Source organism: Chelon labrosus (assembly GCF_963514085.1).
Source record: "Chelon labrosus genome assembly, chromosome: 8".
NCBI classification, from domain to species: domain Eukaryota; kingdom Metazoa; phylum Chordata; class Actinopteri; order Mugiliformes; family Mugilidae; genus Chelon; species Chelon labrosus.
In genome coordinates, this window is record NC_140358.1 from 14,950,770 (window position 1) to 15,094,948 (window position 144,179).

Sequence of the window (144,179 nt, forward strand, 5' to 3'; positions counted from 1 at the left end):
GCATATGCTCACTCAGTATAGTCCTTTACACGTGCAGCATAATCAATTGGCTGCATAATGCTGAGGCAGACTGCACTTCCAGTACCTACAGCATTAGGTTGAACCAATAAAAAGCATCTGAACAACAATCAGCTCATCTTATGATTTCTAAAGACGCTTTATTAAGAGCGTCCCTTAGAAACAAGATGATATTATTTTGCTGCCGGCAATAGGGAAAAAAAAAATCATGATCAACAAATAAGTGTGCATGGGTTTTATTTCTGCTCTGTGTTGGTGCTTTCTGTAGGATAAACCGTTCTCTAAGAAATTTGCTTGAATGCCACTCCTCAGTAATGACTGCAAATCACAGAAGATAAACCCTTGAGAAAGTCAACTAATATGACAACTTGTAATTAGAATCTATATTAAACACATACTGCGCTGAAACAACGCAACATGTTGAGAACACAACAGATTTTCTCCGCTTGTCTCGTCTGACCATGTAGCTCTATTTCTCCACTCACAATCTGTTTGCACATGCACAGGCAATGGACATCTGAACACCCACCTCCCAGACGAACACACAACCACGTGCCTGCACACACACACACACAAAACCCCACCCTGCCAAACTTAGCTATAATAACCTCCACAAACACAAGACCGTGTGTCTGTCTGTTTGTCTGGGAAGAGGGATATTATTGTCTGTCTCTCCCCTACTTCCAAGTGCACTTTTCAAGGTGCAGGGCTTGGTATCTCCATGGCAACAGCAAAGCCACCAGGAGCAAGAGGAGGAGGTGGGTGGGTGGGGGGAGATGTTGGGCGGGGTGGGGGATATGAAGCGAGGACAGGGGGAGAGGGTTAACAGGGACGGCGTTTATATGTGGAGAGTGGTGTGTGGGGGTCCCTCTGGTCACAGATGATGCAGGGTACATAGAGTTGAGAACACTGACATCTGTGCCTCGTGACGGCGGGAAGGGAATGCGAGCAGGGTGTGGCTTCTTCTCAGAAGCGTGCGTGATGGGGTCGTGAAACAAGTTTGTGTGTTCCCAAACAGCCTTAGTGGAGATCTGCACAGAGAGCCCAGGTGTAATCTTGATGCTTGGTGAAAGATGACCTCTCACTGTACAACACACACACACACACACACACACTCGTCTCTCTTTGGCGGGCCAGTGTCTGTGTTTGTATAGCAGAGACCTCCAGGTACTATGGGACTGAGTTTACATGTGCATGTGTTCATACTGGCCCAGATATGTCGACTTCTGTACATTTTTCTTCTCTTTCTCTACCCTTTCCTCTCTTTTGACCTTTTACTATCTGGTTAAGTTTCCCTGTTTCTCTGTCAAACACGTGTTTAATTTAAATCCTGACAAATGTCCCATCTCAATTTTTACATCTCTCCAGTCTACTCATCCTTTCTCCCTATCCGCAGCCTATTTAGGGTTTAGGCTGTTGTAAATATAGGTGCTAATGTATTCGTAGCCAGGTTCAACAATAAGGCAGATGTTGTCAGCACACCCACTCACTGATTTATGTTCGGTGTCAGTCAGAAGGTAGAGTGATGTTCACATATTGCAGTGAAAAGTAAAGGTATGGAGGTCGGAGAGGATGGCGTTGGATCATGTCTTGTCTCAGATTAGTTGTGAGCACCTCAATCTGTTTCCAACCCCTGTTGCTGTGGTTTTATTTATCTAACTGTAATCATTATTTAGTTTATATGCACAGATGTCTTGTAAGAATAATTAATACTGGCTGGGATGCTGAAGATAGACGTCGCAGTATTAAATTAATGTTATTTATGAGCTATAAGGTGGCCAGATTTTGAGTTTCAAGCTGTATATATTATAGAAACTAAATGAAAGGCAGAACTTCTGGTAAAAGGACTGGTGTTTTGCTTTATCCTAGAATTTCTCAAACTATTCCTTGGTAAACAAGGGCTGAAAAGAAAATCTTTTTTTATTTCTCTAGAGTTTTTATTTTATATCTATACTGCTTGTTTTAAGGCGAGAGAGAAAAGTTTATTTAGATTCTTTTGCATGTCCTGAAAATATAGAGAATTGACAATAACAATCTTTAAATCTTGAATTTTAAGAGTCTGTGTTGACAAATCAAGTTAAATGAAGTTTGTTGTAGAACAATGTACACATACTGGTCTGGTAGTACTGCTATAGATGGCAACATCTTTACTGAAACCAGAAAATCCAAATTTGGACAAAACCATGAAGGCTGTCTGCAAGATTGTAGTAATCAGTACTAGGCCAAACGTAAAAATGCTTGAAAAAGAAAAGAAAATGAATTTTAGAAACTCAAAATGTAATGAGGAAAACCTGAACTGAAATTAAAAAAACATTATGAGGTTACCTTCAGGGCATATTTTCTAACACCATAAATAGTATTTGACTGGTCCAACTTTGTGTTCAGCATTTCGTGAAATGTCAGCATACCATTCATTCCAACAGTATAAAAATATCGTTTTGTTTAGAGTAGAGCAGTACAATATATTGGGCACTTGGGGCAGATCATTACCACAAACATCCAATAACAATTTACAGAGATGAAATTTACTACATATAATATTCACATTGACCTGCCAGTCATACCATAAAAAGATCAGTATTTCATACTTTGTACAGATCTTCAATAGTTTAGAAACTTTTTAGAGATATAACAAGGAAATAATTTGATTTACATTTCTAGCAGCTAATGGCAAGGCCACCAAGACAATAAACTTTTAAGTTACACAATCACAATTTTGAGTTGCCCGCAGCATCACAATAATATTCAGCTTACACTTATTGCTCTTTGTCTCTGGACTGCGACCAAGCTGCACTAACCTGACTATGCTGTGAAGCAGATCTACCGAAGCAAATGATAAATGAGCTGAGCTCTCTGTTCATTTGCTGTTCATCTGCTCTCTTGTCATTTTCACCCTTATTTCCCACACAGCAAAATCAGCACACACAAATCAACACCATCAGAATTAATTTCAACACTTTTTTGAAGTGTCTACATGGGTCCACACCACAAAGTGTTAATTTGACTTTCTTTTTGAAGCAAATGTAACATTACATAAAACACAATAACAGTTTAAATATGTTTTGTATACATGCTTAAGTGAAGTTGGAAATATTGCAAATTTAATGACAAAAAAATGTGTACGTAACAGAATATTACAGCTCTGATGGTGTCATCGCACCTGGTTTTTAAGCCTGGTGTGTCGTGGGGAAAAAATCTTCACTAGAATCTGTTAATACACTGGTGATGTGAGATTGAGATTATACTAGGTGAAGCAATTTCCTGACACATGAATGCTGGTAATGTTGTGAACCACTAGAGAGACTTTACTGACAAATGGAAGATGGGCAGAGGGCAATACCCACCTGCTGTCTTGCTGGTCTTTGTCACCTGTACCAATATTTTATTGGGAAAAACATATTTATTATTATTTAGTATTTGGAACTCTTGCTTTTCGTTGGTGTACTACAGCGCAGGTTAGATTGTGCTGGACCCACAGACCTATCACGGTTTAGCTAGGGTCAGTTTGTCTGCAGTGTTTCTGTCATCAACTGTAACAGCTGCAATATTTACATGAACCGTGTAATTGTACATGAATCAGCATTTACTGACTTTAGCTTGGCTATAGAAATCAAATGTTAATGTTAGCTTGGTGTCCAGATACGGCGCTGTATGGGGCGGGCAACATTAACAGTCAGTTTTTACACGAAACATAACATAATACAAAAAGTGATTCACATTTACTCACCAAACAACGTTTTCTCATCAGTGAGAATCGGTGTGCAGTTCTCTCGATGACTGTCCAGGTGCGGGTAGGAACGGGGCTGATAAATTAACACAGATGTCACATCCAGGTTCAGAGCTCATAGTAGAAAGTAAAAGTTAAATCTGTTGCGCTGACACCAACTATTCATCTGCGGAGACTTGCATATAAAATATACAAAGAGTATAATCGACTCTACTTTTGCTAAAATTTTGCCAACACCATAATTTTTGCTCAACAGGGTTTGCTGTGCACCCTAATTTAAAACTGTGTTATCATAGTAAGAAGGAAAAAACTATCAATAGCTGCACACATACAGGAGAACTGTACAGGAGTAATAGTAATTTTGGCTGATCATCTTAATGATTCCTCGCTGACACCAGTTGTCTGTAAAGGTTGTGTGATGCTGTGTTTGACCTTGTGTATAGTTTGGGAAAAGGAATTTCCCCTGGTGAGAGAAAAAAGTCAACTATTAAATCTCAAAGTTTTTATTATTATTCATCATGCACTCGCTTTTGCTGATATCAGTTGTTTACCTTTTGCTGCACATCAGTGATTGGAACAGTTCAAGATTAGTGGTCAAGATGGGTAAATGATGTGCTAAATGAGGGCAATGCAGGTTAGGGCTATAGTAGGACTTCTCTCTTTTTTTTTTTACCTCTCTGTAAATTGGACCCTTGGGCCCTGCAAAAAAAAATAAAAATACTGCGTTTCCACGGGGAGGCCACGCGGGGCGCTGCTGCTCACCCAAACCCAGGACGTAGTATTCAAAGTTTAAGAGAGGCTTGCAGCAAACCAGGGAGCGATGGAGCGGAAAGTTGAACAGTAGTTATGAACCCAGAAAGAGCGTCCAAGTTGCGGAAATAACTTTCAGCTGAGGTTCACACTGTAGGTGTGATAAATCAGCTTGCTTGTTAATTTGCACAGCGTTTCTTGTGTGTCAGCTGTCAGCGGGCCTGTCAGTCGGTCAGTGAGTCCGCAGCGCTCTCTCAAATATCCTCACATCACAGCGGAGACACGGAGTGGGTGGGAGCCGGGTGCCCTGTGTGTGTGTGTGTGTGTGTGTGTGTGCGTCCGGTGCCCAGAGTGTGTGTATGTGTGTGTGTAGTGTAGTGTTAAGAACAGTACGGCAAGGAGTGGGGGAGCAAGCACAATGCGAGAAAGGAGTTGAGAGAAAGAGAGGGGAAGAGTTGAGTGAGAGAGAGTGAGTGAGCGAGAGTGAGAGACCTCTACGGAGAGAAGGAGAGAGAGAGGGGAGGAGAGCTCCGTCTCTCCCGGTGCACTTGGCAGTCTAGTTGCGGGCTGCTGTGCTGTTGCTGTCGTGGCGTGGCTGGTCGCGCCAGGCGGGGAACTTCACCACACTGGAGCCCGGAGTCCCACTCTCTCACCTGCGCAGTTCGGAGCTGCCATGGGTCTCTCGCCAGGATTTACTGTCCTAATTATTTTACCGGCCTTTCTGCTGCACACCAGCGGCCTTTACATCGCCAGTAGCGTTGGTAAGTACAGTCCACTTTAACGTGGCCAGTGTTTATATTGTTCTCCGTATCTGATGATCTCTTATCAGCAGGGCTGCACTGCACGGGGGCTCTTTCTGCGCTCACTGGAAGTGTGGAGCTCATCGCAGCAGCGTGGCTCTGTCCGCTTTCTCCCGCTTGTGTTTAATTTTTGGCACGCTTTTGCAGTTTTTGCACACACGCAAAAAAAAAAAAAAAACAGTGTAGCAAACATTTGCAACTTCTGTGTGTCCTGCTGTGGTGCTTGCAGCGACTTCCCGTCGGTCCCTCAGCGGTGCAAGCATTGTTGTGATTTGCTTTTTCTCATTCAGGGGATGATTTTATCTGGGGTGTAAAGGGGCATCAGATGCACCGGCTTACTGTCGGATTTTTTTTTTTTTTTTTTTTTTGCGGGGAAGTAGCCTAACATTATCTGATCCGGCCGCTGTCGCATCTATCGATCTGTCACAGGACGCTGGAGTCGGATGTCAGCCTATAGATCACACTGTTATCAAATCATTCCTCCAACATGGAGCTTAAAGAAATATTAACAGCGCGTGTTTGGTTTTATCCGTCGGGAAACTTTATAAATTAGATATGATGGGTGGATACTCAACCGATATACAGCAGCGTGACGGGGTAACAGTCTTGGACTGTGTGATGGCATTGACACCGTGAAGTGGCCTTGGATCAGTGTGTTGTGAGTGTGTGTGTGTTAGCAGGCAGGTGTGTTGGTGCGTGGGCGCTGGAAGCGTCTCTCAGGTCGCCTCCAAAATGCACCTGTATTGTCACTGTCACGTGTGAACTAGAGTGTTTTTTTAATCGAATTAAATACCAGATGCATTAACTGTGTGGAAATTCAGTCTGTGGAAATATCGTAAATTAGATACAATAGTGATAATGTTGAGAGAAATGATTGAACGCAGTGTAATCTGTAGTTATAATACTAAGCACTTGATTAATGCTGATTTGAGATACCGGCTCATCTTTTAACGGCTGCTCAGTCGGTGCCGAGGTTATAGAAATCTTTTTTTTTTTCTTCTCCTCCGGATCGAGCAGCTTGCAGTGATAAAACGGCGTGAGAAAGCCGCAATTAGCACTTTGATCTTGTCCTGGCTTTCCTGGTGACAGTGGAAGGGCACAGAAGGTGTCAGGAGCGCAGCGCGCACTGCTGAGGCTGCCTTTCCAAACGCGCACTGCCGAGCTCCGGGGTCGCCTCTGGGTTCATGGGTGGGGCTGTGTGTGTGTGTGTGTGTGCGCGCGGGTGAAAGGTTAATGCTTTTATTTTAAAATTTATTATTGTATTCCCTTTGACGCAACTTGGAATAAGGAATAAATAATTCCGTGGCAGTCCTGACATTTTTCTAATCCCTCATTTTCCATTTTCCGTCCCTCTGTTCACCCTCTACCCGTGACTCCCCATTTTCTCCACTCTTCTCCCCATTCTTTTCCCATGACGTCTCCTCCCCTCCATTCTGTTCTCTGTTGCTTTATCTTCAACCACTACTATTTCTTCCATATTTGCACATCTTACTCACCTAATAACATTCCTTCCCTCTTTCTCATCCCTCGCCCCCACCCCACCAAACTGTCCTTCTCCTAGACTCCCTGCAGCATGTCCTGGGGGAGTATGGACTGGTTAGGCCAATCAGTGTGGACGCAGAGGGCCGCTTCCTGTCACACGCCATCTCGGCTGGCCGCTTGGCAGGAGGGCAGTCCCGTAGGCGCCGGAGGAGGGAGGTAGGAGAAGGCAATGATGAGTGGGAAGGACCACGAGAAGCTGAGGAGAACCAAGAGCCTGTGGCCCGTCAGGGAAGACTTTATTACAATGTCACTGTCTTCGGCCGGGAGTTCCACCTGCGTCTGAGCCACAACGCCAGGCTGGTGGCCCCCGGAGCCAAGATGGAGTGGCGAGATGACAGCGACAGCATCCGGCACTCTGAGCCACTGCAGGATGAATGCTTGTATGTGGGTGACATCACAGACGCACCAGGAGCCACTGTGGCTATCAGCAACTGTGACGGCCTGGTAAGTGGACAAGCTGTGTCACCTGTGATCTGCTCTTTGCTTTCTGGCTGCTGTAGTTTAGTATATAGCTCACTGTGTGGACATGTGTGTGTGGACAGAATCATGTGATCCAAAGCAGGATATTCTGAGCTCCTCTTTCTGGTTGACCCTAAAGCTCAGGGATTTTTATGGGGTCAACTTTGATTTGCATTACTGCTCTCCCGTTTGTCCTCTAAACACCAGGCCTGGCCTAACACCATCCCTGCCATGACAAATACCTGAGTCACGTTTTTATCCCCCCTCTCTGTCCTCTGCCCCTTTTAATTTACTCATGTACCAGGGCAGGGGGAGTGAGGTTTATTAAGGGACAACACTGATGTTCCAGAGAAAACCTCAGTATTTATCACCATCTGCTTTATGAAGCACATTTAGCCGACTTGTACTACATATAGGTAAGAATCAATGGACAAATAGCTGACACCACAACTCAAATTTAAACTGCCACCATAAAATATTTTAGTTGCACAGCAGTTGCTCAAAAAGCCTGATTTGTAAATGCTTTTAATAGAGCTGATGATGAATAGAAAAAAAGGGAAGGAGATGGCAAACAGTTGGTGAATGGCTGTCAGTAAGGGAGAGAAGTGACGGTGTGAAAACTGTGCACAGGAGCTGAGATGCAGAAAGATGGAGGCCAATGCTCGAGGAAGAGGTGTAAGGTGACAAGTGTGAGAGATGAGCCTCAGGGCAGAGGAAAAAAAAAAAAAAAAAGAGGCACATTAATATGGGGAAATATGCACATCAAGTTATGTACAGGGAATTATTAAATTTGGGGGGAGGAGTTCCCCTCATTAGGAGAAGTGTTCATTAGTCAGCCAGATCAGCCCACCACTGGAGCTGAACAGCAGCAACTGGATCCGTTTAGGGTTGAGGACACTGGGGACTGAGCGAGCAGCTGAGAGAGCAGGCAAGGAGCCAGGACAGCACCGGCCTGACATGCCCACTTAGCTTGACACCAGCCAGTGGCAACTCACTGCTGTTTCTGCTTACTCCCGTCTGTCATTTCAGAGCCTATTGGCGATAGGCCTTTCAAGGAAAGGTTAGTGGCAAAGCGTAGCTGGTTATAGATAACAGATCAGTCAGTACCAATGACTGGACTGTTCAGTGATCCACCGCACTATATTTGGATAAGGATATGTTCAGTCTGTTTTATGTTGACGTGCTTGAGTAGTTACGTGCTTGAGTAGTTCAGTGTAATAATAATCTCCTGTTGATAGTGGGGCAACGATGAGATACATTTCTGTTGAGTAGAATTTAAGAGATGGAGAAGAACATTAACAAATTTAATTGTTTGCGAAGGGCACCTGCATGGATTAATTTCTGCAGTTTTTGGCGAGTATTAGTCCTGTAGCGCAATGTTTTTCAAGGAGTTACTGGTGGAAACACTCAAAGAGTCGAAGCAATGCATCAGTGGAGGCAGTGGAGAGGGGGGCTGTAAGCTGGCAAACATGGCAGTCTTCTCTCCAAGTTACATTTTCCCATCCATCCATTATCTAGAAATACTAAGGGTGCTGGAGCCTATCCCAGCTGTCATTGGAAAGGTTGCTAGTCTATCACAGGGACGTTCCATTTTTGTAAAAATACGATATTTTCATTAATATGTTTTGTTGCAATGTAACCGCTTGCTTTTATATATATATTTGTCAGTTTGCCACAGAGCAAACCGTTCTCTGTAGGTTGAAAAGCCCAACTAGCGAGACAAATCAAGTTACTTTCTCCTAAGTATTAGGACTTTTTTACAAGAAAACAGTCTCTTTGTGCTTCGTCTCCTTCACATCAGCTCTGTAGGAAAACACTGACCAAAGTCACATGTGACCTTCATACAATTCATCTTTGAATCTATTCATTTGATATAGCTAGCTTAGCCTAAAATGAATTCCAGCTTAATTTAGGTACTTTAAACATAAAAGACATTTGCTATTTAATTTATTTTGTGTCGTAGTAACAGCTGTTAAACGTGTACGTACAGTATATAATCACATTAATGCTGTCTGCTTGCGTTTAATTTCTCTCTGCCCTTGAACAACTCGCGTCATTAATAATCACTTCTTACAACCTCTTCGGGCATGCCAAGAAATGCAGCCAAGCCTTGCCTTGCTCTGCCCATATCTGCCTTTGTAAACCCAGCAGAGGCAGCACAGCTCTGCCCTGCTATACCACCTCCACCATTGACCCACACACCTGGGTAGTTTGTTTGTGCCCTCTGCTGCCATTCAGTGCTAATACTATTAATAATCATAATGATAATATTACTAATAATGTTGGGGAGGAAGGAAAAGAAGAGATAAAAGGAGGTTTATTACAAGATGTGCCAAATGACTATAAATAAAAGAGCAGAACTGAGTGCAGGGAAAAAGGAAAATCTTTGACTGGACAAATGACCTTTGGAGGGAATTGGATTTCTATGGAGCTGAAGCTGCTGTGAAGCTGTGATCAGCTGGTTAGTTCTCTGGATGACTAAGAGGAGGCAACACAGTGTACACTATGAGAACTGAACAGTGTGTGTATGTGTGTGCGTGTGGTTTTAGTCCTCAGTGCAGGGCAAAATGAAATTAAACTGCAGCTGAGACTGTGTTTCTGTGTTTCTGTGTTTGTGTGTGCGGAATGGCGGACCGTGTGCATCAAACAAAATAACTCATAAGCTTATTATGTTTCCACTTCATACATAAACGCTGGCGTGTACAGGGTGTATTCATATCTAATTGATATTAGGACGTAGGGTATAGTTATTTCTTGTGGCTTGTATAGTATTAGTAAGTGCATTTAATAGCAAACCGTAACGGCTTGTTTTTATTTAAGATATTTTAATATGTCTTGGTATGAAAAGCACAATAAAGCTGAATTTAACTGCGCTGGTTTCAGGGCCTTGCTATTGGACACTTGCTCTGATAAATGGCAACAGATTAGTTTACCTGTTAGGCCATAAAACAAAGGCTGCAAATAGTTCACCAGAGATTGTTCTGTATTTGATTGTCAGCCCTTAATTCTTGTTAAATAATCAAAATCGTACAACAACTCAAAACAGCGTGTTTTCAGGATTAAGCTTATCTAATTAATGTATGCAGCAACACATGACTGAAAACAGTTTCATTTTGAAAATGCTCCTATTCAGTGATTAACGTTAAAGGTGCAGTGTTATTCTAGGTGTTATATTATAGATCTGCTATACGGGCGGTGGCATATATTATATGAAACCACTTGCTGAAGTGCAGGTATACTGTATGTTAGTATATTTTTTGCTAATTAAAAAATATCACATTGGATTGTAAACAATTATTTTAGCGTCAAATTTAATTGGAAGAAACACCTGCATCCCATATTATTATTATTTTTTTTGACAAAGAAGCAGAAACTGCACTAAAACTGGGAACTCGATTCCCAAACTTCTCTTCCATGTGGATGTTAATCCGTACTTGTGTGTGTGAGGCTTTCTTGCAGCCTTACAGTATTTGAGATGTGGAGACTGTGTTGGCCTGTTTTTGTTCACATGTGGGTGTGAGTTCAGGTGTATTTGTGTGTATCTCATGTTGGACGTCAAGTGTCAGCAGAGCCCCCGCTTCAGAAGAGACAGAGCGGCACAGCGATGGGAGATCAAGGGTTACCAAATTATTTATAATTTCCTTTTTTATAAAACAATTTTGTCACTGTGAAACTCTGAAGTAGTAAAGTGAGCACCGTCACACTGTACACAGTGTGCTTGCACTGTCTGAGACGAATGCTGTAACCTCTCAGCCAGAGATGCGTTGGAAGTTTATTCATTTTCATCAAATAAATCAGTTCCACTAGTCTATAATGAAGGCCTCTACACTTGGCTTAGTCAGAACAGGTTTTCCCTGCAAAGTGCCGAGTTTCTCCCTCACTTAGTCATGCTTTGACAAGGTAAAGTGGTCTGATCCTTGAAACAGCCACAGGCACAGACGGAAACAAATGTCCTGTTGAGAGCAATAAGTGTTAAAAAGTATGCAACTAATTCTCAACTTAAATGCTTAGCGCGGGCCAATGTGACCAAAAAGAAGTTAAAAACAAAACTGCAAAGGAAATTTTTGGAAGATGAAACCAGAGCCATTAAGGAATAATTTATTCAATTAGTCAGTTAATCTACTGACTGTTGTTCCAATTAGTCGATTCATTTTTATTAATGAGGAACACTTGCACACACCTTTGCCTCTTTCTGAGGCACAAAAATACCTAGAAAATGTGTGGCATATTTTAACATGACATTAAGAATGATGAAACATTTTCAAACTTTTACATTTGCCTAATGATACTATTCATCACAAAGTTCAAGATTTAGGTATTTATGGTGCAATTAGGAAGGAAGGAGTGTTGTTTACAATATTCTGCCTTTAATTAGCACAGGCATGGTTGAATATGATTTTAATCTCAGTGACTTGTTCGGATTGTAACTAGAAATGTACCCTATTATTTATCTGCACAGACTTAGTGTGATGTTGGAAATGGAAATTTACCTAGTTTAGTTTTATGAGGCCATATTCACATAAAGTGCATATAACTTGCAGGGGTGCCGTACTACGCAATGGATAAGGACTCAACGAGGCACTGAACATCAACTAACAATCACGGTTATAGTCCAAATACTCTTACAGCTGTCTTGTTGTCACCTAACTCAGGAAAAAAATACAAAAAATAGATATATTTAACTATAACTACTTAACCGGAAAGGACAAATACATGTACAACTACGATGACTGAAGTAGTATCATTAGACAACAGACCTTTAACTGTTCCTTTAACTAAAATAAATACTTTTAATTATCACGTAAAATGTTAATAATTGCCATGCATGTTGCAGCTGTAGATCACCGTGGGAAGGTAGGGTCACACAGGCCAGAACTCAAACTGTGGGAAGTGATCTTCAGGTAACAGAGGAAGTGTGTGACCTGTCATCTTGGGTTTTACTCCTGAAATCCAGGTGGAGGCACACCTGGATAGCAAAGCACGTGTTTCCACAGCTGTGATGTGCTCTTCACACCGTCACACCCGCGTGCAATAAACACACTGCGCACCTACAAATATGGTCAGATGCTCAGGAAAATGGCAGAGACAGCAAAAAAGAAAAGTTACTCTGAGCCATCTCTACCCTGCTGCATGACAAAAACCAGTGCACACATTTCTCTTATTGTCTCCACCCCTCGCTTCTCTCACTCCCTCGGTCTCGTGTTTCTTGGCCAGCAGCGGTAGCGGCAAGCAGGAGAGCTCTCCTAATGATGGTATTAAAAGAGTCAGGAAAATGACAGAGAAAGAGAAAGAAAAAGAATGTGGCAGACGGCTTTTTTGCTCCACAACACCCACAGATTCAGAGCTCCAGCGAAAGAGGAAAGAGACGGCAAGAGACGGTGTTCCTTTAGTGAACAGTCTTTGTCTGTTTTTAGCAACAGCTCTGCTCCTAAGCGCTGATCAGACAAGTGTTGATGAGGGTTAAGGGTATTGCCCGCTGTCTCTGCAGAAAAGAAGAAGACGTTCTCCATTTGCTTGTGTGGCCCTTTGTGTATTCTGATGTATTTGTGTGAACGTGTCTTTGAGACTGTTCATATGTGTTATTAGTACACAGCAGGAATGCTGGAAGGCACCGGTGTTATTTCGGTGCTTTCATTGAAAAGACCCAGACATCAACAAAAAGGAGAAATGCCAAAGCACTGACAGGTGTTTTATTCTATTTTCTGTGGGTGGGCATTTCATTCTTTGCTACAGTCGTCTTACTAATTCACCGTAATTATGTTTTGACTGTATGTCTGAGATGAAAGGTAATGTTACCTAACATTGCCAAGCCACTATACACACACGGTATGAACACACACACACACGCACACACACATACACCCAGTTCCCAGCCAGCTGAGGGGTTAATCATGTGAGAGTGTGTTGACAGAGGGGCAGGCCAATCACAATAATAGCCTCAGAACTACGCTAAATGCCAGCGACACGGACACTTGCGCCAGCCATGCCCCTGGAACACACTCAGTCATTACCTCCGCATTAGAAGTCAATAAAGTAGGCAGCCGTGGGCTGAGCCAACCCATCCATCCATCCAGCCAGTCCAGCAGTTAAGCTTGGTCAGGCGTGGCAGCTCACTGGCCCCTACACTGTGTTATTCCACCCCGGGTCACACTATAAGCAGCTCTCAACTGTAATCAGCTCAAATTGAAATGATGACATCAATTACAGCACGGCGCACAGCTGTTATTGACCTGAGCCCTCACTGGCTGTGTAGAATAGGCAGTGAGTGGAGAGAGGGAGGGGGGAGAAAAAAAAAAAAAAAAAATAGCGGAGGGGTAAGGCCTTCAGGAACCGCAGGGCTGGAGGGAGGGCCGGGTGTAGGGAGGCCAGACTGCTGAGGCACGGTATGAATGAAGAGTCAGACAGCGAGAGAGCGAAACGTGTTCTCTGTATCTGATTGCAGGTTCCACCCTGCAGTGTAGCTCCACTCAAACACACAATTACTCAATCTAGAGCTATTATCAGACAGAGCGAGAGAGAAACGGAGGAAGAGAGGGAAAGAGAGCGAATCAGCGAGTCTGCCCATTCTGAGGAATGCTACACGGAGCGAACGAGTGCTTTTACCAGAGCTGTGATTACTGCCACTCACTCAGTGCACTTAACCAGCCCCCTTGCCGTTCTTTCCTCTCGCTCTGTCATTCACAGAGTGCTGGCTCAGAGCGTAAGGTTTGTTTGAGTGGTGGTTGAAATAACAGGATTCACCCAGGGAAATGGAGCAGTGGAACCCCGACAATTTTAGGGAAACACCTCAGCGATGATTATAGACTGTTATATAGATTTCTATACACTAACCTCCACCGAAGCAAACTGAAATGACGTGATGTCACAGTAAAATGGCACCGAGATAAAATGATTATAGGGCGATGGCTTTGTGTGTGTTTTAACAGTCGTATTACTTTTAAACAACTGCACATAATGACAAGGAACTAGGTGAGCTCAGATTCTCCGAGCAGGTAACTGATGATGATTGAAATGTGAATATAAGAGGATGTGCTTTGTCAAAATGAGGATTTAAAAAAAATTTCAAGGTCACGACTAAAAATTTTCCCATCATGTCTTAAATATTTCCAAGATATGGGTTATTAGTATAAAAGGGACAAACATGCAATTAGTTCTATCTATGAGGTCCAGATGGGCTCAGAATGTAGAAGCACAAAAAATAAATAAGGCATAGTCATGGAAAAGAATGCAATAAAATTAGACCGGTCCTATTTTGGAAATGCTTCCCTGCCTGGTGGACAGCCCCCTCCGGCATGCCTGTCAGTCAGTCAGTCAATCAGCTAGTCAGCCAGTCCCAAAGGCCGCAGGGCCATGCAGGAAACTGATCGATGCTAGCCACATCAGCAGTTCTGTAGGTCCCAGCAGCCTCTGTGGAGCGTCTTGGAAACAGGACGAGGCATCCCTCTCCTGTTCCTGCGTCTTAACAAGCCTTCTGCCTGCCTACCCCTGACTGACCCCGTCCACGTCTCCAGCGGCCGCGCTCTTCTACCTCCCGGCCACCACACAGGTGGCTTTGTACTCTTAAAGCTTCCGCCTCGTCTGGAAGTTTTCCCCACGTAATCCTCACAAACAAAACACAACACGAGACGGCGAGCGGAAGAGACAGACAGGAGGGAGAGGGGGGAGGGTTGGAAGATGGCGGAAAACGAGAGTAACTCAAAAGGGGAGAGGGAGGCAGAGCGCAGTGGAATCTTAATGCGCCCGAACCTGAACAGGAACGACGGCGACATCGCAACCGTCACCACCTGCTCAGTGCCCGGTCAGAAGGGATAGAATATGGAGGGGGGAGCGGGATGTCCCTTTCCTTCTTATAACCCCTCAATTAGCACGACAATTTCTGCTTTTTGCCGTCTATTCATCTAATCTGAGGTCACTTTCCTGCTTCCTGAAGAACACTTCTGACTGATCATGGATATTTTATGTTTCCTAGTTGCTTTCGCTGCGTGTGTGCTCACTTGAACTCCATACACACTAAAAATATGTGCTTTTTGTCCTAGCCTGATCTTATTAGTTGTATTTGTTCTTTCTCATTTCTGTTTACATGTGCAGAGCTTGTCTGCGTCTCTGCATCTCCGTCTGCATACAGTATCTGTGGCTGAAAATCATTTTGCTTAGTGCAGCAGGCAGCTAAGCGGCAGGAATCGCACCTCATAACAGAACCTCACACCCTCCTCATCTTACTAAGGCTTCCTGTTTTTGTTTTCTGCAATAGAAAAATAATCACTTTTTCTCTTCCACTGTATTATGTTTGGGGGTTTTTGCCAGTGCATGAGGATCTTGGGAATTGTTACTGTACCAGCATATGTAATATATTATATAATAATATATTGTATTCTAATAACTGACTCTGTGGGGGCTGGAGTGAAGCAGCAGAAACAAAGAAACACATCTAGCGCTTTGATCACTGTGACTGATCGTCTGCCAACTTGTACAGGGAATGCTTTGGATACTGCCTTACATTTTATATAATCTGTTTGCCAAGAAGCAATGGAGACTTTCAGATGACCTTGTCCATGTAAAGTACAGCGTGAGCTACGGTATAGCTGGGCTTCCAGCGTGCGCTGACTGCATCCTCTGAATATCTTATCAACACCTGCAGCAGGTGTTGATAAGATATTTGGCCCTGTCGAGGGTGTAGCTGTTTTGGAAATGGGATTGACCGTGATGAAAGAGAAATTGCTGGACGGCAATGGGAATTTTGAAGCGGTTTCACCTTTTGAATCATCATTGTTGGAACTGTTGAAGGAAAAAACAATCCAAGTCTTAGTTCCAAGTTTGCTGAAGTGGTGGAGGTTTATTGGAGTTCCAGGTCATGGTGAGCCTACCGACACAGAGTGGTTCTGAGACCAGAGACTGACCCTGAATGCAGGGCCAGAGCACAGATATACCCTGTCCCCGGGTGTGGTTGCAGACAGTTCCTGATTAGATCATATAGTGGATGTATATTGGTCAGTTGAGGGCAACTTTACACAGGAGGGTGAACTCAGGGGGCAGGGGTGGCTCCCAGACAAGGTCAAAACATGAGGCCAAAGGGCAAAAGGAGAGACACTCAGGTAGTATGATCAAGGCTCTGATCAGCAGGGGAGAGGAGATGGGGAGGGTAGACAAAGGAGTTTGATCAGGAAACTCTGATCGGCAGGGGAGCAGAGACAGGAGAGATCAACATATGGTTGGAATTGCCCCAGACGTGTCAATTCCTAATGTCTCTTCGAAGTTTACTTCTTCAGAACTAATTTGTTTTTTTTTGTCAAAGACTAAGGAACATTGACCTCGCCCTGTTTAAGACTTTCTCATCTGTTGGGCTCTATAGCATGCGGTGTGTTGAGCTATCTTCAACCCTGTTGAAGTACGTGTATTGAGTACGGGGCTGCTCATTCATCAAGAAAACGAAAGTATGTTGTATATTTGCTTTCTGCCACATTCTGGCACCTGTTTTGTGTTTTACCTGGAGTTGATGAAAGCATACACGCTCAACATTGGGGCTTAGGGCTGTTTTTTTTGTGTAAATGTTGCAACTTAGATGTTGTCACTTCATACTGAAAAAGTAGTTTTTCTTCCACGTCAAGTCGGAGAATGTCCTTGTGACCTCATCACGTGACTCAGATCATGTGATTTAAGATTGCTCCAAACGTCATGACTGATGAAGACAAGACAAGATGTCACATGTATTTATTTTTTTTTTTTTGTGCAGTAAACTTGTAAAAATTGGAGCCCTGCTGTGTGAGAGCCATGTGTACTTGGTTTCAATATTTGGTCTTTTTCAGCTCAGCACCTGCCCTTGTTCAGGCTGCCGTATGATTGCTAGAAAAAATAATTTTTGTGTGCGTGTGTGTGTGTTGGGATTGGGTCAGTATATTGTTAAGCCATGTAACATAGCAGCATAGTGAATATTCAGTTTTTCTATAATTTGTCTTTATATGCTTTACACCACCCAGCTCTTTTTTTCAAGGGTAGGTTACAAGCCCGTGTATCTGCTCTGCTGAAATGTCCTTCATCTCCAGGCTCTTTTCTGCAGCCATCCCTGACCTCTGGCCTATAGGAAGGAAAGAAGATCCCAGCAGCGATCGATACAGAATCAGGTTAATTGTAAGCTGTTTCTTAGAGCACCACGTATGTTTGCATTTGTGTAAGTGCTGCTCAGGTCTCCCACACCGAGATGTCTCTGTTTATGTGGTGGCATTTAGTGCATAAAATAAGAACGAAGGAGCAAAAGATAAATGACAAAATAGCTGCGCTGTCAGGCATTGTCCATTGGTTTTATTTATGACCCCAGCCCAAACTACGCATCCTTATAGATGCAGTCCTTTCTCTTTCTCACGCAGACGCGCGGCTCCTCTTGCAGTGCGATGATCGACAGCATCACTTGGAACACAAAAGGAAATGATTTTTTTTTCCTCACAAGCTAATCCTTTGCCTCTCTCTTTCACACGCGCTGACACTCAGACACAGACACACTGGGGAGAGGGGACTTATTGTCAGGTTGTGCTCTATCTCCACAGTTTATTTCTAATCCTCTTTCTCCCTTTCGCCTCCACCCACACAAACCACCACCACCCAGACCGTAGTCTAGTAGCTCAGTCCCAAGACTGCGATCCACTCCACAAGTTCTGATCGTGGCCATATCTGGGAGACACTTTACATGGTGAGAGGGGAAGGAGATTGCTGGGTGAGGGGAAGGAGATGAGCAATGAGATACAATTGAAATGAGACACACTGGAGAGGAGAGACTAATGGAGGAATAGAACAGAAGGGGTTGTTCGTTTTTTTTCCTCGCTTTATGCTCTAGTTGCCCTCCTCTCCTCTCGTCTCCTCTCCCCCTGCAGCAGCAAGGTTTTTGCTCTCAGGGCGGGTGTGGCTGCAGCTGACTCTGATGCGATGTGATGGGACCCTCCTCTCTGGCCTTTTTTTTGCTGGTGTGTGACAGCATGAAGCCGTCATCCACCTCTGCCTCTTTTCCCAACGGATCTCTTCATTTCTCTCAAATCTCTCAATATCTAGCTTCGGTGTGTCTCGTCTCTCAGTCTGTTTGCATGGTGTGAATAGGGATATTGGTCTGTGCAGAGGTCTGTGTACTGTTCAGATCCGCTGATCATAAAGTACCACTATTTGTGGCTAAAGCACAACAAATAAAGACTAACATCTATTTAATTTAACAATTATTCTTCTATCCTCGAAGAAAAATTCAGCTTTTCTGTTTTTTGAGGGGCTTGAGATTACATTTATTCTGTTTTGCTAATATGTTGGCTGTATTTTTAGAGCAGCGTTGCCACTTTTCAACAGCCACACTGAGCTCAACGGAGGTTTTCTCTGATCAAAGCATTTCTGAGCTTGGAGGGGTCACTGGGAGCATTCAGAGTCCTCCACCGTGTACAGGCTGTTTAAGGCCAAGTACAAGTTCTCAATAATGCTTATATTTATTTTTAATTTTTTTATGTCGTTTTTGTGTGGCTGTGCTGTGTTTGGACCAAAGGAGCCGGGGCTTTCCTGAAGCACTGAGCTCCAGGGTCGGATGTAATGGGACCATTCACAGTGCTCGTGCACTCGTACTGAAGGTCGAGGTGTGGTAGGTGTCAGGGATTACTGTTTTTATAGCCCCCTCTTTTGAAAATTGAATGTTAGGCCTCACTCTGCCCGGCATGCCTTATGAAAAGCTGCTTTTTAAGTCGAAATGCCAATTGTGTAGATTGGAGAACCAGTGTTATACTGCTACCATCTCTACGGAGCTCACCTGCTCTAACTCTTAAGCAAAAATCTGCGTTTAGACATTATTTTTAAAGTGTGATCTGGCTTGTTGTAAGTCATCTGATGTTCTGGTGTTGGACAAAGAAGAGAACACAAAAATGACCAAAAACTACTGCTACTTCAACGTTTATTTGAATGTTCATTCACTTTAAAAGCGATTCGATCCCACTGACCCTTATGTGAAAAATTCTTGCCTTTACAACGGAAATAAATGTATTTTCAGCCTAGTACAAAAATGCCTTTGGTCTCTATAGCCAAATTCCATGTTCATGACAACTGTGTGGAGGGATGACTTGTTGCATAACTCACCTGAATGACTGGTGAGTTTCGTCACAGGTTGATAGCTGTCTGCCTGCCTCAGCTGTTCTCAACACTGCTCAAACACTGTTGTGAGTTCAAAATGCCCTAGACAACTTAAAACGACTGTGTCCCACATTATTTGGCCCTTAAAATATTCCAAAATACACTGTTTCCCCAGATCAGTTCTGGTGGTTAAATAAAATTAAGTCTCAGATTGTGGCCAGAAAAAAATAGGTGGATAAACTACTGGTGTCTGTCACACAAAAAGCCTGTCAGCTACTTGTTTAATGAATTCAGTAATATGGTAATGCAATTTTCAACACTCTAGACAAGTAATCCAGGACAGCGAAGTAGCCCGAATGTTGTCCTGTTTCTGTTATGCTCGCGTGAGCATGTGGTTTTGTCCTTGCATATTTAAAGTATGCTTGCAAATGTTTCACAGCAAAAGCACGGTATCAGCAATGATGTGTCAGTTTCAGTCTGCTCGAGGCCTTTTAACGGTTATAAGAAGTGAAACGGTTTTATTTATCACTTTAAAGAAGCAACTTTCAAGTCTCTAATATACTATGAACCAGACTCTAGTGAAGGCCTGTTACCTTTACTAGGTATTTTAAGAAAAAAGAAAGAAAAAAACTTGACTGTAGTTGTAGTGACTGTAATTATACTATAGAGACCCATACTCACACTTACCTAAGCCCTATGGGGGATCTCTACAGCCGGTTTTGAACATGAATACTTTTTGAAAGAGTATTACAATAAACAATATCTTACACCCGTTTGAAGCAACTACTATAATTCTCAGTTTCTGAGACTGAAAAGCAAAAGTGTTTCACAGTGTTATAGTATTACTCAACACACTTGGTTTGAACATCGTCATTTCCTCCAAATGTTTTGTAAGGTATTACTCACACCATCTTTGTTAAATCACTGGCTGTCACCTTCGTGGGTTTCCCACCAAACTGGCTTAATTGAAAATAAAAATGGTCTAATAATTTCTGCCACATAAAAGTAACCTTCCAATTACAGCTGATCACAGGGGATTTGTTGTGCTGATAGCTCTGTGAGTTTTATACTGAGCCAGGAATCAAACGGGGGACTTGTGTTCCTGTTCTTGGCAGTTCACAGCTGGTTTGTGTGTGGTTTTTATTTATTTATTTTTCTTATTAACACTGGTCGTTATGCATGCGTCTCTAAAACTGCAGGTTTACCAGCTTAAGAAAGGATGACATGAGAAAGGCAGAAAAAGGAGATCAGATTAGGTTGATGTTTTGGACCGACGCCCATTTTTTTTTCTTCTCCTCTCTCCACTGCCCATCCGTCATTATCTCTCTTTTACCCTCTCCACGTCCCTCGCCATCCCTCCCACTACAGTGCATAGAGGTCATAGCCCTGGCTGAGCCACAAGCTGTTGTTGCTTTAAACCGACCACTCTACCTGCTAATGTTACCGACGATCCCAATTTATCATGTTACTCCCAAGCCCTGCGTGAAGATCTCACACACACACACACACACACACACACTCGGCTTTAATCTTGCAGCAGAAATATTGAACAACATGATATCTGGATTGGTTATTTCATGACAGTTGTAACGCCAACCTGGGGTGGCATTAATCCCCTTTGTATTATGCTAACAGACCCATTTTTTTATGTTGATTAAATCAGTGTTGAGGTATTTTTGCGCACCCACAGCTGAAATGGTAATGTGCTCCAAAACCTTTATTTTTTCATATGCACTGTATCAGCCATGCACATAATAGGCCCCAGATGCTCACACTTTGATCCTCCATATGGATTTTGATCTGCTAAGAATTTTCTACCAGTTTGGACTGATTTAAAGGTGCTCTGAAGGGTTACTCAAGTAATATAAAACATAATTCTGACTGACGTCTGAACGGTGCAGGTATCAAAACACAGTCTGTGAATAAATGTTTGAAATATTGCCCAATAATTACACAATTGTTTGTACTACAGGTACAGTTTGATCCCTGGTAATGCAAATTTTAAGGGTGAAAAATGATCTACGAGGCATAACTTAAGCTATTTTGCTCCAGAAGAAATGTTTTCTTCATGCGTCTTAATGAAGAGTCATTTTTTTTTGGTGTTTGCCATCCTCTTCTCTTATAACAAACAAAGCGCTTCTTGTGTGCCAGAGCATTTTCAGCGAAGTGTTCAGTTAAACTGGCTATAAATGTTAAAGAACTGCTCATAAATTGTGGTAAAGTGGGCAAGAAGTGACATGAAAATATCAGGGAGTTCCGGTAGAAATGCAACAGCTGGGATGTTTGTTTTTGGAACGCATTTGTTTAATCTCATTTCTTCCCAAATGTCGCTGGACAATGCGGCTGTCTGTTTCAAGCAGCTGTTTCTGAAGCTCATCTCTCAGTGTCTACTGAGGAGGGGGTGGTTGAGGCAGGGGTTGGGGGTAATTTGGTTAGAGGAGGTAACTATGAGATATGGTGGAGAGGAAGGCAGGCTTTTTGACACAGCCACTCGCTGGTGCTGTGCTGTGATGTATAATGGCAATACGAGTGAGCTTGCAGAGTGCAGAATAGCCTGCGCCGACTGCACGCGCGCACACACACACACACACACGCACACAGCAAATTGCAAACAAATTGAACCTATAGGCTTTCCTTCCACCATATGAAGTGCTAAGCACAAGCCCATGTGTGTTCTCAGGATTAAGGTGTCTGTTTGATCTGTGAAAGTATTACAAGAAGAAGAAGAACGTGGAGGATGTCTCTCAGCAAAATTGCATAAAATCCTTTTCCACAAGGAGCTCAAGTCATTTTTGCTCTCTTTCAGAATATGATAGTTTAAGTGGCTTTTGCTTGAAGCCCAGGGCCGGCAGCGCTCCGCTCAAAGCAGAAGTGAAAAGGGGCTGATTTCCTCCCAGACAATGTGATTGTATAAAACTGTGGCTGTTGACTCTGCTTCTAGGCCTCAGTAATTGGGGGCAATAGAGGAGCATGGCGTTTCCCCTGTAGATGAAATCTCTGGTTTAGCTCAGACGGGGTGTGAATTACAGTGTCTACTGTATTCTACTGCTCAGGAAGAGATGTACGTGTGTTTGTGTGTGTGTGTGGCAGAACACATGTGCACAGGCACATATTTATTTGTTTGAAAGTGGTGGGATTCCCCCGGTGATTGCGAGTTTGATAGCTTGCCTCATCTTTTATTTTTCTGGTGGTGAGTTTTCTCTGAGGAGATGCTGTATAAATGTTTTTATTTATTTATTTATTTTCCGTTATGTGTGACTGCATGTGTGCCGTTTGTAGATCTGGGCTTAGAGTTATCTGTTGTCAACCAATATGCTCTATTAACAAAAGTCTGTGAATCAGATGTTGGAGTGGGGATACTGTGCAGACGTGTCAACGTTTTAATTGGCACTCACAAATATATGCAGTACAACATGTAGTCATGTATGGATTTGCACACTTGCTCAGCCTCGGGCTACATCCTTAACTCTTCCTCCTCGTCCCCTGTGTGTGCTTGAGTACGCACTGTTTATTTCAATAGCAGGGTGTGATTTTGCACGCAGTTTAATGAGGAGGCATTATAAAAGTCATGAGGAGACATAAACCCTAAACATAATGGGGCGTAAATGATTTAACAGTACTTCTTAACAATACACTTCTGTTTAATAGAATAACAACTGCAGTGCAGAATAAAGAAGCGGGTTAAGTTTAGTTTTTATTTAGACCGAATTGTTGCTCAACTTCATCCACAACAATATGAGACGGAAACACCGGCCCTGCTGCTTATAGGGAGGCATTGCATGGCAACAGTTTTTTTTTTATACTGTACGTCATATCAGTGGTGGAATTGCGAAACACATTACCAAGCGGTTCTCTATACAAAAATCTGATGAATTCAGAAAGATGACTGTTTAACCAGGGCTCGTTCACCCCTCGTAATCTGCTTTCTACCTTTGTCCAGGGGTTTCAGGGGACTGCACGTGGTTGAAGTTATTCAAAGGATATAATATTTTCAAATTTCCTTGTCATACTCTTATATTTCTTTTAATTTCACACAACAACATGATTGAAAAAATGTGTTGAAATGGATTAGAATTGAATTCTGCCTATCCCTTTTTATTAATTATGATGTGAGGGGGGAAAAGAAACATGTCTTCTTGTGGGGTATTAGTGCGCCCATACAGAAGCCAAAATATTCCAAGTGTTTCTGACAAATGAAGAGGAAAGTAATCTCCCTCTCTCCCTCTCCATCTCTCCCTCCCTCTCTCTCTCTCTCACATACACACACTTGCAAACACACCTCTCCCAGGCAGAGAAAGCGAAGCTTGGAGCATGCCTGGGAATATTCTTTCTCAATTTGCGTGTGAGTGCCATGAATACACGGGTGGTGGCGGAGGCCCTCCTTTGTCATGGAAACACCAATTTTTAATCTTGGGTCCTTAAACACATCACATCAGCTAACTAACTCGCTGGCTAATGCATGCACCCTGGTTGCATCTGACGTGTCTGTCTGATCCAGGCGTGTGCACGTAATGTTCGAAGCAACGGTGTGCAAAGAGGCATGAGACAAGCTGAGGTGCAAAAGATCAGACAACAACTGGGCTGTTCATAACATGTGGCTGTATTGGTACTGTGGCAAATCGGCATGCTGGAAACTGTCAAAGAGAAAGTGTTAACTGAGATTTGGAAATGAATAATTTTCTTCATGGCATGCGAAAAATAAAAAATACGGCAGACTGTGGAAGGATTAGCAAAACAAGCTTGACCTTACGGATGTGCTTGGTGAATGTGGAGTTTTTTCTTTCTTTTAAATCTGACTTATTCAGCCTGTTTTATTATTTAAGATTTGGTAAGAAAGAGGAATTGGCTCAGTGTAACTAATTAAAGCAGTTGGACAGTTCTTAAGGCTTTATGGAGCATCAAATTGTGCCTTTTTATTGTGGAATTTTTGACATGAGGCTGTGAATGTCGAGAAACTGGACTTAGGCCACACCCATTTTCTACATTTTCACAGGCGGCTCCGACGGTATCCCTGGCTACCGCTGGTAACCTTGGTGATACCGACGGAGATATGCTGCAGTCAGTGGGCGTTGCCAGGGCGTGATATGAAAGCATAGCTGGAGCAGTGCGTGTGTGCGCACGTATGCATGTTTATGTGTGTGCTTCTCTGAGATCCTGATAGCAGCCTCTGCCAGAGCCTTCATTTTGACATATCCTTTGATGACGGCATTGGCATTCGAGCAGCCACACACACATTAGAGGGGAAAGGGGGAGAGATCGAAGGAAAAGCTGTGAAATATGAAACAGGAGCATCTAAGTTCAGGTACCCTTGCATAAACATCTATTAATTAACTGAGGAAGGCAGCGGCTCGCGAGAGAACGTGTGGTTCTGTGTTTCTTTATAGTTGATATACTTCTGCTGTATAAACTGTGGTGTGCTCATGCCTCTCCCTGCAGGTCTGTGAGGCCTGTGAGAACCATGACGGGTCCCTCTGTGTTTGATTTATGGCCGAATAACTGTGCTTCATCAACAGTATTGTATACTGTATCTCCACAGAAGTACAGCTACACAGCATGGTCACTAGTTTTATATTAGGCTATTAAGAATGAATAATAAGATAATCAATAGAGAAATTAGCACTTGGAGCTACGTAGTGTAAACTGCAGATTCAACCTGAATTACAGTACTCCTCGGGGAATAGTAAATTTAATCAGTTCTTAGGATTCAAAGACTAATTTAGGAAAAATTTGCACAGTAGCATTAGTTTTCTTTTTGCACTTAATTTCACTTCTTCTCACATTTTGCTTTTGTGAGTTTCGTGAGATTGATAAGACAATATAACAACGTGCTATCTCAGGCTAATGTACGGGAAATATCAGAGCAGAGTGGAGAAGATGCAGGCTGAAGCTAGCAGCTTCCCAGAGAGGGTTGAGGCGGAGGCCAGCGATGTTCACTCGTCTGTCGAGCACGCACACTGTCTGTCTTCCACCAGAGAAAGACTCCCTTGGCCTGGGCTGCCTTCATCAACACATTAGCAATATGCTGCGGCCAGCGTTTTTTGAGTTACTACAGAACACAGCGACGCTATCCAGAGACGGGGAAAATTTGAGAGGCGTGAAGAACATAGTGGCTACAGACAGAAATCTGTCTATTAGGACTGTAGTCGGTGACTGTGTTTAAAATTCTCAACCTTGCTTCGTTAACGTTTTCTTTCTCCGTGCTACCTTTCACTGATGCCCCTCTCTTTCTTCCTTTTCCTCCCACCTTCCCCCAAGAGAGAGAGGTCATTACTAGATCCCCCTTAGGTTCTTCATAATCAAATATTTGACCTAATGAAGGGATTTAATTACTGGTTGCCCAGCACTGGAGGTGTCAGATTACTGCTTCTCCTTTTCATTTTCTCTGCAATTTATCACTATCCTGACAGCAAGGTGTGTGTGCATGTGCAACTCTGTGTGTGTGTGAGGTGCATGAGTGTGTGTGTGTGTGTGAAAATATTCTCTGAAGCAGCATAGTGAAGGAGCAAGTGTGGACCTGTGTACAAATTTGTAGTTAGTTGGCCACTTGAGACGTAAAGCAGATTGGTTTGTTGGAAAAGGCTGCTAAACTATGCTAATGCTCATATGTTTTCTGCAGTACAGTCGCACTTTACATTCTTTCTGGGAAGTGTTGTTCCTGCCACTAAGTTGAAAAGGTCAAGCAACCCAGATGTCTTCATGTTAATACACAATCGCAACAATGTGTATAAATTAGATCAAAAGATGTCATGCTCACATGTGTGAAAGAGAAGCAGAGTGTTTGTTAAGGCAGATTTCTGATGATTCTGTGTCTGTTTGTGTGGCTCCCAATCTGCACAGTGACGGTGGACAGATGCAACATGTAGATGTGCGTCTGCAAAGCGCTGGGTGTGTGTGGTAAAATACAAAATTAATGGCAGTAGAAGGGTTATTTCCAGGTGAAGCGTAGCAAGCGTACTGCACCGTAAGTGCTCGCCATGATTTATTGTCATATATACACACAGTTTATCAAGAGATTAGATAATTAGGTAATTTGCAGTTAATGTGAAGCTAATGTGTCTAGATCATTGATTTATCCAAGTTTTATGATTTTGACAAGATTGCAAGAAGATACTTGGCGGGCGTTGCTTGACATGAGGCGTTTGTCATCCAGGACAGCTGCTACTAACCGTGCTTAAATGCTGTTTACTATTGAAAATGAGTAATTCTTCTTACTTACTGGGTTACACGACAGACAAATGTCTTTGAGTCATAAAGTCTATACTGAGGATCTTACAAAACTCAGACGAGCTTAGGCTGAAACATGCTGTCTGGGCTGAATGTAAACAAGTAGGCATGGCAATGTTTGGAGACCTTTTGCATGCCTGTTTATTATATACTTACATGAGTTTTAATCATAGTATTTAAGTTGTTTTAAGATGTGCAGTTTTAATTTGGGAGGAGTGCTCTGCTGTCTTAATAAAAGCCCATAATTATGATGCGATCCCAACTATTAAGATACTTTATACACTATATAAAATGTCTGCACATAAAATAAGTGCGTGTGTTTTGTTTCAGTCCGTCTTTAAATCACACAGATATTGGTTCAGCAACAACCAGCAGCAGCCTGTGCAGTTTATATGCAGGAAAACTAAACATAATGCTGTTGTGACATGGTATTCTATGGACAAAAGTATGTAAGATTAAATAAGTAAAAGCGAATAAATCTAATTTATGGTAAACGGTTGACTTTAAATCTAAGTTTGCTAGCTAAGGCTTATAAAGTTTAGCTAGTTCACGTTACGTCTGGAGTCTTTTCCTCCGGCTTTTGACCAGTTCTCTTAAAATAATTTTAAATCTCTATTGTCTAAAAACATCAAGAGCATAAACATCTGTTTTTATTAGTGAACAACACAAACAGCTTCATGTGCTACGTGAGTTGTCCGAGCCGTTTTCTCCGTCAGGTTAAATTCTGTGCAGTGTGGAGGGAGTATTTCCGATTCGTTATGAGACCATGACGGAGTAAATTAGACCCTGGCGGGCCGCCATGGTGTTGACATTGCATGGGAGACCCTGGGTGTGAATAAAAAGATGAAGTTTCCAAAGTTATCAACATCAACCCACCCAAGCACAGAAGCAAGAGAGCAAACTAAAACGGAGTTAGAAATAATTCTGTTAAAAAATGCACATCTGACATTTTCCTTATTCTGTCATCCTCTCTCTCCAGGTGTCTTTTAATTTCTGCGTTTAATTAATCATCCCATCATTATCCATGTGTGTATTTCCACAAAGGCCGAAAATACTCGACGATCTCTTAATATACACAATTTCAGACACAACACAATTTGCACACCTATTACATTAGCAATATAAAAGCAAATCTTCACCCAGAGGTTATGTATTTTAAAGCACATGTACAGTGCACTGCAGTTCATGCAGAGTAATGATTTATGCACATTTATATAGTGTATTTAGTATATACAAATTTAAGTACAATAACGCAGTATAAGTCTTCTAATGTGGGGATAGACTGTATATTTTTTCATCCATTCCTTCCAAATAAAAGTGCTTAGCTTTGGATTGAACCAAATACTGGAGGCTTTGTTTAAGTAAGAATCTTAATGGATCAACCCTGCAATTTTTATCCATGTACTTTGAAGGTGAAATATAATTTGGTGAGGCTTCTATCCACTAAGTCATCTATATTTAGATGACTTAGTGGATAGACATGGTAAGAAGGAGACGAGCTCCAGATCGCTCGGATCGCTCTAGAGTGAACCACCCTTTAAAACCATAATTCCAGTCATGCTGACAGTCTTTGTACAGATGCACATTACATTTATCAATTATTCTTATACCCTGAACCTTTTTGTTTATGTACAGTAGACTGCTTTATTTATTTTAAGTGAGGATTTTCTTTGTAACTTGTTTTAAAATTGCAACCCATGTACTGTATGTTCTGTTTGTGTGAATACAACTAGTGAGAATGTAGCCCCGGGGGTGGCACCTCTTGGAATAGTGCAGCTGTTGGATGCAACACTGTTTTTGTAACAGTTGGCAAGAAAAAAAGAAAAGCACTAAATCTTGCCACAGATTAGTTTTTCTTCGTTGCAGCAAGAGCCAGGCAATACATCCTGTTGAAAAAGGGCCCAGAGAATAAGTTATTACATGATGAAAAACTTGAGTGAGTTCTCACCCATTCATGTGCTGCAGATAAGGTGTGTGGTAAGCAGCAGACAAAGAGGGAGAAGAGATATGAGTGAGTCAAGTTACGCTCTACTTCTTGACAACACACAGTCATTTTTCCACTCTCCACGCTCCGTTCCAGCCTCCACTATCTCCACCATCCACATCCAGCCCCCGAGGCCTGATCCTGTTCCGTCTCTCCGATCTCCATCCTGACCCAGAGAGGGTTAAATAAGTGTGAGGGAGTTTGAGGGAATGTGGCAGTTTTCCCAGCATCGTTCCCTTTCTCAGGCCTGTTCTCTGGAATTATTAGGCTAATTCAAGCTAATGAGGGAGGTCATGTAGAGTGCTGGATGTGTGCCTACATTGTGTGTCTGTGTGTGTGTGTGACATAAATGGCTGAAATCACTAAACTGCAAAACCACACATATACCCTGACCTACTGACCTCGCGTTACCATGGCAACCGCCAGTGGTTAAACACTGAGTGTACAGATGTTGTACTAATTTATGGAACACTTGTGTGTGTGTAACTACGCACTTGCATGTGCGGACCCGTGCGACCCATTCAAAACGGTTACACAGCTGATGCTGGTGACTACGAAGACCTCTCTGTATTTGTGCTGCTGTTCTCTGCGTCTAAATAGTTTTCCTTTCAAAGAGGCCAGTTTCATTTGAAAGCAATAGCATTACCACTGCGCTTTCCTTGACACGTCTTGAAGCATCTCCCCCACACATACTGCACACAGATCCTAGCTGATAGATGTACGGGGTGCTTTTCAAAAGGTAGACATCTTTGCTGCGCGTGCTGTGCCATGCTCTCTGGTGTCGTGCCTGCTGTGCAAAGACGTTGCTGCTGCTATTCACTGGGTGGCCTTCGGTTAGGTTTTTGGCACAAAGACGAGTTGACCTCCATTGGGCTTGTGGGTTTGTGTGAGTTTGTGCGCTTGATAACTTGGAGACATCTGGCGAACGGTTGAGCAGAAATGCAGTAAAGCGTCATTTATATTTGAAAGTATCTATATGAGTTACTCGGCACCTTGGCCACACCTCACCCCTAACAGTAGTATAATAGTCATAAGTCTTTTCTCTGTTTGCTCAGCCGTAGTAACATTTACTCGCAGCTCTAGCAGAGGAACAAACAACATGCCGCCACAGTTGAAGCGCATGTCTGCTGTGTTAGTTTCACTTGGCCTCTCTGCTAGAAAGATAGCTGCTGTCTGATGGAACGCGCATCACCAAATCGTACGCAGATCACCTCAGACACCCAGCTCATAAAACCGTGCTTGCAAGGATTTTCATATTATTTCAACAGCAGACCTAGGCGAGAAACCTAACAGGCTTGTACACGAGTGGAAATCTTTGCTTTAGGTTAAGAAAGCTTATAGTCAAACAGTCTGTCCTCTTGAATTCGTATCTGTTTAATTGTGCTCTCAGTCTGCCCCACCTCTTCCTTCTTCAATCTTTGTTGCGATATGACAACACCTTCCTCTTTTGCTGCTGCCATAATTACTAGTCCCACTACAGGTATTTGTTACTTGAATGTAAATACATGCTATTTTGGGGCTCTGTTGCGGATGCTTTAGTTCTTCTTGGAAGTGCAGCCTCTGTGATGCAGTTGCAACCGTTAAACTGTCGAGCAATACAGCTGCTGTGTTGGTACTTGTTGCCAGGAATTAAGTAACATAGATTGAAAGAAAAACAGATATGACAGTCTAGTATTATATATCACAACAGCTCCATATGGAAAACTCTCTTTAAAGAATTGTACATTTCCGTAGCACAAACATCAGGTTTTAACAAGTGGTGGTAACAACACAAATAGCTTCACATGCTACATGAGCAGTATGTGTCGTTTTCTCTGGGGGGAGGGGAGCGAGGTAATGAAGTTATCAGGAGCAATAGAAAAAAAAAACAATGCAAGCACAACATTGTTTGAGACATGCAAAAATATTTCCTATTCTTTGCGAGACCATAGCGGAGTAAATTAGATCCTGGCAGGCCGGCATAGTATTAACATTGTATGGGGAGCACTGCCTCTCACTACTTGCAACGTTGGTCATAATGCCCAAATGCACCTGGAGATATGTAAATTATATGCAGTAAATAGTGTCAAATATCAAATTTATTTCATCTGACCACATATATCACCATATCTTCCCGTTATAAAGTAAAGTCAGTGCAGCTTTCTTGTCTCACGTAATACCTTATTTAAACTGGCCTTTGTGGGTAATTTATAGCCACAGCATCACATTGTTTGCTGTGTAATCACATCTAAAATATAAATTATCCATCCCCATCAAGAAACCGCGGGTAATTAAAACTATCTTTGCAATATTTTCCATTTACTCATCAATCTGACGTGATGCGTGCTACGCTGACAGTAATGGGGTATTTCATCTTCTCATCTCGCTCAGTCTTTGATTCTATGTGTCTCTCTCATTCTCCTTCATGTTCTTGATAATCACTAGCACTTCATTTTGATCAGTGCAGCTGTCAGTTATCATACTGTATCAAGTAAGGCCCCTGGGTACAGCATCTTGTAATTTTAATTTGAGTTGTAGCCTGAGGTAAAAGAGAATACAGCGTTTACGTGGTAAGTTTTTAGAGCTGTTCATCTGCACATATTTGTGCCAAAACGCAGCTGTGACTTTTACTAACTCCTATAACACTCATTATTGTATTGTTTTTGTTTGGCCAGTTTACAGTTCACCGTGTGCAGGTACTGTTTGATTGTTCAGCCACATTTACTGTAGTCCTTTAGAGTAGTTTCCTCTCGTATTATTCCACAGTATACTTATTTCATTGCTTGCTTTAAACAGTTCTCACATTGACAAGTGTCTTTTGGTTGCCCCAAGTGTCATTTATCTCTGCACATTACACACCTCGAATGTTTAAAAAAGAGGACTGATAGATCTGTTTTCAAAGCCTGCAGACCTCAGAGGATCCTATCAACCTCCTCACTGTAAACACGCAGTCTGTTGACTTTGTCAGAGGGCTTAATAGTTCCATTTCCAAATGCTCCCTTTGGAACTCCGGGTCTGATTTTATCACTTCCCATTCCCTAGATTTATTTTTCTTCTTGAAACTCAAGTCCAATGTCCAGTGTTGAAATGTCCCTCGATGTAGCATGTTCTCAGGGTTATGTGCCTTTGAATCGGTAGCCGCCTGGTGGAGCGCACTTATCAAGCTGAAATAATTAGAATTCATCAATTCATCAATTAAAGGACTGTTAATATTTTGAATATGGGAAAATTAATCACGCATCAAGCAGAAATGCTTCAGATTTCAGCCTGTCAAATGCAAGCTTGGTGTCCTTGTAAGTTTTGTTCTATCAATTAAATTAACATCAAAGTATAAAAAGTGGTTCTTAAACATTTCGGTGTCCTAATTAAATGTTTGAAATACAAAACGCGTTTCGTCTGCGAGCAGGTGAGTTATGTGTGAGTGTATGTGTGACTGGTATGAAGTGTGTGTGCATGGATGTAAGACAGAAGGAAGAAAAAACATCACTATCATCTTTAATCTGGCTAATGACATAGAAAAATCTGGAATAAAGGGTGTTATAATACAATTGAGGATAAATTCCCACTTGCTAGTGCTCCATATTCTGTCTATTGTTTGGCAGCTGGATTCTCCTGTAGTTCACAGGAATCCAGCTTGTGTCTGACTCACAGTGTTTCGGACCAACCAGTGTCCAACATAAGAGAAGTTTTAGGCAGTTATAGCATGTTGTAGCTGTAACTGGTTAAAGTAAGCCGTTGAAAGGCCAATCTTCACCCATTTACCTGCCAAGTATATATTTTTTAAAGTGCCTTCACCTTTCTAAATAGTTTCCAAGGACGACGTCTCTGATGGTTCTTTGTAACAAACCATCTGGTACTTACTGATGCACTGAGACTTAAGCATAAATCTTGTGATGCCAGCTTGTCACAATAGACACCATTCTCGATTTGTTATAACACACTGGATCTTCTTTTTCGACAGTTTGAGAAGCTGTGAACAACATTAGCTACATACATTCTTGAGATTTTAACATGATCTTTCAAGCCTACTAGACGGGACTATTTGATGCTATAAAGGCAAAATTACTTTTTCAAACTACATTATAAAGCCTTTTTAATATAAGCAGTGACAAGAGGAATGAAAGCTCTTTAATGCCTGCCAAATACACACACACATACACAGATGACCCCATTGGCTGGTGACTTCCTGTCTCAGTATCCAGTCGCTTCTGCTGCAGCGCCAAGGGTGCCAGAGGCCTCTCCGTTGTGTTTGAAGTGCAACAAGCCATCTCTGTCCTCGTGCATGTCGCAGATGGGGAACCTGAGCTTGGCATCAGGAGAGAGAAGGGACATCCCAGTGAGATCAGTCACAGGGAACAGGAAAAGAGTACAAAAACATGGACACATAGGAAGGAAAAGTGCAAGGCACACACACAAAGAGCCTTGTTGTGATCTGAGAAGAGGGGAGAAAAAGGACTGAGAGACAGCCAAAATCCGTCTGAGCATCAGTGTCACTTCCTCTGAATCCCGTCTGTGTAGGTTCTATATTTCTGTCCTGACAGCTTAACAGAGTTGGTTTATGAACGTCTTGCCAAATCCTTGCAAACCCCGTTTTCTGTTTTCATTGTCATTTGTCTACATCTAATCCCTCTTGTATTTTCATTGTCTGTCTTTTTTGACGTAAACCCATGTTGGTACAGTGAGCATGCGCTGATATACACACCAACAGGGAGTCTAGTCTGTTAAATAGGTCTGTTTGCATATGAAGTGCAAAGTCTTTAGTGGCGATTAGATGCTGGTCTGAAGCTAATGATAACAAATTTACATTTTTTAGAACTTCCCTATCAAAAAAAAAGCAACTTAAATATCAGTTTAGGTTCCAGGAGGCTCCGACGGGCGTTTTATAGAACAAAAGATCAGAGAGTTAATGAGGAAAACAATCAGCAGACAAATCGATTATGAAAATAACTGGTGCTCTAGACAGATATGTAGAAAACCATTGCAGAAATTGGTTTATGTGAATTGTTGATTGTATTTGTTGTAAATTTTAAGTTGAATAACAAAGAATTTCCTCAAAATTGTTATATAGACATTACATAAACGCTTGTAAAACCCATTATTCACAGACAAACGGTACAGACAGGTTGTGTCTATACACACATAATAGGCACACTTAGGGAAACACACACCGCATACACACACACACACACGCACACACTGCATACACTGCATACACACCGTCAGACAGAGGAAAGATCAGAGATCAGATGTACACAGACGGTTCAGTGCAGGCGGTGCCGCTCACATCTCTATTGGCGTCTGGGCCAGAAGAGGAGACATCAGGTAATTAAAAAGAAAAGTGAGAGAAAGAACAGGAGAGGGGGGAGTGAGGGAGATGGGGAGTGTGGGAGGAAAGGAGGGAAAGAGGCCAGTAGGGAGATGGATAATGGACAACCTCATGCAGCTTCGTCTGAAAACATAACTTGTCATTAGCCGTGCCATCAGCAACCGCCGTGTTAAATCCTGGAGCTTCTGCCACAAAGACCGTCACTTAGGTGAGACGCAGAAAGTTCTCCTGGAGGGACATCTGCTTCTTTCGGTTGTCAACCCCATCAAACTTTGCATTTTGCTTTTGAACTTTTACCAAATATTAGATTCGCTAGTGTGCATGGATTTCTGTGCACGTCCGCGTGTGTGTGTGTGTGCATCTCTGTCCACTGGTTAAATATTAAACTGCGGCTGTCAGGCTTGCTCAGGAGGAACTTTGCTTCCAGCCATGTCCACCTCAGGCTCCCAGCAAACAAGAAAAGGAAGAGAAAAAAAAATGAGAGGGAAAAGGTGAGGAAGTTCAGTCTTTTAAGGCTGAAGGTAAAAACAAAAACACTTCTACAGAGAGGAGGTGAAAATTGCTCATGGAAGAAGACAAGTGACAGATTTCTCTCTCTCTCTCTCTCTCTCTCTCTCTCTCTCTCTCTCTCGCTCTGCATCCTCTGCTCCAGTCGTCTGTCCAGTCAGAGCCAGTGAGCAAGGAAAGGGGGGGCTGTCATTATGAAAATCCAGTATGTTTTCATTTTGTGTTTGTTTTCTGTTGTCATGGCAGCGGTAAGTGAAGTTAGCTTGTGTCAGGTGCCTGTTGGTTTGACCCCAGTCTTTGAAGCTGACAAGCGTTTGAAAAACACACTGAGGAGTTTGGATGGTTCACTTTCACACACCCACACAAGCTCATATACACGCACGGACACACACACACACACACACATTCAGATCGCAAGTACCAAGTATGGCAGGGGCAGGCTTGCATGAAACGTTGCTTTCAAAGTTGATTGTGGCTTGTCAGTCATCATATATAATCTAGTTATTTTAATCTGTGGATGGAATGAGCGTGGAGTGATGAGATGCAAAGAACATCACGTTCTAATCTCGACACTAAATTAAGACCATGCTCCAGAAGGTTTAGCAGAAAACAAAGCTAAATAAAGGTCTTTTGTATTTATGTGTAAGCACGGGATCAAGCTGAAGAGAAAGTAGGGTAGATAAGACACTACAAAAGCCAACAGGGACAAATAAGCTCGTCTCTGTACTTCTATAAACCGTTTCCTGTAAACAAACTGAAGCAAAGGTCCAACACTCTGGGGCAAAAGTAAAACAAAAAGTCGCAAATGCACATAATTCATGTGGTGCTATCCATTTGAACTGCATGGGCTGTTACCTCGGTGCGGTGAAGAGGTAGGAAAGTGGCCCAGCACTCTCTCTCTCTCTCTCTCTGCTCCTGGTGATTTGAAGTGAATGAGCCTCTCGTTCTGTAAGCCACGTAAATATTTCAGCAGTTCAGACGCCTGCGCTAAGCCTAGCCACAGCGCTAACATGTCATTGACCATTAGTGCTAACCTGCTGCTTCTGCTCTCTACTTTTTCCTCTCCTACTTTTGTTTTTCCTCTAACTTTATTATTCTTTTTTTAGCCAGTTGCCCTTTTACTCCATCTTTAGTGTGTGTCAGTTTAACGATTTCCTAAAGTAAGGGGTTTAACCGCAGATAAATCTGCAGGTGCGTGATGTTTATTCAGATGGTGAAAAATACTAAATAGAGAGGCATCATTCAGGGGTCTTCCATGCCAAACCTGTCTCCTAGGGTTCAAGAAACCTCACCGGACTTTGCCTGTTAGGTTTTATTTATTTGTTTATAGAGCAAATGTGCAGTCAGATCTGAAAGTATTTGAATAATAACTATATATAAGATGGATGAACCCTCTAGGATCTCCCCCATAGCATTCCTGAAGAGAAGTTCTGAAGCTTAGTGTGGTGGCTCTGGCCGTTGATATACACCGATCAGGCATAACATTATGACCACCTTCCTAATATTGTGCAGGTCTCACTTGTTCCTCCAGAACAGTTCACACGGGCCTGGGCCTTCTGAGGGTGTCCTGTGGTGTCTGGCAACAGAACGTAGTTAGTGGGGGCCTTTGGGTCCTGTGGGTTGAGGGGAGGGGCCTCTGTGGATCAGGCGTGTTCCAGTGCATCCCACAGATACTTCATCAGTTTGGGATCGAGTGAATTTTGAGGCCTGTTTTTTTGAGTTGTTCCTAAACCGTTTTTGTGTGTGTGCCTGTGTCAGGCTGCATCCTGCTGGGGATGACTGCTGCCGTCAAGGTGTGTCATTGCTATGGGACGGGGTCTAGGTGGGTGCTACATGTCTAAGTAACATCCACATGAATGCCAGGTCCAAAAGTTTTCCAGCAGAACATTGAATTTTCACAAGATGGTCAGTGTTATTTACCTCCCCTGTCAGTGGTTTTAATGTTGTGGCTGATAAATGTATTTCAAATAGCCTCAAGTGGCCTTCTGAGGAACTGCATGTTTTTTCAGCCTGTCTTTATTTTTCAGCCCAGGGCATTGGAGAAAATTTGCATGCAGTGACTGAAGTTAACTTTAATTTAAGTGGCTTAACAAACATACTGCGTTGGAGCCATTATTTACTCAGTCCCTCCATTTTCACCGGTTAAAAAGTAATTGGATGGTTGACTGATGAGCAGTTCAACGGTCGTGTGTTCCTTGTTATTGCATGACAAATTAAGGCGATAGTAATAATACTTTCTAGTGATTTACATTTGCTAATTGTTGATGAGAACTCTGAATATGCCTTTCTCTCTGCTTTCTTTATTAGTGATTAGTCAGTGTCTGGTTCAGATTTGAAGCTATTTTATTTTTCAATAACTTCATGAACCTTTTCTTTCTTTTTCTACACACACAAATAGAGCTATACACACTCCCACATAACACAGGGGATGGATCAATCAAAAGAACAACAAGCCCAGCCTGTCAACTCATGCACAGTCTGAGTCCAATCGATCCAGAGGCAGATCTTATTGGCGTACACTCTATTTGGACTCAAACACGCACACACAAGCACACACGCAGGCGCTCACACGGCTGAGTCTTATATTTTCTAGCGGCTTTAATAATAGCTGAAAATGTTATGGAAGTTAAAGAATAAACAGGCACCTGTTTTGTGTTTCACCTACCAATGATTTAGACTGAAATGAAGAGAATGTGGACTGTGACATATAATAGGAACATGTTGGGGACACCCTCACTCATTTTTTTTCCACAAATGCGAATAACCAATCTTAACCAAGTCATCCTTGCCAAAATTTCTGTGAATTTCTGTTGATTGGCAAAAATTTGGGGTGTTTTTTTATTTTTTTTTATTTTACATCCAAAGCTCCGTTCCTGTGGACTATGTGTTCTTTCTTTTTTGTGTCTCTGTCCACGTGTGGCCAAGGACTGATGAATGCAACTTTTGTGTGACGTGAGCTGCCACTGGTCCGAGTGAAAGATGGTGTTGTTGTGTGTATTCGGGACCCCCTCTGCTGCTTTGAGTGAGTGAAAAAGCGAGCGACTCCAGATTTGTTGTGGCAGTGCGACTGTAAAGCAAGTGAGCTTATTAAAGGAAGCAAACAGGAAGAGGGAGTGAGTGCATTATGGTGCTGAATTTTAAGTGATTCCTCACATTTCTCAGATGTTTTCGTTGTCTGTTGATAGTTCTGCCTATTCTGTGTTAATGGAGAAAACAACAAATGCTGATAAGGTAACAAAATGTCTTTACAGCCACCTCCTGCTATAATACGTGTCAGAATTCTGCAAAACTGAATTCTGACTAAACTCAGACTTTTTCCCCCTTCATGCCAACTTCAAATTGCAAATAGATGAAGTTGTTCTTGTTTAAGAACAAAGTTGTAGCGCCGCTGTGATGAATTATCGATGGTTTTGAATTCCCATCATGACTGTGCAGGTAGTTGGTGCAACAGTCCATCACGATGAGTGGCATCTGCAATGTTTGGCGTCCCTTGCAACTGCAGTGCAACCAGGTTGTTATTAAGGCAACTTTCTGACAACTTCTGTTGTTAGCAATTTAACACTTTCTCATATTTTATGTGTGTCACTCCCTCTCAGGATCAAACTCTGATTGTGAGGGTTTAGTTATATTTGCCCCGTCTATTTTAAAGTGAGGTCCAAGTCTGTCTGGTGTGTCTTAGCTAATTAAAGCTGAATTATTGATACTCTGGTGAATTATTCAGAGGGGACAATTAGATATAGAAACAATGGTAAACACAGGTACAGCTGCACGGCAGAAGAAGGGAGTGGAGAATTGAAATGGAGAGGGAGAAGAGGACAGCATGGCCTTTATTCCTCTGGCTCTTTGCCAGCCTTCTCCCTCTCTGTCCCTTCCCTCCTCCTGTTTCATTCCTTTTCCTCCATGCTTATATCTTTCCCAACACCCCCAGCCCAGTGTCTCTGTCCTTGACTCTGCTCTCTTAATCTCTCCGTTTCATCCTTTCTTCCTCCCCTCCTCCTGTCGCTCCTCACTTCCGTTCCACCATCACATCCTTCGCCACTCCCTTTCTACCTCTTCTTCCTCGCCTGTACCTGCTCTTTACTCCTCTTTTCAGTGCCGCACCCATTAGACTTCCCTTCTCCCTGTTGCTATGACATTAGCTAGCTGTAGCAGTGTCAGGCCAGTCTTGAGGGATGAGACTAAAGAGCTAAGTCTTGCTCTTTTCATTTAATTACTCCTCTCTCTCTCTCTCTCTCTCTTTCCCACCTCTCCTTCCCCCTCCAAGCCTTGTTCCCCTGTATATCACACCCCGCCTTCCACTCCCTCCCCCTCTTTTCTCTCTCATCCTTGTGCTTCTTTGTCTATTCCCCCTTTTCTACTTGACTCTACCTGTGTTCGTGTTCATGCATCCTCTCCCTCATGATCCGCCTGTCTGTCTGTCTGTCTTCAAAAAGAGGAGGAGGTGGAGACAGGGGGGATATAACATCACACCCACATCCTTTCTATGAAACTGTTGAGAGCATACGTGCTGCTACAGAACTCCACCCATTTGCCTCTGGCATTGGTCACTGTCTCCCTCTTTATATTTTTAAATAAATCCATCTATATAGAGGCTGGTTATTTAAAAAATTTTAGCTAATTTTTAGCGTGCACACATTCGCATTCACACTGTGGCCCTGCAAAGCCCGCCCGTCTGCCTCTGTGTTTTGGCCTAGGCTTGACCTTGATTACCACAGTGACGGTGAGGCACCTCATTAGTGCTGGACTGCAGGAAACAAGGTAATGAGGGAGCAGTATTGTCTTTAGGCACACAAATGCACATACATACACATGCGCGCACACACACAGATGCCAATGCACCGCTTTGTATTAGTGCTTGCATGCACCTGCTGACACCTGCGCTTATGCAAGATCTCATACATAAGCCTCATGTTCACACACACTCGCGCACACACACACACACACTCCTTCTGAGTACATCTCAGTCTCATGGCCCCCCACTCAGTTGTCTCGCCTCACCTTCTGTTTAGTGTTTTTTCTCTCCCACACACATTCTGCCTCTTCCCCTAGTCTCTGTCTTCCTCTCTCTGTTCTGCCCACCAGACAGACCTCGCAGACCTCGCTGCCCACTGAGTTCCTATGGACCTGGAACGCCGCAGTGTCGCCCTCTGGTGGTAGCACTCGCACCTCAGAGGCATATGACTTCTGTCTGCTATCTTTATGAAATGTCGTGTGTTCTGGTGTGACTCGGATTTTAGACGTGTCAACTTTGAGCAGTCTGGTTTCAAATCAGAAGTTTTCTCATCACATTTAACGTGATACGCTGCCTCAGATGTTACTGCTGATTATGCTGCTGTGTTGCACTGCGCGATGCACGATTACGTTTAAGTCCTTGAACGTCGATGAACACTGGAGCCAAACTCCTTTACGCCAATGTCTTCATGATGGCCATTTGTCATACTCCCTCCCTTGAACGGTCCAATCGAGACTTTGGGATTTGTTCACAATGAAGAAGTGTGTGACGCTGTGGTAAAGAAGAAAACGACACAGAAGGCTGGGTATGGAAGGTGGCGCCTCATTATTTTAAATGAAAGTGGCTCTGTGGCACAAGCACCGAAAGGAATTATCAAGCTTCCGATGTGAACTATGTGGATGTTCCGCTTGCTTCTGCAACATAGATCGAGAATAGTTGTGTCGTTCTCAGTTGAGCGGCTAGAGCGTGTAAAGTTACGCAAAATAATCTTGTTTGATAAAAGCAACCCTTTTTTTCCATTTACCATTTATTGGCGCAAATGATCTTTGGGCAAGTGTGCACCGCGTAGTGAACTTGAACACTACTCCTGCAGTACTTCGCCAGAATTTCCGTTTATCCAATCTAAAGTACCGTGCAAGGCTTAGCAAAAGCCCTTTTCGCAACTCTGTCATTTGTCAAAAATCTGTTGTTCCAAAACTTTGACGATTACAACTTGGCCAAGTGAATCTGACACCCCTGTGATATATGCTATGCAAGAGTGGAAACACTGGCACGTGGAGCCACGGCAGCTGAGGTCGGCGGGGTTTAGTGAATGGTGAATAATTCCCGTGTGACTTTGCACCAGATGTGCTTTCGCAAATCTAAATAAACTGAAATGTGATGTTGAGACTGGGTGGTGCAGTCGTTCGCAGAGCAAAGATGGCGCTGGGTCTGGATGCAAACCGGCTGGCCTCTCTGTGTGGAGTTTGCATGTTGTTCCTGTGTCTGCATGGGGGTCCCTATGGTGATGTAAGCTTTATGATGACAAAAAGCGTAGCCACTCCTTTCTGGGTGGTTTAGTGACCTCTGTACGGTGACACTGTTGGCCTCTTCCATATGCTTCCATGTCTAGTCAAGCATACACTGAGTGCTCTGGTCTGTGCACGAAAATAATCACTTAAATTCTGGTGTCGTTTCACTTGATAAAATGAATACAGTGTATAAACGATCCATTTTTAATGCAGCATGATTTGACAGACAATCCTGCAAGCAGAAAACTGGTTGGTGAGTGATGAATAAGACCACAGACGGCTAAATATGTTTTATGAATATTAAAGTGATTGCTCCGTTGCTTTGATTCCTTCAGCGTTATTAGCACTGCAACCATTTACTGGTAGCAACAAACCAAACTATGCAACAGACTGCGCTGTGTTGCACACACACAGAGAGTTGGGAGGAAGCTAAAGAGGCTATTGGGGAAACTAAAAAAAACACTTTTAAATCAAATCGGTTTTAGTTTCAGGTTCAATTCTGGGATTAATTCATCAAATGTGTGTTGTTGTTTTTTTTTGTTTAAAGCTGTGTTTGGAGATTGGCTGTAGTTCTGATACCTTTAACATTTAGTGGCAACCTCCTCGTGAGACCCCGCACATAGACACACACAGAGATGCATGCAGACTTATCATATATACAGTACATATTCACACACACACAGAAAGTGGTTCAGAGAAAGCTATACTGGGTTGCATACTTGGAATTTTTGGAGTGCTAGTTGGCTCTGTGTGGTTTTCTTCTGTTAAAAACTTAAAATATACTGTTGTTTGACATGTCTGTGATTGTTATATTGAGAAATTCAAAGTTTGCTGCTCTGATTACACTTTGATGGTGATCATATTTTTTCACTGGTGAGTCGAGTATATTTCCAGATGTCCAGATTGAGTCAGGGCCCACATGGGAAGGGAACATTTATAATAACATTTGTGTAAATGTGTGAGGCCCAGGACGTCTCACTTTTTTTTTTTTTTTTCCCCCTCGTCTGTTCCCCCACCGCCTCCCTTCTCTCTCCCCATGTATCCGAGAGGCTGATTAATTCTCACAATTTTCCAGCTTTGATCGCTCCCCTCAGAAGCAGTACAATTAGAGCTGTCGACACAGTGAGAGTGAGAGCTCTACCGATTCAAAGGTAGTTCTTCTCCCTCGCACGCTGCCTCACGCCCGTTCGCTTCCATTGAGTTTGACAGATTCCAGTGGAAGAGAGAGCTGGAAGAGCAGGAATACAAGAAGTGAGAGGAGAGGAGACAGAAGTGAATACGATAGATGAAAGAGGGAAGGACTGGTTAAGTAGAAAACCTGCCATGCTGAACTGATAAGTGTGCCGCAACATCTGCAGACTAAATGAAATAAATAGAAAATAAGCTAAATATAAACAAATAAAAACTATATATATGCATTTTTTGAAATGCTAATATAAGATGTTTACAAAGTGCTTTCCTATGATAAAATAGCAACTAGGATGATATAGCTACAATATATTATAAATGTGAGTTTCATAAATGTATTTCGTATCACATAAATATTAAGAAGACACGTCAGGATGTGTGAAGGCTAATGAATCCGATATATACTGTGGTTATATGACCTCTATTGTGTGTTTTGTAATGTCCTAGCCAGAGCTATGAATTTGTTCTGATTTATAATTTATAGGTGACCCAAAAAATTCTAGTTCAGACAGAAGCTGTAGCCCTTAACTAGTGTTGTTCGTTTTAAACCTGTGTCATATTAACCTTTGTTATGTTATGTAGAGCTAAGTAAGATAAAATAAATTGTGAAAAAACATTTATTTCTCCTTTGTTGGCCATGTTATATCCTTTTCCTTTCTTTTTCTACATATGAGACCAAACAAATTCCTGTAAATGATTTCTTTGACGGTATTGAAATTCCTTCAGTTTTTAATAGCTTATTCAAAGACAATAGTGCTTCACACAGATGCTTGGACTTTTTGGGGATCCTGTTTCTGTGACCTGTCATTTAGTAAATCCGTCCTAGTGGATGAGATGGTTCTGACTGTCTGAGCATGATCAATACCACAGAGTTTAAAGAATGAGAAGGAAATAAAGAAGGGTTAGTGGATGCAAAGGCGGCTTTGATTTTATTTGATTTTATTTGAACTAAACTCCAGGAGCTAAATAGTCACATGTTGATCTTAAACCACAATAGCACAGCAGGAAGCTGTCTGTACTTTTACCATCACTCACTGAGTAAATCCCAAAATCCAGTGAAAGGGAAATCGAGAAGGATTCAGCAGCGGACACACAGAGAGAGTCTCTTCTGCATTTTGTCTCATCATGGAAGCTTAGTTTTGTAGTTGTTCATCAAAATGTCATGTGTTTCTTGGTTGTTATGAAATCACCGGGCAAGTCAGCCCAGTGCTGTGATCTGCCCTGGTCTCGACAGACTTCGGCATTTGTGTGTTGTGAGGTTGTGTGTGTGCGCAAGCTCGCATCGCACGTGCATGCACACGCTTGTGTTTTGCCCGCATGTGGGGTCAAAAGGGTGGAGAGCAGACGGCAACTCCCAGTTACAGCAAACATTTGATTGGCTCGTGCTGCTGCCCCGACGCAGTCTGATTGGCTGCGCGGTGCAGCAGTCAGCGCAGCGAGCAGGTAGGGGTGGGTCTTCGCTCTGCTCTGTTGCTAGGTTACAGGTATATCCAATAGATGTGGAGATATAGAGATAGAGTAGAGATAAGGTTGAGGATGGGTGTGGATCTGAGTGTTGATCTGTGTGCGCAGATGTGTCGCTGTGTGCGGGTCTGTGCGTGATTCTCAGCACCGGGGGGGGGGGGGTGTCGATAGGTCAGGAGGGGGGAGTGAAGAGTGATACAAAGGAGGAGTGACAACGAGAGAGAGACAGAGAGACATAGGGCTTCCCTGAAAGTGGAATAAACAGGTTTATTGTGTTTTACTGCAAAGTCTTCCAAACAAACATCATTTATCCACATTCCAACAATCCAAACTGACAGCTTATCCAAACAACTGTAATGGGCCAAATATGGAGAGCTCTAACAATGCCTGGATTTTCTTGCCTTCTCGTTTCTTCCGCTTCAAAAAACAAATGACACGGGATTCTTCATTTTGGAAGGTTTGCCTAGCACCAAATGTCATGTTTTCCCACTGACCCTCCTCAAACTTTACAGGTGCAGTCGTGTAATTATTACCGGCCCGGCGGATCCCAGGCCTGTGGTTGATTTGTAATTTATTAAAGTGCTGTTGTATTAATCACAGGCCGCTCCAGACAACACCGCTCTGAGAACAGCTGTTCCGCTGCACTTAGATTGCAATCATAGAGCGGTCAGTCGCCGCTAATCGGGGTCATTTATCAATCTGGAAGACCACACACACAAATTTGAACACACTAAAATGCACACACACACGCACACACGCACACAATCGCGTACACACACTGATCGATGGCACGGCTGGGCCGGTAAGAAGGATTGATGGGTGCTCGGTTTCTGCTTTGTTCATGTGTGTGTGTGTGGGTGAGGGTGTGATGGCACGGGTGCAGGGAGGGCAAGGAGTGCACAAAGGCTAAAGATCTGTAAAGATTAACCTTCAGTCCAATAAAATGTGTCTCAGTTTTGTTCCTTCTAGATAAGTTGGACTGCACAGTTAATCGTATATTGCAATGTATCGCTCTTTAACTCAAGGTCCACTTGCTACATTAGCTTTAAATCACATTTCAGTCTTAGTGGTGTGTTAAGTCCTCTGCCAGCTTGTACAGACTCTAATCATACAAATTAATTTCAAAGTTGTAACCCTAGAAGTTCACTTACTGTTACAACTCACAGATATGTAATATTGGCTCATTTTACTGAATACACTAATACACAGGTATAATGTTTCAGTTTCATGTGTTTGATTGGGTTTCAGGATCCGCTGGTGTTTTGAGTCTCAGCCTATGAATACCAAAACCAAGCCACACGCTCTAATATTTCGTTGGACCGCCTTTAGCTTTGATTACAGCACACATTCGCTGTGGCATTGTTTCAATAAGCTTCTGCAATGTCACAATATTTACTTCCATCCAGTGTTGCATTCATTTTTCACCAAGATCTTGTATTGATGATGGGAGAGTCTGACCACTGTGCAAAGCCTTCTCCAGCACATCCCAAAGACTCTCAATGGGGTTAAGGTCTGGACTCTGTGGTGGCCAATCCATGTGTGAAAATGATGTCTCATGCTCCCTGAACCACTCTTTCACAATTTGAGCCCCATGAATCCTGTCATTGTCATCTTGGAATATGCCCGTGAACATCAGGGAAGAAAAAATCCATTGATGGAATAACCTGGTCATTCAGTATATTCAGGTAGTCAGCTGACCTCATTCTTTGGGCACATAATGTTGCTGAACCTAGACCTGACCAACTGCAGCAACCCCAGATCATAGCACTGCCCCCACAGGCTTGTACAGTAGACACTAGGCATGATGGGTGCATCACTTCATCTGCCTCTCCTCTTACCCTGATGCCCCACTCACTCTGCAACATCATTTATAGTCCTAAACTGATAAAGTTAATTCAAGTCCAGTTTTGCTGGTTTTCATCTCTATTTCCTAATTTACACTGGATATAATTAAGAGTCTTGTAGGTGTAAACAAACCTCAAGCCCTATAGGCATGCATTTCCTAAGAGACAGCCTTTGGTACAATGCTCCAGGGTTTGTTTGGAGTTCTGCACTTTCCTTAATGCTGTTTTTTATTTTTTTATTTTTTATTTTTTTGCGTCGTTGGGACTCTTGTAAATCATACACTCTCCACGCACCAGATTGGTTCAAGATTGGAGTGAACCTTCCTGCAAGGCTAGAGTATGTTTTACAGCCTCTGGCCCTCTGCGACAAACCTGACACCCTCTGCTGATATCTGAAAAGTAGATGCTTTTGATGACTCAATCTTGTAAGCATTTCCCTCACTTGCCCTGACTCATGTGCGCTGGTCAGGGTAGGAATATTTGGCTGTCTGGGAAGACTGAGAGAACAAAAGAAGGGTGAGACGGACAGTGGAGGGAGAGCGAGAAGGAGAGAGGGGGGAGGATGAAGAGTTTTTAGTGCTGAGATAATTGTGGAGTAAATGACGGTCGCTAATTTTTAAATTCTCTCCTAAAATTCTTTCCCCTTCTCTTTCTGACCTAAAATTCCTTTCATCCTTTTTACCTAACCAACCCCTTCTCCTTTCCCCTCCCAGTCTTTTTGTATAATTTTCTACTTTACCTGTTAATTTCTCTTTTAAATTGTCTAATTTTTACCTACCGCTTCCTGTCACCGTCACCTCTTCCCGGCTGGTTACCACATATTTCTCCTGCTTCAACTCCATCTCAGTCTGTCTCTGCCTCTCCTTTTTCTCTTCGTTGTACTGCTGATTCATAATCTCTGTTTGGATAGAAAACAGAGGGAGGGAGCTTCTGTCCTGATGAATAACAACAGGAATTAGGAGAGAGAGAGAGAGAGAGAGAGAGAGAGAGAGAAAGCGAGAACGGGACACTGAGGCAGGCCAAAGTGTCTGTCTGGCTGGTACTCGTGTCTCTCGCTCTATCTGCCAGACTGTCAGCAACAGTGTTTCTGTCTGTGTCGACGCTCTCACCCTGAACCAAAATTTCCACAGATCGTGCCGTCACGCTAACCAGGTTTGGCTTACTACTGCTATTCTTAGGTCCGTGCCATCCAGAGTCGGTTTAAATATTGTGGCCTGTGCTCTGCTGTCTTCTGTCTCTTTTCTTTTTCCAACACCTGGCTCTGCCTTCCCTCTCACAGACTTAGAGTGCCTTGACCACTTACTATTATGAGAGATGGAAAGAGACGGGGGTAAGGTAGGATGGGATCCTAATGGCACTGTGAGAAAACACTGAAGGGGATACAACGAGGAGGCTGGAAAAGATGAGAGCGGATTACTGCATATGGAAGTAAGAATATAAAAAAGAATATGAGGGCATGAACGGAAAACTATTTCATCGCCATTGGGAAGTTAGATTTGTAGGAGTAGAGTTGTGGGGGATTCACAGCACCTTTCCTGTTTACTCATTTCTTATCCTTTTCCTTTCACTGCTGCACTTTTACAGTTCCTTTTTTTTTTTCCTTTAGTGGTAGCAGATAGTTGTTTGTAGAGGCCTGAGTGGAGGGATAAAACCCAGTCTCTTTGAAAAGAAAGAGAGAGACAGAGTGAGTGTGTGTGTGTGTGTAGTTGGACTGACATACTGTGATCAAAAATGTAGGTCAAAGATAAGCAATTTGCAAATGAGGTGCAGAAAAAGGAACGAGAAATATGGGGTGACTGAGACAGGGCTGCCATGCATGTATGTGAGGTTGTGTAGGTAGGTGTGTGCTCACAGGTTTTTTTTTTCGGGTTTTTTTTGTGTGCGACCATTTTTAGAGACCACTCTATGTAATGAGATGAGCAGGGTGACGGGGATGAGCCTGCATCGCTAAGTCCTCTATGGCTTAAATCACGCTGGCATCTGGCTCTCACCACACACACAGACACAAACACACACAACGTGCCAGCGTGTGTGAGCACGTGTGCGCGCAAGCCAAGTAGAAAAAAAAAAAGTATGAGAAAGTTTAAGCACGACGCGGCCTCCCTCCCCCCGGTGTGTTTTATGAGATTACATGTGATAAATTTTGTTTGCTGTGTCGGATTTACTCTCCTCATCCCCCCTTCCACATCCCTGATTAACATAATTGGGCAATCGCCTCGCTCCTCACAACATTAAGCAAGTAATTTAATTCACTTAATGAATCTGTCTTAATACTTAATCTTAATTGGAGTTCTCTAACTCTTCCTGCTCCTGCCGCTCTCTACCTTTTATCCTGGAAGAGTGGAGCAGCAGACAGGAAAGGTTTGCCAAGGGTCATGAAGGTCTAATATGTTTAGTTTCACTGAAAGTTTTAAATAGCGTTGCTTTGTACCGCCGGCATCATTTTCATATAAATCTACGTTTTTGCCAGAACCGTGTTCATAATCCAAACACAACACTTGGCTTGCTTTGAGCTCGCTTCCTCTGAGCACAAAGGTATAATTTGCCGCTAATGCGATTAAACAAAACGCTATTAATATTCGCGGTGACGTGTCCTGTTAATCTCTCTCTCCGAAGCGTGTCTAATTTTTCGAATCAGCCTTACTATTGTACGAGGCTGATTCTCTCATGACTCAAAGGTTGGATGAATGGAGGGTTACACAGTGTGAGTGAGTCACTATCAAAGCTATATTTGTGTGTGGATGTGTGTTTGTGTGACTGTGTCTGCCCTGCCTGCCTGTGGATGCATGTGTGCAACGGCGTGTCAAGTTAGCCAGCAGTAGCCGGGTTATGAATCAGATCAAACGCGCACAACCACATATAGTGACACCAGATCAAACGTACACATACACAGGGCTTGTGCTGGACTGAGCTGAAGGGCCCCGACCCGGTGTGACTTTGATCCTCGCCACAACATCCGCTCTTCCACTCCAACGCTGCTTTTGTGCTACTTGTAAGTCTCACGTGCCCCTCAGGACACTTACCCTGGACTCGAGTTACTCCTTTTAGATCTTCAAATAGAGCTCAGTGTGGTTTCAAACACAGTGGATCTTCCAGTTGTAACTGGACACGCAGTGTTTAGGATTCGGATTTGGAGCCTGCTGATGGGCTTCAGGTCTCAGAAGGAGGGTTGTGGTTAGCGTCACCATCTCAATGGCCATGAGACTAATAATAACCCAATATACTGTATATGCCAAGCTGTGAACATAAATGGTTGTATTGTTTAAGTATTAGCCAGATATGAATGTGTGGTGCCAGGGGTGCCAATGTTTGTGTCTCTTTTCTTGTTCTTGGTGAAGAATTAGCAGCGTTCCTTCTTGAAAGGGATGTTTACCCAAGGAAGTGGGTACGTCGATTGAAATTGGACTTGTAATAGATCTGACAGCTGGCCAGTAAAGGCCAGTTCGTGCTTTTCGCATGTCTGCAAGGGTCTGTGATGCAAATTATGTCATCTGTCAAATTCCTCAAGGGCCAACACAAAGTCATCCATGTGCGCCCAAAATTTGTGATTGCACACTGCCAGCACGCTAACTGCACATGCAACAGAACACAAGCTATGTTGAGGAGGGATTGTGAAGACATCGTCTGCCGTCATCCACGCCTTTATAATTAATTGTTAAATATGTCTTAATTCTGCAGTATTCTGTGCTACGTCCATCCGTTATGCTTGGGACAGGAAGACAGCAAACTCCAGCTCCAGGATATTCCATAATGTTTGGCATCCCTCATGATTAATCATCGATTCTGTGATACAACCTAAAGTTTAACTAGCGGTTGTTCTTAGCTGAGAAGATCCTATAGCTAAAAATGCACAAAGTCAGTGCCAGAAACATCTACAGGAGCCCTGTATGTTCTTCTGTGAACAATGATCTTCACAATAATGCAACAAATAACCTGTCCATGTAGCAGATTAACACAAATAAGTACTTTAACAGTGTAGTGTGAGTGAAATTGCTTGATAGATCATAGAAATCCATATGAGGTAGACGCTCTGTCCTAACCTTCTCATCCAGATGTGCATCGCCGCTTCCCGTGTGTGATCTAAAATATAGACCATAAAGGTTTTAAGATGATGATAAAATGCTGAGAGTGATTGTGTTAGCTTTAAGTGTCTCTTGAGGGGAGGGAAGCTAATAAGCGAAATTTTAACACATCAAACCTAATAAAACGTCTTCAGGCTCATCACCCAAAGGAGCACAATGAATTTACTGTAATAAGAGAGCAGCAGCTAGCAAGGCAGCTTAGGCTACAGCAATCCCTGAACAAGCAAGAGCACTAAGAGGGTGATAATGCAAAAACTATAGCAATTACTGAAGGAATGGCAGAAATTCATCACAGTTGGTGAACAACCACTTGGCAGAAAACACAAGATGCTAAAGATCATTGATTTTGCAGAATAACAAATGCAAAAAAGACGGTATCTGTGTTTTGGGTATTATGTAATTCCAGAGGAACACAGATATTAACAGACGGTGCACTTTGAACTCATACAGCTTTCAAGTTTCTTCCAGAAATGATCAGTTTTACTCTTCATCCAATTGATAAAACTTGCACAAACGTCAAATCACATAGGAATCATGCACTCACTGCAAAAATCAACAGAATGTCAGTCAAGGATATACTTCCATAAATGTGTTGCAGAGTTGTTTATAACGTGCTTTTAGAGTTAATTATTAAAAGTAATCCATGCGGTTTGTGTCAAAGAGGTGTGAACAGGAAGTTCTCATTGCCAAAGCTCCTTGATTTTCCATTTAAAAAGAAGGGAAGGGAGAGAAAGAATTAGACTAAGAAGATTACTTGTACAGGGGCATGCACATAATTCTTTGTCTAATTTAAAATCACTACTTATGATCGTTGCTTCCTTTTTCCCACTAAAATTGATGAACAAATTGCTGCTGAAGCCATCAGAACAGATGATATCTAATATGAAACAACATGGAATTCAACCCTGTCTCAGAACAACCCCTCATCTGTTGCACATGAGTCTGATTTCCCCTCACTTGTTCTGGACATTACATTTGGACAATCCTCCCTGTAATCCTCTTGACTGGGACTTAGATGTGTCTGTTTTAAAGGAGATGATGACAATCCTTGTCTGGAAGTCAGTAGACTCTTTATTCACATCACTTTTTTTTAATGGACGTGTTCACTTCTTCAGCTTCCTTGCACCTCCCCTCCTCTCTAACCCTCCACCCCCACTATACTGGCTCTGATCGATCCAACCATGTCTCCAAGTCGCACATGTCATCTTTTTTTTTTCGTGAACACAGCTCTCCTCTCTCCACTGCTTGGTATTCTGGAGTGGGAATGCATGCACCATCGCATATCCATCAGGTCCAATCAGAATGCTGCACCATGGCTCGGGAAAAGAGAGGGATGAAAAGAGAGAGAGAGAGGGAGGAGGGAAAAAAAGAGGGGAGGGCAGGTCAGTGGCTTGTCGACATCCTTCTGGGACCAAAGCCTCTGAGTGGCAGGGAGAAAGAGAGAGGCGGATGGGAGGAGAAGAAGAGTAAATCAAGAGCCAGAGCCCCTTTTGATTTCTGAGGGACCACTTTTGTTATCATTTCCTTTCAAATCAGCCTCTCTGAGGTATTCAAGGAGCAAACAGAGACTCATTCTCCATTTCCTGCAGAGCCTCAATGAGTAGTATGCACACTTGTATCCTCAAAAGCATAAACTTTACAATTTGTTGCATTTTGTCGGCCTGTACTCTAGTATAAATGATAGATTTAACAATTGAAAAGCATTCTCTTTGGATGGCACCTCATAGAGTTTACCCATGAGAAAGATGAAAAAAATAATACTATAGTATACAGTAGAGACAGTATATATTATATCTATTTTCTTCCCAGCTTGACACATTGCAGCTTAAGCAAATGCATTGCTAGCTGGAAAATATTCATCACGGAAGGAATCACAAGCAAAGTGATAACAGTCTGCATAAATACACACACTGTAAATACACAAGCAAAGAATACAGTGAAATTTCCTGGGGGCTTGAAGAAAGCACTGAGTAAATATACTAGTAAAGTTTATTTTAGTTTTAATATTAAGACTCTTTAACGTTAAAGATATCAAAGTTCCTTGCCTGGACCTTATGTCTGGCATGAAATACGATCGTTTACTCACCCATGTAACTGTTGTGTAATTCGTATTCCTTCGGGAGATAATTAGATCAGCGTATATCCATACAGTGGGAGTGACTGGGGCACCGAAACGCAACGAAACTCGTTCATTTCACCAATATTTTGTTATTGTGCGGTAGTGCTATTCCCCGTTGAGTCCGGAGTTAGCTGTTATCATCATGTCTTCTGAACTGGATGATGTCATCTCTGAGCACCGTGCACACCCGCGATGGCCGGCTTGTTTACCTGTAATTTGCTACTGCTATGGTTTGTCCACAACCTCAGAGTTGGAAAAATATTCAGCCATGTTGCAAAAAAAACTGTAGGTCAGTCTACAGACCCCGGATGACGATAACGGCGAACTCCGGACTTAACGGGGAATAGCACTAGCGTACGATAAGGAAATATTGGTGAAATTAACAAGTTTCACGGCAGATAATGCGTTATTTAGAGGCTGCTTTTCGGTGCCCCAGTCACTCCCACTATATGGATATACGCTGATCTAATTATCTCCCGAAGGAATACGAATTACACAAAAGTTATATGGGTGAGTAAACGACCGTATTTTATGCCAGAAATAAGGTCCAGGTTGTAAAAAACAGTAGTTCCCCTTTAACTCTGCTTTGGTTTCCATAAACCAAAAATGTATTTTAATGCAGCCCTTTCAGTGTGATCTACATGTTCTCACAGGTATAACAGTTCGGTATAGTTAGTCAGACACTGGTAGTCATTGTGCGATTTCTGACTCCTCTGACTTTCAGCTGCAGAGTACTATACGCACAGCTTTTCATCACACATTCTTCTCTAATGCATACTACATTTTTTTTATTATGGGCTCACTTTCTTCTCTTCAGCTTGCTCATCATCTCCTCCTTCTCCTGTCAGAGCGGAGGAAAAGGCAGACAAGCAAGTGCTGATCGTATCGATGTTTTCCCTTTTCTTCATTTATCACTCTCTTTCCTTTGCTCTCTCCCTCTCAGAAGTGTCTCCATCCTCTCTGTGTGTTCTCCCCCATGGCTTTCCTCTACAGCAGTACGTTGCCTTGGTAATTACTAGTTGCCTTAAACAGACAGATGGAATAAGAGAGAGTGACGGGCAATTTTCCCAGCGTATGTGCACGCAACTCCTTTTTGCGTGTTTTCTGTATGCACGCTTCTCCTCTTCTCTCTTCCCCCTCCCTCTCTTTCTCACGCGCTTCCTGTGAGTTTGCGTCCAGCTGATGTGTGCGTCTGTGTGTGTGTGTGTGTGTGTGTGTGTGTGTGTGTGTGTGTGTGTGTGAGGTGGACGTGGGGAATTACCTGACAGGATGTGTTAGTCAAGGATGGAAGTGGGACAGCCTCATCTCCTGCTCTTGTGTTGGCCATTTTAGATGCCAGGTGTCACTCTGGACTTCTATGAGGCCTCAGGAGAGATCTCCCCCTCTCTCTCTCTCTGTCTCTTTTATTTTTTTTTCCTCCAAGCATGCCCCAAACGCAGTAGTGGAGTAAAGTAAATAGTTATTTCTTTCTCCAAAATATAAGGGAGGTAAAGGATGGAAGGACAAGAGAGTGAAAGGCAAACATGGGAGGAGGGTTTTCTACGAGACTTTGGACTGACACGCATTAGCATAATGTCAGAGTTCACCTATGCATATTCATGTCTTCCAATTAATGTTTCTCTTTCAGGCTGGTATGATCCGGACAGAGCAAGAGGAGTTTTTTATCGAGCCGGTGGAGAGGGGCGATGGAGTGATAGAAAGGGAGGAGGAGGAGGGAGGAGGAGGAAGGACACACATCGTCTATCGCTCTTCAGCCGTTAAGAAAATGCCCATCAGCAGCGCAGCGGCAGATTACCACTCCAGAGGTTAGTCTGTGGTTCCCATTGTGCTTTAGTGGAAGCTCTTCACGCACACTTCAGCACTGTACTTTCATGTCTTTTTTTGTCTTTTCTTTTTGTAACTGGCCACATGTGGAAATGATTGAATAACACTGACATCATTAATAAGTCCCAGACAATTCACCCTAAATATTAAAGCTATACAAGTCGCTTTATCTCCCTCAAATAAACTAGGAGCTTAAACCATTGTTACCGCGTACACCTTTTTATATAATTCTGTCAAACTATCGTATGCAGAGACTGTGAGTCACAGTGCGAGCATGCACCGCTGTCAAATAGATTACACCTACACACACTCAAACGCATCCTCCTGTCACTGCACTAATTTTCCAGTGAGAAAGGAGTGACATATGGAGACACACGTGTTCGACTGCTAAGGTAGCACCCTCTGTATCTTTTATAGAATTGTACGCTACCTTAACAATTAACAGCTGGCACTCAAGTCTTTGGTTTGTCATCGTCCATTTTCAACTCGAGAGATGAAAGAAATGAAAAGGAACAAGAAAAGAGGCATCATTTTAAAGAAAGCATAATACTTAAAGTTTGACATAGCATGTCAGACTTTAGGATTGGAGAGACGGAAGACAAATGTACATCAGAATAGTTTATACTTTTACTGTAAAAATATATTTATTAATCATTCATGTGCATGAACACTAAGAGAGAATGTGGAAATGCTAAATGCGTATAATCCACAGCAACAAAAAAGACTTTCAGTCAATCTAAAATTGTATTCAGTTTTATTCTCAAACTACTCAAAAAGTTAAAGGAAATAAATATAATCACCATATATTTTGCAGTAATCCGAGATTAGTACAAAGGCTCCTATCAGGTACCTGGAGCACGTATTTCCTTCTGTATGAGATTGACTGTTGCTTTAACTTGTTGTGAAATGAGCACATCTGTATTAGATATTATTATATAGTACAATAACGTTGTGTTTCTGGAGTCTGTGCAGGTCTTGTAATTGATCATCTTATCTTATTGCTGGCCTGAAGAGGAATGTAAAAGAGCAAAATGCATTGGAAATAGGATACCCAGGATCATAATGCCACCTGGGACAAATATTATTGAAGTGCATGTCTCAGGCTCGTTGTAGCAGAATTGGCTGTCCAATCTCTCTGATTGATCTGAGGCCCACAAGTTAATCAATTTCAAGAGTTTGCATCTCAACTAATCACCGGAGCAAAAATACTTTCAAAAAAATTGAGAATTCCGTATTGTACACGTGTGAGTTGAAGCACTTTATAATGAGTGCACTGCAATAGATGCGATCTGTGTCTTCCTATTCTGAGCGGTTGACTCAAGAATGTCTAATAATATACAGAGAGAGAGAGAGAGAGAGAGAGAGAGAGAGAGTTTCCATAGGAACACCCAGTGAGGACCGACTGCATTAGAGTAACACAGATCTGCTCCCACTGTTACTGATACCTGGCAGTACATCTACATACATACACACATGCATATCAGAATGAACACACACACACACACGCTGTGGGGGAAAAAGGAAAACTTTACGGAAACGTACATGTATACAGGATGTGACCACTCATAGCTCCCTTGATCATACATTTACACCTCTGAACACACAGACGTGTTGCGCGCACACAGACGCATAGGTGCGCACACACACACACACAACACGCCTCACTGCTCCGTGTTGCCTTTGAATCTTTCTTTCTAATGAAGAGTGGGGTGCAGATCAATAGCGTAGGATAGAACAGGCCACTGTGTGTGTTCGTGTGTGCACGAGTCTCTGTGCGTGCGCGTATGGCGTGGGCATGAGTTCTGTGGTCGTCTGGCTTTGAGTGCTGGGATTTTCAAGGCTAAGCAGACAGATAGACAGAGAGACAGACTGACAGACAGACGAGGAGGCATGTGCTGCTCCTAGCAGCATTTGATGTGGATCTCTCTTCACTTCTCTTTTGTCTTGGCTGTTCTAGACCACAACATTATGTAAACTTAAGGTTTACCTTCCAGTTGTTACATCACATTCATGTAATATCAGAGCATATAGGAAGCACATTATAGCCCCTCCTGATCCATCCTCCAGTTAAAACCCAAATCAAATCTCTCTTCTTGCCCCCTTTCTCAAACAATCACTCCCTCATGCAGATCAATCAGGGACATTAGCGAATTAATTAATAATCAATCAATCATTTTTGAAGCTCTCCTATGCCAGGCTCGCTTAATTCACAGCCAGTTATTGAATGTTGGACTCATTTCCTGGCTAAAGACAGAGAGGAGGAAGTTATATTTAGCAAGGTAATAGAGGAGCTCAAGAAAGAGAGAAAGAGAGATGAAGAAGGAGCGAGATTGATCGGTTTCTTACACCATAAGCTGAGGAGGTGTGAATCAATGTCCTAAGTGGAGAGAGCAAGCTTTATTATTAATGTGGCACATTTGTCAATTAATCGCTGCAGCGATAGAAAACGAAGGATTGCCATTCATTTTTTTGCTGAGAGGCGGACAGAGATCTATCTTTCAATCTGTCTTCTTCCTCCCTAACAGTTTCATTTTATCCGCTTTTATCTATGGTTTTGATCAATGTCCTCCTCTCCAGCTAATTTTATCTCCTTCTCGTGTTTTTTCTCTGGATTTAGTTACACTTGCCTTTTTTTTTTTTTGTTCTGCACACATTCTCACCACACATTCCTCAGTTTCACAGACTGGACGACGGTGAGGGCGGAGTGTTTTGTCTTGACCGACCGGACTGTCTGTGTGTGTTCCTGCAGCTGCATGTATGCAAGCATGTGTTTGTATGCCGCTGCAGCGTTGTGTCCAGGGCGCTGAGACATGCCTAGACAGATGGAGTGCTAGAGGGCTTTTTCCCATAATCCCCTTCACGTAGTCTTTTACCTGAGCTTAAATTTCTCATAAATGTTAAACATAAATGTCACAAATTTTCAGCAATAATAGGGCAGCTCTTCTTACGGTTTCTTTGCTCGATTTAACACAATCCAGCAGATGTTACAGTATTTCACGTTATAGGTTGGTAGCGCAGTATCAACAGATTTAAAATGCAGTCCAGCTCACTTGTTTTCATTGACATTTCAGAGATCCGTATTGTTCGCAAGGCAGAAAGGCTCCCTGCAGCCTCTAGGGCAAAGTAACTGCAATTAGCTGGTGGGCTGACACTGGGCGGAGGACTGAGTCTGCTACCCAGAATCCCATGCATCCGCACAAAGCCCGTATTTGTTTTACTCCTCAGGCGCTGCTCTTGTGTGCTGTTTTTGTACGTTCTCCGTTGTACTATATTGTGCTTAAGTGATCTGGGCAGATGCTAGCTGCTGTCAGGTTAGGGTTGTTGTGTTGCTGATGTATGCCGCATAGCACATTGGCGATATAACGATGAGCTACCCTTGGCCTGAGCTAATAGAAAGTTGGAGAGGGTCAGACAGAGGCCAGTGGCTCTAGTCACTCTAGCTTAATGTCTGCCTCCCACATCCAAAAAATGAAAGACACTCCCTCGAGTCTCTCTGTATCTCCCTCTGCCTCCTTCTCTCACTTTACCCCTCTTCCCTGCTCCCTCTGCCCTGTCTCTGCTGGTGTGACACAAGGATAGTCATATGGTGGAAGGGTTTTAAGAGGAGACTTATGACTAAGCACTTAGAGATGTGCACACGCAACTCATAAATGGCCTGAACTCATCTCCGGTTTGTAACTGAGGGTCCCCACAGACACTTTGCTGTATGGTGTGCCTCTTGATGGAGATCCCAGAAAGACGCCTGAAAATCTTCGGAAGGTCACTGTCAATTTAGCTGTATTTAAGGAATGACGCTACAACATAATTTTAACTCATTTATCTTGGGCCAAAAGCTCATTAAAAGCACAAAGACAAAAAAAAAAAAATCCGGTTTTCATTAGGAAAAGTCAACATTATCGGTTAAAGATATGTTACACATATTCTAATGCCCCAAAATACAAATCAGAATATAACTTTTTTCACATGTGCTAGGGGTTTCTGCCCACAGTTAGGAGTCAAATCTGTCAGAAAAATAATAGAAGAAGAAATATTTTTTCCCCCAACTTTATTGACAACTCCTAAATCAATTCTGGCTTCATTCATCTTTTCGAAAGTTTGAACAACTTGTTTTGCTACTGCCACTTTGCTGCAATCAGCTCAAGCTTTTACTTGGAGACAAGTAAATAGGCGAGAAATATCCTATAATCACTGCTTAGCAGACACACTACCTTTATTTTATACATTTGTGTTCATCTTTTAACTGCCAGGTTAATACTTCAGTCAGTTCCTATTATCTGGCCCAGTTCCCTCACCCAACATAACCCCATTCCAGCGCTGTTGCCCTAAAGTAAAATGGCTGCCTAAGCCTTTGTATGAATAAAGCCATCTGACTTATGTCTCCAGGCTGTTTTTACCTTTTAAACAAGTGGTTTTAAAGAAGAATTCCTTCAACATATGCTAACAGTGTCGTTTGCCAAGGCCGGTCTGAGGCGTAGAGCATTTTTAGAAGGGGAAACCCAAAACCCAGCAGCAATTTCCAGAATTTGGAAACCTCAGTGTCTTAAAAGCAGGGGCTGGAAAGTTCAAGACAGAAGTACAAAATAAACAGTCTTGCAGGAAAAGGTGTTAATTGAAAATCACTTAGATTAAAGACTCGCATGATCAACATTGTTTTTTTTTAACTGAGTTCTTTATTTTTCAACCTGAGATCAAAATGGCTATAACAATGTCTCTATACACGCTGTAGCAGTAGCTGCTCTAGATTTTATATGAACTAAGTAGCAGCACCACGCTCTCACAGCACTATCTACCAAACATGTGTTTTATGTATATAATAACTTGTAATACCGTATAATAATATGGGTGTTATATTAGCCAGCAGGGACCCGCTTTGAATCAGCAGCGTGCGTTACTGTATACCTACACAAACACACACACTGAAGAACAAACACATACACAGGTGCAAAAATACTCTCATGTGTGCACACATGTACACAAAACGCACACAGATACAGTATATACTGTATGTGTGAATGAGTGCCGGCCCAGGTGTGCTTCTGGGAGGAAATTACAGTGCTATGAGGGGAAGTATTTCAGCAGCCAGCTGCTTCCTTTCTCCCTCTCTGTGGCCACTGGCCGTATCCCTGGAGTGCACCACTGCCTTATTACCACATTCAGCATGTGTGTGTGTGTGTGTGTGCGCGCACTCCTGCATGATTGTGTGCTTCCCTGTGTATTGCCTGTTTAACTCATGGCTGACTGACAGCATTTGTGTGTCTGCTGGTGTGTGTTTGTCCGTGCGAATGTCCCTCTGTGTGTGTCCTCCCTCTGGCTCGTCTGACTCCTCACCTGCTAGTAAGCTCCCAGCAGGCCTTCCATTGAGCCGTCACTCAGTGTGCCACGGCGCTGCCTTTACACCAAGCAGGACTCCAGGGATAATAGCAGGGTGTGGCTGACCTTTGCTCCTGTCTGCAGCCACCATGTCCGCACTGACCCACACACAGTCTCTGTGTGGGTGTGTGTGTGTGTGGGTTTCTGTCTGTCTCCAAGACAGAGCGAGCAAGAAGATGATGGGGTGGAGAAGCCTCAGAGGAATGGATGGCTATAGTGTTATTACAGCCTCAGTGATTGAAAGAGTGTGACTGTAATCATGGTGATCATAGAGATCTGACAAGATTAGCACTTTTCTGAGCTTCTGTGCTGCCTGTGGTGTGGGGTTCATATTTTCAAAACTTGATGTTTGGTGGTAAAAATCTGACTACAAAATGAGTTTTTCTATATATATTAATATGCACTTCATACTTTATGACCAATGTCATTATGGTCAGTCAACTACAATGGTTGTATTTCATGTATTTGTTTTTGTTGCCTACCATAACTTAAATTACATTAGTGATATAATGAAGAGATTACATAAGTAAAATGTTAAATATATGGTTAATGCAGAGTTGGATTTGTAGCGTGTTCGAAATATATGTTTCAGATCATATGGCCGTCTCTTTAAATGCATATTTACTGGCCAAGAAAATAACAGAAATAATAATCAGAAAATAGTTAAGATTTTAGAATCTAATATGAGCGTACATGCACTAGATGGACTCAGCAACAATTATACAATATTACACATAATAGCGTCTTCATTTTGATGTATTTGGGCTTAGATACAGGGCTCCCATGAAGCAGCAGGTATAACTGTGTGATTATTATTCTATGCCACCTATCTCCCAGGGGGGGTCTTAGCATCAGTTATGTAACCAGCCAACCTGAGGGACAGAAGCTCAAGGAAGATGAGATGGTGTGTGACTTCCTCCCACTACTGTCACAATGTTGCAAACACACTCAATGCACATGCTCACACACACACAAACACCATATTAAATCTGGCACTACTCAGAGAAGTGCACGAGCTACTGTCGTCACTAAATAAGCTTGCACAATGCGCACACTTCAACAGGAAATAATCTCAGATTGTTTTCTAAGGTTGAAGCGTTCGCACAGTTTCAATATCTATTATGTGTTCAGTTGCATCTATTAGGGGAGGATAACTACTTCTAGCTAATTTACACTACTTCAGGTACACTGAGATGAGTGACTCCACAGCTCTACTGAACATTAAGATGAAATGAAGTGTAATCAGTCAGAATAACTGAAAACACCTGTGTGGGTGTTCAGACTATAATATAATGGTCCACCGTATGAGGATACACTCACTAAAACACCATGTAGGTTAATGTAGTAATGTGTGTGAGTGTAAAGAGGATGTAATACTAAGGCAGCTGATTCAGAGGTTAATGGAGCCTCTCATATAAAAGAGACTTTCATTACTCTGGAGACCCAGACGGATTCACCGCTGTTACAACAGTTCCCTTGTTTTGGGCATGTTGGTATGTTTGTGAGGAGTACTCATGCTCCTCAAAGGCGAAACCTGAGTCGTTGTGGAGAGTTTGGTTTTGCCCTTTGTTTAGTTTGTGTTGGTGAAGTACATTATTTTAGATGGAAATAAAATACCATCAATCATCTGATTCTTTGTTGTCATGGAGATGGATCTGTTGACATGCGAGCTCGCTGGCTGTTATAATTGAATCCACAGCACAGTCAGGACTCCACTATGTTGGCTTTTAAAGGTCCTAGTGCAGCTGTCTGAGGCCAAAGATGAATCATGGCCAGATCTTTGGTTACTGTACAACTGACTGTGACACATGTTTTCTGGCAGACATTTTGGAGCTTTGATGGCCTATAACGAAATTCCATAAATTTAGGATCAAAGGCTCATTTAGGGTACTGTGGGACGCCGTAACCTACGCACGTAGCCTACGCCAATGCGAGCCATTTATACTTGTGCCTCGTCAGTCTGACTCACTCTGTAAAAACACCACCCAAACAGTAGTCGGCGCTGTGTCGTTTTTACCACCCTGGTTAATTTTTGTTTCCACTTCCTGCTTCACTTTCAACAATGGCGAAGACCAGTCGTACAGATGTTTGCATTTCCGAACCTCCTCAGTTAACCTTTCCTCGATGTGTTTTTGATCTTTATTGATCCAAAACAATCAATTCTAAAATTGCAGACAAAAATATTAAATCGTAAACGCACTACTACCAAGCGGACCAATCACAGCTCTTGCGGTCTGCGTCGCCGCAGCGCATAGTTGAATTTCTGGGGAGGTGCACGTCAGGGTACGGCGTTAGGGTCTGCGTAGGCTCTGCCGGAGCTATGGTGTCAAATTGACGCAGAAGCCTAAACCACCTATTACTGCTGCTCTAGAAACACCTGGAAACCAACCAATGAGAATTCAACATAAATATTGACTGTGCCTTTTTTGGAAAGAGTGTTGGGAAAAACGCATGAAAATAAAGTTTGTGTGATCTATTTTTAAAACGTAGACTTTGCTTTCCATGTAATTTTTTCTTTTAGACCAATCTGACACATTGTGACAGTTTTTATTAATACATCATCAAATCAGCATAAAACAGAATGGCGTTTACTTTTGTTGTTCATGTAAGTCCAACATTTGACTTAAAGTATTTAGGTAAATATGGTTCGTTGAGTCTTTTAATGAATTCTGTCCGATCATCCTTTAAGCTTTCTGTGTGTAGCTCAAATAAATAATTATTTTTGAGAATCAGAAATACAGAATATGTTTCCGTTTGTATAGAACAATCATGGAGAGATATGCATGTAGTGAGAGTGATGAAGAGTCAGAGCGTGCCTCATTGCTGCTGTCTGATTAGCAGAGTGATGTGTGGTGGTGGGAGTTTGTTAGGCTGCAGTTCATTTGCTGCTGCGCCCCCTTGGGAGTTTAATTGAATAAAACACAGCTCTGTGCCTCTTCATTCCACAAAGGCTGGAGTGCAAGTCATAAGCATTATGGACACACACACACACATTTATGACTCAGACAAACTTGGCATGTTATGGATGGATGCAGCATATAGGTGTTTTTTTATTACATTTATTTTTAATGTGATGACTGGGTGGGCTAGAGGAGGGGATTCCAATCATCTTTGTTTTTCTGTATCTTTGCTTCCACTGAGCTGGCTGACGTGTCTCGTCGCATTAGTCTGATGTGTTGAGATTTAGCTCAAATAATAGTGGAGAATGGCTGTAGAGATGAGAGGATGGAGAAAAACGAGGTCCCGCTTAGAGCTTAGCAGGAGATGAAAATACACGTTTGTCATTCTGTTTTCTGCACCCAGTGAACCGGAGTGACAGTCAAATCCAGATGGGTCATGTTGTGCTTGTCTGTACACTACTGATCCTTGACCTTTGAAGGTGTGAGCCCGTGTGGAGCAATTACAGCAACACATTAGTGGCAGAAGTGATCATATCATCATTAGTCTTCTTTTTACAAAGCTTCAGTTGTCTAATTATTCTCCTAAACTGTTTTTCTTACCTAATAGGCTTTTTCCACTCTTTTTACTTTCACAGCGTTTGAAAGGCCAGGTAATGCTTTACGCCTTACCCATAATAATTAATACAAGTGTACACCGATCATGCATAACATTATGGCCACCTTCCTAATATTGTGTACGTCTCCCTTGTGCTTCTGAAACAGTTCTCATCAGAGAATGGACATGGTCCTTCTGAGGGTTTCCTGTGGTGTCTGGCAACAGATCATTGTTAGTGGAGGTTGAGGCGAGGGGCCTCTGCGGATCAGGCTTGTTCTACTGCATCCCACAGGTACTGGATCCATTTGGGATCTAGAGAATTTGGAGGCCAGGTCAACACCTTGTGGAGTGTCATTAATATGGGGTGGGGGTGCTTGGTCTGGCCTAGGTAGGTGGTACATGTCTAAGTAACATCCACTCAAATGCCAGCAGAATGTTGCATTGTCGCAAGATGGTCAGTGTTATTTACTTCTCCTTCTCCTGTGTTTTTAATGTTGTGACTGATCAATGTATGTTCAAAATTAACATGCAATTCACTTTAATTTGCAATCCATATACTTCATTATGAACATTATCCTTGATTTAACTGCTACACGTTTACCCCAGGCTCACTCATAGTAAGTGCAGCCTTGTTGGGTAAAGTTTACGATTTGTTGAGTGGTTTGTTTTGGATTCCAATATGTTGTCACATGCTGACACAGGACAGAAAATCTAAGATGTTATGGCAGCGTGTGCCACCGATTTAGATGGGACAGATTGGAAAATGCGAGTTTGACGTCAGATTTGTTTTGCTTTGGATGAAGCATGATTGCTGCCCTGTATTTTTCCACTTAAGACCCAGACACACCAAACCGACATCAAAGAACAACCGTCATAGAATTCAGACTGTGGCGTTGCCTCACAGCGTCTGTGTCTGGATCAAAAAGTTGCTTTTACGTTCTGCGCTTGTGTGAGAGTAAATGAATCGTTGAGCCACTGTGTGGCAGTATTCTGTATTTTTTTTAATTCAAAAGTAGAAACTGGAACATCTCCTATTAGTTGGGACGATAAAGAGCTACGAACCATCATGCAGAACTGGCTTCTTCTGAATAATGTTGATCAGTTAGTCTAGGTCAGGAGTGCCCACACATTTTTGGCTTGCAGACCACTTTTACAATAAGAGAGAGATATGATTCTTGCTCTGATGACTTGCACTTTGAAATCTGCATGTGTTCTTTAGTCGATACAAACCGGGAGGCTAACTCGCTCATTAGACCTCGCATGCGTGGGAAGATCTCAGACTGGCCGCCCATCAGTCCATCATTGTATTGTATGTCAAACAAGTGTCAAATGCCATAGTGATGATATATGGTAAAAACATTTTTTTTTTTTTTTATGGCATGCTATTTACCCCCCACCTCTGCGGTCTGCCGATCAATCGTGATTGGGGTATTGGGCACCCCCGATCTAGATGATCATGTCATTGTGAAAATATTAGTGTATTTTTATGTTCAGATGAATTTTGTTCCCTTCTCATGCACGGGTTTGCTAAGCTGAACAGCCAATTGGAGCGATCTCTCTCATTAAGCAAATCAGGATGCTGAACAGGACAAAAAGCTGCCAAAAGGGATCTGACTTGAGGCAACGGTGCGGAACACACTGCAAAAAAACAGCTCCACAGATGCTCACCAACAGCCCGACACTGGCAAGTGGCTGAGCACCAACTGGTGTGTCACAGCCTAGAGGTTTTAGTTACTACAGACCAAAGTGTGGTTCCTGGGTCCAAAACATCCTGTGCATATGTTTTATACCAAGACTACAATCTTTTCCCCTACATTTACAGAACATTTACAGAACATTTATTAAACAAAACAATGAAAACATTAATCATTTGTGAAAGTGAACACAGGCCAAGCATTCATTCAGCTACACATGTAACAAGCTTAAGTACTGGCCACAGATAAGAAAATGTTCCTCGGGCATGCTTATGTAGAGCAAGGAGAAGGAGAGGTGATTAAAAGCCTTTCTGTAGTTGGGCATGTTAATTATGCTTCAGTTGCCAGGAGCAGCTATGAAATACAATATTAGTGAATGTTCTGCTCTGCTGGCAGAACAGAACAGTTTCCAGATTTGTTCAATATAAAAAGTGGACAGAGAATTTCTTTGACATTAGGTTAAACAATATGTGTTTGATGATGGCGGTAATACAAACATTTATCTGTAGGAAGGATGGTAATTACCTAATCAATAGTCAAAACCTAAATCAGTTCAGGGTCTGTTTGTAGTGGATTCAGTTTGTTCCATCTGCACAGTGTGTAATAGATGTAATTGAGCCACTGGTTTCCACAGACAGTTGATACTGACTGTGGAAACCATTTGCCTTCATGTAATGTGTCCTCTGCAGCTGTGGTCACAATCACACTGAGACAATTACAGAGCATGCTGGCACGTCTTCACTGCCATTCTCATTGTGTGTGTGCGTGTGTGGGGCTTTTGTGCAGACTCTACCTCTCCTGCCATATGTGTCCTCCTGTAGCGATTAGAGTGAGATAGATCAACCTCCAAAGCAGATATGCTGACGCCAGAGAAAAGTTAGTTCACTTCCCTGGCATAGTACCCACATTCCTCCTGTGATCCTTCTCTTTCTCCAGACTTCCTACCATTGCTCTGAACTCTGGGGGATTTCTGAAAGGATTCCCAGTCAAGCTGACAAACCCCAGTTTCCTGGCTTGTGATCGTCGCTGTGTGTGTCTTCTATTCTTATGGTGCCTTTTTCTACCCTCTGCATTCTTCTTTTGACCTTTATTACTCAGCATGTTCTTCCTGTCTTTCACAAGTTCACTGAACCATCTGTCCAACACCTTGATTTTCCTCTAAAGTTTCTTCCTGCTTGCCTCTCTGTGCATGCTCTGCTGCACCTGTAACCACACCCAGCACATGTGCAATAGTCTATGGAAACAATGTCTACACCTCTGCATCACTGCAGCAAATGCTGTGTGTATAGCTGTGTATTCAAATGTTAAACGACTCTTTAAAGAGCATGTTGAAGATGATCTCACTCCCAAATCATACAATCAAACCCAGAAAACACATATAAGCAACACAAGTGAATGTGGTTTGAGTTGTTAATGTGATTGGATTCTGTATTTATGTGTTGACTTCAGGGGTTGGAGTATGAACAAAGAATTTTTGCACATATTTTACAATTACTTGATTTTCTGTGGAAAAAGCCAATTTGTCGTGGAAGTGAACACTAAGACAGGGTACTTAAAAAAGTGAATTACATGAATAATTTCCTTTGAATTCTTTGTGAACTTCAAACTGCATTTGAATCCAGTGAATAAGGGCGGACTTTGCCACAATGCAATAAATTGCTATTGTGTAAACATGCTAGCCACAGGGAGTATCAAAAGTGGCCTGGAAAATCTTAAGCATTATTAATTTAAGTCAGCCTTTCATATTCTGGCCTCGTCCCCATTTTTTTGTGCCCCTGTATCCTCTCTTTCCACTCTACCGTAATGACTTAGAGCCAGGTTTGCCATCAAAGCGTGTCTGACTATGCAAAGAGTGAGTCACATACACTACAGTTCAGAATATAGGCCAAGTTCAGTTCTGGCTCTTCTTTCTCCACATTCCTTCCCACTATGTCTCTCTTCATTTGAATTCTTGTATGACATCGATATCACAAGCTTGCAATAGTTGGCTGACTTTCTCATAACTCTGCGTGTAGCTTCATCACTTATTTTAAGAATGACAGGCTTGATAAAGAGGTAGAGCCTGCACTGCATTTGGAATATGTCCTGTGGTGTCTCTGTGTCTCACATATGCTGCTTGATTTCTTTGGAGTTACACCAGGAATAAGTCGGCACGGATTTAAAATTTTATCTCGGGGTTTGGAGATAAACAAAATGGAAGTGAAACGGTGGGAGAGAGATCCAGTCCAAACCTCTGAGGCTGAAGTTCACGGCGGGATCAGCTGTAATTTAGCCACTGATCTGATATTAAAGCCATTAAAAAGAGAGAGGCTGTAAACAATTAAAGTCTTCTTAAAATAACTGATGGGAACACTGTTAAATGTTTCATCAACAAAGCTGTCATCAAGGCCTTTCAAGGAAAAAAAACAAAAAAAACAGCAACAACAGAATTTGCCATGAAGAGCTGCTTTTTAGATTTCAGCGAGCAAACAGGAATATTTCTTTGGTGAAAACAGCTACACTGTCACAACCTCTGTGTGTGGGTTATTTTTACACTGAAAGGAGATAAACACGGCAATTACTAATGTTTAGCTGAGCTGCTACAGCACCGAGCCTGCTAAATCCTCCTAATTAATCCAGGGGTAAAAAAAGAAGAAGGAATTGTTCACTTGTGCTATAAGAAGGCATTTTTAGTGGGGAAGGCTTAATCTGATTTAATCACAGCTTTGATGTTGCGTTTTGTGGCCTTAATACCTGTACTCTATTGACACATCCAGTGAGGAAATCTTTCTGTAAATCCCGTTGTGGTTGTGTGTGTTCAAACTGTTATTTTATTACAGTGAGGGGTATATTCTTTTATATGCCCGCTATCATATTTCCTCTTGCAAAATTTACTCTGAGCACATGAAAAACACACACAAAGGCAGACAGAGTGGTGGTGTCTGCCTGTGGCAAGCGTGTCGCTCTCTCTGTCTGGGTAGTTAGGACAGAGATTGCCAATAAATAGTGGCCGGTGGCCTTCAGCATCACCAGCAGGGAGAGATTTGTGTCCTCGTGCCTGATTGGCCCATGCCTGAGGAAGAGAACAAACCATCTCGTTAATCAGCGAACGCTGTGGGGACACGGTGTGTTTTTCTGTGCCACTCACACTTGTGGTGGCACACTGTCAAAATGCCGTGTGTATCCATGCGAGTGTTTGCGGGGAAGAGGAGAGAGAGACGGAGAAAGTGTGTGCAACATTATGTCATCTGATTGAGACGGCGGCGGTGCGGAGATGAGCCGATGGATACAGACGGGTGTTAAAGGCCGCAGGAGCAGCCATCGTTCGCATGCACGTGTGCGTTCACAAACTCTTGGCTGCCGTAGCTGTCACATTATATTCTTACCTGTGCTAGCACCAATTTTCACCTTTAAGGCTGCCAAGTAAAGTGTGTGATGTCAGGTTTGAGCGTCATCTCTTTCGTCTATTAGAGACTTCACATAATGTGCTAAATTCTTAGCTTTTTCAAAATACTGAACTTTTTAGAAATATGGAAAGCAGGCAGTATTTTCCAATTGATAATTTTACTTTCTCTGTTGTTTTAATGACTTTGTATTTTCTTAAAGGTTAGAGTTAGCTGTATTTTTCTTATTGGCTCTTGAGCCTAACAGTCCAAATGATTCCCAGCTGTAAATGTTTCTGCTCACGGTACTCCAAATCAAATGTTTTACTTTCAATAAGAAGTGACACTGAAAAATATGAATTCTGCAACGTGATAACAATTTAAAATTCAGAGTGAGATGATGGATAAATACTGGATTGTGGGATTTACATTTTAGTAAGGGTTTCTGTCACTCCACCCTGTTCTCATATTACATTATCCTTTACAAAGGAAGATGTTTGGTACATGTAAATGCTTACTAAAGCTTGGGAAGTGGGTAACTGTGTAGGTTTTGTTCTGGGTGAAAAGAACAGAATTGACAGAAATCCCTAAAATAACACCCAGAAGTGGAAAATCCCATAGCGCATTCGTCATCAAAACATTGCAATAACGCAAAATACATTCCCTCTGAATCTTTGTAAACCAAGAGCTTAAGTGTGAAAGCTTATTTCTCATTCTTTGCAAAAACCCAGATTGTATCTGCCAAAACAATCACAGTAATAAAACACCACTTTATAAACTGATGTTAAAAGTCTGCTCCGCCGCTTTCACATTTCACTGCTTTAACAATGTGGTGTGGACAATTTTAAAAATAGATGCAGCTTGACCAGAAATTATGTTGTTTTGTTTTTCTATTATACGCATTCTTCCTCCCTGTCAACACTTGGTGTCAACAGTGGGATTGGTGTGTGTCATCCTAGTAGCAGCTACTGAGCTGTAGGTTTGAACCACAGGCCTCAAGTAGAGATAATGGCTGCACAACTCTCAACAGCTGCAGATTATCTTTTTCAAACAGACTTGTGACATAATTTGAGACACTTCACACAGTTCCCTGCGGCGCGAAATCCCACCTACGCATTGTACGACTTTCAAAGTTGTCATATTGCTGTCCTGATGACATTGCATGACTGTCGGTCTTATAATAAAGTATCTTGAAATTGTTGTAGTTCGCACTCTCCATGAGTGACGAGTGACCAGGGCTCAAACATACGTTTAAATCCCAGACAACACTGTCTGCTCTTTAACGTTAACCAGAAAGTAGACATGAGAATAAAAAATTTCCTTCCTTGGCTATGAAGTTGTGCTAATATGTGAAAAACAGAGGATGAAGAAGCCAGTATGGAGAGTGGCTGTGGAGATGTGGACAGCAAGGATTGTGTAGCCTGTGTATCTTCCACTCTCATTGGCTGTAGGTCACCGCTGCTGTCATTGCCAGTCAAAACACATTTCTCACCGCAGGATTTGGACTCGCAGACAAGTCCAGATATTTAATGTGCTGGATATCTCTCGGGTGTTTGCCACACATCTGTGCATGTCTCAGATATCACACATAGTAATCCTCACTCATGGGAGTGAGCCCTGATTTAATCTGAACTTTTTCTCTGCAGTCTCCAAAAACTGGCAAGTTGAAAGTCTGGGCTGAAAAGCAGTGCAAGCCGGGCAAAGGGTTTTATACAGTACAGGTATGCATTAGGTACTCACCAGGACCCATAAACAGACGTGTGAATTCTGTTAATAGTTTTGTTGTTAAACGAGCAAACTTGAAGTCACCCAGACAAATGGCAGGTAACGCAACCAACTCATTTTCACTTTAAGAAATTATTGGATAATTCACTATAAACTGCTAAATTAGACTGTTACTGCGCACCAGAGACCTGACACTCTACTAATAGAGCTCCTGATCCCTGCACAAATTCACTCCCAATTCAGAACTGCAAGCCGCTGGTTGCTGGAATCACACTAGATGGTTCATTCAATACCACAAAACCAGCAGAAAGTTGTTCATTGTGACACAATGAAGCATTTTATTATAGCACAACTTCTTAATTAGGTACCAAATGAAGTGTGTTGAATTAGGTCAATTTGACATTTCTCTTGTCTTCTTATGTCACTCTCATAACTTATTCCACTCCTTGTATTTTCCTTTCCTTCTTCCAACTCCACCTAGCGCTCTGTCCTTGAGGTAGCCCCCAGGCCTGTCAACTGTGTGTTTGTGTGCGTCTCTGCAGATTTCACCTGTATTTTGTAACACGCAACAGCTGCAGAAATGCGACAAAGTGGATGCATTCTGCCCAGGTTTATCCATGTTTAAGTTGAATTGTTCATGAATTAGTGCTGGTTGTTTAAAGCTGCCGCCCGGCTTCTATACTCTGTCCTCTTGTAAAGTACAATTGTTTCCCATCCTTGGTGTGTAGAGTCCATATCAGGTCATTTGAAATGCTCCTTTTAATAACAGGAGATTTTGACATCTGATGGCAGCAAGCCATATACTTAAGTTCATATCAAATCTCAAATGGGTATTACTTGCTTTCATGTAAATTCTGCATCAATACTGCAGAGTGGAACCACCACTCCTGTGTCAGCTAAACGTTCTTCAGTCATGTAGGGATTTTACGCTTCCTTTCTCTCCGACGTACAGCTTTATCTGACAGCTTTCTTTGTCTTGACTCGTACGATTCCCCCTACTGCCCTTTCTTAATGACATTTTAAACAGTAGAAATGTCATCCTGATACACTCTGTAGTATAAAACAACTGTAGAGGGGCAGATGAATGACAATTTGTGTCAAAGGTTTTGCATATGATATACAGCAATATGTAATCCAATAGTGGCATCAAAATCACATAAATACAGTGAGTTCACTCAAACTATTCATAAAACATAACCCAACTGTTGTCTGACACACGAAACAACCCAAAGTCATATTGTGGCGGGTCGCTGTGAAAACAATTTGCCTCCGTCTATTTTTCTGGTCTGACATTGTGAGCAGCAACCAGCGGGGTCAGAGTCAGCGAAGGGAAAGGTGATGTGCTGTGTTTAAACGGATAAAATATTAATAGAGTCAGCCAATTAAAATAGGAGCAGCCGGAGTGTCCCAGGAATCCAGAGCAGACATTAGCACAGCCCTAATAAGATGATTTCCATCAGCCGTGGCCAGACATCGAAAGCAACGACTGCCAGGGCCTGAGAGACCCGGGGTGGGTGGGCGGGCAGCTGCTTGGGTGCTGGAGTCAGACTGAAGGTGGAGGAAGGTGGGGTAGTAAAGAGGGGAAAGATCTGAAAAGATGGACAAAGGCAGGATAATGAAATGCAAGTTGCATGGATTGGAGATATAACTGTTTATTTTGTATGTGAAAGTGAGCGATTTAAAAAAAAAAAAGGGAACACTGCATTCTTTCAATCTATAAATTCAACTGCGTTACAAGCTTAAAAAACATTTTTTTCTTTCTTTCGTTCGTGACGTCTCTCCCTGTCTCAATGCAGTTCAATGCAATTCATCAGGGAAATGAGACTTCTGTAGGTTTCTTGGCCACACACACACAAACACACATGCATAAACACATAAACTCAACACAAGCATGAAACAGACTCTCATAAAGGCCAAGCAGGAGTGCAGCTTTAGTTTCCCACTCTTTTCATCCATATTAAGCAGTGGCTGTAGTATTGTATGTATACTTCATTATCAAACAGTGTCAAGATTTGACAAAGGAACATTTTTCATTTTGCGTTCACTACTGTAACGCCCTGACTCATCATTACTAAAAGACAGGCCTCACCATCCCTCCTTTTACATGGCTAGCTATTGCTATTCTTAGCAGGGGGACGCAAAGTTCTCCATTACAGCCCACTGGATACTGATGTCTACTCTTGCTTTTCATTGGCCCCAGTGTGAGTGTCTGTACGTGTTGTGTCTTGTACTAAGCTAGCTTAAGCCAGCTGCATCTCACACGACTCACGCATGGCTTAGCTGAGCGAATGCTCGCCTGTGTGAGTGTTCCTGTACACTTTTAAGTCTGTGTATTTGCGACTGTGTGCGTGCGTGTTGCTTATCCATGTTTACTTCTTTGTCATGTGTGTACGCGTTTGCTCGTGTTATCGACACACACTCACACGTAGAAACTGACAATGGATTTATCAGGATATACTAACCTTTAACATTCACACCATTATGTCATTCAGTATTATTTAATTTACCTCAGCATTGTAATGTCAGTAATCCTTTTGGAGGGATTCATAGTGTAATATGCCAGTGACAGGCAGAACAAATACTTGGCTTACGCATTGCGAGTAGGCACGCTTCCATATGTACACACACACACACACACACACACAGTGGTATTCACAGAGTAATCAGCACTGCAGCTATTATTAATGAGCGAAAATCAGGTCATTAATATTTAAGCAGTGTCACTGGGGCCACTGCCATGCGAGTGTGTGCGGTCTGTTTGTGTGTGCGTGTCCACATATAGAAGAGAGCAGAGGGACTATAAGGCAATTTCCTCGGGCAGCGTCGTGAGACCCTCTCCATTACAATAGGATAGGCAGACATGGAGACATATTATTCCCTTAAACAGCGAGGGGGAGAAAGACAGAAACCGAAGAATCTGATTTTGCTTCTTGTCCCTTAGTCCTCATCCTCCCCTTTCCCATCTCCACCAGTTGTTTCTGTTCTGTGGAGGATGAAGAGGCTCAAATGGGAAGCAGCAGATATCTCATTACATTGCACTGGATAGGAAAGGCCTGGGAGCTTCCTGTGTGTGTGTGTGAGTGTGTACTGCTAGTGTGAACTCTTCTAAATGAACACTGTTGGGGATTGCGACTCTTTGCTCTGTGCCTTGTCCTCCACACTGGGCATGCTCCGGTGACAAAGCACACACACACACACAGAAAGACATACTCCTTCTCTGATGGGGTCTAAGGGTGACGGCGTGAATGGCTCAAGAAAGGACTTAGCATAAAAACTGTAAATAATGACACGAGCTGTTTCTCTCTGTCTCTCTCCCTCCCTCATCCCCGCAGCCTCGGCCTGTGTCTGGGATTAGTGGGCATTACTTGCTCTACAGAGCAGGGAGAATGAGATGGGCCTCACTGCCAGTTCCTAGATTGGGAGAACAAGAAAAATATTCCTTTGTAATAACCTCTCTTTATTAAATCAAAGTGGAGGACCCAGCTGTTGAGCCAGCCGTCTGTATCTCTGGCAACAGTTGTCCTATAAGATAGTGCCAAGTTTTTGATATTGATTTATACGCAATTAGTTTATGTTGAATACTACGGTGGATTACTCTTAAGGATGGGAGTAGTTTAAATAAAACTTTCACCCCTACATAAAGCAGATGATAACGTTTTCTTTCACTGAACCATGCAAAATACCACCACAATCCTTGCTGTATCAGCATGAGTCCGTACCGTGCACCATGCCACTCCAGCTGTCGAGGTTATACTGACTGGTGCAAGAGGAGTGTTTGAGCACCACAAGGACAAATGTTGCAAAATAGCCAAGTGTGGCCAGCTACACTGTCCCAGGATCACAGCTGAAGTGTTAAAGCACATTTTGCAGGGTTATTATAGAACATCTAGGGCGGTGTACACATTTAAAAACCAGAACCATGAAGCCATTCCAACAGTCCAGAGATTGTTTCTGAAATAAAAGTATAAAAATACATAAAGACAAATTACTTATAATGTAAAGCAACTCACAGTGAAGCATTTTAAATGAGAAAGTAAAGGTAAAGCTGAAGTCACTAATGCATCCGTTTTTGTTCCGATCTTCATATTAGTCTTGGCACCATGAAGAAATCTAAATTAGGATAAAAATGTCAGCAACTAATAAACACTGTTAATCCTAATAAACACATAAATGGTTTTCAAACATCTCACAGGCCGCACGATGTGCAGTTTATTACCTGCTAGGTGTGGCTAGGTGGTGTTTGGAGGCTGAATTTACTATATTGACATCGGTTTGAACAATGAATGAAAAACATGAGGTTTTATAACTTATAGCCTGTTACTTTTTCATAGTTTTTTGTTTACGGAGCTGACATCAAAATCATTGTAATGGACACTGTACATATAGCAAGTCTTTCTGAGCAGGGATGTGGAACAAATCTTTTAAGAGATAATAAAGAATTAATCTTTTTCCAGTTTTCCAGTGAATTTTTAGCCTTTTCATATTGCTTTAAAATCCCTCTCATATATGTGCTTACATATAACATATTCTATGCTGTGTGTAAGCCAAAAGATAATCGTGTTTAATCTCTTTTCTTTTAAAAATGGTATATAACGGAGCAATGGTGTGTAATAGTTTGTTTGAGTGTCTCTTGGCAAAAACTATAATAAAGTTTACATCTCAATGAATGTTTTGGAGGCTTAATGTACACATTCACCACCTCATCCTTTCTGGAGATGTGTTTCTTCCACTAAGAGATGAACTAGATGCTAAGAGGGAAGACGTGACTCATTGGTAAGTTTAAAAACTTAGTCTTGCTCCTATAAAGACTCTTGATCTTGATGTTGTTCCCTTATTGGCCATCTGCCTATGTGTACAGTGATTTGATTACCTGGGAGCTTCATTAGTGTTGAGAGACAGGGGAGACCGTGCTGGTAGCTCCCCTATCCTCCCTGCTCGAGTATAGAGTTACCTTTGCACGGAAGAAGCTGCACTGATTAGCCATATGCCTGTAAGGCTGCAGGGGTGGTAGCCTCACCCTGTGCCATCACGATCACCTCCGGGGAACTGAGAACTGGGGAGTTTGGGTGTGTGGAGATATGCTGTGTACGGGGTAGGGCTGCTTTCCCCCACTGCATCTTTGCATTAAGATCTTATCGAATTCAGTTTCCAACAAGGCCGTAATATTGTGGACATTAATATTGGACATACAGGAAAGAAGGAAACTGGTTGTCAGTTAACAGAATGAACACAGATAGACCGGCACATGTCTTTATACTCGGACACATGCTGTACTGACATTTGCTTTGAACCTGAGGACGCTCTTGTTTGTGTGATTTTTGCTTGTTCTGGAGTTTCTTCAAAGCTTGATTTTAAACTCCTTCCTGTCTTCCTGTTTTTCTCTCTCGGCTGCTGCTTCTGTGGCCATGTGATACGGAGACTTCTGTCCAGTGCATATCATCTGATGTGCGATCTTTACATAAACATACCTCAGCTCTGTCAACCATAGCCTCAGAGAGCAAGATGATTATAGATTTTATTATGTTTTATCAGATTCTCTTGTAGCGCTGCTCCCTCACGAGCCCGACTTTGTAAGAATGATGAATGGTTCTTTTAATTGTTTCTAATTGATATCTGCTCTGAAGGACTTTGTTATGAAACACAGCCAATTTAGTAACACCGATACACTGTAGTGCCTTATTAATTCTCTCCCGTCTGGCTCCAGCACCGTGCAACTGAAAAGAGCTCCGTCTGTGTGTTTGCAGGCTGACTAGACAGTAATATTTCTTGGTGTAAGAGAGCGTTTGCTTTTAAAAAATCCCAAACTCTTTTATTTTTGCTCTCTGTTTGGTGTATTGTGCCTTAATTGTTCAAAACATTACAGCATAGTTTCTTCTGATTTACTACTCTGTTTAGGTAGCTGGGTTAGAGATGGCGTGTAACTTACAGCCTGGCAAATGTGTTTATTATTATCTTTCATGATGAGGTGATATTGGATGATAAATCCTCATTCAGCTGCCCCACGGCAGGCATGTGGGTTTGGCTCTGCTGCTGAGCTGCTTGGAGGGAACATTTGCATACATATTGTCTCACACCTTTAGATAGACTCTCTGTTCTCTCACCCACTCTTACTCCACATCCACTCTTGCAAACCCGCTTCCAAAGGTGCATTTAATGAATAGAGGAGGACAACTAAGCAACCAGGAGAGAGGAGGAGCGCAAAGATGAGGAAACTAGTAGAAACAGTTGGGGGTTGCTGTCACTCATGACACCTGTAACCTGTTGGGTCGTCTGGTTTTTATGGAGGCCGTTCACACAGGTGAGCTGTTGTTATTATCGGTTTACTGTGGCTGTTTCCACCTGCTTTGCTTGAGGGTATTCTCTAATTGTCTTGTCAAATCATGCAGGTATCAACATGACACCTTTTAGAAAATTAAAACTCATAATAAAATGGCTAAACAAAGATAGGAAGTAGTGACTAAAGGGACATAACCCAGTACAATTAGTTACTTTGACAATTCAACATTTAGTTTGAAGCGTTCAAAATCAAGGCATTGCCATGTGTACGCTGCCCAAGTGATGAGAGCTTGAGTGTGTAGTGTGTTAATAGTCTATTTGGTTGTCAGTAGCCTGTTTTAGAAAACTTTTACCAACCAGCTGACTTCACACGCTGCCAAGGGGGCAAACGCTGCTAATTGACAGAATTACAAAAAAAAAAAAACGCTCTGATGTAGAACCTAATGAAGGATTTAAACATACATATTTGTTCAAAGCAAGAACCCTGAAAACGTCCTGAAAGCCCTCCACTAATGCTACCGACATCAAATCAAGACAGGATTTGTTGACATGAAAAGCTTGCGTCAGGAGGCTTTTCATCAAACATCTGACTGAACAAACAGAATAAGACGTAATATAGTGAGTGATATCCTCTTATGTTGCTAATATAATGTATCCAGGCTTTAGACACTAATTGTGATTGTAAAGTGAGCTTTCATTCCTTAGACCATATAATGCAAATGCTCTGATTAATAATTTGATCAGTTCAACTCTCTGCTGCTTCTTTTTCCGACACCCAGTTCCACCTTCTCACTATTATCTTTTCCTTTTCTCGGTTTTCTCGCTTCTGCCATTTTCTTCCTCCTTTTATATTTCTTCTGCCGTCCCCTCTCCCACACAGCCTCCTCCAGTCCCTCCATCCCTACAGTGCTCAGGTTGACAGATGTTTGGCTGGCTGGCCTGTCATAGTAACTGTGGTGCTGTGTGTCTCAAGGGGCTGGTGTTGGCTGTTCTTTGAGTACTTCACAGCCAGGACAGGACAAGACAGGACATTGCCTTAGGCTATGCGCGAGGGAGGGAGAAAGGAGGGTAGGAGCAGGGAGGACAGGAACACGGAGTGGAAAGTTTTATTTTTGGTAGATTCCACAATGCGTTTTATGTAAGATCTGAATACATACTGTTCCATCCCAGCAGAAAGACAGTGGACATGCACCCAATCTCACTACCAATCAGTGAAAAGTCTGCTTTTATACTACACATACTATACACGTGTAATTTGAAAGGGCTTATTGTACCCATAGATACTTATTACCCAACTCTGCAAGGGTGTATTTTCTTTTCCACCTCACTGTTTTAGTTGTCTAGCCCACACCTTTTCACTCTCTTTCCTCAGCCTTGTTTTCAACCGCAGCAGGCAACTGTTTTTAGAAAAAATAATAAAAAAAATAAAATCCCACTGTACAATACCTGCCCAGTACCAAACTGCCAAAAAAAGACTTGTAAACAACTTGTGAATATACTGGAGCATTATTCGACTCCTTCAAATGAATGCTAACCCTGGTCTGTTTCTGCTGGAGACCTATAGAAGCCACAGCTCCCTAACACATTTGCCATGTTACCTTTTTAACTTGACACTGTGTCGGCGTTGTGTTTACAGCTCAATGAAGTACACCCAAGTGACAAAAACAAATCAATCATTGCAATTACTTAAATATCAACAAAAAAAATACTTTTGCCGAGCTCAAACCCTTTTAGATTGCATAAAACTTTTCGTTTCACAACAATAAACAAATGTTGATACAGAATACTTTACACATTGTCTGAGTTCTCACCACACCACATTTCCTGCAAAATGGAGTAATTAAGGAATCACTTTTACATAATCAGACAGGGCTGATGCATGAGAGGATATACAATGTGATAGATGGATGACAGGCAGAGAGGGGTTGCAGGGTTGGAGAGAGAAGTGGCAAGGGGACCACAAACCATTCAAACCAGCAGGAGGCTGTCTTTGTTGAGATTTATTGCTACTCTGTAAGGTGGGCCTCTCTCAAGCTTGATGCACACATCTATAGCTGTACACGTTTGCATATAGGTTGATAAGAGATGTAGATGAACATCGGGCCTTGTCTGCAAATACTGTCATCTACATACTGGGGCTGGTTTGTTTTTTTGTCTTTGCTGCCCCGTCATGGCTGGAGATGTTTTTCATCTTTTTGATTTCATAAGAGACCTTTCTAAATGTCCTGAGGCTGATGTAGACAGACACAGAGAAGGACAGGCAGACAGGTGCTCAGACAGGTCAGTTTCAGACTGGATAAGACCTGAAGTAAGCCCCATATCAGCCTGGCTTTACTGTCTTATTGAACACTGAGGCTCTACCGTTTACATCGGGCTCTGTAGATCCAACCACAGAGACAAGACAAAGAGTTGGAGGACATGATTGATCTTTGCCAGCAATATTTCCTCTGTGGATGGCTATGATTGGATTACTGTGGTTTGAGATGTGTTTGCTATGTTTACATTTGCTGTTCCTCTTTGCTGTAATTATTGACGTCCCTGCAGAAATATCGGTTTAGGCTCATTTGTGACAACATGTGCAATCTGACAGGTTCAAAACTCCATAGAGCTCATTTCATCTTTCATTTAATTTGGTGCTTTTGGTTTATGAATGTGTAGGTAACTACATACATTACAGAGTTTACCAAGGAATGCCTCGGCTCAGCTAATGAAACTGTGGTATAGCGGGACACGGGGGGAATCGTGTGCACCACAGCACCTCCCCGGCAGCCAGCAGCCCTGTGTGCTTCTGACTGACAGACAGTTATGTAAGAGGGAAGAGCTAAAGGTTGCCTCGTCTCCTGAACCACCAGAAATCCGCACAGACACACCGAGCAGCAGGGAAGATAGGTGGCCCTCTCACCTGCTGATTATAAAAGCCATTTCATGCAATAATAAAACTGGTCCTCTACTCCACTTCAGGCTACACAGGTAGATCTCACGCAGTAGTCGAAATATTATGAATGTTTGGACAAATTACAGCCAAGGCTCGACCACTCAAAACATCTAATCAGCGTTATCGAAAATCCCGTTTGAAAATAAACAGCCCTAACCTAAAGCGGTTATTAATAAATAGGCCAAGTTCAGTGCTTGATGTATGAATAATTATTATGGTCTTCAGGGAGCTGTCCATGTAAAATTAGATTGCTGATTGCCAACCTAAATAATTAACAGCAGGGTGATTATGGGGACCGTAGTTCAGGATGTGTTCCACAGTCTGTAGCCTTTACAGCAGTCATATGGCTGCTTGGAAATAATGAGCATTCAGTATAGGGACATTTTGTGGGACAGAAAGACATGTTGCTTCCTGCCCAGATGCAGCAGCATTAACAGTCCACTGTCCGAGCTACTCATCACCTTGACAACCCATAAAGCTGTCACTGGGGAGACACAATGTTCATGCCCTGAGCTATGTGACCAAGACGTGTCTGTAAGCAAATTAGTTCGTGTGGATTTCTGGGCCTCCCCGTGGAGACACAGCCTTGAACTCAGGTAACAACTAATGAGTTCACCATCTCCTCTCCTGCCACTCATAAATAAGCACTGTATTTGAAAAATAGCCAAAATGAACACAAAGGTTTCAACCATCCTTCGGGGGCAAACTGTGTGCGTAGGTAGACAACCTCAAAGCCACTTGAATATGCAACCAATTTTCATCTTGTTAATCGTCTCATTTTCAACAACTGAAACAAGGCAGCAATCTTCTTAAAATCAACTGATACTAATAATCCTTTAGCAGCCCTGAACACTCTTACTTATCATACTTGCAAACTGACCCCAGTTTTATTTTCTAAAACCTCACTGTATTTGCTGCAAGTGGTGCAAGACTTTAAACTGTAGGGATATATTCATAAATCCTGTGGTATGGTTTAAGAACTACCTTTTCCAGTGGTGAGATACGGCACCTCTTTAAATATAAGCATAACAATTTTTCTCTCCCAAAACAAATTCAGTGTTTCGCTTGTTTGTACACAAGAAAAGAGACAGAAATAGTTGGGAAACAAATGACAAAACCTGAGTCGGAGAAATAAGTTCAAACTCTAGCTCCTTTTTTTGCTTCACTTCTTATTGTCGGAGTATCTGTTTCACAAAAGTTAAAAACAGAAATTGTCAGATGCAGCCCCTCCAACTGTCTGAGTCTGCTTTGCTACATCGATCACTTTTCGTGAGGCTCTGTGTTTCAGTTACTTGGCTGTATTAGAGGTTGATGAAACATACATAAAACATGAAGTATAGTCATCAGGCTGTGCGAATATGCAGATATCTATACTGAAGGGACGATCTTTTGGAAGTTCTCTGGTTTCTGTTTGTAGTTTGAGTAGTGCTGACCAATCACGTTAGAGTAAGCTTAAGTTACATGCAGAAAGCCTTGTCATCAAACAAGCCAAGTGCAAACTGTCCAGTATTAGACGTTGTCACTTAATTACAACTCCATCCTCACATCTCAAGGTGCTAGTCTCACTCTAAACAATAAGCGGCACAGGGAAGAGGAAACCCTGCATATCGGATATCCAGATATTAACTTGCTACATCAGAAACCCCGAAACATTGACTGTTGACGGTTTGTTATCTTGGAGTTCCATGAAATGTACAGTACACGTAGTATAATTTAAATGTACAATGTCGAATGCCTGTCCAGTACCAAACTGCCGGAGAAAGGTTTGTGAACAACTGGTGAATATACGGCAAATGGTAAATGGCCTTGTGTTTATATATAACGCTTTTCCACCTCTGGTACTCAAAGCACTTTACAGTCACAGAAGCATCAACCTTCTGGTTCGTGGACAACCCGCTCTACTTAGCCACAGCCGCCCCATGTGTATATATAGTGGAGCATGATTCGACTCCTTCAAATGAACGCTAACCCTGGTCTCTTTGTGCTGGAGATCTATATAAGCCACAGTTCCCTAACACATTTGTTACCTTTTTGACTTGATGCTATGTCAGTGTTGTGTTTACAGCTCAATGAAGTACACGTGACAAATTAAATCAATCAGTGCAATCACTTAACGTACAGTACACGTGGTGTAATTTAAATACATATGCACTCTTTGTTGCTCAGACACACTTGAACACACACGCTCTGTCATATGCATACCTACACAGGTGTGCTTGACACAGGCCAGAATGACCACCATAGGTCACACCGAGTCATGTTGAATGCGGACTTGTCACGCCTGTCTGCCAAACAGTCACCTCTAACCAAAGACCTCTGCTCTAGTAAAATGTGTCCTGACCTGAATTATCACCACCGTTCTCCCTCTCTCTTGTTGTGGCTTGTATTCTCCCCTTACTCTCTTGACCCCCTCCCGCTCCTACTCCCCCTCCACCACCACCACCACCTCGTATTCAGCGGGCAAACCAGACATTCTTGACATTTTGCAAAGGTTGAAAGACAAAGAACCTTTGTCTCCTAATAAGGCCAGACTCTCTACTCCACCTGAATGAAAACGCTGGGAGAGCGCGGGCAGCGTGTATGAGGAGGTGTACATGTAGGGTAAGATGTTTGCGTGCGATGATCAGGGGTAGGGGGCTGCGGTATATATGGATACAGATAGGAGTGTGAAAAGGCAAATAAGGTTTGACGATGGGTGGATAGGACAGAAGGAGGAAAGGAAAGCTGCAGGTAAGGAGAGATGAAGGGTGTGGGAGGAGGTGAAGATGACAGCAACTTGAAAAAGAAAAGTTTAAAAATATAATTCAGTTTCATATATAGTCTAACTTAATTGTGTTTTGGTTTTTAGAGGTAAATGTAAGTTATGGCTATCAGAAACAGAGCAGTGCACCCTGATGCTTCCCCTGCAGATGCTCAGACAGATTCGGATGCTCTTCAAGAAAGCGATATTCTCCATCACTGCAGGAGCTTGAAGCGGAACTCACAACACCCAAGGTCCTTCTGGTCTCCTCTCGTCTCTCTCTCTCTCTCTCTCTCTCATCCATCACACCCCTCAGCTCTACCTCTCACCTCCCTCAATCTCTCCACAGTTTCCTCTGAAAAAGTTGTTCCAAAACAGCTGAAGCAAGAGAAAATATAGTGTTCTACCAAGGGTAAACAAGGACAGAGGTGTGATAAAACAGGCAGGTTTCAAAAGTTAGGCCTGGTCAAACAGCTTTTTAGTAAATTCTTGTTTGCTTCTGTGTTTGTGTCCCTTTGAATTAGCTCTTGCTTCCATTTACTACGCGGTTGTGACAGTGCATTATGAAACGTACTTGCATTGTCTTAATCACTGTTTTTAGTTCTGCGATTTCGTAAAGACACAAAGTTAAAAGTAAGAACACAATGCTGCTGTTCTTGTGTTTTATGTCTTGACATTACATAAGCAAAAGGTAAAAATATCCGGACCTGTCTTTAGAAGCAGATGGTGTGGTTATGACATCAGGCTCGTTAAAGGCAGCTATAACTGGGAAGAGCCAAGGGTTGTTGTGAAGTACCCCGCCTTAAATTCAGTTTCCTCTGCTAACAAGGAGAAGAAATGTTCACCGTCTTGTGCTATGAAACAGACCATAAGTATGTGCTGAAATAGTCTTTAAATTCCCTGCTCATAATCTTCCTCTATATTACTTTCTTTCTTTTCCCCACCTCCTGTTTTTCTGTTTCTGTGCTGATATTCTGTCACTCACTAGAATGCGGGCAGGGATAATAGTCAGACTTTCAGATTAATTCTGCTAGCAACTCAGGAGCCAATGTGAACCACGTGGTAGTTGTTTTACCCATGAGCCTGTTGTCTTGGAAACGTTGCATAAGAGGGAGTGGGAAAGCAGGAAGCCCCTTGCTGATTAGGAGACAAGGTGGCAGATCTGTCTTTTTCTCCCCTTGTCTTCCCCATATCTTCCTCCAGTATCTTTACTTTTTCCTCTCCTCAACGCTCGTTTTAACTGCATGCGTCAAAACAGTGGCGCTACAACTGTTCCCTCATGCCATAAGTTGAATCGGCTCGACATGCAGCACCTCCAAAATAAAGCGCGGTTAAACACAGTGTATCTATTATAGTTAGTCGTCCCTACACCCTGGCTTCAACTAAATTAAAGCTCCTGTTGGAAGAGTGATTTATAGCCCAATTGGAAATGTTTGTTCACGGAGCACTCACACCTGCACACACACACACACATCACTCTTTGTTGTGTGTTATCTTTGGCTGTGGTAGGCCTTGGCTGTAGTCAGCGAGGGTAGTGCTTTGTTGAATCCACTGAGACCACATGTTCAAGACTGCATGACTTGGCCTTCCATGGCTTCCATACGCACAAGGCCACGCTGTGCCTACAGATACCAGGAGGATGAGAGGGAGGGTGGGGTGGTGGGGGGGGGCTGAGGGAGGATAGCACGTGAGGGAAGGATGGCCTTGGCTCTGGAGACAGGACAATTTATCTTCTGTATCCTCACCGACTCCAGCTCTTTGCCTCATTTAAAATGAAGAAAGAAACATGATCAGAGCAGACACTGAAAGTTGGGAACAAGAATGTCAAAACAACATAACAGCACACAGTCTGACATATGTGTGTGAAGTAATTAGTGATCTGAACAAATCAGGGCTGCTGTTGGTTGCATACTTTTCGACGGATTAACCTCAAATTGAGTTCCCTTTTTAATCCGCTTTTTTTTCTAGTATGTAGCAAGCCAAGAAAAGAGCAGGGTGGGCAGCCCCTGTGTGAGAGAGCTGTCTTAATCCATGTGTTTAGCAAGCACCATCTGTTCTTTTTATTCAGATGGGAGTAGAAATATTTGGTTGATTAGGAGGGGGATCTGTGAAGGATAGCCGCACCGTTACCACCGGTTACAAGGGACACACATGCTCGATTCTGTCAACTGGTGTCTTGGAAAGCAAACAGGAGACAGATACACGGATATGCGAGTGCTCAAACAAGTGCACATGTGTATATTGATGTGACACAACAATAGAAATCTAGACAATGTAACACTGCAGAAAGAAACGTGCACACACCAGCTGTGCAGGTTTGAAAGAACGCAACGGCAAAATGTGTCAGGCTACGCATGCTATGATTGCAGTGTAACATACAAAACATGTTAGCATTGGTCGATGGATAAACTCTGTTGTCTGTGACAACGTTTTACAATCTAGCAAATGTGACAGTGTTTCAGGACCACTAGAGACTTTACCCATTTAAGCCCGATACAGATATGGTACAAAGCGTATCCTTCGTTGCCCGTCTCTCTGTCGCTGACACTTGGTTGCTAGTTCGAGGCTCTTGTTGCCCAGGTAACCCCCTTGTATTCTTACCTCACCAAATATTTCCTAGTGAATCAAGCGGAACATGAACATGATGCTAGTGTATGGACAGAAACCTACTGTTATATCTTAGAATATAGAGTCTTTAACAACATTCTAGAATCTAGAGTCCAATAGAATCTTGGGTCTGTGACGACATTCTAGAATGTAGAGGCTGATAGAATCTCAGTTCACCTGACAGTCCAGGCCAGCTGGAATGTCAGCTGCGTCCAGGGGTCGTTGCCTCAGTTGCGTTACCTCAAAATGGAGATTTCTGTTGCATTTTTGCATTTTGGAATTCACTGCTGACCTTGGACATAGCAGGTGGACAAGCTCCGCTTAATTCTTCAGTAGCTTTTAGCAGTAATATGACCATTGAGCAGATTTCTTTTTCTCAAATTCACCATCGGGTTGTCACAGATGATAATATATGCTATCCTTGTAGAGAATTACATTAGCTTAGTGATATTTAATGTGATGTGTTCAAAATAATTTGTGTCCAATATTCACCCGAATGAAAAAAGCTTTTTTTTTTTTCCTTTTCAGAACATATTTTTGATATAATGACAATATTCATGCTTTCTATCTCAAGGTGCGGATCTTGGTGGTCTGATGGAACTGGAGTCTCTGTACCGTGGCGTGGAGCAGAGTATCAACCACACGCGAGCGGGACGAACGCGCAGGCAGAGCATGGACAGAGCGTACAACATCGAGGTGCTGCTCGGCGTGGATGACTCTGTGGTCCAGTTTCACGGGAAGGAGCATGTCCAAAAGTACCTGCTGACTCTAATGAACATTGTAAGTGTCCACTCACACGGTAACAAACAGACACAACACAAGCAGATGAATACATGTCACATTTCGCGTATGAGATCAACATATGAAACCATTAATACATACTTTATACACAGGTTTCAAGATTCCTCAAACTAATCCTGCTACACATTTGTAAGGGTACTTTAAAAATGAAATTGCCCAAATGAGGAAACTTTTCCATTTGAGCTGAATAGAAAGTAAATCGCAGAGAGGTCAAAGAAAGAGGGTAGGACACACACGCACACACACACTTACACACTTACATACATACACCAGCTGAAAGAGGATTCAATTCCCTCCCTACATGTTCTCATCCAGCAATCAGCTGCGGGTAATCCTTTCTTCTCTATCTGAATATGATGAGATTTCATTTGTGTATGAGTGTGTGTGTGTGTGTCTGTGTCTGTGTGTAAGGTGAGCCCTCTGCACTGAAGGGGCTCCTACATATCATTTCATCAGGCTTTGTGTCATGTCATCATTCATTGTGAGTGTGTGTGCATGAGAGAGGAAAAAGAAAGAGAGAGAGGGAGATGCAGAAACAGCAGGTAGTGTGCTCCAGGCCACAACAACACTTAGCACTCACACTCCCAGCTGTTGTTACGAGTGTGTGTGTGTGTGTGCGCACATGTGCCCGTGTGTTGGTGTGATAATGAACACAGTGCAGACTTTAATCTTTGCAAATTAAACCTGTGGTGAGAGTGCTGTTTGCATGCATTCATACGTGTGTGTGTGTGTGTGCGTGTCTGTTTGTGTGCGTGCTCCTGTTTGCTTTTGCTTGTATTGCGACCCACTGCGCAAGGAACCAACCTCCGACTGTTAAGCAGGTGCGAGCATAGAGCAACAAATCCTACCACACCTCTTTGTCTCAGTTCAGCGCTTGAGAGAGAACAAGAGCCGCTGTGCTCTCTGCCTCCCCTTTTAGATATTTGTCAGACAATATAGGAGAAGGGAATCGGCAGCCCCTGTCGCAGCCCCCCTCTAATCTGTGGAGAAAACATGGAGAGACAGAGGGAGAAGGAGTATTTTAAACAGCGCATTCGGAATAAATTACTGACAGCCAGATAAACAGAAATAAATAAATAAATAAGGGCTGCCTCCCACGCGTGGCATCTGGGCGACTTTCTTCTTGAAAGTTTGCTTTGCTCACTTCAGGATGGGTGTGCTCTGTCTGACTCTCTCTCTCTCTCTTTATTTAATTTCTTTCCCTCTCTGTCTTTCTCTGACTCTCTCTGGCTCTCAGCACCTCGGCTGCTTGCATTGTTACTCCTGCCTGTCAAGGATAGTTTATGAGAACATATCCTCAATGAAGTTATAAAACTATAATGCGAGTCACGACAGGCTTGTGTGAAGATTCACTGAAAGAAGCATTTAAGATGAGGAGAAAGATTTTGGATGATGGTGTCCACTAAAGGTATTCATGGAGTAGTTAGCCTTGCAGTTATTATAATATTGTTGGTGCCAAACCACATACAGATGGGAATAAAAACCTCATCTTTATTGCCCTTCACCTGGAGTACAACATCAGCATAGTGATAATATGTTTTGCAAGTGTTTTACTAATTTAGCTGTTTTGAAGCTGTACACCTCTCCTCTTTAGGGCGTCTATCTGTGTGTTCATTCAATTAATGTTTTTTTTTTAAAAAAAAAGGTCTATCTTTTGTCACAGCATCTGTTGAACAGCCAACTTCAAGTAGTATCTTGTGCTCCGGTGCAGTTGGTTTTACTGTAAAAGTATTCAGTGTTTGTTTTCTCTTCTGATCTTCTGGTGTGTTTTTGACATGACCCTCTACATCTTTCTCCTCTGCCTCTTTAATGCTTTCATCTCTGTGTTTCTGCCCTTCTGTCAAGGGAAAAGATGGGCTGTATGCACGCATGGGGGGGGGGGGGGGGGGGAATTGATCAAACTGGGACAGTGAAAATTAAGCATAATTTATGGACCATACCTACATCAGAATGAATAAATAAATAAATAAATAAATAAATAATATAGTCACACAAAATAAATGGGATTTCTGAAGAGATATTAAAGAGGTCTGGGGAGACAGATGGATCTTCAGTGATGGCAGCTTCTTCAGTGAATTTAAATACATTTAAAGAGAGGCCTCATCATTGTAAAACAACATGCAACAACTAACCAGCTGGCCCATTTAGTTCGGTGCCGCCTTTAAATCAGTCGAATAGTGTGACCATCATCAGGAGTGTGATGTTCATGGTTGATGACAGCTCAGCAAAAACACAAAACACAGGGCTATTACTGTGGAGATCAAAAACTCCACAGGGATCCCGGGAAAGATTATTTTTGTACAGGTCAGCTGACAAAAACAGTCTTAGAGACCTTTGTCAGTGAGCCAAAAGTGCAATCAGACCAGGAAGTAATTAACATTGTTTTGTCATTTATTGTGCATAACTTGCAGAAGTGTTACCCATCTCCTGATTTAAAAAAAGAAGGTTATAGGAATAGTAGTACAGTTACATTTCCACACTGGTGCACATTTTAAAATCTTTTATACTCGAGGGGATTTGGTGCAGTGAATTTAGAAAAATAATGGGGGGAAGTAGAGTTTGACTGAAATGGAATCTTGAAACAAGCGTGTTGTTGTGAGAGTAAATCCTGTAAAATATGCTGTGTGCTGTGGTCATTATGCTGTAATTTTCATGTGGAGACCATCATGGTGATTGACTTTGTTGCCAGTGGTGATCTGTCTGTCTACCTGTCCCTCTCACCCATTAAGGGAGACCTTTACAGAGGTGCCACAAAGTGTTAATCACACTCTCCATGGATATAAATAGTTGCTACAAATAAGGGAGGTTTGTGTGTGCCTGCATGCACATGTGCATGTTTAATTTTATGAGGCACACTGATATGCAGGTCTTTATTTTGTCTGCACTTTTATGCCTCCTCTGGATGATAACCTTAATTTCCAGTTGTCTGGTAGTGTTGTAGAGCGTTCGGTCTTGTCTTTACCAAAGCTCCTGGAGGAGGTGAAAAGTCATTTTAATAAGTGGTAGGAAGAGCCTGAAAAGGAGGTGTAGTCCAGGTAATAATAGACACCTTGTTAGCTGGAGGTGTCACAGATACTGTGCGTACGGAGCACTGTCAGACCCAGAGCTCAAATTCTGGTTTTCAGGCTTTAAATATTCCCATGTGTGTTGACAAAAAGATATAGAAACGCTGTCCAAAGCCTTATCTAATTTATGTAGCACTCTCGCCAAATTTTATTTGATGACTCACTTCTGTGTCATCAGCAGCTGAGAGTGTTTTTAATGCATATTTTTCAAAATGTTCTTGACAAAATTTTATTGCCTACTAAATTACTCTCTAAACACACCATTGTATAAAGCTCTGTGAAAATATTCATATTGTTCAGGGTTGTGTACCGTTCACATTTGAGCTGGTGCCTGGTAACTGGAACTCAACTCATTTTTCTACACTTCACTATCTCTAATAATAAAAATGTAATTTCAGTTGTAAAACTAAGTCCAGACTTCTCCGTTTCAAGACTGTTATTTATTTATCTATTCGCTCATAGTGCAGCAGAGCTGCCTTGGCTTGTCCTTTGTTGTCATTATCGCTGAGCTTGCCTACAATAGTATTTCCCCATGAGTAACACTCACGTACTACTACTTTCATACTAGTTTCATCTTTCAGGAAAAAAAATAGAATCTCAGATACTATTTCCGAATACTAAATAAAATGCATGCATAGTATTTTGGATGCAGGAAGTGGCTCAGTGTTTACGAATGCTAGTAAATATTCTAACCGACGTCAACTGTGACACCAGGTACCCCAGAAAAGTACCCCAGGTATCTCCAGCAACAACCTCTCCATTACAGTCACGGAGCACAAAACAACTTATCTAGTTCATTCATTCATTCATCTTCTGTAATCGCTTGTCCTGTGAAGCGTCGTGGGGTCTTCTGGAACCTATCCCAGCTGTCATCGGGCGAGAGGCGGGGGTACACCCTGGACAGGTCACCAGTCTATCGCAGGGCTAACACAGAGAGACAGACAACCATTCACACTCACATACACACCTACGGCTAATTTAGAATCACCAGTTAATCTAACCAGCGTGTCTTTGGACGGTGGGAGGAAGCCGGAGTACCTGGAGAGAAGCCACGCAGACACATGATTCCTTGTTTTAGACCATCGCATTACTTAACTGCCTGTAGATGATGATACACTTGTCAGTGAGTCTTTTAAAATGTTGTTAGTGGAGGGTTCAACCTGTTCTGGCTGCAGGTGTTCGTGAAGATGTAGTGCAGGACTGTTACATTAGAATACATTCATTTTCACTAGCGTACCTAATTAACTGGCAAGTGAGTGTATTCTAAGCCCTTATGAAGGTGTCACTACTATGCATCCATAGTCAGTTGTGTAGCAGTGAATGAGGCCGTTAATAAAGTGCAGATCAAACATAGCAACGTTTCACGGCCCTGTAATGGACCTCTCCTGCTCGTGGGTTTCAGTCTTAACTGCACTCCCTTGTTCTCTCTTTCAGAACAATTATTTGCTTTGGCTCCCTTTTCGTTCTGTTATTTATGTTTCCCAGTGCCACCAAAAGTTTATTTATACTGTCTTTTAAGTAAAACAGACCTCTATTACTAGTTATAATGAACATAAAACAAATGAATCATTAATCATTTGACATATAACTGCAGTTTATATAATTTTTTATCAGTTATATAAACTGATGAATGGCACTTCACATTGCCAGTGTCTTAACAATTGGCATCGACCTCTGGGCCTGCATTAGTTAATACATATAACAAAACACATGTGCACATAGGTGGTAACATTTAGTCTGTCTAGGATACATCTATCCTGGGTGCCGAGTACTGTCACCTGGCATCGTCTCTCAGATCAGCGAACAGCCAGCAGCATAAATGAGGGACAAACTGTATCTATACTGTGTGTGTGTTTTTGCATGGGTAAGCATATCTCAGCAAACATGTGGGCGTGTTCTGAATTATGAATTGCTGTGGCATATCTGTCCTCTAGTGTTCAGCATCTTTGTGTTAAGTGTCCAACTGTCTGTACGCAAGTGTTAAAGTGCATGGAGACACAAAGTTGGGAAACTTAAAGGACGCTACACTGTCTCTGCATGCGTGCGCGTGTGTGTCTGTGTGTGTGGACACGCGCAAATGTTTCGTCTCATTAGAGTGAAACTTGTGGTGCTGGGGTCACCTGCAAGTCAACCGCCCCTAATTGGCCTAACGGTTGTCAAGGAAACGGGCTGGATCAGGCCAAGTGTAAACTGACCCACCCAAGTGTCCGTGTCCATCTTCAGACAAGCAAACACAGCTCACACCCAGAGTCATTGTTTGTCACTTCCTCGCGTATGCCTCAGCCTGCCAAGATAACGAGGGAGTGAGACAAACGTTAGCGAACCAGGCAGAATTATCAGCAGGTAGCCAGACAGATAGGCAAGATGAAGACTGCAGACACACACACACACACACACACACACAGACCGACTCTCTTTCTCACACACTCATAGTTGCAGGGTTAAACTGAGAAGACAACACAACTCCCTGTTCTGAACAGGAGGTTGCTCGATTAAATCTTCGCCCTGTCCTCCGCTGTCTCACATGATGTTGCTGCCGCTTGACAAAATGTTAAGTGCTCGGTGAAATAAAAAATGGACATATTGAGTTTTAACATACTGGTTTTACATGGGCAATTTTCAGTGACAAGCATCCAGCCGTTTTCTTTGGATAAACACAGCGCACATTGTACTTGAATGAATCAACTTTTTGACACCACTGGGCTTTTTTCCTGCAACAAGATGGCCATATTGATGAGTGACGGGAGGCAGAAACATGGGAGGCATATTTCCTCACGTTGAAAAAGGAAGCATCATTTTTAGTACTTTTGCAGCTATCTCAGTATATCCAGCCTTGCTGCTCATCCAGAATGCTGCCAGAGATCTTACGTCAAACTTACTTTTCCCCCCACCGCCGTTTGCAAGCTCAAGGAGTTGATCTTCATGGAGTCATGGATCCATTTTGCACTTTTTGCCGTTATCTCCTTTATGAAGTAACGGTAAATTCTGTTGACTGCAAAGGCGAGTAACTTCGCATCAGCTGAAGACAGATCAGATATACTCCTGTACCCTCACCATCCCAGTGTGAAGATGAATGCAGATACTTTATCTGCCACGTGGAGACAGTCGTCATTCTGCCTTGAAGTAGCAAATCAATTCGCTGAGCAACCTGAAAAACTCAAGTAAAGGTTTTGCTATACACTCTGCTCTTCTGCCAGTGGGGCCTTTTTCTCTGAAAGAAATTACCGTAGCGGCTCATAAACCCCAGTCAGACAGAGAGATCCCCCTTTGTGGAGAGGAAAAGCGCGCTACTTGACGTACTGTGCCAAGTTCAGCGTAATTACAGTAAAAATAGCTGGAATATTATTATTTAGGAAGGCTTGAAGAACCACGGCGTCTCCGGTTGGTCGATGGCCGGGTTAATGACCTACAGTACTTTAATGTATAAAGTTGTAATTTATTAACAAAAAAAAATACATAAATGAAAAAAATGTTGAATGAGGCATTTTTTTCCTGCAAACTGAGCACCTGTTTTAAGTAGGCGGCCTTTACTAACTCTGATTAGATCTGATTATTCTGGCTTTTTTGTTTCCTAAAAGCCAAATATTACTATACCAGGGTAACCTCCCTGAATTGTAGCTTCTCGGTTAAATTCCTGTCCTGTGTATGTCCAAGTTTTATATAGAGAGCACATGTCAAATGTACAAATAGCCCTAATGGGTGTGTTTGTAAGTCTTTATGCAGATATCATGAAGGACACTCAGTTGTATGTTTGCTCTTGGGGGTTTTGTCAGAATCATCACTTGAGAAGCCTTAGTTGTAACTTATACAAAACTCCAAAAAGTTCATCACCTGGTGCTTTTGAACCGATTTATGCTAAAAAGTGCAGTTGTGTTGTTTACAGTGTCTTATGATCAAAACTGTGTGTTCCCCTCTTCTTTTCCTCAAGTAATGCTCCCCTCAGTTCACCATTGAGGGTCAAAAAGTCACAGCGTAATTACAGCCTGTAATATATTGAATGTTCCAACTGAGAAAACCACAGATGCCCCGATGTGTGACTTTTTGATGGAAAATCCACTTCCCCTGCGATTCTTTTTTTCATTTTGGTAGTAAAAATTTTCTACATTAGGAAGTTAGCTTCAGCCGCTGCTACTGACAGATGTTTCTAATTACACAAAGGGCCACGTAATGTCAAAAATCAACATGGCTTTATTCTGAGGTTTCTGAACATGCTGTAAAGCTGTTATTGCTTTACGGCAGACGTGTTTGTATGTTGACGCAATGAAATACATTAATTCCAGACAGACTGTGGTTAACAAATTACGATCCTTACTTCACTGGATCTGGATTTTTCCTAATAAGATGCTGTAATTGTACTTTACATTACGTATGGAAAGGAGAATCAGCTTACTCCTTCATTTTTTTTCTTTTTTTTAAACTCTTCGCGGCAGCTCCATGATGTGTTAGTTTTTCTAAGAATGCATCGTTTCCACTCCTTTTTCTCCCCTTCCCCCTGTGTCTCCTCTCTCCTCTGTGCTCAGCTTCTTGTCTCTTTCCCTCTGCCTCTCTGTGTCTATTCGTAGCATTCCTCAACTCTTCCTCATACCTTCCTCTTGCTGGATGTGTCTGCAATTTTGCCCCTGTACCTTCGTGTGTGTGTGTGTGTCTTCCTCCGCAGCATGTCCATCAGCCATCTCATTATGGCTGTCTGTTTTTACATCCCTTTGCCTCATTAGGCACCACACACAGCCACTGAGGACAGCAGGCCTCAACTCCAGTGCCAATTTACCCCTCTCTCTCTGGCTTTGTGTGCTTGTGTATGTGTGTGTCTATCTGTGTGTGTATGTGTGTGTGGAAGTAGAGTGCTCTCCGCATCTCCCTTGTCACACATTACCTTGTTTCCTTGCATTAGGCTCTTTCCATCCTTTGCATCTTCTTCATCTCTTGTTCATCTGTGCTCATGGGAAACTGAGTTCCTTGCCCTCAGCTAACCTTTTCTCTTGGTTTGGCTTCCTTCTCCTCTCTCTTAGTAACTTTTTGGTCACTGGGATACTTAAGTCCAGTGTTCTCACTCATTTTTGTAAGTCATATCAGACTGCTTTATAATCAGTCATGGGAACATTTTAACAACAACATTTGCCTCGGTTATACTCGATGCAACAGTGAAATAGTTCCACCGATTCTCCTTTCAACATGATTAGTGGATTGTCATCTACACGTGCAACCAACACACTCTTTCTTTTTTTTACTAAAGTCTGGGAAGTTTTCCTTAATGGATCAATGCATTTATATTTTTATATGGTTTTGGACATCTTCACGCAGTCTCTCTTCATATTCAGTCTCCATTTTTATTTTACATCACACACGTCCCTGCACTAGCCATACGATAACGACAAAGTGGAGTTTGCTTTGACTACACAGAGCATCACAAGCATCATCTCATAACAAAATGTTTAATTAGTTGTAGAATTAGTTAAACTTGGCTTCGGGAAGTCTCCATGTGCAGCCAAGAAAGAGTCTGGGATAGAGAAAAAACACAACTTGTCAGTTTGAGACTTAGAACGTGACTTTTCTGCCTTTGGACAGAAATTGGCTATTCACATGCATTTTCAGTCGTGATGCTAATAGTTTCTTGGATTTATATGCAACAAACGTGTGAATGGCTATTTCTGTAAACGTGTACATTTCTAAATACAGGCTTAAAAACGTATAATAATGCATGATCAAGTTATGTCTTTCCAATTGTTAAGGCCTTTTGTTGCAACTTACAGCTTGCTTACATCCTATTAACGTGTTAAATTTCTGCTGCGGATGCTCATTTTTGCTCTTGTGTTTCTTTGTGTGACACCAGGTGAATGAGATCTACCATGACCAGTCTTTGGGAGCAAAAATCAATGTGGTGCTGGTACGGATTATAATGCTGGGCTACGGCAAGGTAAGACCTGATATATATATAAAAAAAAATAAAATAAAAAAAGGAGTCTTACTGAAGAGCTGCTTGAGTTGCAGATCCAGGAAAGTTGAAGCCTTGTCTCTCTATGAGCACTATCTTTGATACAGGGATTTCAATAGCTTTAAGTGCCAACAGTGAGCACAGCCAAGTCATACACTCAGAATCAACGCGCACACATGCACAGTCATCAGTACACGCAAATGCCCGGAGCCTGTTATTCCAGTGGACTGAGCAAAAGAGGAACTAAAAGCATGCAGCATCCCAGGGGAGTGTTTTCAAGTCGCACGCCTTCACAGTTCAGCACCAAAGCACACAGAAACTCTGCCCGTTATGCAATCAGCGTTCCTCCCAGTAGACTGCAGCATGGAATCATGGGAAGTCCAGGCAGAGATAAACAATCAATGATAGCCCTCCCTCATTCATAAAGAGAGAGACCGGACAATGGGGGTAGCATCCCTTTCTTCTTGACTGTAACTCTATCTGTATGACAGTGCTGAGGGGAAAGAGACAGATAAAGCAGGATATGGCAGGAATAGAGAAGGGCAGGGATTACCCCAATGGATGATTCAATGATTTTATTGCTGGATAGGTGCTCTGTGATACACTTATGCTGCTTTCGCCTTATCTCTTCCTCTCCTCTCTCTGCATGTCTATAGTCCCAGAGGAACTCTGGACTCTGGAAACACACACTCTCACACATAAACACACACACACACTCCCACGCACACACACACTTACACAGTACACTACATTGGTCATTCTGGGCCAGCCCCTATGCAGCTTCAGCCAAAGCTCCGGCTGTCCATCATTCCCAATTACCGTGGCAACAGAGCTGCACCCAGACAGCCTGCAGATTGGCTGTGTGACCCTGAATGCAGGCGCACTCGCGCACCCACACTTCACACACCCACTCCAACACAACATTTACACAGGACTCACCATTTCAAAGACCTGTTTAGAGATCACAGGTCTCTAAATGCACGGGAACATGCACAGAAGCAACTGATGAGCATGAAAAAAAATCACACGTGCACGGTGCACTCTGTCTAGGGGGGTGTTTGTGCACAGTACAGACATCACACTTCATCATTTGTGCAGAGGCAGGCCATATGTCTTTAGTGCAGCTCAGTCACACTACACATGCTTGCTGTTTGATTCAGCTGTGCATTGTGCATGTGTGAAAAGGAAGGAGAGGAAAACGAACACGGAAATAATAATAGCATAATATAGCGAAGGAGGGGAGGGGAGGCGAGCAGAGACCCTGGTGAAGGTGAATGGAAGGAATTGCAGTCATTTCTGTAAATATTGGCTTTATCAGTAATATAAATTATAAGTAAATATTTTTGCCTGTATGACTGTCAACAGCTTATTAAGCAACCCTTTATTTAGTTTCATATTCATTATTGACATCATGAATTCAGGATCCTATTAAGATTTTGTAAGTACTGTGCGTCCCTGTGCATGTGTGTTTCTGGGTGTGAGTGTGTTACACACCTCAGCAATTTGCAAGAGCTGCTGACAATATACAGTATATAACATTGTGACACTGCCCCCTACAGGTTTGGATCATATCAGTACGAAAAGCATATTTAGTTCCCTGTTTTCCATCGTTTTTACACTCTCTTCTCTCTTCCCCTTTGTGTGTGTGTGTGTGTCTGTTGTCCCAGTCCATGAGTCTTATTGAATTGGGGAACCCATCTCAGAGTCTGGAGAATGTGTGTCGCTGGGCCTTCCTGCAGCAGAAGCAAGACACAGGGGACGCTGAGTATCACGACCACGCCATCTTCCTCACACGACAGGAATTTGGCCCCACGGGCATGCAGGGTATTAGTTTTCATAATATGTTTAACATACATACATTAAGTGCACATCCTCTTAAGTATCAAGACTCATAAGTATGCATACGTAGAAAACTCCCCTCTTCCTTCCTTTTCCCCATTTAGCTGCACAGTGCACTGTGGGTTTGGTGGTTGGTGGTTTTCTGTGCAGCAGAGTACAGGCTAACACTCAGGCCCAGGGGAGAGGCCTCTAAAGGCAGTGGCCTAGCTATCCAGAAGCCCTTCAGCTACCCTTGGGCTCAGCCTTCAGTAGCAGAAAATCAATAGACAGAGAAGGGCCAGCCACAGCTCCACAATTAAAGGCAGTACAGGACAGACAAGCACACAGGGAGTTGGAGATTGGCATATGTAGAGGTGGAAGTCCACGGTTTAGGGTTGGGATTAAACACGCAAACACATGTGTACTTATGTGTGTGTGACACATTACTTTGTGTGTATCATACACATGTTTTTTAAAAGTTTTTTTTTTAGATATGCATATTTGATCACGCAAATCGCTTGTTTGATTGACATTACTAGCAATTAAACCAGATATGTATTTGTAGTATGAGGAGTTAAACTGAGGCATCGATTGGTGATTAACAAAAAATGTTGTTGCTGTATTATTGAGTTTAAGAAAATCTATGAAGATTGAATCATTGAAAAAATAAAATATATGTTCAAATATATATAAAATATATATTTTTAATGCAGTGTAGTAGATTAGTGTGTATATAGTGTAAAGCAAGCATTAGTTGCTCCTTTATGCTTTTTTTTTTTTGCTTTGTGTATTTTTTCAGTGAGTCTTATGTGAGTTTATACTTCTGCATCAATTTGAGCCCAGCTCAGACCCTGCGCAGACCCTAACGCTGTAGCTCAGGAGCGCCTCCTCTACCGCTTGGTAGTAGCATTTTTCCGCTATAGTATCTCCGTCTGCTTCTCCATCTTCACAGTTTTTGAATTGATTGTTTTAGATCAATAAAGGTGGAACACATCTAGGAAAGGTTAACTGAGGAGGTTCGGAGATACAAACATTTCTATGACTCGTCTCCGGCAAAATTTCAGCGAATGTTTCATTGCCATTATTGAAAGTGAAGCAGGAAGTAGAAACAAAAAGAGCCAGACTGACGAGCGCACAAGTATAAAAGGCTCCACCGGCGTAGGCTACGTGCATAGGTTATGCAGTTTACCTCTCGCAGAAGTATAAACTGTGCTTTATACAGACAGTCTATATACAGGATGTTTAAGGTTGTCTTTCTCTCTGGTTGCTAAGGTTATGCCCCAGTGACAGGAATGTGCCATCCAGTGAGGAGCTGCACTCTGAACCATGAGGATGGTTTCTCATCTGCCTTTGTGGTGGCGCACGAGACCGGACACGTGTAAGTACATGGACATGATGACAATAGGTTCAAGCCAAGCAAAAAAATAAATAAAGTCACTTCATTAGAGTCATTGGAGTTTTGGTCCAAAGTACCCAATGAGTAAACTGTGAATCGCTACAGCCTGCCTCCTTTATTTCTTGTTCTTTTCCTTCCACATGTTTCCAGTCTGACCCCACTGGTTCATCTCTTTTCCCGTCCTATCTCTCTCTTTTTTGTGTAGGCTAGGGATGGAGCACGATGGCCAGGGAAACCGCTGTGGAGATGAGGTGCACATGGGCAGCATCATGGCTCCACTGGTGCAAGCTGCCTTCCACCGTTTTCACTGGTCCAGATGTAGCATGCAGGAGCTGGGACGCTACCTTCAGTGAGACACACACACATAACCGAAAATGTTTTTAATAGCTTTTATGATGGGTTGGCAGGTTCTGTAAACAATACTACATAAAAAGTTGAATAAATTGGGGCTTTTCTTTCAAAACTTGTGTTGTTGAGGAAATAACATTAGAATAATTGATAATAAAAACATATTAGTCACAGTCCAAATTGTACAGCCATACAAGGACATTTTGATCAGTCAATGAAGACATTGTTTGACTCCTCTCGCAGTTCCTATGACTGTCTTCGTGACGACCCCTTTGACCACAACTGGCCGTCGCTGCCTCAACTTCCTGGTTTGCACTACTCCATGAATGAGCAGTGTCGCTTTGACTTCGGTCTGGGCTACACAATGTGCACCGCGGTAAGAGATCTCCATAGTCCTCCGTTCGTTTTACTAACATAGCTAGTTTACTAACACCTTCTAACTGCACTAACACCGAAGGCAACTACGTAATTCAGAATTTCCTGAATTTCACTGTGATATATATATATATATATATACAGGCTACATTTTCTTGGGTGCTCTTGAGCTCTGAAGGTTTTCCTCAATAACTGAGCGTAGTACTGACATCTATCTCTGATCTACATTGTAATGAAATGAGACTCACACATACACAGCTATTCACATTCTTCTGATGTCCTCTGTTTCCTCTCCCGGCCACTGGTGGGATTGACATCTTGCTTAAAAGCAGGTAATTGGTTTTGATAGCTTTTTCTTTTCTGTTCTGTTATTAATGTTAACGGTTAAAAAATCATTTATTTATTACAACACAACAATTGCCTTGATACCACAGTGCCTTTACATGAACCCGTCACAAACAGTGTTTTGAAAACACAAAAACCAGCACACAGTAGACGAGCTTCACCCAGCTGCAGCATCTTGCCAGGCATCTTTACTTACCCCAAGTCACCCTCACCTGCTCTATGACTGTGAAGCCACTGTGGCACGCTGTTGAGAAGCTGTTGCTTGATTGACTAGGGGCTTGTTCGGGGGCTTTGCACACATTGCTAGATCACCCTCTATTCTCTTGTCAAACTCATTCCCCTCAGCTACAAAAGGCGGGCCAGTCAGGAACGCAGGTAAGGTAACCCCACCTCCCGGAAGACATGACTGTGGCCCGTCGTTTATTTTCTCTGATTTTCGTTTAATATTTGTCCTCTAAAGTTGTAACTGTTTGTAATGTTGCTCCTTTTCTTTTTTATTTTTACTGTACTTTGTTTCTCTGTTCTACCCACCGTCATATTTTGGATGATAGTCTGCAGGATTCTAAAATGCTCATATTTCGAGAGGAAGTGGCAACAAAATCCTTCAAAACACTGGCTCTACTGGTTCATTTGTTCAGTGGCTATGGTGCAGTCCAGCTGTTGAACAGTACCTGAGTCTTCTCCTGCAAATCTGTGTTAAATCACTGCAGCAGGAAGAACCTCACTATATTGGCACTCTCATGACTATAAACGGGTGGAAAAGGTTGGAAAGATGTCTTTCCCATCTAAGGAGAAAGAGTTTAGCCAGAACAGAGGCTGTTTTTCCATGTTTCAGCTTTTAGGATCCTCCAGTCTGATGTTCCTGGCGATTACCTACCACAGTGTAGCCCCCTGACCTGTAAGGGTCCTCTGGGGTCATGGTGGGTAGAGACGTTTGTGTAAAGGAGGGAGGAGGGCACGCCCCCGTCAGACACTGGACTGTAGGTCGTTTTAGTGGTATCCTCATTATGGTTCATATCAGACAAGGAGGAGAATTTGGTCCTTGATCCATGTCCAGGGGCATTTTAGAGGTCACTGAGGCCTCACCTTTTGGCTTCTAAACCTTATGCCCTCTGACCTCCCTTGTGGCGTAATTAAACCATAGGCTGTCTCATTACGAGAGTTTTGTCTCTCAATCATCCATTGATTTAGTTTGCATGAGTGGCTGTGTGTTTCTCAGTGGAGAGTAGTGTACAGTGCAGTGAATCAGCAAAAGGTCGGTGTTGTTATTGTTGGGTATAAAACTGTTGTGGCTATTGATGTTGTGATATTTCTCTTCCCATCTCTAATTCATTTATTTGACTCAGTGTTAAGTCTCACCTCAGCTTTCTCATTTTGTTACCTAGTGTGTAAATTCAATGTTAGGGCTTCTGGTTGTAAGAGGGAGTCTCTCTCTGTGCCCCACAGTATCGCACATTTGACCCATGCAAGCAGCTGTGGTGTAGCCACCCAGACAATCCGTTCTTCTGCAAGACCAAGAAAGGACCGCCCATTGATGGAACCATGTGTGGAGATGGGAAGGTATTTATACGCCACTGCACTAGATGCTATCAAAGACGAATAATTTCATGATACGCTGCATCGAAATAATAAATTTGTCTTGTATTCTTTGCATATTGCAGCACTGCTTCAAGGGCCACTGCATCTGGTTGACTCCTGACATTATAAAGCAAGATGGAAACTGGGGTAAATGGAGTGAGTTTGGGCAGTGCTCCCGCACCTGTGGTGGAGGAGTACAGTTTCGCACACGCAGCTGTGACAGTCCAAGGTATTAAAACTACTTATGTAAATAGGAGAAATTGCAGGTTTGCAGTCTATGGCTGATTACACAAAATTCAGCTCTAATGGAGCTTAAAAGCAGGCGTTTGATAAATGTTGCACTCACTCCCAGTAGGATAATTAAATGGAGTCAATTGGCTCTGTTAACGTAGATCAACAATTTGTGCAAGTGGTAAATGTAATCATTCCTACCACACGATTTCAAATAAAAGCCAGCGTATTTCACAAGCGAAACATGAAACCGTTTTTAGAGGTTAAATAATTCTTGTGCCCTTTGCCCTGCGTCCCTCCAGACCAGCTAACGGAGGCCGGACCTGTGTCGGGGCGACGTACCAGTTCCAGATGTGCAACACCAACGAGTGCGAGGACATCTACAGTGACACTCGAGAGGAGCAATGCAATGCTTGGGAACCTCGCTATGAACTCCACAGCAACAAGCACCATTGGCTGCCTTATGAACACCCAGACCGTGAGTATATGACTGCATGACAAGCACTTTGGTTGAGATGCTGTGAGAATGACAAACCTTAAATGATAATACTGCATACTGTGGAAGCTGTAAATATGAAATGATGCTTGAAAGCGGAAGCAACCACATTCTTGAATGCAGCTGGCATTTAGAGGGTTTATATATACGTATAGGTTGTGTTCTGTTACGGTCACTGACATCTGGCTGTCCTGCTGAGTTTGAGTACAGCTTTGAGGTACGAATACGCCCTCCCATAAAAACAAGCCATGTCTTTGAAAATCTCTTTAAAAACAATCTTCTTTGAACTTAATGTCTTCTCTTTTTCCACACATTCACTGATGTCATTCAAACCTTACTAACATTCCCTCTTCTTCCACATTTGTTTTCTATCCGTGTATTGGTTGGGACATATGGACAAACTGTCAGATTGGCAGTAATATCCAAACCTAAAGTTCTCCACTTAAGATCCCAAACCTCTTTATTTCAGTTTTTAAATGTATAAATATACTATATGTGTGTGAAATTGTGAGATCCAACTTTGTCTTCAAATAGAGGCGTCACTGTCTTCTTGATACATATTAAATAATCAACCCATTAAAGTGCTGAGCTGTCTGCTTATCTAAATGGAGGTCATGCTACGCAAAGTCAGCTAAGAGTGGTCATGCTAAAGAGTTTTTCTTCATTCTTATTTTGAAATGTCATATTTTTCATCTAAGCTTTTGCCACCACAGATCATTTTTCCGTGTCTGTGTAAATGTGCAAGCACATGTGCTCACCGGATTGTGTGTGTGTGAGATAAAGGAAAAAAAAAAAAAGAAGTTGAGGTGAAACTGAATTCCATTCAAAGTCTGTCATCTCCTGTGTTCCAGATAGTGTGAGGAAAGAAAAAAAGCAACAAATTGTTATTTTATGCCTCTGTTTGGGTACTTTCCCGAGTCAAGCGATCTACTTTAAATGCTCTTGAAGAAAGAAACATGAATTGTGAGGCTAGAACCTCATCTAACTCTTTAAATACAAAGTGTTAAATAATTAATTAGGATGACTTCTCGCAAAGAGTGTAAAACAACCTTTTAATGACCATTTAATCTACAGTTCAGAGCTACAGAGAAACTCAAAACCTGCTTTGGACAGTCTCATAAATTCAGCAGAATATTTTCTCTTTATCTAAAATGTTAATTTATTTGTATATCGAACTGGTAAAGTGTGACTGACACTGAAGACACCTATTGTACAGTTGATCTTGTTAAGACAATAAATGCAACCCAACTACATATTCAACTTCTTCAACTGCAGCAGTTCAACTTCAATGTGATGTTTGTGCACGACGTTGGCCTTCTCATTTGTCATAGCGCAGCAGAAGAGGCTTTATTCAAATCTCTGAAAAGGGAATTCAGCATGTACATTATTTGTGTGCCTTCTCATTTAGACGTGACAGAAATGTGCTTTCTCCACATAATGGAATTCAGCAGTTTATTCGTGTCAAAGCTCCATTAGACAAGGTCCCTGGATTGTGGCCATGTGTAATGAACGTGATGAAGTGGGAGTGTGCATTCTCACTGGGATGAACTGCCAGGTTTTGTCTCTGGGGGCTCACGTAGTTGTAGTATGACTCACTCATACAGACACAATGAGACACTGTGTCACGCTGACTCATGTGGAGCTCATTCAAAACACACAAAAAAAAATAATCACATGTTGGTTGTAAACATCAAATCATCAAGATGAATTGTCGGCATGACATTCTGACAATAGTTTAATCGTTCTGAATACGCCTTCGTGATTGTTTCCCAGCTACCAAGCGCTGCAACCTGCATTGCCAGTCTAAGGAAACACGAGATGTGGTCTTCATGCAGAGGATGGTCCTGGATGGCACACGCTGTTCATACAAGGACCCACACAGTGTTTGTGTGCGCGGGGAGTGTGAGGTGAGTGCCGTTAAGTGTGCGCATTAGATCCAAGCAGCTGCATGTGTTCAGAACCGCACGTGATCAACTTTCCATGTTCTCATTATCAGAAAATGGGCTGTGACGGCGTGGTCGGCTCCTCAAAGCAGGAGGACAAGTGTGGAGTGTGCGGAGGCGACAACTCCAGCTGCAAAACCTTCAAGGACACCATCACACGCACTGCCAAGAAACAAGGTAAACACACTAACGGCCGCAGTGACCTTTATTGAAATATAAACTCATCCCATCAGTGTAGTGGCTACACTGTAACAATCAATCTGGTAAGTGCAGAATAAATTGTTGGCCAGGGTCCTTTGTTTATAGACTGGACTGTCATTTTGTTATGTTTAATTAAACATCGCCCTCTAGAGGAAGATTTGGAAAATTGACCCTTAATCCAAGTGAGCTGACTTGTTTCCAACTTGTGGATTGCCAAGAAGTTGCAAAAACCTGACGTTATGAACTGGTGGTTTTTAAATATATTGTCTAACTCTTGATGTCGGGAAGACCTGCATTATTACGGCAATATTTCCCAGAACCGGATGTTTTCTCTGGATGAAAATATTCAACACTGCAGGGACTTAACTTGTGAGAAAGGATGAAATGAGTAAGCGCTCTTTACTGGATTAGCTCAGGCTTTTAGTCAGGAAGCTGTAAAATGAGCTTTTTTGGGTTGATTTTTGAAGCCACAAACCAGATGTGTGTTTCATTTCAGGTTTCCTCAAAGTTCTTGAAATCCCCAGAGGGGCGAGACACTTGCTGATCCAAGAGCTGAAACCGACCTCACACATTCTAGGTATTTCACCTTGTTTTTCTTTCCATGTATACATCTGTATTTGTATGTGTATGTCATACAGGTATATTCAATTCATATTCTCACCTATGTACAGCTGTTAAGAATGTGGCATCGGGACTGTTCTTCTTAAACGGGGAAAACGAAAACCCAAAGTCTCACTCGGTCATAGAAAAGGGAGTAGAGTGGGAATATGAGAACGACCATGACAAGGAGACCCTGCAGACCACTGGCCCACTCAGACATGGAATTCTTATCATGGTAAACACAGGTGTTACTTTAAAATTCAGTATGTATATTTTCCGCATTCCCTCATACTTAATTTTTTTGCGATCTGTCTTTTTGTAGATGAAGTTACATGGGGATGAGGATGTGAATTTGTCCTACAAGTACATGATGAATATGGACAGTGACTCTGGCATTCAGAACAACATGCTGGTGGAGGACAGTGCCTACGAGTGGGCCCCGAAGAGATGGTCCTACTGCTCCAAACCTTGTGGTGGAGGTACAAAAGAGCATGAAAAATACCATCTACGTGTATTCTGCATGCCCATTTCTTACATTTTCCATCTCCCCCAATGCTGCAGGGAAGCAATACCTGCGATATGGCTGCAGAAGAAAAGTTGACAGTAAGATGGTTCATAAAAGCTTCTGTAACAAGTCCAACATGAAACCGAGAGGTGACACAAGAGACTGCAATCAAAAGCCCTGCCCTCCACCCATGTATGTATTGTATTAACCAACCAAACTGGGATGTTTATCTGAATTCAGACTGCCCCATTTTTCCCTCTTTTGTGTTTGTTTAGCTTCACATTTTGACATTTTGAAATGGCCTCAGAGCTCTTGTTTCTGTCTTCCCTGTAATGCTCTACAGCTGGGTGACAGGGGAGTGGCAGAACTGCAGCAAACCATGTGGAAAGACAGGGATGCAAGTCCGCTCAGTCAGCTGTGTCCAGCCTTCAGATGACAACACCACACGCTCCATCCACAACAAACACTGCAACGATGACCGTCCCGAGTCACGCAGACCCTGCAACCGACAGCCCTGCCCCACCCAGTGGAGAGTTGGCCCGTGGTCGCAGGTATGCAGGCCAAACAGAAGTTGACAGGAAGGTCAAAAAATGAAACAGAAGAATAGAAAATCATATTTAGTTCGGATGGAAATACTTGGGGGGTTTTTTTGTCTGACGAAGAGGGTTTTAAATCTTACAGTTTCCTCTGAACTCCGTTCTTGGCAGGCTTGACAGGCCTCTGAGAAACAGATCAGTGGTCCTAGCTGTTACGGCTTACATGATGTTCATGTACTTTACATGACTTTGGATTGCTTTAAATTTTGTGAACGTGAACGTTTTCATCAATATTTACCTGGATGTAAAGTGTTGCTTTAAGTGTGTTTATGTCCTGTATCTCCAGTGCTCAGTGACGTGTGGTAATGGGACCCAGCAGAGGCAGGCTCTGTGCCACACCAGGGACAACACCATCGGCCTATGTCTGGATAGTAAGCCAGACACCATAAGAGTCTGTCGCCTGGAACCATGTCCCAGTAAGTGTAGAGCGAGCTCTGCCTCATAAATAATCTGCCATGTTGAAGTAGACATTGAAATGTATTCACTCTGCCAAACCTGCCTTAATGTCGTAAACAGCGCACTTACAAATGAATGTCAGAATAGAACATCTAGAAATCTATTTGATAGAAAATAACAAAGTCAAGAGTTTAAATATTTCCTATAGGAGCTGAAACAAACAGACACAGAATGTATAAATGGCGGTAATGTTGGAGGATGGGATAATAATAGACAGCTTACAGACCCTGTTATCAGAACAGACGGAAAAAGCAAAAAAAAAAAACGAAGCTGCGTTAAGTTCCCTTGATAGATGCTTTAACAATGCCACCGCTCTGTCCTCGTGTCTCTGCAGAGGGCTCATCAGACCTCAACAAGAACGGCAACATCCTGATCCAGTGGCTGTCTCGCCCCAACCCCAACTTCCCGAAGATTTCCTCACGTAAAACCTCCCTCTATAGCTCCCAGCCTGGCCTCCACAGCGGCAGCCGCAGCTGCATGTCTGTCCTCTGCTGGGCCCTGCCCATCTCTGTCCTCCTGTCTCTGCAGGGACGGCCCCGGCTGGCCCCCTGACCTGCCCCTCCCCTACGCCTCGTGCCTGTGCCCACGCCCGTGAGCGAGCGGCAAAGCTTTCGCTTCTCTTTTGGGGGGGGATGTTGTCTCTCTCTGTGTGTCTGAGACGGCTCTGACTGGGGGAGGTCTCTGGCTCCTGTGTGTGCTAGTTGGTTCTCTCTTGCTCTGTCTCTCTCTCTCTATCTCTCTCTCTCCTTTGTGGAGCATTGTGTTGTAACCGCTGGCCAGTTGAAAAATTCAAAAGATCAACAAAAAATTTGATGTGAAAAGGATTCAAAGCGGCAAGGCAAACCGGTTTTCATTGACACCTCCTGAGACGTGTCGGAGAGCCGTTCATGTGCGAGGGACCCCCCTCTGCATTTGGCGGCCATGTTTTGCGCGAGCTAGCTGCGTGTTGTCATGGGTTACCACTCCTGAGATGCAGCTGCGCTTTTTTCTTTTTGTAGCGCATTGTCAGTGTGGAGAGAAACAGGTGTGAAAATAAACAGAGAAGGTATATAAATATCTATAAAGAAAATATATATATATATTAAAAAAAAAAAATATGAAAGCTTTATTGTGAATGTGATCTGAGGACATCTTTGCTAAAGTGCTCATCTGACATCCTGGTTCCATTCGGGGATGAGAATGGCGTCTCATTCTACGGTCCATTCTCAGATTGACAGGAACTCAGCACAGGGACAGGAAGTGACATGAGTAAACCTTTTGAGTTTTGGGGGAGGGAACTGTGAGGTGAAGAATCTTGAAGATAAAGGATAATAAAAAAAAACGAAAAAAAAAAAAAACAGGGTAGTCTGACCACTTGAGGTTGCTTCCCATTTCACCTCATCATCAGCCATCCTCTCTTTGACTGTTATAAAGTTCAATAAATGCAGCTTATTTGTGCTTGCAGACTTTAAACAAATACATCTATAAATATATTTGTATTTATATATACATATAAATCTAAATCTATATGAGTAACAATAATATTAATAATGTTTTACCATGAATAAGCTGTAGCTTATTTGCCTAAAACCTTTGGACTGCTATTGATCGCTTAGATCCTTGACTGTTATGTGTATTTTTTTATTGATTTTACATGAATACAGATGAATATTTAATAAAGGTAAAGTGTTTAGGGGGGAAGGGGTTAGACCTATATTATGCAGGACTTGGTCAGTTAGTTGCCTCTCCATTCTCTCAGATGGATCAGTGGTTTACTGTCGCTTCTTGTTTTCTTTAAGGATAGGATCACATTTTGTCATGCACATTTGCATCCACCACCCGTGTGTTTGCGTATATACGTGTGTGTGAGTGTGCATTTTGTGTGTTTGTCCACGTGTATATGTGCATGGTAGGAGTTGTGTCTTGTGCGCAGGCGTGCATGAGCGAGTAAATAAGACACCGGTCTTGTTGGTCATTGTGATTCCATGCGTGAAAGGGTGCTTCATCATTCGGGCTTTTACACATTGCGATCAGATACAGAAATACCTCATAAACTTTGATTTGAGAGTGTCCGATGATCTCATTTTATTTTGATGAACATTAACCACATGAACAATGCCTTATCTTGGATTGAATGTAATGGCATTTATCTGTGAAAGAGATGGCTTTACTCATTCAAAGTTTAACTCGGAATAGAGGCAGCTTCAAACCAACTTAACAAACTCACACCCGCCAACCATCAAACCTACCAAGGTGATGTTGGACCATTGTCCGACTACTGGGAAGGGTTTACAAAGGGCCTAGGGTATAGACACATATGGCATCTAGAAAAAAAAAAAAACGAAAAAAAAAAAAAAACACTTCAGACTTGTCATTGTATTGTGATCACATATTTCTGTTGTGACTATGTAGCGAGCTATCCAAGGTTTCCTTCGGCTGGAGTTGGACTGTATGAGACCAAGCCAGACCTAGCAGTGCGATACTGTATATAACATTGGTGTTGACTGTATTTAATAATGTTCATGACTGTTATCTTCTTCTATAATATTCTATACTATGGGTAACTGTTTTGTGGCTTCACTGGCCTGCTGCGTGGGGCTGGCTAACGTTTGGCGAACGTTGAAGAAACATTCAGATGGACTACGTGCACTGCGTCTATATGCACTTTGATTTATCAGGGAAATTTTATTAATGTTTTGTAAATGTTTCATATGACACTTAATGTGCCATTCCAGTTTTTACATCATCATGGAAATTACGTATTTTATTTAAACAGCAAATATCATTTATGTACTTCATGGGTTTTTTGTTCAATCGATAAACAGATTGACTGGTTGATTTCCAAGTAATCAAGTGTTTTACCAAAGTGACTGTGAACTTGTAACTTTCGATACAGTTGAATTATTTTTCTTAAGAAAAAAATATATCTATATATTGAGCAGGGGGGGAGGGGGCGTACATCTCATTGTTTCAGTTCCTGTCATTCTCAACAGCAAAGTTGTATCAATAAAAATGTTTTAAAAAGCGTGATTTTTCTCTCACCAGGAATCGTCACTGGTTAGATTCTTTGCTAGAGAAATTGTCAAAATGTCGTGGCCGTATGTACTTGCACGGTGCAAAAAGGGTACAAGTCAAGTGGCAGAGTTTCAGTATTTTACTGGAGGATGCTGCACATCTGAAGTGCTGCAGTCAGAATTGGATGTCAGATGTTTTGGATGAATAATTCCAACCTGAGACACAGGAGACTGGCGACCCTTCTTTTTCCATTTCAGTTGCTCTGGACTAATCTCATGACTGCTCTTGATGTTTGAGTTTTTCCTCCTCTTCCTTCCTGCATCCTCTGCTAATGGTCTGGCTATACTACTGTACTTTGCACGGTGTGGAACCAACACACACACTCACACAAACACACACACACACACGTGCATGTACGTATAGACTTAACATATACAAAGAGAATAATGCTAATATGAGAGCACTACGTTATTATGTTATTGTGCACATTCTTCAACATACAAATCCATATCCCAGCAATCACACACACACACACCTCTTCACAGTCTCTACCCCTGGCTGCGCCAAGTCTCAGCTCTCTCTTCTCTCCTTCACAGGCCAGCGTTGTCATGGAGACCGCTCTGTGTTCTGTCATATGGAGGTGCTGAAGCGCTACTGCTCTCTACCGGACTACTGGCGCATTTGCTGCAAGTCGTGCAGCAATGTCACCATCGCAGAAACTGTACCCAACTCCACCCTGAGCTCCACCCCAGTAACCACAGTTACAAGCCCTCCATCCACCAGCATCCTGAACTCTGGCTTCACCACCCATCAACCCACCAATGCTGTCATCACCACCATTTCTGCTTCTACCATCAGTTCCTTGCATACGACTCAACCTCCAGCCTTTACAACCACAACCTCCTATTCTACCACAACCTCCTATTCTACCCCAACTTCACCAAGTCCCACAGAACTCATCACCACTCATCCACCAGCTGCCAACAGTGGTCCTGTTCCCCATACCACCATCCCCATGTCATTCACCACACTTTCCACAATCTTCCCCAGTCTTACTGCTCATCCCCTGCCACTGCCTGCTCCAGGCATAGACGAGCATGCAGATCCAACGTTACAGAGCACTATAAATAGCCCAACAACATCTGGTATAGTAACTGCCCCAGACCTTACAGCAACAACCACTCCAGCAACCACGAATCCAACAGAAAACAGTACAAAACCAGAAACCCTTCAAAAATCTAAGCCTAAAAAGAATGTTTTGCTTAAGAAAATCTCTAAAAAGGTGATTCCACCAAAGCCAAAACCAAAAAAGAATACTGCACCAAAAAGTAGTCCAAAAACAAAAGTACCTACGAAGATCAATCCAAAAAAGAAAAACACTTCTCCAAAAAAGACAACTCCAGCAAACACTACTCCTAAAGCAACCACGCCTGCTAAATCTACTCCAGCAAAGGGTACTCCCAAAAAGACTACTCCACCCAAGGGTACTCCCAAAATGACTACTCCAGAAAAGGTTACTCCCAAAAAGACTACTCCAGCAAAGGATACTCCCAAAAAGACTACTCCAGCAAAGGATACTCCCAAAACGACTACTCCAGAAAAGGGTACTCCCAAAAAGACTACTCCGGCAAAGGGTACTCCCAAAAAGACTACTCCACCCAAGGGTACTCCCAAAATGACTACTCCGGCAAAGGGTACTCCCAAAAAGACTACTCCGGCAAAGGATACTCCCAAAAAGACTACTCCACCAAAAACTACTACTAAAAATACTGCCCCCAAAAAGACTCCCGACAGTACTACTCCTAAAAAGACTAATCCATTCAAAATCAAAAAAACTACTCCCGCCAATACAGCCCCCAAAAGGGCTACTCCAGGAAACACCACTCCCAAAAAGATTATTCCAATAAAGACCGATATAGAGAGAAAAAACAAACCTTCCCCTAAAAAGGAGGCTCCACCAAAGTCCAATCCCAAAAAGAACACGGAACCAAAGGCAAAAGTTACCAAGCAATCTCAGCCAAAGACAAACCTCCCCAAAAAAACAAAAGAAGGATCCGAAAGTGCCACAGACTCACAGACTAAGGTTGACCGCAGTAGATTCAAAGTAATAAAGACTTATCCAAAAAAGAAAACGCCTTCTTATTATTCCACCACTCTCACTCCCTATACAAGTAAAGAGCCATCAAGAGAGGAATTTTCTTCCACCATTTCATACAGTAGTAGAGTGTATGGTACTGCACCAAGCTTGCCTTTTCCAGAGTCCAGAATCAATGTCACATACATCAGTGACAACACGGCAATCACAGATTCCTCAGAAACTCCACTGTGGTACAAGGACAGCACGGACATAGAAGCCACAACACCCAGCACTTTTAACGATCTTGTAACGCCCTCTGGAAATTTTGAAGACATCACAATGCCCAGCAGAACTGTGCCGTACAGTGATGTCACAGTAACCAGCAGCGTTGGTGTCACAGTAACCAGCAGTGGTGATGTCACAGTAACAAGCAGTGATGTCGCAGTAACCAACAGTGGTGATGTCACAGTAACCAGTGGGACTCCTGACAGTACTACTCCTAAAAAGACTAATCCATTCAAAATCAAAAAAACTACTCCCGCCAATACAGCTCCCAAAAGGATTACTCCAGGAAAGACTACTCCACCAAAAACTTCTACTAAAAATACTGCCCCCAAAAAGACTCCTGACAGTACTACTCCTAAAAAGATTAATCCATTCAAAATCAAAAAAACTACCCCCGCCAATACAGCCCCCAAAAGGCCTACTCCAGGAAACACCACTCCCAAAAAGATTATTCCAATAAAGACCGATATAGAGAGAAAAAATAAACCTTCCCCTAAAAAGGAGGCTCCGCCAAAGTCCAATCCCAAAAAGAACATGGAACCAAAGGCAAAAGTTACCAAGCAATCTCAGCCAAAGACAAACCTCCCCAAAAAAACAAAACCAGGATCCAAAAGTGCCACAGACTCACAGACTAAGGTTGACCGCAGTAGATTCAAAGTAATAAAGACTTATCCAAAAAAGAAAACGCCTTCTTATTATTCCACCACTCTCACTCCCTATACAAGTAAAGGGCCATCAAGAGAGGAATTATCTTCCACTATTTCTTACAGTAGTAGAGTGTATGGTACTGCACCAAGCTTGCCTTTTCCTGAGTTCAGAATCAATGTCACATACATCAGTGACAACACGGCAATCACAGATTCCCCAGAAACTCCACTGTGGTACAAGGACAGCACGGACATAGAAGCCACAACACCCAGCACTTTTAACAATCTTGTAACACCCTCTGGAAATTTTGAAGACATCACAATGCCCAGCGGAACTGTGCCGTACAGTGATGTCACAGTAACCAGCAGCGGTGATGTCACAGTAACCAGCAGCGGTGATGTCACAGTAACCAGTGGGACGATCCCCAGTGGGGATGACATCACAACATCCTACAGAAATCAGGGAGTGGTCGGTGACACCATGGTGCTGGATGACGGCCTCACCATGGTGATCCCAACCATAAACGGAGAGGACATGACGGATCTCACCACCTCACCTTGGCTCGACTTGTCTGAGTACATCTCTGTGAGTTTTCCTGTTCCCACTGCAACCTCAGACCCTGCTACAGTCTCACCTCCCACTATGATCCATCCCACTACCACAAATCCCACTACCATAAAGACTCAGAGACGAGCAGAGGAGACCGGTGAGAACAACTCCATCGACATTTCCTACAACAGGATCGTTGGCGTAGACAGTGACATCTCTCAGAACAACCTGATCCCAAAGCGCCGGGTCAACCTCAGAGAAAGGACCAGGAACAAGCGCATTCAGGAGCTTCTAGAGGAGAAGAGAAACTTTCTCCTCAGGATGAAGAGAGGCCACACAGCACAATAGAGCAAGCCTTCTCATTTCTCTTATAGAGATCAGTATTTCTCTTAACCACCAACCAACACCTTCTGTCAGGTCTTTACATGAAAAATTAATAAAGCTCCCTTTCAGGACAGTTGCAGGGAGAGTATATCATGATCAAATGTTTGAACTGTTCTGAAAAAAGAAAACCCCTCTAGAGACACAGATTTGAAACAAATAGTCTCACCTATGTTAACACAAGAATGAGAAACAGACGGGATGGCCCTTTACAGGCGACGCTTTCATCCCATTAAAACAACCATGGTCTTCTTTGAGGATTCAATGGCAATGTAGATAAGATGTTTGTAAAATGGTATTTTCTGTATTGGCACTTACGGAGCAACAAAATCTACCACCTAGTATCCAAATCTCCATACGATATCATATTACAGCCCAGGACTGCAGCTTCCCCCAGGACAAATATGATCCCTTTTCAATTTGCTAGCTTCTGTAGGATTTGATGAAATAGTTTCCTTTATAAGTGGCCAGTACTCCGAATATCCGGTAAATAATGTATGTTGTATCATTTGAGGCCTGAAAGCCATATGCAAATTGCAGACAATCAGAAAGTCGGTTTCCTTCTGACTTAATTGCGTTGTAAACATTTTTTCAAAAGGTTCTTTATCTCTCAGGAAGTTTGATGAGGGGCATTGCCAAACACGTGATGCTTCAATGACAAATTACAACATCTCATTAAGCTAAGTGGTAAAACAAAGTAACTATGGAGAACAGTATTTTGATTATTTTCTTACAATGGTCAGTAAAATGGTGCTTTTTTTTGTCAGTGTTGCTACAAGCAATGTCCCTCATGCATTCATTTATCTAGGAAAACTACAAAAAAAACAAAAAATAAATAAATAAAAAAATGTGTTTATATTAACTGTATCCAAAAAGAGCTTTGAGAGTCACTTTATTGTCTTTTCTAAAAGTTTTATTGTTGTACATCTCAAAAAGCCCCTGCAGATTTTTTTTTGTACAATATCTGTACATATGAAATAGAAGTCAATGTTTAATATTTATTAAAGTGCCTGTGGTATTTTGCAATTTGCCAGTGTTGTGTGCTTTTTGTTAAGGTGACATATACCACAGTACCTTTTGTCAACTTTGAGAACTGAAACACAAGCCGGCTTTTGTGTGCCCGACTTTAAGCAGTGAAATAGATATCAAAATATCACTGGCAGCCATACAAGCTTTTCCTCTGTTTGTACTTCCTCCCTCAGATTCCATAGTAATGCAAAATCTGGCACATAGGGGGAGACACAGCACAGGAATCCTGTTAGCCATATTCATGTTTGTACTCATGTAACCCTCCAAACTGTAAAATATGATCATAAGGGCCCAGCTGCTAAGAGACAACTTTGAGACTCAAAGTTTAAAATAGTGAAAAAGCATTCACTCTGTTCTGGATGCATCTTTTATTGTATGTTTCAAGTGAATGTTTTAAAGGTAATCTGCCATGCATTGATCACTAATTCAGTTCGCCCCTGTTGTATTGGGGCAGCATATAACCAAACCTTTGCCTAATAAAACCAGTACAGTCTTCATGGATATCTGCACTGCAAATATGCCTTCCAACTGGTCTCACTCAGTTTCACACAAACTCCGGTTTATTAACGGTTAAACAAAAAAAAAAATAACATTTTAATTTGCATGTTTTCAGCATGTAACACGTAACTCTTAAGAAAAACAACTTGGAATTCAGTTGTTTACATCCGTCTGTTTTTTCTCCACAGCTGGCCTCAGCAATCTTACATAAAGCGTCCACACTGCTCTTGTCACACTAATTAAAGGTTCCATTCTGTTTGTTAACACATTATTAGATTTACTCATAAATCCTCAGGTTAGAGTTCAGTCCTTATCAGAAGTACATCGCAGCAAATTAGAACTGCATGATCAATAATGCTAACTGTCGTTTTCCAGTTCGTCCATGCACATGAACATCGTACGCTTAAATGGAAAGTTCTGTTCATGAGAATCTGTCGGTGTCTTCCTGTGTGGGTGGTGAAGTGGTTTCAATATAGTGAGGAATATGTGTATACAGCAGGGGATATCTGTCGATATTTGTTAACCTTTGAGTCTGTTCAGCTTGTTAATCTATTCAGACCAATGCCTTGTTGGACTGAAAGGATGCAGAAATGAAAAGGCCATTTTGAAAGGGTTCAAAGCAAAGTCACGTACTCCGGAAAACAAAAACACATCAGCAGAGAAACATTCATGGGATGTGAGAGTAATAGTTTCTAAAAGGCCTTGTATGAAGTTCGGGAATGAATAATTAAACAAACAAATCGACTAATTACAGTTATGACTATTGGTCCTAATTTTGTTTTAGCATTGTTTTATTCCAACTGTTTCTCAAGATCAGTCTGCTATGGAGCTGCACTGACTTACCTTGAACTTCAACAATCAGCTGAGTTATGGTTCCAGTCTTCACGGTCAAACCCGGCACAGGTGCATTCTGCATCCTCCCTCCCAGCTTCCTGATCTCACTATTTACCAAACGTTAGCAGGTGCAGATGAGGAATTTGGACTTCTGGCCTGTGTCGACTTCTGTAAACACAATACAGACCAAAGCTATTTGAAAAACCTACAAGGAAAAAAAAAAAAGTTGTGGCTCAGAAGGAAAAGGTCTTATTCTATCTGAATAACACCTTCAACCATGCCTGCATGAAGGGGAAACAGGTGAAATCTGTGTGATCCTTTTAGACCTCATAGTCTAATATTGGTGTGTTTGCTGCACTGATGCTAAAATTACTCCCAAAAAACTTTTATTTGATGCAAGACCTTTTTTTTATTATTATTCATAAAAATTCTCCCTCTCACTACCATGTCCAGGATACAGTTCATTTTCTTCAAACCTCTACCACAGGCCCATAAGTTTGATCCTTCTGGACCCGGTACCATATCAACATTTTTATGGATTCTATAATGTGCACAATGGTCGATTTTAATGATGTGAAAGTAAATCTACAAGTAAAAACTCAGCATGGCACACTTTGGGTGCTCTGATTATCCAAATTGAGACTATACGTGCTTTGTGATATTTTTTATAAACTCTTGGTACAGTTCTAGTCAAGGGATGGCTGGATGAGCTCAGTGGCATCCTTATGCATTGTTGTGTGTTTTCTACTGTCTAATCTATAAGACATTTTAGGTGAGGATAAAAATGTAAATGTCTCCTTTAGTTTATCACAGATTAATCTGACATAGTAACAGCCACAATGTTACTAACACTGGGGATCCATTCTTTGAAGTCTCACCTATTAATAGAGACCAGGGTCATGCATATGGACCTGATAATTAAGAAGATAATCCTGATTTCTTTTGAATATGTCTTTTTTAGGTGAGCTTCTCCTCACAGCACATTAGGGCTTAAGAGGTTAACTCTTCTGCACAGAGATCTCAGATGTTGTACCTTGAAGCTTGGGGGACCACGCCTTCTGTTTCTCCTTTTACCACCGGGACCACTACTTCTACATCTGTTCCAGTTTTTCCTACGGTTCCTGGTACTTCTAACGTCTCATGCTTATGAACCCTGACGTTGAAGTCACCTGGGTTTGCCACGTATAAAAACTGCCCTCTTCTGCTCCTTGTCAACCATCACTATGTCTTGGTCGGTTAGACAGGAGCAGCTTGATAGTCTGAACATGAAGTCCCACAGGATCTTAGCTCTGCTGTTCTCAACCACTTTTAAACCCGTACTCTGCAAAGATGTTCTGCTGTATGTCAGACTGTCTCAGGGGAGTCTTTGCACAGAATGCATCTCAGGTCTGCTGTGGTAGACCCCAGCCTCTATGGATCTAGTGCTGAGGGCCAGCTCTTGTGCTGCCATGATCAAAATCTCTGTGCGTCTCTTTAAACTTCTACCCCCCACTGTAGGGCTAAAACCTGAAAACCTTTCTTTCAATTTTTGTATTTTTTGTTTTTAGATTTAGACACAGGTTTAAGCTCTCAGTCTTGACTCAAATTCAAACTAAGTTCATGATAGGGGGCTTTTATGGAATGAATTTACTATCATAATGCAAGAGCATTTTAAATTGATTCGAGGGCAGAATTTATCGATTTCATTCTCAGATTTTGTGATATTATCTCTCAAAACTCTGCTCTCGCTCTCAAATTTGCTCTGCGCTCTCAAATTTGCTCTGCGCGTGCTCAAACTGTGTCCACGCACTCGGTTACGATGCTGCTCGCGCAGATTTCCTGCGCTCAATCTCCAGCTCTCTCTCTTGCTCTCACGGAACATGTGCGCTCACGAAACTCTGCTCTGCTCGCGGATCTTTGGTGTATCAACGCTGTCAACCAATAGAAGGCCGGCTGGTAGTGACCAATCAGATGATCCCTGTTTGTATACGGTGCGTTGGCTGTTTTTCGAGGAGCGTCGCATACGGGCGGGCACTCTTTTAACAGGTTTTATCCACTCCCTACCCCCGGGGCAGTAATAAATGTGATTTCTTGTATTTGTTGGACCACTGTTCGAATAAAATATCATTCAACACATACAAGAGCGTCCGAGCTTCTCATTAAAATGGCTATATTGTATAATAACAGCCGCATCGAACACTGTTCTTTGCGGTGTGCTGGTGCAGAAAACAATGTCACCATCCTGAAGCTAGCGGGACGGGCGAAATGGAGCGGCAACGCCAAAGTGCTCAGGCAAGTTATTTTTAGACTCATTTTAATGTCACGCGCTCGTAGTAACTTTCGTGAACGCTTTAAAATCAAGGTAAAATGTTTACGATGAGGCAGTGAGCTGCTGAGGCTCTTGGTCTCTGTTCCAGACCTAGCTAATGAGCTATTCTAGATGTGCAACAAATATTTACATGGGACATTGGTGGTTATTATTTTTCTTCCTAATGTTAGCAGGCCATAAAAATGCCTCATCGTAAACATTTTACCTTGATTTTAAAGCGTTCACGAAAGTTACCACGAGCGCGTGACATTAAAATGAGTCTAAAAATAACTTGCCTGAGCACTTTGGCGTTGCCGCTCCATTTCGCCCGTCCCGCTAGCTTCAGGATGGTGACATTGTTTTCTGCACCAGCACACCGCAAAGAACAGTGTTCGATGCGGCTGTTATTATACAATATAGCCATTTTAATGAGAAGCTCGGACGCTCTTGTATGTGTTGAATGATATTTTATTCGAACAGTGGTCCAACAAATACAAGAAATCACATTTATTACTGCCCCGGGGGTAGGGAGTGGATAAAACCTGTTAAAAGAGTGCCCGCCCGTATGCGACGCTCCTCGAAAAACAGCCAACGCACCGTATACAAACAGGGATCATCTGATTGGTCACTACCAGCCGGCCTTCTATTGGTTGACAGCGTTGATACACCAAAGATCCGCGAGCAGAGCAGAGTTTCGTGAGCGCACATGTTCCGTGAGAGCAAGAGAGAGAGCTGGAGATTGAGCGCAGGAAATCTGCGCGAGCAGCATCGTAACCGAGTGCGTGGACACAGTTTGAGCACGCGCAGAGCAAATTTGAGAGCGCAGAGCAAATTTGAGAGCGAGAGCAGAGTTTTGAGAGATAATATCACAAAATCTGAGAATGAAATCGATAAATTCTGCCCTCGAATCAATTTAAAATGCTCTTGCATTATGATAGTAAATTCATTCCATAGCTTTAGGGCTTTAGGATGACTTCCTGTAATCAGTTCAATTTGTAATCAAGCACAAAAGACAGGGGTTTATTAAAGTACCCTCCAACTGATGCCGGATTACAATACTAATCATGATTACAATGATTTTTATTGGCATATAAACTTGACAGATGTGTGCTTTTGTTGTTTTTTTGTTTTTTTGTTTTTTTTTTTTGCTCACCCTCTGCGATTTCATTATCCCCTCCACAAACACCACGAAACAGCTTGTTCCTGGAAGCAAACATCTTTCTGAGGAAACTGCCCCTCTGTGCCCTTCAGAGGACTCTACCATTTCTCAGAATCCCCCTGGAAGCTCAGCGATAAAAATCAATAACCAGACTCGACAATCACAGCCTTTCCATTTATCTATCCTTCAGCACCAGTGCACAATGAAGCTTTTAACAGCCATAAAACATAAGCGTCCCACCCCCACGCCCCCGTATCAATCTAATTCTTATTGAACCCATAAGTGGATGAGGCTCAAGACATGAGAGAGAGAAAGAGAGAGAAGATATGCAACTAAACATGGCTCTACAGAAGCATTTGCAGTTAAATTAGCCTTTGCAGTTAAATTAGTTTTTTAAATTCATTTTGTTTGATATTTTTGAGTCTTGATTTGTTGTTAAAAATTTTAGTGAGAAATTTTTTTTGGCAACTGCTCAGAATGATCTCTGCATTCTGTTGTATAGATCTAAAATCAAGCTATTTTTGACTGGATGACAACATCTTGACGTTGATATGTACAAAGCAACGGCCTTCTGTGCTAAAGGCATCCTGACATGTCGCAGTAGGAAGAGTTCAGTTACAAATAGTAAAATTTATGATGGCTTGACTGCATTTGGCGCCTTCTGTTTCAGGGCCACTGTCACACTGTCATTACAGGGTGTGCTGAGTCGACCGTCAGTAGCACATGAGCTTTTTATGGTCAAAATGTGTGCTGTGAAAATCATCGGTCTGCGTGTGTGAAATAACAGCGCAATTACAACCATGGCAGTAGCAAATTACAGGAAAACAAGCCGACCGTCGCGGGTGCGTGTAGTGCTCAGAGATGACATCATCCAGGTCAGAAGATATCATCCGGGGTCTGTAGGTCAATCTACAGACCCCGGATGATGATAACAGGTAACTCTGGACTCAACGGGGAATAGCGCTAGTGTACGATAACAAAATATTGGTGAAATGAACGAGTTTCACAGCAGATAATGCGTTATTTAGAGGCTGCGTTTCAATGCCACTCGAGCTATATGGATATACACTGATCTAATTATCTCCTGAACGAGTGCAAATTACACAAAAGTTATATGGGTGAGTAAACAATCGTATTTTATGCTAGAAATAAGGTCCAGTTTGTAAAAACAGTAGTTCCCCTTTAAATGTTTTACTTGCCAGAAGACATTTTAAGTTCTCCCATATAGCCTGTTCTTTCTATGTGTTGCCATATATATTTATGTTTAAACATCTATGCAGCAGTACTGTAGAAAGATTGACAATTGACCACTGTCAATATTTTTAGACAGCTGAATTCAAATGCAACAGTTAATATTTTACTAAAAAATCAGAATAATGAAACTGGTGTCACTGGGCTCTGGGTTGATGTAACGCTGAAAGCCGTCAATAAACAGCAGGACTCATTTAGATTAACACGGCTGCCGATAAGCCAGCTATTTCCTCATAAACACGCACACGGAGCATAAAAACACAAACGGCAGCAGCACAGCCGTTCCCGAAAGTGATCTCGTGTTTGTTGCTTCCCTCCGTAAATTTACATCCTGCCATTTCATTTAGAACTGAAAGCCCGGGCTGATGATGCGCCCGGTGTTTGTCATTAGCAGAATGCACGTCGATGAATGTGGTCAGTGTGGTGCCCGGGAGTCTGTGGAGTACAACTGAAGACGAGTCACGTGCCGCTGAGTGAATGTGTCTTTGAGGCAGATTTAGTTCCTTGTGACTAGTCCATTAGATATCCATTAGAAAAAAAGGAGGATTCTTTTTTTTTTTTAGGCAGGATGCAAAGGAGGCATGACTCAATGGACTCATCAGGGGTCACACTGCCCCCAACACTCAGACACGCACAGGCACACAAATACAGATCACAAGGGTCTGAATTATCCAGGGAATGACTTCTAAAAATATATGCACGTGTAAAGTACAAGTGATGAAATATATAGGCTAAAAAATATAATTAAAAGCTATTTCTTTAATATTTGACCTATGTTACATATCTAGTGGCTCCTTCCTTCCTAGTTTCTTCCACTGGACGAAAAAGTTTCCCAACCACTGTAATCTGATCACGTGTAACTTCATGAACGTGACTAACTGAAGTCACTCGTCAAATCGGCAAACTGAGACTTCCACTTTTCTGCCGGTGCACAGAGATCATATTTTAGACATTAGCCCCCAGTTTTAAGTGAACGTAACCGTTACATTACGCAATTGTTTGCGAACCCGTAACTGAGTAGTCACAGCTGTCAGAAAGCCCAAATCTTCTCGTGATTGATTTAAAAACAAACAGTTTGCTCACCAGAAGTTATTTGTTTTCACAGCGTTACGTGGCATCAGAACAGCTTGTGTCACGAGAAACACGCCTTTGAGTGAGAAGGAAATCAGTTCTATTTTAAACGGCAATCAGAAACCCAGCAAGCAAGAGAAATAAAAAAAAAATTAAAAAAAGCATTGCTTCTGCCCCGCCACCTGTGGCCCCGATTTTGAAGCCGAGCAATAAATAACACAAAGCGGCAGAGCAGGCACTCTTTTGGTTTTTGTAACTCTCTTTGTTGTCTGCTCCAAATACACTTTAACACGAGCGGAAATAATGGTTTGATGGTACAAGATTACCACTTTAAGATGTGTTTCTTTTACCATTCAGTCAGTGTGATCTTTGCTGTGTTGACCTCTGAGTCTTGATTAATTACTCGAAACCGAAGCCTGGCCCTCACAATGAAGAAATCTTTGTGAACGATCCAAGAGGTGTGTAGCCTATGAATCAGCGTCTGAGGAGAAAGCTATTTTCAGACACGCTTTGATTCATGTGCCTTGTATGAAGCCTCGGTTCGAAGATTTCCAAAAGTCCTGTGATATCTGCAACGCGTTGTGTTGTGTTGTGTTGTGTTGTGTTGTGTTGATACTCGTAAAAAAAAAAAGCAATACAAAACATGCTCACAGACGCACAGAAACTGCGAAGCTCTCAGACGGATATAACATTTTATGCATGATGTGCATTACATGCTTTGCACAGTAAGGCCAAACATGTTTTCAGCTCCATGTGTGCACTTTAACAAAGCATCATTCATTTTTGGCAGATTCACCACAATTACAGAGGGTTCACTGTGTTCACTTATAATCACATCTTCTCCTCTCACATTTCCTCCTCTTCCCCTCAGTGCGTTTTGTTTTTGCTCCTTCTCTATTTACGCCTCTCTCTTCCCCTGTTTTTCTCTCTCCATCAATACAGTGAGCCAGAGACGGCGCTGGGGCTGAGGAAATGGATGGTGTGTCTATTTTTAGAAGCAGGGAAGGAGGGCAAAGCTAAAGTAAGCTAGGCAGAGAGGGAGAGAGGGAGTGAGGGAGTGAGCAAGAGCGAGGGAGGAGGAGGATATGAGGAGAAAATAAATCTGCATTCTACCTCTGCCTCTGGTCAGAGACAGATGAAGCTGCACAGCGCGATCAAGGACGAGCAGCGTAATTTGATGGCAACACAGGATCATAAGTAAGAATAATAATAAAAGGAAGCAGGCTGATACAGGCTGATTTTTGAAACTGCAACTGCAGAAAAGGGAAAGGAAAGACCAAGTGGACTCAACAAAGAGCATCTGTAAGCAGGTGAGTGAAAGCAAATTGAGCAGAAATTTCATAATGATCAAAAATGCACGAGGTGAGGAATGCACAGGGTGACTATTATGTGCCACAGCCTACAGCCTCAGCCGTGGAGCCATTTTTAGCAGCTGTGTTCCAAAGGTGTGGTCTAAATTTAGCAATGGTTGCACCTTGGAAGAAACTGGGAGAGGCTGGGATTTTGGTTAGGCTTGCACTATTTCTGTCTTGGTGGTCGGGACAAAAATATATTGTGGGCTGCGCTCAGGGTTGTGACAATGTGGGTTTACATAAGAAAACACAGACGTACTCATTCTGTGGCTTCACACGGCTGAGCTGGTATTCAAAATAGTCTTCTATTTATGCTGCCTCTTGCTGCTCCTCGCTGGGATTGTTTGTATTTTGGGCTGTTCACACCACCAACACCACCACCACTCCAAAGTAAGCAGGGGCTGATGTCTGAAACAAGGATTTAACTTGACTCATCCAGTCAAGGGTGTTGTGAGATACTACAGGTGACTTAACAGTTATGTATTAGTTGAACAATATCCAGATGCACATTATGTCATCAGAAAAGCTCTCCAGTCTGGTGAGGGCTTTTGGATGGAGGACTCGCGTAAACAGTCAGTGTTTATGTTTGCAAATGCTGGAATGCTGAATATCATTTTTGGAGAATTACTGAACCTGTTCTGTTGCATATGTAGAAGGACGTGCTGGACTGAGCGTAACCTCAGCTGTAAGGCTCAGGAAGGCTGTTAATAAAACAGTCATCTGTGGAACTAGACAGTTGATAGCTGTGTTCTAATAAACCACATCCTAGCAGCCACAGCCTTTATTACAGCGGGTTAAACCACATCAGTGTTTCAATCTGAGCTTCATCAGCCAACAATTATCCAGTGCTATCACAATAACCACTTTCTCAAAAGATGGAGTTACTGCAAAATAGTCTGTGCATTTACTGGAAAATGAAATAATAATTGTTGAAACTAAATAACGGCTTTCCCGAGGATTCAGTTCTTTATTGCAGATAATTTAATTTGACTAATGTTGTTTTGCCTCTAAACATGAGCTCTCCCTCCTCGTCTTTCTTTCAGCTATGCGGCCACGCTCCCGACTTCTGTCCAAGAGAAGACTCATGCTGCCCACAATCAGAGAGGGCAGCGAGGACACGCTGAGGGATCTGAATGAAGCAAACACGCTTCACATGGCTGGTCACAGCCAGGCTGTCTCGTCAGAGGACTACCTCCTCTCCATCTGCCACCTGGCCCACCCCACCTTCCCCAGCAGGGATGTTTCCCCTGACAGTTTCCCCACACGGCAGCAGGACGCCGTGCAGCAGAGGCTGAGGCCGTCGCGGCTCAGTGGGACTGCATTAATGACTTTCGAATTCAACCCCAAAGAGGAGGCACACGCCTCTGTTGTGCAGCAAGGAGAAGGGCAAGAACTGAATGGTGAGCTGATGTTCGGCAACTCTGACCCTCTGGAGTATCTTTATGGACACCACAATAACCTCTCTGCCCTCTCGGGGGGCGTGAGGAAAGCATTTGTCGAGGGAAGGTTTGCCAGGCAACATGGGATTCTGTGGGAGAGCCAGGCCCTCGCCAGGGCTCACAGCATCCCCCGTGCGTCAAGTCCAGATTTCCCACGCCAACGCAAGGGCAGCTGCCCTGAATTACAATGCACCACCAACACCTCAGCTTCAAACATCTCTCCAAATCACAGCTTATCAAGGTCGGAGGCCGGGAGAGTTTGCTCAGCGGACAGAGGAGCAGAGGGAGAGAGACTGAAACCAGCCATCAAACAGTCCTTTGTCTCCCAGTGGATCTCTGACTGCAGGTCGGCATGGAAGGAGGCACGTGTACGAGCCTGTATGCTGCCCGCCATTGCTGAGATATAAACTGCAAAAAGACTGTGACATTCCTTAAATAAACTAAATAAATAAAATAAATCTTAATCCGTTTGAGTCAGTAGGATGAGACACTGGCCGCAGAAAACATACAGAGAATACACATTTGAAAACATACAGAGGAAAGTAAATACTGTCACGGTTGTCCATCTGTAATGTTATATCAGTGCTGTTACTTAAACTATTACAACCTTCCTGCTCTTAATGTATGCTGGTGATCATACAAAGTCACGAAAAATGGACAAATCTGTAATGTCTTTTATATACTGTATCTTCCAGTGTTTGGTGACTCACATATGAATAAATAAATCCGTGTTTTGATACTCTCAGCCAAACTGTGTGATCACTGTTTTTCTTCGGGCCACGATGTGTGTTTTCTCGCATGTGGAAACCCTTCACAAATGAACTCCCCTCTCGACTCTGCCGGTGCCAGGCGATGGAGTTTCTATGGAAACTGCCGTGGGATCCTGCAACACAAGCGTGGAGAAACACAGGCTGAGCAAAGACGAAACGGCTGAACCTCAACGTGCAGCGCACTTGCTGTCGCACTGGTCCGAGAGCATCATCTGCATGTCACATGAATACATATTTTACATTACAGAGAACTTAAGATTCTAAAAATAATCTATGACGGCTTTGAGTAGTTTTGACCAGAAAGCTCAAAACAGTGGAACAACACAGATCAAGTTTTGGGTGTACTTTTTAATCTGAGGCTCTAGAGGGCAGGCTTATGTCTTTCACTACACTAGAAAATGATTTACGTACCAAACCCATCACACATTTTATAACCTCCAATCTCCTGTAAACTGATGAATCCATTGTGGTATGGTATTACCGTAACGCAGAGTCAATCAGTCATTTTAGGATCAGAGGCCTGACCCCAACTAGCTTCACGCAAATCTTTCGGGACCTCCCATCGTTCTTCCTGTAACTGCTTTCCCTTGTGAAAGATCACAGACACAGAGTCAGTTCTCCTAAATTAAAGAAAATAAAGTAAAGTTAAATAATAAACTACAGAGTTTATTATTTACCTTTGGTGGTTGGTGCATAGTTTTGGTTTTATTTACGTTTTTATTTGGTTTTATTTTATTTGGTCCATCTCCGACACGATACAGTGGAGGTGAATGAAGCTACAAGCACCATAAAAGTAAGTTAATTCACCTCCACTGCACTGACAGCAGTCTTCATGGTATTTAAAAAGTGAACTTTTGACCTAATACCACAGTTGAATATACACTGCCTGGCCCAAAAAAAAAAAGTCACCACCTGGATTTAACTAAGCAAATAGGTATGATAATTACTGCATGGGTGATTAAATTACAGCTGGCACCAAGTTATTTAACCCCAACTCATGCAATGAATAGCTTCTCATTACTTAAACAACCATGTCGAAAGACACATCCTGTGGTTGTGGAAAAGATGTTAGTCTGTTTGAGAAGGGTCAAATCATAGGCATGCATCAAGCAGAGAACACATTTAAGGAGATTGTAGAAACTACTAAAATTGGGTTAAGAACTGTCCAACGCATTCATAAAAACTGGAAGGATAGTAGCCCTGCGATAGGCTGGCAACCTGTCCAGGGTGTACCCTGCCTCTCACCCGATGACAGCTGGGATAGGCTCCAGCCCCCCTGTGACCCTTCACAGGACAAGCGGTTACAGAAGATGAATGAATGAATTGATGGAAGGATAGCGGGGAACCATCATGTTCGAGGAAGAAATGTGGTGGAAAAAAGAAGAGAGGCAGATGAAGTGATGCACCCATCATGACTGGTGTCTACTGTACAAGCCTGTGGGGGCAGTGCTATGATCTGGGCTTGCTGCAGTTGCTCAGGTCTAGGTTCAGCAACATTATGTGCCCAAAGAATGAGGTCAGCTGACTACCTGAATATACTGAATGACCAGGTTATTCCATCAATGGATTTTTTCTTCCCTGATGTTCACGGGCATATTCCAAGATGACAATGCCAGGATTCATGGGGCTCAAATTGTGAAAGAGTAGTTCAGGGAGCATGAGACATCATTTTCACTTATGGATTGGCCACCACAGAGTCCAGACCTTAACCCCATTGAGAATCTTTGGGATGTGTTGGAGAAGGCTTTGTGCAGTGGTCAGACTCTCCCATCATCAATACAAGATCTTGGAGAAAAATTAATGCAACAGTGGAGGGAAATAAATCAAAACCATCATCATCAAAACAATTCCACAGCAAATGTGTGCTGTTACCAAAGTGTATGACCTTTTTTTTGGTGGCGACTTTTTTTTTTTTTGGTCAGGCAGTGTATATCACTTGTGGTTTAGGCAAACTCATTTAGAATCAACCTATATTTTTCAGAAAGTAGAATTTTCCTGAAGGAAATTAAAGGTCGGCGGCACAGTAGTGAGGTGGTTAACACAGATGCCTCACAGCGAGAAGGTCCCGGGTTCGAATCCATGTGCCGACTGGGCCTTTCTGTGTGGAGTTTGTATGTTCTCGCTGTGTCTGTGTGGGTTCTCTCCGGGTACTCTGGCTTCCTCCCACCGTCCAAAGACATGCTGGTTAGGTTAACTGGTCATTCTAAATTGGCCGTAGGTGTGAGTGTGAATGGCTGTCTGTCTCTCTATGTTGGCCCTGTGATAGACTGGCGACCTGTCCAGGGTGTACCCCGCCTCTCGCCCGATGACAGCTGGGATAGGCTCCAGCAGACCCCGCGAACCTTAACGGGAATAAGCGGTTACAGAAGGTGAAATTAAAGGTCAAGTTTGTAGGATTTAGTGGTGAGGTTGCAAATTGCAAATGTAGATTTTATTCACTTGCAAATGTTATTTTTCATTTTTCAAAATGTCTATTTCATGGCATAATTCAAAGGGGGGATCAAACCAATGGAGATATTTATGGCCCCTGGTCTCATGGTGTCTACAGAAGGACTTCACCTGTCTACTGTACACAGGAAACCATGTAGTTGCCGCTGTCCAGAGCCAGTGCTGGGTTTGTTTGACCTGGACCTCTGTAGAAACATGTCTGCTCAACATGGCGTGATTGGGGGCAGAGTGTTGGCTCCTTCTGCAGATACAGATGCATTATAAAACTAAAAATACAGCTCTGATGTTTCAATCATATAACTAAAAGTAGTATCAACACTGACAGCTGAGGACAGAAACACAAGCAGTCTGGTGATAAGTTGGGTTCAAAGCAAATCTAGGTTTTGCTAAACTTGGAAATTATTACTGTACATCCTCTTTAATTGATGAATTAAACAGGATATATATAGCTAAACTGTTTAATTCCATTGTGCTTATGTAGCTACTGGGGCAGTTGATTTTGTCACTGCAGAGAAAAAGTTAGCCTACGTATATTCATCTGCTTGATGTCTGTATCCACGGTGTGGATTCTCTGTTCAGCTTGTTTGGACTGAATATTAATTAAAAATAAATGAAAATGAAATGCTATTGAATATGTCATTATTATCATTTAAAAAAAAAAAAAAAATTTAATTTAATTATTATTTTATATATAAAAAAATAAAAATTATTATTTTTATCTACATATATAAATTGAGGCACTTTGCTACATCATTGTAGAAGTATACGTCAGTGGAAATATGTTACTGGAAAGACCCGTCCTCCTGTCTTCAACGTCAAAGTTTCCACTGGTATCTTGAAAAAAGTACTGGGAAAGAAGCTGCCATAAAGCACTAGCAGTCTGGCAAATAGATGTTTTTTAGGCAAAACTCTGACTTTGCCAAATTTGTTTAGATCCCATGAATAAAACTATTATTGAGACTGTCTGATGTAAATGTCCATTACAATTTACTTGCATCCGGTTACTTAGACATATCATACTTCCTGTAACCTGCTGGAGGAACGAAGGGTGATTGGTGACTTTACAGAGTCTCGTTCTAAAGTTTTACGCGCAGCCAGGAGTCGATACTATAGCAAATACAGAATCGACTGCCAATAGTAAGGTTACATTCACTTTTATACAGCAGGTCTTGGCCTAGACACGGTTACAGAGAGACAGCCTCGTTAGAAATCAGCTAGTCGTAACAAAGGGGCTGTAGACTGGGTGCGTCAGTGCATTATCTATTTAAAGCAAGACGAGAGGGAATATCTTTTTCAAGAGTTTAACTTTGTATTTTTCCAACACTCTCCAGAAAAACATCTACCTAGAAGCACGTTTGAGAACAGTGGCGTGCAGACATAAACTGCAAGAAAGACAAGTCTGCACTAAGGGGTAGAAACATTGATGGTTCCAGTAAACCACTTTCAGCGCCACAGGAAGATTATGTTTTGGGGGCAGGAAACATTCATGCAGTCATATTGAGTGTAAACTCTTCACACTTACCTCAGCAAACCCAAAGATCGAGTTTGTTCTCACCATCCTGTCAGACAAGTAGTATATACTCATAGTATATAATCTACACATAATGCGTATGACTAATGTTTAGCGTTTCATTTGTTTAATATGAAATGAGAGCATTTCTGCGGAAACTGTTGGTTTGAAACAAACTAAAGTTGATTTTAGCTGCAAAAATGTGGGATTTATATAAAAAAAAATATATAATAAAATAAAAATAAATAAAGTAAGAAGGAAGCATCTAAACCATGATGTGGCAGGAATAAGCCACACTTGGAAGTCACACAAAGCAATAGTCCAGAAAAAATGTCAAATGAAACTAATTTGCACCCTTTTGACCTTTATCTGAACAACACCTCAAACAATGCTGTCTTTGTGCCGGCGGCCTGAACCAATGGGACACTTACAATTCAAAGCTGTCGAATTGTATTAAGCTCTGTGTCATTGTTTAAAAGTCTTTCAGTTTGTCTTTTTTCCATTCGTCATCCATAAACATTTTCCTTACAGCACTCTTGCACAATTTGCACAACTGTTGACGTTTCATCATGGGTTTTCAGAAACTCACTGAAATAATGAAATGAGAAGTCAAGCCGACGAGGCTGTTGCACACGAAAAAAAAGTCTGCAGAGGAAGAGACTGCTGACGTTGTGGGTTCCTGTCAGCCTATTCCTGCATGGGGGGTCACACTTTGTGGTATTTAGTAAAAAAAACACACTTCCTCACAAAAAGAACACATTTTGAAGGTACTTGCTATTTGGTTGGTAAACCCCTCGTATAATGAAACCCACGTCTACCCACCAGTAATCAGCCAAATAGGCAAAAAAAAAAAAGGAAAGAAAAACTATTTCCATTAACCTTGCTGGTTATATATTTATGTACTACCACTCAGAGCTGCACCGCAGGGTTATCACCATTTGCTCCTGTGCCATATCAGAATATACGAAGGAGCACAATGTACTTTCCAGCCCTCAACAAGCAAGAGCCTTAAAATATTAACAGAAGAGATGCATGTCAAAATGGAGTTATTCAGAAGTGGCAGCAGCAGCAAAAACCAGGCTGCATGAAAATGTGGTTATGTGAGCCAACGTATAGTCCTCGTATCAAGTCAAAATGAGCTCTACATATGACTCAAGCATTTGTGAGCTCGTTCTTGGCTGTAACTGTGTTTTAGAGAAGTCACACTTGCTGACCGCCTGATCACACTCTGCCCAGCATGAACTAATAGAAGAAAGTCCCTTTCACTGCTCCTCAATGCCAGGGAAGATCCCTGCGTCTTAAATTAGCTCAGCCTTTCTTTCACTTATGGTTTTTTTTTCAATCTTTAGGTTTCCAATTCCAAATATGAGATTTGTGATTTTTTTAAAGATACTTTTAGGGATTTCACACAGCCATGCATTCACCAAAAATAATTTGAAAAAATAAATAAAATGCACCGCTGTGGAAACCATGAGTTCACCCAGAAATGTGAAAAATAACACATTTTCACTGCTACTGTACGTTTAAGTCCCAATAGTGCAAATGATTTTCGATATGAGTGGTTTTGGGTTTTGAGATATGTATCGGTGAGACGACACCCACCACACCTCAAAGAAGATAGAAATCTCAAAACCTGTCAAAGTAAAACCAAGACTAAAAACAATCACAGATGCGCGCTGTATGCTCACTGTCAAAGGCAAATTAGTGTCAGACAGTGACTAACCTGTCAGTTGCTATCTCCGAATTTAACTCAGTCTACAACTTGGGACAACACCTCTGCTCGGCATCTGTTGACATCTAGAGACAACCGTTTTAGGAAGCAGTTTAGGAAACTAACAACCAGGTAACTTAATGTAGAAAATGATATATGGTATAATGAAGGCAGGAGGTCATTAACCAAGAATTTAGAATTACAAGGATGTGAAATTATTAGATTAGATTAGATTCAACTTTATTGTCATTACACATGTACAGGTACAGAGCAACGAAATGCAGTTTAGCATCTAACCAGAAGTGCAATAGACAGTAGGTGCACGTGGCATAAATACTATGGTATATAAGTGGTATGGTAGCTACTGGTTGTTTGGTACAGGGGAGCATTCACATTTGGCTGCATTTTAAATCCCATACTAACATGATATTTAGTATGCTTAAACAGAGTGTGAGATTTGTTTAGTATATATGAAACCAAAGCTAGAAGACAGTAGTAATAGACATTTCTAGGGAATTATTGTAGTATTCAAGGACTGGACACTACGCCTGCATGAATGTCCAAAATGCAATGCAGGAGAGATGACGTTTGTGGATTATGTTGCCTTCAGACGGGGTCGTATAATACCATGTTCATGACACGATCCCAACAGTTCCCAGCAGCAGTGTTCTCTTACAGCTAATGTTACAATGTGAACGCCAAGATATAGTTGGGGTTCAATTGGAAACATCAGTCGTAAGTCGTGAGAAAACCACTGCTAAGTATTTGTCTAGAATATTTTGTGGGTGTCTAGAACCCACCTGGCAGCTTAGCAAGCTAACATTCAGGTAACTTCATACAGGAAACGGAAAAGTACAATGAAAGGATCTGGCCCTTAGACATAAATTCTGAAGAAAATACTTGAATAATAATAAATGACAGTATATATTAGCATACAATCTACTGCTGCCATTTCTTGAAATGCCACAAGGTTGTGAATACCACATGAGGGTGCCATCCATAACTTCCCGTGTCGTAAACCTCAAGTTTAATTTGAATCCTGCATGTAGCATGCATTACAGTCGCATCAAGAGACATCGTACATTTTAGCACGCTGCCCAGCAACAGAGACTCATCTCATGTCAGTGCCGTACAGTTGAAGAACTGAAGACAAACAGGCCTTCTTTAGTTTGTGTGAGCAGCCATACTTGTCTATCCTCATTTTTGGTTTCCTTCTAGCTTTGTGTTCAAAATGCAGGAGAAACAAAAATAGAGCAGGAAACAGAAGTTAATGGTTTGATTATATCACTCTGTACAGAAAAGTGAAAGAGGACTTAAAAGTGAAACTTTAAACCATAGTTTCTTCTGAAACCAAAGAGTTTCTTTAAAACCTTGTTGACAGATCGTGTCAGATGCATCTGATAACGGGGACGGTCAAAATACTAGAAGAAACAGAGATCCTAATCCATCAGACAAGATTAAAAACTCTTGATTATTTCACACTGCAAATGTCACGAGGGAATATCTACCACGCAGCCACCTCGGAAACAAAGACAAGTTGTCTTATTTTTTCCGAGTATTCACACATTACAATTGCTGCAGTAACCTCTGAAGGTGTTAACCACACTTGCACGCAAACTACATAAAAATTCATGCTGCAAATGTCACATACACATAACCAGAATCAAATCAAGATCTGCAAAGGTTTAGTTTTACACATTTTATTGAGTAGATTTTCACTAAAGGAGTATGTTATAATGAAACCAAACTAGGCTTAACGTCATTTATCATTTATTATTGTATGTTATTGTTACCGAGACCATCAGTGATATATTTAATTTTGTCTTTGACTGTGTGATGAGAAAATATAATGATGTAAAACAATGATAATAATAATAAGACAAGACACTAATGTAACAGTAAGACACAGTTGCTGTTTTGCTGTGTTGTAAACTTTTATCCATTATGTATCTTTACTCTAAAAATGTGAAACAGGTAACCCAAATGTAATAGCCCTTAGTTTGTATCTTTGTTCCTCATGGAATCAATATAAATCCAGCATTAACATAATAAAAATAATAATAATAATTCTCTAGTTGCCATTTGGCTACTTAATGGTTGGTACAGTCCAGTGGTACACACAGATTAAGGTCCTGATAAATGTCTACTTTCTTTCCATTTCCTATCTCTTGCACTTTATTGTACTTTTATAATGTAAACCCCAAGGAAATTATAAGTGATAAAACCAAGGCTAAAGGAGAGTGGGATGAGCGTGTGGTTTTTCTGGCGGTTTTGAAGTTTCACTTTCCAATGACAAAAAAAATTTCCATTGACAGGAAGGATGATGTATGACGCTGAAAAGAGTATTTAAGTCGACCCTCGAGCCTCAGTCCCTCACAGCACTCCTGCCAGCGATCTCTCCTTTGCTCAGCTGCATCATCATCATCTCCAACGCATTATTTCTGCACCTGTGTCATATTGACCAAAGAGAGAACCGACAATGTCCAGCATGATCAAGGTGTTTCTGCTCCTGGCAGTCGCGGTCTGCATCTCCAAAGCTCAGAGTGAGACTTTATCACTTTTTATGATTTAGAACACACTGATTATTATTATTATTATTATTATTATTATATAATTATTAATAATTGTTAATAATAATTATTATTATTATAATAATAATGTCACCTGTAGTCAGAAGATTTACCTTCATTCCTTGTTTTCCTTTCTAGTAGATGACCCTGGGTCGCAGTGTCTGTGCCGTCGTGTCAGGAATGGCATCAGGGGTTCTGAAATTAAGGACGTTCAGATCTACCCGGCCACAGTATTCTGTGATAAAGTTGAGATTGTGTAAGTTATGCTTTTTATGTGGAAATGTTTTGTTTTGAAATTTGATGTTTGATAGTAATTTTAACACATTGTACAGATAGATCAAAGTCCCTGAAAATCTTCCGAAGTAACTGAATTTGTTTCTGTAATCCATTTCAACAGTGTGACAGACAACAGCGGCCGTCGCTATTGTCTGAACCCCAAGCTGAAGGCAGTCCAGAGACTCCTGAATAACATCATGTAAGCATACATTAATACATGAATCTGAGCCTCATCTTCCACACACTCTCCACGCAATCACCAACATTATTTTCTGAGTGATTGTTTTATAGAAAATTCATAATTTTACAAATAAGATCTACACAATGTCTGTCTACGAAGTGTCTAATGAGTGTTTTGTTGTTATTGCTACATAGGAATGCCAATAAGAAAGACACAACAGCCAAACCGAAGGCCACTGGCAGCAACGTCACTCCCATCGGACTCTCTGCTTAACTCCGTGGAAAAACAAAAACCATGTGTGACCTCTCTGACAGCTTCAAAGAATGCAAAAAAGCTTTTTCCATATCTATGTTCTATTTATACTGAGATGCACCTTCAGTATGTGTTTCTTCTATATTTATGCTATGTTATGCTATGTTAGAATTTTGCCATGTAAATATATTTTTTCATATGTTTTTTTAATAAACCAAAAAATAAATTAAAAAAAATCAAGGAAGCTATGACTGTTTGTTTTCTGTTCCAAGCATGACACTGCTTGTCTCCTGTACCAACAGTGCTACCTTGTGGATCGGTCCCGCTAATGCAAGAAACATATTCACAGCTTCAGTGGTCTCATGCATTCTTAGATTGCATTATATATGTCAAGGTATTATGTCTTCTGGACACAAATGACACCAAAGCTGCAAGCAGGCTCCGTGATTACAAGTTCAATAACCTGCAAACGACAAGTGGCCCCGTTTAGGGGGCGGCTCAGCTCTGATGAGTCCTATAGGCTGTTATCTTCCACCTGCCCTCCACCAGTCAGTCACACATGCTATATTATATAACGACAGGTTGCATTTGCAGGGCCCTGGCACTCATGCATAATTCTTTGCACTGCTTGTGATACTTCATATGTTCATTCACTGTCAGCTTAGTCACTTGTAATATAAACGGCTATCATCACTGACAGTGTTTATTCATATAACAGTAACTTTATTAGCACACGAAGCAGTTCAATAATTAATAGATTGATTGCACCATCCATTGTCAATCACCTAGGTACCATGCACCACCTAGTATTATATGCTCTAGTTTGTATCATGTAAACATGGATACTCTTCTCTCTCTAACCCTAACCCTAAGTGCCTCTAGCAGATGCCGCCCCTCATATGAGCTGGTTTCTGTTAAAGGTTTCTCCCTGTTCAAAGGGGGTTTTTCGCTGCCACCTTAGTGCTTACTCTGGGGGTTTCAGGCTCTGGTTTCTGTAAAACCTCTCAACCAACCAAAATGTCACCGCAAATTACATAAGTTTGGTTTAAAAGTGAAACTTGCCCTCTTAAAACAGCAACCAAATTACTATAGTCACAAAGATGTACATATCTCCTTTCATTGCAGACTTCAAACTAAACCACGCAATTCTTTCTTTTTAACTTTTACATAAAAAAAGACTCCAAACAGGAACTGAACATTCACTGCAGATTCCCAACTCTTACAGCAAGCTGGCCAACTGGCCTCTCAGCTTAAACACATGACATCTGAGTTAGGTGACATTCGGGTTATACATTTAGACAGCACAATAACAGCAGTGTCACACTTTTGTCATTGCCAAACATTCTGCAGGGTCTTTGAGTTTCAGCCGATCACTTCCGCCGGCTCGGATGTCAGAGAGGTGTGTACATTGGCGCTGTGCGTGCGCCCGTCCGTCCCTGCGCTCTGTTTGCTTTTTGGCATGTCCAAAAGTCATGGATGAACTAACCGGAGAACAAACGTACATTGATCGTTCAGTCTCTCGAATCGGCGTGACAGTGGCGAGGAAATCACTGCAGCCGTGGAGTAATACAAACAGGGCAGGAAACACTGACAGGTGAGGGAAGCGTTAATGCGCTTTTGTCTTTTACGTAAACGCCGCAAATGCCTGGATGATTATAAGAAAATGGCCCAGATCATGATGAAGTATTCAGAGGTTTTTTGATCATATCATTTCGACAGTTATTTAAATGCTTTTCGAATGCATGTAGGCTCATCGGATATGGGTTTATCAGGGCGGTGTAACTAGTTAACAGTTTTTAGGCGTTCTTCCCAGACGCCCATGGCATGACTGGGTTCTCTTTTTTTCTGCAAGTCACAGGATCCCCCATAGACTCTAGTGCTGACGTAGACAACTGAATGACAGCTGTCTGGAAAGCAGATCAGAACTAAAAAATACCACCATTATTATTATTATTATTATTATTATTATACCACCAACCTAAATGTTGGACATGACAGTGTGCAATCTGTTCAGTCTTTAAGTAAATTCAGATTTTTGCAGATTACAGGCAGTCATAACCTTCACTGTTAAAGTAAGGGAGTGGATGTCTGTGGAAAGTGTGTTCAGACTAGACTGATAAGAAGCACCGATAACAGGCTCACTACAGCAAGAGAGGACTAGATAGATAGATAGATAGATAGATAGATTAGATAGATAGATAGATAGATAGATGCTGGGACTGGGACTAACCAGCCTTCCTGTGTCCTTCATGTAATAGGGAACTAACTGCAGGACAAGATCCATTCTGTCAGAGACTAAAAGTTTCGTTTCCTTTGTGTGGCAAAACAGCCTGCTTTAAGTCACATTTGGAGTGTTTTGTTCTGTCATGCATGAGCAGAGGAGAGGCGGGTGTGACAGAAGGACATAAGTGATATGAATGACACCGCTGTAACCTTATTCGCTGGTTCTATTTGGAGCAGGTCAGAAACGGCACGCCATGTACCATGAACAGTAAACATATACGTCTGGCGGTGTTCTTTGGCTTAGCCTTGGTTACCCAGTCTAACAATTAACTTCTTCATGGCCATTGGTCAATATTGTCAACATGGCGTTGCACCACATTTTATCAAAAGAACAGGCCTTCCTACACACTTGATGACCTTGTAACGCTGTCTGATGTCATGCGATGTCGTGTTCAGGTTCCAGTGCAACGTCAAGTGGAGTGTATAGGGTGAAACCTCTGCACTGTCGGCCCCCTCCGTCTCGTGGTCAGCCCCTCATATCTGGTGTACACAATGGCCTCCGGACAGGGAGACATTCCAGGTAATGCAAAAATTTACAGTAAACTTGGCAAATTTAAGGATATACGAGATTAGCCTTATTATGTAGCAGAAATAGTTTCCTTGTGTAAATTAAAACATGGGTCCTTTACTTCTTCACTCCCATTCTTAAGCACTTGAGTCTGGCACATCATCCAGTCTTTTCGGTGCCTTATCATGTCTTATTGGAATGCCGCGACATAATATCAGCTACGACGAGCACTTGGATGCCCCCATGCACTCACCTCCTCCAGACCTGGCAGTCAACATCTTATGGAAAGACCCCGTCATCCCACAGCACAGGTTCAGAAACACTGCAGAGGTGCTTTACTGTTTGCTCTTGCTTTTTATTTCTATTTTCTATTTCTGCTTTCTTAGTTGAACAAATGTCCTTTGTACTGGCTTGTGTTAAACTTGTTGTTGAGGTTTAGGTGCATGCCTGCACACATTTGATCTGCTCATCTGTCTGTTATGTAACTAGTTTGTAATTTAATCCTAACAGTATGAATGTATGTGACTAGGAAGGGGAGAGTGGTGGGAGGTTAGTGACTTTTGAGGCACCAGCGTCATCCAGGTCACCAGTACCTGCGGTGAAAGCCAAAGCCACTTCTTTGATGAGCTCACTCATGATCGGTAAGTCAGCAAAACCAACTGTGTAACATAAATGAAGAACTTTTACTTTCATTTTGATAAATATCAAGACATAGTTAAAAAAAAAAAAGACACTGTTTTTCACTTGAAAAGGAAATTATAAGTGATAAAACCAAGGCTAAAGGAGAGTGGAATGAGCGTGTGGTTTTTCTAGCTGTTTTGAAGTTTCACTTTCCAATGACAAAAAAAATTTCCGTTGACAGGAAGGATGATGTATGACGCTGAAAAGAGTATTTAAGTCGACCCTCGAGCCTCAGTCCCTCACAGCACTCCTGCCAGCGATCTCTCCTTTGCTCAGCTGCATCATCATCATCTCCAACGCATTATTTCTGCACCTGTGTCATATTGACCAAAGAGAGAACTGACAATGTCCAGCATGATCAAGGTGTTTCTGCTCCTGGCAGTCGCGGTCTGCATCTCCAAAGCTCTGCGTAAGACTTTATCACTTTTTTATGATTTAGAACACACTTATTATTATTATTATTATTATTATTAATAATAATAATAATGTCACCTGCAGTCAGAAGATTCACCTTCATTCCTTGTTTTCCTTTCTAGCAGGTGACTCTGGGTCGCAGTGTCTGTGCCGTCGTGTCAGGAATGGCATCAGCAGGGGTTCTGAAATTAAGGACGTTCAGATCTACCCGGCCACAGTATTCTGTGATAAAGTTGAGATTGTGTAAGTTATGCTTTTTATGTGGAAATGTTTTGTTTTGAAATTTGATGTTTGATAGTAATTTTAACACATTGCACAGATAGACCACAGTCCCTGAAAATCATCCGAAGTAACTGAATTTGTTTCTGTAATCCATTTCAACAGTGTGACAGACAACAGCGGCCGTCGCTATTGTCTGAACCCCAAGCTGAAGGCAGTCTCGAAACTCCTGAACAACATCATGTAAGCATACATTAATACATGAATCTGAGCCTCATCTTCCACACACTCTCCACGCAATCACCAACATTATTTTCTGAGTGACTGTTTTATAGAAAATTCGATCTACATAATGTCTGTCTACGCAATGTTGCAAAGTGTCTAATGAGTGTTTTGTTGTTATTGCTACATAGGAATGCCAATAAGAAAGACACAACAGCCAAACCGAAGGAGTTCGCTGCCCCCACTGGCAGCACCGCCACTCCCATCGGAATCTCTGCTTAACTCCGTGGAAAAACAAAAACCATGAGTGACCTCTCTGACCGCTTCAAAGAATGCAAAAAAGCTTTTTCCATATCTATGTTCTATTTATACTGATATGCACCTTCAGTATGTGTTTCTTCTATATTTATGCTATGTTATGCTACGTTAGAATTTTGCCATGTAAATATATTTTTTCATATGTTTTTTAATAAACCAAAAAAAAAATAAAAAAATAAAGGAAGCTATGACTGTTTATTTTCTGTTCCAAGCATGACACTGCTTGTCTCCTGTACCAACAGTGCTACCTTGTGGATCGGTCCCGCTAATGCAAGAAACATATTCACAGCTTCAGTGGTCTCATGCATTCTTAGATTGCATTATATATTTCAAGGTATTATGTCTTCTGGACACAAATGACACCAAAGCTGCAAGCAGGCTCCGTGATTACAAGTTCAATAACCTGCAAACGACAAGTGGCCCCGTTTAGGGGGCGGCTCAGCTCTGATGAGTCCTATAGGCTGTTATCTTCCACCTGCCCTCCACCAGTCAGTCACACATGCTATATTATATAACGACAGGTTGCATTTGCAGGGCCCTGGCACTCATGCATAATTCTTTGCTCTGCTTGTGATACTTCATATGTTCATTCACTGTCAGCTTAGTCACTTGTAATATAAACAGCTATCATCACTGACAGTGTTTATTCATATAACAGTAACTTTATTAGCACACAAAGCAGTTCGATAATTAATAGCTTGATTGCACCATCCATTGTCAATCACCTAGGTACCATGCACCACCTAGTATTATATGCTGTAGTTTGTATCATGTAAACATGTGGCATGGATACTCTTCTCTCTCTCTCTCTCTCTCTCTCTCTGCCCTAAGTGCCTCTCGCAGATGCCGCCCCTCATATGAGCTGGTTTCTGTTAAAGGTTTCTCCCTGTTCAAAGGGGGTTTTTCGCTGCTACCTTAGTGCTTACTCTAGAGGTTTCAGGCTCTGGTTTCTGTAAAACCTCTCAACCAACCAAAATGTCACCACAAATTACATAAGTTTGGTTTAAAAGTGAAACTTGCCCTCTTAAGACAGCAACCAAATTACTATAGTCACAAAGATGTACATATCTCCTTTCATTGCAGACTTCAAACTAAACCACTAAATTCTTTCTTTTTAACTTTTACATAAAAAAAAAAAAAGACTCCAAACAGGAACTGAACATTCACTGCAGATCTTATTCCCATCTCTTACAGCAAGCTGGCCAACTGGCCTCTCAGCTTAAACACATGACATCTGAGTTAGGTGACATTCGGGTTACACATTTAGACAGCACAATAACAGCAGTGTCACACTCTTGCCATTGCCAAACATTCTGCAGGGTCTTTGAGTTTCAGCCGATCACTTCCGCCGGCTCGGATGTCAGAGAGGTGTGTACATTGGCGCTGTGCGTGCGTCCGTCCGTCCGTCCGTGCGCTCTGTTTGCTTTTCGGCATGTCCAAAAGTCATGGATGAACTAACCGGAGAACAAACGTACATTGATCGTTCATTCAGTCTGTCGACTCGGCGTGACAGTGGCGAGGAAATCACTGCAGCCGTGGAGTAATACAAACAGGGCAGGAAACACTGACAGGTGAGGGAAGCGTTAATGCGCTTTTGTCTTTTGCGTAAACGCCGCAAATGCCTGGATGATTATAAGAAAATGGCCCAGATCATGATGAAATATTCAGATTTTTGATCATATCATTTCGACAGTTATTTAAAGTCCATGTAAAGCAAAAATAAATTTGTGTTATGAGTTTGTCACACCACAGAAACATGTGTCATTGACCACTGAGCCAAATTTGAAAGATTAAAAAAATCGCTAAGTATATAAAATTAGATCTCAAAATCATGGAAAAATGAGCACTTCTCTCTGCTGTGAGACGCTGGGGGCGTGTCAGTTAGAGGCGCTGGAGCCACGCCTTGAGCCAGTCTGCCTGAACCCCTACTCCCTGCAGAATGCCCTGAACATTTATCAGGCAGACCATGGGCCACTGGAGGCAAAGGCAAAATATTTTTTATTGAATTTGGTTGTAACTATCGGCGGTAAAGTGGACACTGCAGAGACGGGTCTTGGTGGTGATTTTGAACTCTCCACAGTAGCTCCTCTTGACAAAATCGATCCACCGTTTCCTTACGTTGTCCTCCGTCGGAAATTTAAATAAGCTAACGGAGCCGTTACTCTGCACACTGTGGCATCCAGGAAAAGATGCACAAGCGACGACGAGGAGACATGACTGGTTAGCTGACTGGTTAGCTCGTTAGCTAGCTGCAAACTATCGTAAGAGATGCTATCCGAGACTCGAGAGCGAGCGGGAAAACCACCGAAGCGAATGCGCTGAATGTATTTATACCGCTGCAGCAGCAGGGGCGGGTTTATGCTAATGAGGGCCGCGTTACGTAACGCGGCCCCACTTACTGACACGCCCATTAAATCCTGGACACAGAAATCTTGAAAAACTTTCGAGAAGCCAAGCTCCAAAAATAAATTCTAAATGGTTGAATGGCTTTTACATGTTTTGAGGAAATACATTTATGACCTATTTAAAGCAACACTAAAGAGTTTTTAGTACCTTAAAATAATGTTTCAAAAATAGTTTCAGTGATTTATCACCTCAAAACCGGGTGAAAGCCAATTCTGTATTCGCTTTGCGGCCCTCTATTGGCTGTAACCGCACTATGTAACTTTGCTTCGTCGGGTAGCGTTTTTGTAGTTCTAAAAAGACTACAAATTTGACCTGCTTTACGGCAACGCGGCTACAAAATCCGGTAGGTTGAGGCTCAAATCAGTGAGAGAGTGAATCAGATCAGTGAGAGAACACTCAGCAGGTGTGTGGAAGATACCAGCTAGATAGTTTTTAAATTGTCGTCATGACAGAGCCTGCAAAGAAAAGGAGGAGTGTAGTGTCCGATGAGGCGAAGAAAAGAAAACGAGAGCATGATAAAGAAAGAGCTAAAACGGGAGTGAATATCGGACCGGCTCATACTCGATGGCGACTTGGCTTTGCTGCTGCTGGACTTGTAAGTAATACCGGTAATCTTTTTTTCAAACAGTGTGCATCGGTGTACAATACATTGTCAATTATTTTTTCGGCTCATCTTAGCTAAGGCGTTATAGTCTGGTAGGAAGGGGGGGTCACCTGCACCCGAAAGGTATATTTTTTTAACCTAGTTTTTTGTAATCCTTAAAGTGTCTAGAAAAGGAATTTTGATGTTCCCCACGCAGATTATTGTCCCATATGTGATTTTTTGTATCATCTTTTGTGTCCGTGCCTGATTTTCGGCTGTGAAAAATGAAAACTTTAAATCTACATAGAATCTGAACAATACATCCTACAGACACAATCCACCCCATTTTCTCTTCATCTTTGCATGAGGAATTGATAGATGTGAGGATTATGATGATTAGATGATGTATGGTGCATAAAAACCCAAATAAACACCAAAAAATGTAAAAAAACGGTGACATTGGATCACTGGAACTCCTCCCCTATGGACCCTATTGGTATATGTTTTCTAACTTTTGTATTTTTACGGTCTGTAAGATGTCTAGTAAACAAATGTTGATGATCCCCACCAGAAATATTGTCACATGTTGGTCGAAATGAACATCTCCCATAATAAGGAGTTACTATTCAAACCGTTATATTGCTATTATATGTATTGAAACAAATCAGAAAAACACTCATATAGTCAAATATGTGTATATATAGGGTATAACAAATCCCCATTAGAATAAACTGAAATAGAAAAAAGTGATTTTAATCAAAGGTCAAAAGGTCAAGAGCAATGATGTCTATTCATCATACAGCAGGGGCCTCATGTACGAACGTTGCTTAAGTACAAAAAACGTTACGTAAGTACTCGCTCACGTAAAAGTTCAGATGTATCAAGAGTGAAATGTCCGGGAATTTTGTACGTGGCTACGCCAACGACGTGGCTGGCGTAAGTAGGATTCTACAGATATCGATCCTTTGGCGACACTTAGAGGTGATGCCGGGAAACTGTCATCAATGTGAAAACTATTACTCCGACCGATCGGGACTGTGCCGGTCGACCCTGAGCAGAGCCATGCAAGCCGCATGGGACGGAATTATCCGCATGTCAGCCAGGTATATCAGATTCCCATACAATGCATCTGAACAGGTCAACATTAAAGAGCAATTTGCAGCGAGAGACGGTTTTCTGACTGTAATCAGAGCTATCGACTGCAGACACATTGCTATAAAAGCGCAATCGCATGAATTTGTAAATGTCAACAGGAAACATTTTCATTCGATCAGTGTGCAGATCATACGTGATGCGCAAATGCAAGTAAACATTGTGGCAGCGTGCCAAAGAACACATTTTACGCATCCCCACTCCAGTGAGTAGCGTCTCCAATTCTATTTCTGTGAAGTTCTTCTTCTTTCCCGTCTTACTCATTCTTATGTTTTCGTTTTCTGATCGCGCAGAGATGGGAATCTCAGGTGCAGAGTCAATTTAAATATAATTTCCATATTTAAAATGGGCGTGGACAGGGAGTTGCATATTGAAAAGGGGCGTGGACAGGGATTCGCATATTTAAAAGGGGCGTGGACAGGGAGGAGTCGGGTACGTTCAATCGGGATGTACAAAGGAAATGTGCTTCGAAATGCTTCTAAATCTGAGCTTACGTCACGATTTAGTAGGAAATCTACGCAACTGTTAGTACATGAGGCCCCAGGTCTTCATAATCGATGTCTTGCTCCTCGTCTTCTTCACCATCTCCATCCATCTCCTCGACTGTTTTCTCCAGCAAGTCAGTGAGTGAAGTGGGGAGGATAGGTCCACAAGACCACAATGGTTCCAGGGTACCCTCTTCAGTCTTTTCCCAGCCTTGGCCAGGATCATGGGGCTTGGGACACCAGAATATCGGTGTGGCTGCTCTCTTGTAGATGGCCAGACGGTGGTTGACACGGTTGATGTGTGGGACCAGGTTGTCTCTGCAGGGTGGGAGTCGGGACAGATCCACCTTGGATCTGGTGGTAAGCGTCTCATCCTCTCCAATCATTTTTTTCAGCATGATGCTGCGCACGTTGTTCACAGAGTTTTCGCGGGCCTGCCCCTACATTACACATGTAAATGCCTCGATGTCCTCCACCACATCTGGCTCCACAGACCACTGATCACCAAGTTGTCTGAGAACATAAATAATTATAGTATTACAAAGTCACAATGTATCAATATCTATGTTCAGCATTAATTGCCATTACATGCTACAGAATATCTAAACATACTCACTTGAAGGCTGCATGGTACTTTGGATTACTCTGCAGCTTTTTCAGAGGCCCAACCTTCCCTTTGCCTCTAAAGGTACTTGTAACGTCTTCCCCTGTGAAGACGTAGAGGCCGAGTATTGTTGTGCAGTAGTCTGCCCCCTTACATTCTGCCAGTTCACTGACATTTAGGATCCGCCTGTGCTTTCCGGTCCCAATGTCGACGTAGATGGTCAGCGGGACGGATTGGGCGTGGTGTAGGAGGATGAAGAAAATGTCTGTGTCTGGAGTCCTCACCACAGCCACCTTGTGCCCCAGTTGAGCGGCATACAGCAGGTACAGAACAACCCGGGTGTCAGTCTCTTCCTGGGTTGACTCCAGCTGAGGTATCTCACATGTGGTCACCTGAAACAAGTTATTGAGTAAGGTGTGATAGTATATAGTAAGACACCATTTTATCAGTTTCTCGTGTATAACTGGGCTTGGCTAAATATTTTCCAGATGTTTCTAATAAAGAAGAACAGTGAGAAAGACTGTCAAAATACTCACATTGCCATCCGATGACTCCAATTGATATACTTTGCCTTCAACGACTACCAGTGCTGTTCCACATTTTTCCAGGCGTGATGCAGATGCCTTGCTGCCCCATACCTCAAGTAGCAGTTTACACAGTTGTGTCTTGTTCTCATCATTTGCCAGGAAGAGTTTGAAGTCACTCGACTTCCTTGTTGCAGGACCACCTATGATGTACCGCTGGGAAACGCCACGACGCAATCTCTCCTGAGCTTTGACAGAATCATCATGATAGGAGTCCGTTGAGGAGACAAAATGCTTCTTTGCAGATATTGCAGTACCGTGGACAAAGTGACCTCGCCTTCATGCTGCTCATCAAGTCACAGAACCTGGATGAACCCCTCAACCTTGACGAGCTGATGCGGTACTCACTCTTCCCAGTTCCTCCCAGCCTAGGCACAGCTGATGGGTTCTTCAATAAGACCAACAAGGCTGCAATGCTTCACTACTTGATGGAAGATGCTCCTGAAGATGTGCCTTATCCGAAGGATGCTTTCTACATCCAGGATGACAATGCACTCTTCCATGCCTTGATGAACCTCCCACCAACGTTCGAGGGAATTTGTCTCCAGTCCCTTGACCATATGGTGGCTAAGAAGCATTTTGTCTTCTCAACGGACTCCTATCATGATGATTCTGTCAAAGCTCAGGAGAGATTGCGTCGTGGCGTTTCCCAGCGGTACATCATAGGTGGTCCTGCAACAAGGAAGTCGAGTGACTTCAAACTCTTCCTGGCAAATGATGAGAACAAGACACAACTGTGTAAACTGCTACTTGAGGTATGGGGCAGCAAGGCATCTGCATCACGCCTGGAAAAATGTGGAACAGCACTGGTAGTCGTTGAAGGCAAAGTATATCAATTGGAGTCATCGGATGGCAATGTGAGTATTTTGACAGTCTTTCTCACTGTTCTTCTTTATTAGAAACATCTGGAAAATATTTAGCCAAGCCCAGTTATACACGAGAAACTGATAAAATGGTGTCTTACTATATACTATCACACCTTACTCAATAACTTGTTTCAGGTGACCACATGTGAGATACCTCAGCTGGAGTCAACCCAGGAAGAGACTGACACCCGGGTTGTTCTGTACCTGCTGTATGCCGCTCAACTGGGGCACAAGGTGGCTGTGGTGAGGACTCCAGACACAGACATTTTCTTCATCCTCCTACACCACGCCCAATCCGTCCCGCTGACCATCTACGTCGACATTGGGACCGGAAAGCACAGGCGGATCCTAAATGTCAGTGAACTGGCAGAATGTAAGGGGGCAGACTACTGCACAACAATACTCGGCCTCTACGTCTTCACAGGGGAAGACGTTACAAGTACCTTTAGAGGCAAAGGGAAGGTTGGGCCTCTGAAAAAGCTGCAGAGTAATCCAAAGTACCATGCAGCCTTCAAGTGAGTATGTTTAGATATTCTGTAGCATGTAATGGCAATTAATGCTGAACATAGATATTGATACATTGTGACTTTGTAATACTATAATTATTTATGTTCTCAGACAACTTGGTGATCAGTGGTCTGTGGAGCCAGATGTGGTGGAGGACATCGAGGCATTTACATGTGTAATGTAGGGGCAGGCCCGCGAAAACTCTGTGAACAACGTGCGCAGCATCATGCTGAAAAAAATGATTGGAGAGGATGAGACGCTTACCACCAGATCCAAGGTGGATCTGTCCCGACTCCCACCCTGCAGAGACAACCTGGTCCCACACATCAACCGTGTCAACCACCGTCTGGCCATCTACAAGAGAGCAGCCACACTGATATTCTGGTGTCCCAAGCCCCATGATCCTGGCCAAGGCTGGGAAAAGACTGAAGAGGGTACCCTGGAACCAGTGTGGTCTTGTGGACCTATCCTCCCCACTTCACTCACTGACTTGCTGGAGAAAACAGTCGAGGAGATGGATGGAGATGGTGAAGAAGACGAGGAGCAAGACATCGATTATGAAGACCTGGGGCCTCATGTACTAACAGTTGCGTAGATTTCCTACTAAATCGTGACGTAAGCTCAGATTTAGAAGCATTTCGAAGCACATTTCCTTTGTACATCCCGATTGAACGTACCCGACTCCTCCCTGTCCACGCCCCTTTTAAATATGCGAATCCCT

The 144,179-nt window shown here is 42.3% G+C and overlaps 4 protein-coding genes across 5 annotated transcripts; all 4 read left to right on the forward strand.

Annotated features, from left to right (window-relative positions):
• Window positions 1-4,996: 4,996 nt before the first annotated feature.
• LOC311491480 (uncharacterized protein) lies at window positions 4,997-112,014 on the forward strand. The gene is made up of 22 exons (XM_084549408.1): window positions 4,997-5,256; window positions 6,857-7,281; window positions 52,968-53,145; window positions 83,943-84,148; window positions 93,065-93,148; window positions 94,834-94,990; window positions 96,257-96,362; window positions 96,586-96,729; window positions 96,972-97,104; window positions 98,895-99,008; window positions 99,110-99,255; window positions 99,560-99,735; window positions 101,527-101,660; window positions 101,750-101,873; window positions 102,394-102,474; window positions 102,569-102,732; window positions 102,820-102,976; window positions 103,059-103,194; window positions 103,346-103,553; window positions 103,885-104,014; window positions 104,389-104,475; window positions 107,645-112,014. The coding sequence occupies exons 1-22, from the start codon at window positions 5,169-5,171 to the stop codon at window positions 110,953-110,955; spliced, it is 6,489 nt and encodes a 2,162-aa protein (XP_084405534.1). The 5' UTR covers window positions 4,997-5,168; the 3' UTR covers window positions 110,956-112,014.
• Window positions 112,015-119,703: 7,689 nt separating this feature from the next.
• On the forward strand, window positions 119,704-123,025 carry LOC311491482 (uncharacterized protein). 2 transcript variants are annotated; one of them, XM_084549411.1, is made up of 2 exons: window positions 119,704-121,041; window positions 121,513-123,025. In XM_084549411.1, exons 1-2 carry the CDS (start codon window positions 120,972-120,974, stop codon window positions 122,313-122,315), a joined length of 873 nt encoding a protein of 290 aa, XP_084405537.1. In that variant the 5' UTR covers window positions 119,704-120,971; the 3' UTR covers window positions 122,316-123,025. The 2 variants fall into 2 exon arrangements, with proteins under 2 accessions (XP_084405537.1, XP_084405538.1); XM_084549412.1 differs by having other exon boundaries at window positions 119,704-120,427.
• A 7,389-nt stretch (window positions 123,026-130,414) lies between these two features.
• LOC311491281 (alveolar macrophage chemotactic factor 2-like) lies at window positions 130,415-132,189 on the forward strand. The gene is made up of 4 exons (XM_084549184.1): window positions 130,415-130,890; window positions 131,056-131,173; window positions 131,315-131,392; window positions 131,569-132,189. Exons 1-4 carry the CDS (start codon window positions 130,827-130,829, stop codon window positions 131,645-131,647), a joined length of 339 nt encoding a protein of 112 aa, XP_084405310.1. The 5' UTR covers window positions 130,415-130,826; the 3' UTR covers window positions 131,648-132,189.
• A 1,964-nt stretch (window positions 132,190-134,153) lies between these two features.
• kiaa1191 (KIAA1191 ortholog) lies at window positions 134,154-135,544 on the forward strand. Its single transcript, XM_084549413.1, has 4 exons — window positions 134,154-134,429; window positions 134,560-134,747; window positions 134,947-135,058; window positions 135,280-135,544. The coding sequence occupies exons 1-4, from the start codon at window positions 134,402-134,404 to the stop codon at window positions 135,312-135,314; spliced, it is 363 nt and encodes a 120-aa protein (XP_084405539.1). The 5' UTR covers window positions 134,154-134,401; the 3' UTR covers window positions 135,315-135,544.
• The last annotated feature ends 8,635 nt before the right edge of the window (window positions 135,545-144,179 follow it).

Excerpts from the sequence above, each read along its gene's own strand:
- LOC311491480 (XM_084549408.1), top strand. The coding sequence starts at position 5,169 with ATGGGTCTCTCGCCAGGATTTACTGTCCTAATTATTTTACCGGCCTTT. Across the intron at positions 84,149-93,064 it reads TGCTGACTCTAATGAACATT|GTGAATGAGATCTACCATGA; the intron begins GTAAGTGTCCAC and ends GTGTGACACCAG. Across the intron at positions 99,009-99,109 it reads CCATGTGTGGAGATGGGAAG|CACTGCTTCAAGGGCCACTG; the intron begins GTATTTATACGC and ends TGCATATTGCAG.
- LOC311491482 (XM_084549411.1), top strand. The coding sequence starts at position 120,972 with ATGCACATTATGTCATCAGAAAAGCTCTCCAGTCTGGTGAGGGCTTTT. Across the intron at positions 121,042-121,512 it reads ATGGAGGACTCGCGTAAACA|CTATGCGGCCACGCTCCCGA; the intron begins GTCAGTGTTTAT and ends TCTTTCTTTCAG.
- LOC311491281 (XM_084549184.1), top strand. The coding sequence starts at position 130,827 with ATGTCCAGCATGATCAAGGTGTTTCTGCTCCTGGCAGTCGCGGTCTGC. Across the intron at positions 131,174-131,314 it reads TGTGATAAAGTTGAGATTGT|TGTGACAGACAACAGCGGCC; the intron begins GTAAGTTATGCT and ends CCATTTCAACAG. Across the intron at positions 131,393-131,568 it reads AGACTCCTGAATAACATCAT|GAATGCCAATAAGAAAGACA; the intron begins GTAAGCATACAT and ends ATTGCTACATAG.
- kiaa1191 (XM_084549413.1), top strand. The coding sequence starts at position 134,402 with ATGGCCTCCGGACAGGGAGACATTCCAG. Across the intron at positions 134,430-134,559 it reads CGGACAGGGAGACATTCCAG|CACTTGAGTCTGGCACATCA; the intron begins GTAATGCAAAAA and ends CCCATTCTTAAG. Across the intron at positions 134,748-134,946 it reads GGTTCAGAAACACTGCAGAG|GAAGGGGAGAGTGGTGGGAG; the intron begins GTGCTTTACTGT and ends GTATGTGACTAG.